We start from the raw sequence: 123,662 nt of genomic DNA on the forward strand, positions 1-123,662 counted from the left end.
ATTTGTATAAATTTAGAGTTTTTAGTTTTGCAGATATATCTATATATGCTTATTATTATTAATTACATATCTATAAGCTTGAAGGCTATAATATTTCCCTAATGTTTGCGCACTTCTACTTCCTGCCTGGCCGTGCTGCAAAGACTATGCAGACAGCCAGACAGGCAGGCAGCAAGACACGTTTGCACCGACATTCCTAGAAATGAGCAAAACAGCTGGCAAACAAGCAGCGCACCTCAAATTTGTTAAGATTAGCACACAATTCGCTCACAGTCAACAGCGGCGCCCCGCCCATTGACAACATCGACAACATTGACGGCAGTGGCCGAGATGCGGTCCGTTGTCTAATCTCATGGCTGCCGGCTGCTGTGGCAGCCTGTAAAACATTGACATTTTCTGTTATGTAATCAGACGCCTGGAGATATGCGACGAAAAACGAGAATACCAAAAATGAAAAAACGAAAAACGTGCGCCCCATCGACTACTGACAACAGACAGCAGACGAAACGCCAAACCGACAAAGCGACGAAAGAAAGCAATAAATTGTCGCGTAAAAATTGATGTTTTATTTTCAGGTGCGCTGGATACTCCCCGTTTCGCTCCTCACCTTTGTCTTCTGTTGCTCTAATTCTTAGGCACGCAAAACGTGCACAGAAAACACAAATTCCTGTGGTTAGCCCCAAAATAGATTAAAAAAGAAGAACTTATTCAAAAGTGTTCCTTTCCACTTTAAAATGAACGTAATCTTAAAGCACAAATTTATTTTTAACATATTACTCTAACATATTACTCTTACTCTTACTCTTAATCTTACTCTTACTCTTACTCTTACTCTTACTCTTACTCTTACTCTTACTCTTACTCTTACTCTTACTCTTACTCTTACTCTTACTCTTACTCTTACTCTTACTCTTACTCTTACTCTTACTCTTACTCTTACTCTTACTCTTACTCTTACTCTTACTCTTACTCTTACTCTTACTCTTACTCTTACTCTTACTCTTACTCTTACTCTTACTCTTACTCTTACTCTTACTCTTACTCTTACTCTTACTCTTACTCTTACTCTTACTCTTACTCTTACTCTTACTCTACTCTTACTCTTACTCTTACTCTTACTCTTACTCTTACTCTTACTCTTACTCTTACTCTTACTCTTACTCTTACTCTTACTCTTACTCTTACTCTTACTCTTACTCTTACTCTTACTCTTACTCTTACTCTTACTCTTACTCTTACTCTTACTCTTACTCTTACTCTTACTCTTACTCTTACTCTTACTCTTACTCTTACTCGTACTCTTACTCTTACTCTTACTCTTACTCTTACTCTTACTCTTACTCTTACTCTTACTCTTACTCTTACTCTTACTCTTACTCTTACTCTTACTCTTACTCTTACTCTTACTCTTACTCTTACTCTTACTCTTACTCTTACTCTTACTCTTACTCTTACTCTTACTCTTACTCTTACTCTTACTCTTACTCTTACTCTTACTCTTACTCTTACTCTTACTCTTACTCTTACTCTTACTCTTACTCTTACTCTTACTCTTACTCTTACTCTTACTCTTACTCTTACTCTTACTCTTACTCTTACTCTTACTCTTACTCTTACTCTTACTCTTACTCTTACTCTTACTCTTACTCTTACTCTTACTCTTACTCTTACTCTTACTCTTACTCTTACTCTTACTCTTACTCTTACTCTTACTCTTACTCTTACTCTTACTCTTACTCTTACTCTTACTCTTACTCTTACTCTTACTCTTACTCTTACTCTTACTCTTACTCTTACTCTTACTCTTACTCTTACTCTTACTCTTACTCTTACTCTTACTCTTACTCTTACTCTTACTTTACTCTTACTCTTACTCTTACTCTTACTCTTACTCTTACTCTTACTCTTACTCTTACTCTTACTCTTACTCTTACTCTTACTCTTACTCTTACTCTTACTCTTACTCTTACTCTTACTCTTACTCTTACTCTTACTCTTACTCTTACTCTTACTCTTACTCTTACTCTTACTCTTACTCTTACTCTTACTCTTACTCTTACTCTTACTCTTACTCTTACTCTTACTCTACCTTACTCTTACTCTTACTCTTACTCTTACTCTTACTCTTACTCTTACTCTTACTCTTACTCTTACTCTTACTCTTACTCTTACTCTTACTCTTACTCTTACTCTTACTCTTACTCTTACTCTTACTCTTACTCTTACTCTTACTCTTACTCTTACTCTTACTCTTACTCTTACTCTTACTCTTACTCTTACTCTTACTCTTACTCTTACTCTTACTCTTACTCTTACTCTTACTCTTACTCTTACTCTTACTCTTACTCTTACTCTTACTCTTACTCTTACTCTTACTCTTACTCTTACTCTTACTCTTACTCTTACTCTTACTCTTACTCTTACTCTTACTCTTACTCTTACTCTTACTCTTACTCTTACTCTTACTCTTACTCTTACTCTTACTCTTACTCTTACTCTTACTCTTACTCTTACTCTTACTCTTACTCTTACTCTTACTCTTACTCTTACTCTTACTCTTACTCTTACTCTTACTCTTACTCTTACTCTTACTCTTACTCTTACTCTTACTCTTACTCTTACTCTTACTCTTACTCTTACTTTACTCTTACTCTTACTCTTACTCTTACTCTTACTCTTACTCTTACTCTTACTCTTACTCTTACTCTTACTCTTACTCTTACTCTTACTCTTACTCTTACTCTTACTCTTACTCTACTCTTACTCTTACTCTTACTCTTACTCTTACTCTTACTCTTACTCTTACTCTTACTCTTACTCTTACTCTTACTCTTACTCTTACTCTTACTCTTACTCTTACTCTTACTCTTACTCTTACTCTTACTCTTACTCTTACTCTTACTCTTACTCTTACTCTTACTCTTACTCTTACTCTTACTCTTACTACTCTTACTCTTACTCTTACTCTTACTCTTACTCTTACTCTTACTCTTACTCTTACTCTTACTCTTACTCTTACTCTTACTCTTACTCTTACTCTTACTCTTACTCTTACTCTTACTCTTACTCTTACTCTTACTCTTACTCTTACTCTTACTCTTACTCTTACTCTTACTCTTACTCTTACTCTTACTCTTACTCTTACTCTTACTCTTACTCTTACTCTTACTCTTACTCTTACTCTTACTCTTACTCTTACTCTACTCTTACTCTTACTCTTACTCTTACTCTTACTCTTACTCTTACTCTTACTCTTACTCTTACTCTTACTCTTACTCTACTCTTACTCTTACTCTTACTCTTACTCTTACTCTTACTCTTACTCTTACTCTTACTCTTACTCTTACTCTTACTCTTACTCTTACTCTTACTCTTACTCTTACTCTTACTCTTACTCTTACTCTTACTCTTTCTCTTACTCTTACTCTTACTCTTACTCTTACTCTTACTCTTACTCTTACTCTTACTCTTACTCTTACTCTTACTCTTACTCTTACTCTTACTCTTTCCAACAAAACCCAAGATCTAATTGATCTGCTGTGTGTAAAATATTTCTATTTAATTCTATTCAATTAACTTTCTGATGTACCCTAAACAATATTTCAGTACAATAAGCTAAGACAACCCTTTGGCAATGACACTTTCAGAAGAGACAAATCCAATCCCTTTTGTATGTTCGCCTATGAGATTGAGCAGGCTAGCTGCTTTTGGGCGTATCCATGGATGGCTAGTGTCTCGTGAGACCCAGAAAGTCGATAATTTGACGCGGCAGTTTGCTCGAGTCATTTGTATTAAGTGGGCTTAGCACAAGCAGAAAAAGCGCCACGACACAGCTGGCAAATTAATATTTTGCTCCTCGTGTGTGTAACACGGCGTATTCGTAACCCGAGTCCAATGACAAGTGAAAAATGTATTCTAATCCATAACTTGGCCGCATCTGATTTCGAGCCAAACAAAACGAACAAAGACAAGGAAACTGTTGTACCACGTGTGAACGTATTTATATATGTATACTGTAGCCTACTGTAGTCTACTGTATGCTGTATGCTGTATGCTGTATGCTGTATGCTGTATGCTGTATGCTGTATGCTGTATGCTGTATGCTGTATGCTGTATGCTGTATGCTGTATGCTGTATGCTGTATGCTGTATGCTGTATGCTGTATGCTGTATGCTGTATGCTGTATGCTGTATGCTGTATGCTGTATGCTGTATGCTGTATGCTGTATGCTGTATGCTGTATGCTGTATGCTGTATGCTGTATGCTGTATGCTGTATGCTGTATGCTGTATGCTGTATGCTGTATGCTGTATGCTGTATGCTGTATGCTGTATGCTGTATGCTGTATGCTGTATGCTGTATGCTGTATGCTGTATGCTGTATGCTGTATGCTGTATGCTGTATGCTGTATGCTGTATGCTGTATGCTGTATGCTGTATGCTGTATGCTGTATGCTGTATGCTGTATGCTGTATGCTGTATGCTGTATGCTGTATGCTGTATGCTGTATGCTGTATGCTGCGTATGCTGTATGCTGTATGCTGTATGCTGTATGCTGTATGCTGGTATGCTGTATGCTGTATGATGTATGCTGTATGCTGTATCTGTATGCTGTATGCCTGTATGCTGTATGCTGTATGCTGTATGCTGTATGCTGTATGCGTATGCTGTATGCTGTATGCTGTATGCTGTGTGATGCTGTATGCTGTATGCTGTATGCTGGTATGGCTGTATGCTGATGCTGTATGCTGTATGCTGTATGCTGTATGCTGTATGCTGTATTGCTGTATGCTGTATGCTGTATGCTGTATGCTGTTATGCTGTATGCTGTATGCTGTATGCTGTATGCTGTATGCTGTATGCTGTATGCTGTATGCTGTATGCTGTATGCTGTATGCTGTATGCTGTATGCTGTATTGCTGTATGCTGTATGCTGTATGCTGTATGCTGTATGCTGTATGCTGTAATGCTGTATGCTGTATGTATGCTGTATGCTGTATGCTGTATGCTGTATGCTGTATGCTGTATGGTAGCTGGTATGCTGATGCTGTATGCTGTATGCTGTATGCTGTATGCTGTATGCTGTATGCTGTATGCTGTATGCTGTATGCTGTATGCTGTATGCTGTATGCTGTATGCTGTATGCTGTATGCTGTATGCTGTATGCTGTATGCTGTATGCTGTATGCTGTATGCTGTATGCTGTATGCTGTATGCTGTATGCTGTATGCTGTATGCTGTATGCTGTATGCTGTATGCTGTATGCTGTATGCTGTATGCTGTATGCTGTATGCTGTATGCTGTATGCTGTATGCTGTATGCTGTATGCTGTATGCTGTATGCTGTATGCTGTATGCTGTATGCTGTATGCTGTATGCTGTATGCTGTATGCTGTATGCTGTATGCTGTATGCTGTATGCTGTATGCTGTATGCTGTATGCTGTATGCTGTATGCTGTATGCTGTATGCTGTATGCTGTATGCTGTATGCTGTATGCTGTATGCTGTATGCTGTATGCTGTATGCTGTATGCTGTATGCTGTATGCTGTATGCTGTATGCTGTATGCTGTATGCTGTATGCTGTATGCTGTATGCTGTATGCTGTATGCTGTATGCTGTATGCTGTATGCTGTATGCTGCTAGTAACTTCTATACTTAATAATAACTTCTATACTATAATAATTATTAAGTGTATAACCTGTATAATCAAATTTAGTACCTTATGATCATATGCATATATATGGAATAAGGGCCAATAATAGTTTACTGCATTCCTATCGTTTTGGCAAAGCCTTGCCGTTTAAGTCGTCTTATGGGTCTGGCAGGGATTAGTTAGCTTCGGTGTCTATCCGTGTATCTGCTTGTATGTCTTCCAATAAGCAGCTTGAGGTCTCTATGGAGTGTTGTGCCGCGTATATACCAGGGTGAGTTCGTTATCTGTCGTAGTACTCGGTTCTGCAATACCTAAACCCGTTTGTAATTGGATTTGGCAGCAATTCCCTAGATTTGCACTCCATAGAGCCATATCGGTAGGATACACTGCATGTAGACAGCTATTTAGCATCTCAGCGGCAAGGTGCTTTTTTAATTGTTGAGCCATCGCAGTTGTTGCAGTCTGTGACGACATTTCTTCAGCTTTGAGGTGATACGCTTGTCCAGTGTGATGCCAAAATATTTCGCCTGTGCTGGTGGCTGTAGTGTTACTCCCGCCAGCTGGATTGGGGGGTTTGCATTGTCAGCCTTTTTAGGGTGAAGCAAGGGTTTAATGTTTTTAGCGGGTTGACTTCTAGATTCCACCAATCAGCGAGAGCATCAAGATACCTCTGTAGTCCATTACTTCTATACTTTCAGTAAACTTGCTTATCTTTAAGTAATACATCTGCTGCTTTCTATAAAAAAATTGTTTATCTGTTTATAAAATAATTGGAAAAAGTATTGAAACCCAAAGCATCTTTTATCCAAGTCAACCAACAAACTATAAAATGCAACAGTCTTAGAAATCAAACCGCACTCCGCAAAATAACGAAGTTGGGCGGAATCAGCTCTTTGCAGCAGCAAGTAACGAGATAGCGCTCCGGAAATTTGAGCAATGCAGCCAAATTGCGTTAAACCAAGCAAACCCCTCTAAGGGCAACAGCCCACGGTCGCCGGACCCAGACCCAGATCCCGATCCAAACCCATGCTTCAAGTCCAGACAACTTTATGCTCACCTCAACTAAAGACAAACTGTGCGTTGAAAGCATAAATTCTTGATTGCAATAGATGCTGTCGACATTGACGGCGACTGCGACTGCGACTGCGACAGCGGCTGCGTCACTGTGACTGTGACGTAGACTGCGACGTCGACATTGTCGTCGTTGTCCTCATCGTTGTCAGCAGCAGCGAAGTTGTCATCATTTTGACATCTTCTCATGAACTTGCGCCATATTTCACCCACGGGTAGCGTTACAAAGGCCAGCCACGCCCACCCACAGGACAAGAGACAGTCAAGCTGGCAAGCAGTTAAATTGCGTCCAAACGTAACAAAGGCAACACGTGACATCTGCGACACATAAATAAACCACTATTGTGAATTATTACGCGCCATCATCAGCCACGACTTCGTGAAAGGTGGAAAATGGTTGCTGGAGGAGATGGGTGATGTGGGGGGGAGGGGAGAGGGGGAGATGTGGGCCAGCATCCACTGTGCCATCGTCCAGATCACTGTTTTATTTATAAAGCTCAAATCAATGGAGACTAAATCGCCATAAAGCTCTCAACAGCTCACGGTTCGGCCCACAGTGCTCCTTGGAGCGTAGGTAACACGGCGTAGCCTACTTTTGGGGCAAATTAAGTGCTTAAATTTCAATTAAAACTTGTGTCTCTCGATTTCAATTGGAAGTTTCCTGCCAATAGGGCTTAATAACAGCGATACTTTATAGTAATTAGCTGCAGTCAAATTTAATTGCCAGGAAGCTCGGCTAAAAGGTAATAACAGTTAGACTATTTTGGGCTCAAATAAATTATATTCCGAGTGAATTTGACGTCTTCATTGCTTTCAATTTATTTAACATGAAATGAACCAAAATATTTCTTACAGCTTGAATTTAGATACAAGTAAATCAAAGCAGCTAAGAATGTTGCAATTAGAAACGATTGACCGATTCCGATTCCGATCAGATTTACCAAGCCTTATATAAATCAAGCTTGATCCATAGTAAGAAACTTACTCAATTTGAAATATGAAATATATTTTAATCTCTTACCCAAAGACCCCAAATTGAATTTTAAGTCAATTTCTAGAGAAGGTTACTTATAGGAATTCTAGTTATACAATTAGAGAAGATATCGAAGATATCGATATCGTGGATCAAAGTAGTAATCGTATATATTCCTCAAGCTCCCAATTCTTATCCAAAGAGGGTTAATAGGAATATATGTTTACTCTGAACCTGAAGATTTTATTAAGGAACAGTCTTCCATGAAGCCAATATACTCTGCTCGCAACATTAATGAGTAAACTGAACTACTTCTAGCTGGGTTAATTAATTGCATTTTGAACTGTTTATCAAACTGAAATACTTTATTTAGACTGGAATGCGGAATGCAAATAAATGAGATTTATTTTTTGCAAAAAGAAAAGAGCAAAAAAAACATTTATTTATTTCTTTAAAATGCCTAATGCCAGCTGTCAAGTAGTATTCAAAATACGAGGAATTCAAGCTGAAATTTGTTGCCGGATTGCTTTCTATTTTACGTTTGCCATTATTGCGAGCGTCAGTCGGACAGACAGCAGGAATTCGAGGGGCAGAAATTTGTATTCGTTGAGCTCACAATACATTTCGGCTGCCATTTCTCTCGATTGCTGTCTTTGATTGCAGCTGACCTACTTGCTGGCTGATTACCCAACCGCATACATACGCATTTATAGAAACACATACGTACTCATACATACGTATATATATATATATATATGAGAGAGAGAGAGAAAGAGAGAGCCAGCGAATACTTTACATAACTTAAGCACATTCCGCATACCTCGCTGGCAAATAACTTTGCATATTTGGCGGCGCCTTTGCCTTTGACTTTGCCTTTGGCTTTGGCTCGTGTCTTGATTTATGCAAAGTTTTCACTGCTGCCGCAGCAGCTACTTCGATTAATTGCTGGCAGAGTTCCCAGAGTATACGAATACGAACTCGCTACCCGCTGCACATGAGCAACTTATGACAGGCAATTCGCAAAAAAACACCAAAACCAACTCGCAAAGTATCACATTAATTTCCAGCTCGCTTTTAAGCGACTGCCAAAGTTTTGTTTGCCAGCGACTTAGTTTGTCTCGTCTCTGGGCTAAGCTGTTCTCTCTTTGCGTTTGCCGCCAGCCTTAAATGCAAATTTTTGCCATTTATATGAATTTGATAAGCATAATGAAATCGGCGAAGCATAATGAGATGAGCAACTCTTACATCGACTGACTTGAGACGGCCTCAGCTAAGATTTTTAGAAATCTCTGTGCATCGATTTTGCTCAAGGCCTGCGCAGGCTTCTTCTAATTACATTTTTATCATTTAAGCTTGTAACTCGATATTGAAATTAATAATAAGCGTATCTATCTATATCTTTTCTGTAACTTGATTACATTGTATAAGTAATGCAAGTAAATAGTAGTTATGAATGTGATTATTTGTGTGTGCTTATTATGTTTATGCTGCAAAGCAGAATGTAATGTAATGTTACAGCTACACGCAAACATTTAAATATTTTACAGGAACTTCGGCTCTGTACCTCTCTACATATCATACTCTACATCCTTCTATCTATTTTCTTGACCACTTCTCCACTGTATCCCCCTTTCTTATTCTCTCTATCTGATTCTCTCTATATATCCCATACACTATCGCTATCTCTCTATATATATCTCCATCTCTATTCCGCGCCCTCAACTTATCTTTATGTCTCTATGTATCCACCTCTCTCTCATATTTTCTCTTTTTTCTATTTACCTCTTTTTTATCTCATTCTTGTTCTCTCTCTCTCTCTCTCTTTCCCTCAGTCTTAATTCTCTTTCTGTGTCTGTGTCTCTGTCTCTCTCTCCCTCTCCCTCTTTATAACTCTTTTTGACTCCCCTGCCCCTCTGTCTCTCTCCCTTTCTATCAATCTATCGCCCTGTCTCTCTCTCTCGCTCTTTGTCTCCCTCGCTCTGTCTCTCTCTCTCTCCGTCTCTCTCTATTCCTCTCTCTCCCTCTTTCTCTGTCCGCATCACTCTCCCTCACTTCCTCTCACACATTTCTCTCCCTTCGCCTTTCTCATCCTCTCTTTCCCTTACCTTTTCTTCCCCTCTGAACCATTCTCCGCCTTTCTTCCTTTTCCACTTGCTTCGCTCAGCTAACAATATTTTATTATTTGCATTTTACTTACCCAAACTACTTTCGGCTAGCGCAAGCGAAATCTCAAAATCAACTCAAGCGCGCTGCGAACCTGTCAACCGCAAGGATTCGCCGGGGACGGTGGCATGCAACACACATGGGTAGCTAAATGTGTACTATATGTAGCGCGAACTAACTGCACCTGACGCACACACAGCGAGGTAACTCCGTTTTTCTGCTGCTAGGTCGACCTGTAGCTAATAGTTTACTTTCGCTGAAATATTTGCTTTGCTGCTGCAGCAGTTCTATTGCACACTCACACACTCGCACACACCCACGTTGAGTCAATTTTTATCAGAACTGTTAAATTTGCATACGACATGACAGTTGACTATTCACTTGCGCCGTTGGTAACTGCAACTGGCCAAGATTATTTACCAAATGCCCCATGCAGTTGGCAGTTGGCAGCAGCAGCAGCAGCAGCAGGAGCCAACGGCATTAGCAGATCAAGGTGCAGCAGCCTCAGCAGTCGCTGCTATTTTTCAAATATTTCCATTTCGACTAGCGTTGCCATCGTTAGCAGCCGGCGCGTGCCTAAAACTGCATTTGAAGATGAACATGCCCCAAGGGCCGTTGGGTGTTTAATGTGCCGGCTGTTTGCCGAAAAATTAAGATAATTACGTAGACGGCGCTGGAGTTGCTGTCAGGATCAGCCGCAAATTGCCGTCATCATTCTTGACTACCTTTTGTTGTGCCAGGACTTATGAGAAAGGCCGAAATGTCATGTACAAAAGATAAAAAGGACACGCCGGCTAATGAAACAGCAGCAAAGCGTAATAACAAAACAGAAACAAAAATAAAAAAGCAGAGCGAGCGAGCGAGAGAGGGGGGGCGAGGAAGAGAGAGAGACAGCAAAAGCATTGTGCAGAGCAAACACCGAAAGGATTGTAAGGCGCATTTCCATTTCGGCCAAAACACCCACGCCCACACGCCATAGCTTTTTGCCAACTTCTATTGTTGTTGCTATTGCTATTGTTGCTGTTATTCAGCTACCGTTGCCTTTGTTAAATTGAAACAATTTGTCACTCTTGGCCAACTTGCCAGCGGGCATTGTTTTTGCAGCAGAGCCGCCCCCGCCCATTTGATAATGAAATAAATGAAGAGTAAAGTGAGTCGGGGCATAAATATGTACAAATATGTTTTGTATTTTGTTTTTAATATTTCTGTGTGTTTCGCAATTGTATTGTGGAAAATATGAGCGCGAGTGTTGGCAATTATTCAGGCCTTATGCGATCTGAATTATCACAGAAATTATACTCAAATTACAAATTTTGCTTTTATTGTCGAGGATTTATTTACATGTTGTACTCAATTTTTATTAATAATAGTGTGTATATATACGAATTTATATGATATGTGATGCTTGATATGATATATGTGATATTTATGAAACCTTATATTAGACAAGCTAAGTTGATTGAACAGCTTACAAAAATTAACACTATTTACCTTATAATGTAGGTCTCAACATCACATCATGAAAAGCTAAATGAAAGTCAAAATATAAATATTTAAAAAAATGTTAATATAATAAAAGTATTTCTCAATGTCGTTGTATTATTAATAAAATAAAATTCTTAACAAATTTTAAATTTATTTATCAGGAATATGCCTTAAATGTCTTGCCTTAGAGCGCCAACTACAAGGCCAGCTTTGCCTCACTTTTATAGATTTGATATGCCATCAGAAAAATGTTACATTCTAAATTAAAACGTAATTTTAATAAAGTTTCATAAGTGCAATATATCAATTAATCGAACTAGAATTCATTGAAAATAAGTTAAACTACGTTTGTTTCAAATAATAATAATAATTAACAATAATAATAACAATCATTTAATGTTTTATATTTTTAATATTTGATAAACTATACAATTTAAGAAAAAATAAGAGAATTATCAATATATATATTTTATTTATTTAAATTGAAAATTTTGTTAGGCAAAGAAAAAATTCTTCATTTGCCAAACTCTTTTTGATTAGCTCAGCTCAACATATAATGTTAAATATATCTTTAATCTAAGTAGTTGATATATTAGTCGTGTATATTATATATATATATATATATATATATAAATAAATATAAATATGAAGCCAGCTAGTCTAGTCCATATAACCTGGCCAAGAACTATCCCTAGGTCTGCTCAGGACATTAAAGTTACTCAGCAAATGGGAATTCACATCAGGCGTGTTGTTGGTAATGAATTTAAAGCTCGAGCATATTGTTTACACACATGCATAATGTGTACTGAGTGTGTATGTGCGATGTGTAATGCACACACAATGCAAAGAAACTCAAATTGAACTCCATTTGCTCGGTGGCTGCGGCCACGTGTGGAAAGAGGGCATAAAAAATAAAACAGAAGGAAAATCAACGCCAGTTAAATTTTATTTAAATGGCAATTTCATTTGCATAACTTACGCGTAGCGCAGGGCACTACATGAATTAACATTAATATGCCAGATGGCCTCTTAGCGCAAATAAAATCAATTCAAACTGCTCGATGGGCAGTTAAAGCAATGAGCAAATGCCAGAAACCAATTCATTTTGTTTGGTTTATTTAAGCCAAGGCTTCGACTTCCCCATGCACACACGCTCACAGCTGAATTCAGTTATCCAGGTTTTTGACGTACTTAACCTCCGGTGGTCTGCGCCGCCTCGTGATAAGCCCAAGGATCTGGCCAGCAAGTGGCCATTTGATCTGTTGCCCCTTTTCGATTTGCTGCCCGTTCGCCAAAGCGGCCTAAATGTCTAACGTAACAGGAAATAAATTCTCAACAGCCTTTTGTGCCATGGCTGATGCTACTCGAACATCCGCCACGCCCAGCAACCCCCTGCCGTAGCAGCTGTATTTACTGGACTGTGGCCGGCCCAAAAGAACCTGGCAAAATGTTTGCTTTAAATGCGGTCACCTGGCCCAGACTTATTGCCGTTGATACGACACTTTGGTCGGGGTGCTCCGGCTAGGCCAACACACTTCACGTTGAGATAGACATTTTTCATTTCATATATGAATAAATATTAAAATATATCAAATAAATATAAATAAATAGTTAATAACATTTTCAAGCATATGAAGTAGAAATCACAGCAAAGCCAGCTCGATCCTTATCTGGCTGACTCTGAAGAGCTTGAAATGTTCTAGTAGAAAATTGTTTATTTATATACACTATATTGTTTTTATTTAGTTTATTTATGATTACAATATTCAAAACAAATTAAATTTGATGACTTTTTGGTAAACAAAAATTACCTTGTTAAAATTCTAAATCAGCATCTGATTCAGAAACTAGTATGTGTCCAACTCGTGCGCGTAAAGATATTCTAGACCACAGCTAGAAAAAGTTCTGCGGGTCAATTCGAAGTGCTACAACTTCAAGAAAAAGTTAACTAAATAACAGTTGTGGGATCTGAAAGTACTTAACAAAAAATTTTTTATTAAAGTGTGGAACAGAGTTCAATAAAAAGTTTTTTATTGTCTTATGTGATAAGAGTTTGGAATAAATATACAAAACATCTTATATTTTCATTGAAACTGTGAGTGAGAATGAAGTTTATGTAGACCAATTGAAATGTATATCTTAAATATATATATTATATAATATATACATTAAATATTAAGTGTAAGTTTTAAAGCAACTGTCCCGTTAATATATAATTCCAAGTATATAATGTAAAATGTCTATAATAATAAAAACTATCTTGTATGGCGCCAAGAACATCAAACTTCTCCATACATCCGCATTGCAGGGTATATATCATATTCGCATATGTCGACGATTGATTGCACATGCCATTTATGTTGTTTATTTTGATGTACTTTCTTGTTGCTGCTGCTGTGCTTTGTAGTGTTTGTGTCTGAGGCAGCACTGCTTCAAATGCAACATTTCACCGGAAAGGAGCGGAAGAGCTTTTATATGCCCGGGCTACTTCCGGTCTGTGGGAGGCGCAAGTAGTTGTTCTTGTTGCTTTTTTTGCTTTTGTTGTCCGTCCCGAGTAGCTGCTTGGCAGGCAGCTAACAATGGCAGCGCCTATGCATATGCTGCAGATCCCTCTGCCAACGCAGTCAAGTGCTAACAAAGTGTTGCATACTTAAAGGCGACGCCCTTAAACTTGCCAGCCGCAGTTTAATAAATGGCCATACGACTGCCATGCACCAGCCCCTAGGAGCAGCTACTCACAGAGCCCATCAATCGATGCACTTTGAGATGAGTCGATTGCTGCTGTATGTCCTGGGAGAGCTGGACTTTTGAACTATGTGCAGCGGTCTTAAAGAGTGATTTAAATATGAGATCAATTTATGGGTGCCGGGGGCAATAACATATATATTTGAACAGGAGAAAGGGAGAGGGAGATAAATAGAGAGAGAGATGTAGACCTTCAAAATAGGAGAAGTGGAATACACTTCACTCTATAGACTTATCTCAAAATATATACATATAGTCTTCCTAGTGTTGAGGCAACTTACCTAATCATGCTAAGACTCAAAGCATGTTGAAGACTAAGACGTTTTTACACAGTTTCAGAATCAATTAAAGGATCACCAAGTTAGGCATCAACAACTTTACAAATATTATAAATATATCGAAGCATTTCGAGTCGAAATATGAAATTGAATCTAGAAAAATAGTCGAAAATAAGTCTCTGAAAACATGTCCGACCGAAGAACAAGGAAGCCATCGTACTACATTATTAGCGAAAAGATAATTCGAAATTTTATAACTAAGTTTCTCATACTCTTAATCTTACTTTGTTGCACGCACATAAGTGAGCATATTGGGAGCTATATTTTGCTTCACCTATACTCCCTTTCTGTCTCTCTCTCTCTCTCTCCGTGTCTACAGTCACAGATACTGTAGTGCCGAAGTACGCCTATTTCAGTTACATCCAAACAGAGCATGTGTTCGTCGAAGAAAACAACTATATGGGAAAGTATGAATATGTTGGTCCCATGTTCCATAACGTGCAGAAGATCGATGATATATGGGATTACTGCAAATACAATTTTCTGTATATTTTACACAGCGATGACTTGAGCGAGGAGGGCGAAAGCCCAAGATTTCCATACCTCTTCAACATGGGCTTAGTAGTGGGTCTGCCTAGAATACGACAGATACGCGTCAGGGACAAACAATGTACGCATAAAATCGACCTTGACAGTATCAAAATGAAAAAATGTTATCCAGTTTATTCATCAAGAAATTCATTCAAAGGAACTTATAAAGAGTAAGTTAACTCTAACAGCATTTTGGCCATTAAAAATCAGGCTATATGCCTCAAAGACTTCTGAGATAATCCAACAATATTCGCCTTCTCTAGCTGTTAACAAGTTTTAAACTTTCTTAACTATTTCTTTCGTTTTTCCCCGTTCTCTACTCAATCCTCTCACTCTTTCCATCTTTTTCCCCATTCTCTACTTAACTAATCTTACCTAATCTTACTATATATACTCTCCATATTTTTCCCCGATCTTCCCCTTTCTCTCCTGTTCTACAAATTATCTCTGCATTTTCTCACATGTTCTCCCTCTCTTTCCTTTTCTCCTGTTTTCTTCCCTTCATTCCCTAGTCTGCCCTCTCTTCACTGTCTACTCAGCCCTCTCCTTTCGCCACCTACCTACCTATCTCTTCCTTTCGTCCATCTCACTCCATCTCTCTATCCATATAAACCTCTCTCCAGATCACTTCTCCTACCTATGTTCTCCTCTTTCATTCTCCTTTATATATCTCTCTCTTACCCACTTTAGCCCTCTACTAAATTCTCTCGCTTCAAGACTCCATCTCTCGTCTCCTGCTTCACTCCCTCCCTTCTCCTACATCTCTTCTACAACCTCCCTTTTCATACCTTTCTCTTCCTCTCGTACCCTCCCTTGCGCTCTCTTAGCTTCTCTTCCCTTCTCTCGCTCCGATTTATCCTCCTGTTTTCTACCTCCCTGTCTCTTTTCTGCCCCCGTCTTCTACTCAATCGCTCGTTTCCCAACTTTCTTCTCTCTCGCCATCAATTCCATTTCCATTTTCATTCCTCTATTTCAATGCCTACAACAAGTGTGTCTAACAATTACTATCTATACTATTCTCGATTCTCTATTATTATTCTATTCTATATATATTTTCTAATCTCTACTCCTCTAGCGTGAAGTACGTGGCAGATGCAATACAAATTCCAAAAACCTTTTACACCTATGAAGGCGGAGGATTCTCAGTCAACCTGGGCCACGACTTCATCGAGAATATGAACACCTTGAACAATCTAATGAACGCCGACTGGATCGATTCGGCTACACGTCTAGTTGTTATAGAAATGAATGTCTACTTCGATGGCATCGATTTTTTTCATCTCATTAAGTAAGTTTCATGATCCACAAAGCAATTTCATTCGCTCTTTATGTCGTCGGACGAAATTCAGATTAGTGTTCGAAATAATGCCGACGGGGATTGTGGTGCCCTCAGTGCACATACAGTGGATACCCCAAAACACCTTCCTAACTCTGGACGTCTTATCCATGTGCGCGGGCGGCGTCTTCTGCTTGATTGCTATATACTATACTTATGTGGAAATTACCGAAATTATTTGGATTGGTCCGAAGGCCTATGCCGGAAATGTATATAACTATATTGACTTCTTTTTCCTGACTGTGCGTTAATTCCACTTCGATTCGACTTTGATTTCTGATCGTTTTTCATACACTCAGTCAGCATACGCCGTGTTTGCCTACAACGTTTGGCACATCTTTCAGATTAGAAGCATCCAAAAGGCATTCCTGGCAAATCGCTTTAGATATATCAATATGGATGATTTGCTTCTGGGCTGGAAAACATATATACAAGTGCTGGGAGTCATGAACTTTATGGCCTGGCTAAAGCCCATGCGGTTCGTCTCCTTCCACAGGTCAATTCAACAGGTGTTGTCTGCTGTGCGCGTGGTAAGCGCAGTATTCCCATGATCTCAGGCGATTTCCATTGAACAAGCCTCCACTTTGCAGTCCTTTAAGAGTATAGTCAGCCTATGTTTGCTCTGCTTGATCATAACGGGTGCATTTGCCCAATTGGGCTGCATTGCATTTAGCCAGGTGCATCAGGAATATACCACGGAGTTCGCCTCGATCATTGCCCAAATCCGCTTTCTCATGACCGACATATCCTATACATCTCTGGAGGACGCCCATCCGGATCTGGCGCCATTCTTCTTTGTCGTCCTTGTCGTGGCCACCTATTGCATAATACTGGTAAGTGCGCCGTGTCGAGGCCCAAAGAGCTCCAACTGAGTCAACTCTTAGAATTTGTTCAAAGCCATTTACCTGAGCGCCGAAGAAGATGTCAAAAGGCAGCTGATCGTGAACGATTATAAAGTGATTCGCATGCTACTGCAGGGCTTCAAGTATTACCTCTGCTTCTGGCGCAAGCTCAGCTCCGAGGAGATACACACAGTTGAGATGCGACAAGAACAGGACAATTTGCCTGACAAAGACGTGAATGGGAAGCCAAAGTACATTTATCAGGTGGAGCCACTTATTAAACTGCGCGAGCAACTGGCACTGTGAGTTCTGCTTACAATCTGATGATATAGATAATCCATTTTCCATTTGAGTTCAGGGAGTCCGAACGTTGCACGCGTCTTGAGGAAATACTTGAGGTATTTGTGGACACAATCGAGAATATTGAACAGCTGCAAAAGCCCAAGAAAGTTAAGAAGAAGCACAATTAATATGATTTAATATATGTCGTGATAAATATATAAAATATATAAAATATATAAATTACATAAAATATATAAAATATAATATTCAATTAAAGAAATTAAAATTAAAATATAAAAATAATAAAATATTTATTTTACCTAAATCTAAAATAAATTAAAAATAAAAAATGTAAAAACAAATAGAAATGATAAAAAATCTTGAAATAATTAATTATGTTGTTTAATATATATAAAGAAATATATATAAAATTATAAGCTAAGACAGTATTGATTCTAATCCTTTCCTGGAATTTGACTATCTGAGCCAAGGCGTCTTCTTCTGCTCGCTAGCTCCAGCAGCACCTGCAACTCTGCGCCACTGCGAGTGACGACGGTCGACAAAAGAGCTCAAAAACCTGCAACATTTTATAATACTGTTAGCTAATTTCAATTTTAGGAACTTTAAACTTTAAAAGAAATCGCATACGCCGCTTCGGCTCTCATCGCATTTGCCATTTCCCATTTGCTTAAATTCGGGCGTCAGAGATAAAGCGAACACAAAAATAAGTCAAGAGGAAAAAAAGCGCAGGTTAATGGATTTTTCTTGTGATATTTGACTTGAGACACACGGCGATGACCACCATACCCTTATACTCCTATATATATATATATTTTTTTTGGCTTTAAGACGACTTTTATTTTATTTCACTCTTTATGCTGTGCTGGATTTTACAAGTGAAAAAGTTTACATTTATTATCAAGATGTCTAGAGTAGGCGGCCCCATTTTGGAGGGACAACAAACAACACATTACGTTTAATTGAATGTTGCGGTTGTCGCTTGTCGTCGGCACACGACTACAACAACAAGAACAACAACTACAGCAGCAACATGGCGCACATGATGCCCGCTTGCTCGGGCTGAGCTTTTGTGTTTGCTGGGCACGCGCCTAAGAACAAAAATTATAATGTAGTGTAAATATTTAATGGTGATGTGGCTTTAGATTATGTTGCCATCACGTGGCCGCTGTTAAACGTCTGCCCTCCTCCTGAGCGCCGGTAGCTTGGCCAATTCAATGAACTGTAAATTTCACTGGCTGTTCTGCGTATTTTTCGCGTGCACAAAGCAAAATAAAACATAACTTATTTGTAAGTGCGCATCACTGAGCTGCAGACGCAGATAATAAAGGTGAAATGAATATATATATGTCATTTGCATATATTTCAATGAAAGTTTCTCATAAACATACAATTCTTAGTGTTTTACAGCAAGTGGAATTTGAATTTAGGCGCGTTACACACTGGCGCCATCTGTTATTAGCTTTGGTAAGGGCAGGTAATTACTGAGTTACATAGCAATCAGGCTGTGTGTTGCATGCCTCAAACGAATAATTTAAGTCGAAGTATTTGACATTTTAGATATCGAATATGTATCGATTGGCGTGACTTACTCGATACCTTATGATAGAGAAAATGTACGTCATGTGATTGTGGATTCTTTTTTTCGCACGAAGCAGTCACCTGTCGGCCGAGAAAAATACAATTACGCCTGCAATTTGGTAAATAGCAATTCAATTTCATACAAAATCTAAGTTTATACTGTGTTTTGAACAATAGACAGACAAAAATCGTGCAAGATGGCGCCCCAAATACGCACAGTCGTAACCCAAACATTTCTATGGCTCTTCCTCGCCGCGGCCACCATTCTAATACTCTACTTTGTTATGACTGGCAAGGGCGAACGCGTAAGCGTAGGTTGGTTCCTGACCACATCTAGTCCGTATATGTGGGCCTGTCTGGGCATCGGATTATCTGTTTCCCTGTCTGTCGTTGGCGCTGCCCTTGGCATTCATACCACGGGCACCAGCATTGTGGGCGGTGGCGTAAAGGCGCCACGCATTAAGACCAAGAATTTGATTTCGGTTATTTTTTGTGAGGCTGTCGCCATTTACGGCCTAATTACTGCCATCGTGCTCTCTGGCCAGCTGGAGCAGTTCAAAATGGAATCTGCGCTCGCCAGCGAGACCGTGATGAGCACGAACTGGTTCTCGGGCTATTTGATTTTCGGTGCAGGCTTGGCCGTTGGCTTTGTGAACTTGTTCTGCGGTATCGCGGTCGGTATTGTTGGGTCCGGAGCAGCGCTTTCGGATGCTGCTAATGCTGCACTCTTTGTCAAGATTCTGATCGTGGAGATTTTCGGCTCAGCCATTGGTCTCTTTGGTTTGATTGTGGGCATATATATGACATCCAAAGCTAAGATGGGTGATAAGGATTAAGTGGACGTGAGTATTAATTAATTTTAATCGATATACAACATTCCTCAAGCACTTAACAAAAGTTTTTACAGTTCTTGTGTCACGCGCCCAATCAAAAAAAATAAAAAAAATACATAGATACTACAAAACAAGAACAACAATCAGTCATCAAGCCATTCCGACAAAAAAAATAACACAACAACAACGGTGTTCCATCTTTTGGAAATTACAAACTCGATATACGCAGTTACTGTTACAGAAGTAAACCCTCGCCCTTTCTGCAACGCTTACGACAACATGGGACTTTAGTTACTTATTAAGTTAAAAAGTTAAAAATTTAAAATTTTTACGCTGCGCGCGTTTCGTTAATTTTCAGCATCAAACGTTAATGTGCGCTGTGTAAAAATTACATTGATTATTTTTTATTGTTATCAGTTATTTTATAAGTGTGCGAAAAAAAACAAGTGTGTGTGTTTTTATGATATAGCTAAATGTAGTTGTTTATATTATTTGTTCATTTTTGGCACTTGTATTTCTAAAAAAATGTATTATATTAACTACAACTACAAATAATAAACATAAAACTGTATATCTTATGCTACTGTTAATGCAGAAGTACTAGAAAGTACACCAACAATATTATTATTATTACTATAGAAAGTATTCCATATTAAAAGCTATTAAATACATGAGTTTTGTTAAACAATCCCCAACATCTTGAGTGATCCCACTTTAATCGATTGCACAGGCAACATATCTATAATCACGACTTTTTACATAATTCTCCAAATGTTAACCTGATTGCGAAAACCCTGTATTTCCATTAAAATCCATTTGTTATAACTCTTTGACTTACCGATATTTCAAATCTGGCCGATAGTTTGATATAAAACGCAGTATCTGCATCGAATCCTATCGAAATCATTTTCTAGCGTTGATTCATTCACTTTCGCTGATCAAGGATACTAACATTGTTAAGGTTGTATCACGTTTCGTCATTTTAACCATTGCCGCTTTGCTCCGATTGTAAATACTCGACTGTTCACATCAACTGCAAGAATACCTATAGTTCAATTGAGCTAACTATTAGCTCGACTGTCAGATTTCAGGAATGCCTATAATTCAGTTTGTCTGAGCTTGGCCACACGTCAAGTGATTAAGCACTTTCACGCTGGCAGCTTGATCAAACTATTTTGTGTCCTGCTTTCAATAAGAGCTGTCGAATTTTTCTGAATTCCTACGGGAAGCGATGTAAGTTTCTTTGTAAAATAACAAGCAAAACAAACTATTGAAATCTAAATGAAAATATTTCGCCCCCTTTAGAACTGCAACAAATATGTCAGATTACGGAGAGTGCACATTCGAGCCAGGCTATGATAATTCTGAGTCACAGCAGCTGCACGACCCAACTCAGGCTCAGCAGCCAGCAGAAGATGCCATCTGGGAGGAGAACGATCCGAATACGTTCGAGCAAGCAGCCACCAATGAGTGGCCCGAAATCAAGATATTTGGTCGCTGGAGCTGCGATGAAATTACCATCAGTGACATTTCACTGCAGGACTATATCGCTGTCAAGGAGAAGTTCGCTCGCTACTTGCCGCACTCGGCCGGACGCTATGCAGCCAAACGTTTCCGCAAGGCCCAATGCCCCATTGTGGAACGTCTGACTTGCGGCTTAATGATGAAGGGACGCAGCAATGGCAAAAAGCTGCTCGCCTGTCGCATCGTCAAGCATGCATTCGAGATTATTTATTTGCTGACCTCGGAGAATCCTTTGCAGGTCACAGTAAATGCCATTGTCAACGCTGGGCCACGCGAGGACTCCACACGCATCGGACGCGCAGGAACTGTGCGTCGACAGGCTGTAGACGTGTCGCCGTTGCGTCGCGTTAATCAGGCAAGTGCTGAGAACTTAACAATGTCAATTACTAACGCTCTTATGTCATACTCCAGGCCATTTGGTTGATCTGCACAGGAGCACGTGAGGCTGCTTTTCGCAACATCAAAACCATCGCCGAGTGCTTGGCCGATGAGATGATCAATGCAGCCAAGGGCTCATCCAACTCATATGCCATCAAGAAGAAAGATGAGCTCGAGCGCGTGGCCAAATCAAATCGTTAAATACAAACAACATACCAAAAAAATAACCAAAACGAATTTAAAAATAAATAAATATCACAAAAAATACAAAATATTGCATGTCAAATCGAATCGATAAATAGATATTTAGTGTCAAAACACTTTTTAAAATAACCATAATCAATATACCATAAATAAAGTATTTCAACTTATATAAATAAAAATAAAAACCAAATGCGTGATCTTTATTTGAATAAACCGTTATTTGTGAATGAATAGGTAGTACTTGAGGTAAATTTGTAAGAATTTGAGCCAGTTCTTTGTTCAAATAGTGAATGCGCACCACTTGATATTGACTAATGTAATCATTATTTACCGTTATTTGTTACTTGAAAATATTGAAATTGAAATTGTAACGTCACAGTCTTTACTACAATTGACTTGAGTCCTTACAATTTTAGAAATTCGTCTCAGACAAATTAGAGACATTTACTTTCGTCGGCTAATTTTAGTTTTTGCAGAATTTGTATAAAATATTGAATAGAACAAAGCGCCAAGAAAATGGGCATACGCACAGTGATTCTCATATTCTTTGGCATATGCTCTTTTGCGTGCGTGGGCTTAATTCTGGAAGGTGTGATGACCGGCATGGGAGAACGTTCAGGCTTAGGCTGGTTCCTTTACACAAGTAGTCCGCACATGTGGGCTGGCTTGGGCGTCGGACTCTGCGTCTCGCTGTCTGTTTTGGGCGCTGCCACTGGCATATATATGACAGGCGTCAGCATAGTCGGAGGAGGCGTGCGGGCGCCTCGCATCAAAACGAAGAATCTCATCTCTGTGATATTTTGTGAAGCTGTCGCCATTTACGGTCTAATCAGCTCGATTGTATTCTCGGGCAATCTGCAAACCTATGTGATTCACAATGTGCTCAACAATCGTAAATTTATGACGCGAAACATGTTCACAGGATTCGCCACCTTCGGCGCCGGCCTCTCGGTTGGCTTGGTGAATCTCAGCTGCGGCATTTGCGTTGGAATTGTGGGCTCTGGAGCAGCTCTAGCGGATGCTGCCAACTCGGCCTTGTTTGTCAAAATATTGATTGTGGAGATCTTTGGATCAGCAATTGGATTGTTTGGCCTAATTGTTGGCATTTACATGACATCCAATGCGGAAATGGTTAATTGATTAATTTTTATTAAACACTAAATCTTATATACTATTTATTCATCTTCGCTATCTTCTGAGCTGTTTTCCTCTTCTTCCCCTTCGTCGTCTTCTTCATCCCAGTGCTTGATTTTCTTGTTGGTCATGAAGTCCTCGCGCAGCACATTCCATTCGGATTTCTTTTTATTGCCAACTCCTTGTGTGGGCTTGTCCTCGTCTTCGTCGTCATCCTCATCAGTTGTCGACTCCGGCTCCTCTTTCTTCACCGCGTTGTCTATGGCAGTGGACTTGGAGCGCTTACCGCTCATCAGCACGTCCAGAAACTTGCCCTTGTCTATGTTGTTGAGCACTGCATCCTTTCGACTGTCAAGCGGTCCAGCCTCAGCTAACTGCTGTTGCAAATCCTTCTGCTGGATACGCACCGCATTGAAGAACTGAACCGTGCCCCGTGTAGCCACCTTGCGGAGATTGCGCTCTCGCTCGAGATCCTGTTTATCGGGCTTTACACGCAGCTGTAGAGGCACATTTTTGCGCTGTTGACGCTTTAGTTCAGAATCCAGCGCGGAGGACTTCTCTTCTTTGATATCCTTTTCCTTTTTAGGTTCCACTTCTGTTCCATCGATCTCAAAGTCATAGCCTTGTTTTCCTTTACTACTACTACTTTGAGCATCGTTGGGCTTCAGTTTCTTGGCTCGGGAGAGAACTGTCTTCTTCTGCTTCTCAGGTGGGTTTTGCTGCAACAGCTTGGCAATCGTTCTTGCCCAAGCGGGATTGCCCTCATTGTCACATTCATCGATTTGGCCTTCATCTTCATCATTTTCCGAGGCGGAAGGCGAATCAATGTCTTCGGCAGGTTGCGCCCTTTTCTTAGACAAAAGCGCCATCAATTAAATTAATTAATAAATTTGTGGGCTACAAAAATAGCTGTACTGCCACCGCTAGCACGTGGAAGCATCAACAATAACTGCAATGCAGACAGCTGTTCAACAGTGCTGAAAAGTGTCGCTACTTTGAGTTCAGTTGGAACTAGTTCTTAAATTATTATTTTGCTTGCACGGTCACACTATAGCGAAATTCGCGGTAACTTTTGAAACAAATATTTGTCAAAATCTCTTCGTAATCATTTCAATTCAAATTCGAAGAGATTAGAAAACAGATAAACGCTCAATCACATTAAAATCAAAATTAAATCATTGTGAGCTCAACTTTATTTGGCAATAACAGGAATTAAGTTCTCCAGCGCAGTCAGATAGTTTTTTAGATTACAAGGACCTTCCTTACCCGTTGAGCCGTGTTTTAGCTGATAAATGAATATCTGTACAAACTGATCCGTTAGCTATAAAAAAAAACATTAAAACATAAAACAATTCCCAAATCTGAAAATAGTAAAACTAACCTTTTGGAGTAGTTTACTGTCTTTATGGACACTTATGCATTCCATTAGCACAGCAACAAACTTGGCATAAAATTCTCGCAAATGAATGTGCAAGGCCTGGAGAGGAATCGGCAGCACGCAGACTAGATAACACCGCTGCATCTCGACCAGCACCTGTGCAGCAGCATCCACACTACCCAATAGCTTTTCAGACGCCAGCACAAGCATTTGGAGTATGCTCTTGGCCCATCGATAGTTGGTGCAGACATTTAACGAGGCACAGACCTCCAAGCAGTCAGTCATTCGATTTGGCTCAGTTAAATCAGCGGTTAATACTGCCTGAATTTCATTCTTATTGATAGCAAAGTAGTAGCCCAGTTTTGTTATGAAATGCATTAGAGAAATTGACATTTCTGTGCTTGAGGCCAGCGAAACATTTTGGATAAGTCGTTCGAGCATGTCATCACATTGATTCCACTAAAACGCAAAGGGTTAGCATTAGTTCAACTGATATAATATGTATCTATAATATGATATTTGTCTACCGGAAAGGAATCCAGCTCAATGAAATGATCCAAGCACAGGCAAAGGCAATCCCAATTGCAAATCGTTGCGCCAATTGATTCCATACTCTGGACATCTCTGAACACATTCTCGTAAATAACACCTTGCACATTTAATTGCTGAATATCAGTGGAAAGCTATATACATAAATCAGTTGCTTGAATAATAGCTGTATTATTAGTTTGAAAATATTCTTACTCCATCCTTCAATATAAGCGTAAGGATGCGCACGCCAAGTTGTTTGTATTCCGACTGAAAGCTCTCGCGCACATTGAGCCCCACAGCTAAGCTGAAAGTGAGCAATTGTGTTGGCATTTGAATATTGTTTATGTGTCGATGCTGTAATGGAAGTTTTTTAACAGTAATTATATTTAAATTGGTGTAGCGTTAGTTAACCTCCAAGTATCTAACATAGCCATGCACCGCGCCCAGCTGTCGCTTCCAGCAATCCTTATGCAACTTTTTCTCATAATATTTGAAAATTAGATTTTCCTCAGCGTTTCGCCAAAAGGGAGAAAGTTTCCTTAGCAATTCATTAGCATTTTGCAGCAATTGCTCGCACTCGCCGTTCAGGGTGTAAATCGTAGGCGACGCAGTCAGTTCACATAGCAGCAAAACGAGCTGCGCTCGAATCTAAAATAATAAATGGTTGTTTAACATAGATTACAGTTTTTTCGTAAGATAAATACCTCCGGGTATGCGATATTATTTAATAAAACATCTTCGTTTCTCTGTAATAAATCGTATAATTTGGGCAGCTCTTGTTCGAGCATGGAATGGTAGGCTTCAAAATGCACCGGCAGAGTTTGGACTTCATCTAGATCTGCGTTGAGGCTAGGCAGCATGCAAATCTGAACCTGCTCAGATATAAACGCCAACTGTGATTCGTTTGTATCGCTGGCCATCATATATATTCAATTTTAAATACAATCAAAACAGTTTAAACTAATTGCAGCCTAATGTTATCGATAACTGACAGCTGTGCGGCAGTGTGCCCAGAGGTTATACGGAATATTTTATGGTCACTTTTGTTTTATTTAGTGCACCCGGTCCGATTATTGTATGTTTATTTGTTAATCTGTTAATTTGTCTATTAGAAGCTACAGGAACAAAATAATGTTAAAACAAAAACTCGAGGCACTGGGCCATCCAACACCCTGCGATGTTGCATTAAGCAGTGAGTATACAAATTGTAATTATTCAAGATTGGAGTAAACTTAACTCACCCCATCTCATGCACACAGATCGCAAGGAATTTGCAAGCACCGTACTTTGGCTAGAAGATCAAAAGATACGTTTTTATACGATTGATGATCGCGAGAAATTACGCAATTTAGACAATATGTTGGTGTGGGAAGAGGGCTATAAGCAATACTGCATTGATTTGAATATGCCCCCTTATGAAACCCAACTGGAGCAGCTCACCTGGATGGTGGGGCATGCAATACGTCTCGAGTTTCTCGATGATCCTGCGCAATACGAATCAATCAACAGTCAAGCCACTGGCCAGATAAAAAACAACGGATCGCTTTCTCAACAAAAAACTCAAACTTTATTCAATGGAAAGATAAATGGTGAGTTTCGTACGTTAATATAAAGCAAGCTACAAATTACCAATATCTATTAAACAGTCAATGACAAGGAATTTATTGATGGCGTACGTCTCTTGGCTACAAAGCTTAAAGTGCCCTATCATCCCAACCATTTGCTTCAACTGGAGGCTGTGGCACGCATTGTGCATGAACGCGTTGGTCCAACAGCCAGTCAGAAAACTGCGGTTACTGGCACCCCATTTCCCTTTGATAAGGGCAACGATGTTGTTTCAGCTAACGATCCAGCTCTGGATTATCCCATGCGCATTTTGCGCCTGCTGCAAATACAAAGCTTACGTCAGCTTCAAACTAAGATCAACGAAACTATTGTCGCCGTTCAGAACTTAACTGCCAATCCAAAGACTGACACCAAGCTAGGAAAGGTGGGGCGCTGAAGCCAAATGTGTCTACATACAAATGAATAAATGTTATGAACAAATTAAATTTAACTAATACGTTTATAATTAAATATCAGCGCTTAAAAAACGGATGTTCGCCTGTAATTTTTTTCTGCTCCTTTCCGGGTTCTGCCTTTGCCTTCAGGAAATCTGCATCAGCCAAACGTGCAACGCCCAGTAATCCAGCGACTATTTGGAAACATGATGTAACTCTTTTTTTTTCTAAAACTGAATTATACGCACCTGCAGCGATGCTTTTCATAGCGTAATGCTCTACAGGTGAGCGACGACGCTTTGCTTGTGAGAGAAGAAACACTCCAATACCGATCATGCCGAATCCACTTATTAGTCGACATGAAACACACTCCACGGACTCCGAGACATTTTCCCGGTACCAAGCTGATAATTTACCAATCATTGTTTCCCCTGTCGGCGGGATTTTCGAATTTTCCAGATTGTGTTATTTAGATGTTTTTCTTTTACGTTGGCTAACAGTTGTGTCAAAGCATGTTCAAACAAATGGAACATATGATTGAAGTTCATTTCGTTCCTTCCAGTTGTAGTTGAAACATACTATTCGAAATATCGATATAAAAACGAAGTAGCTTTAAGCAAATGTATTCTCTACCTATTCATCGTAATCTATTAGAAAATTCGTATTTTTGTAGTAATAGTAGTAAACGTGGACCTGCTTTAATATTTACCGATACTTTGCTTCCACTTTTGAAGAATTCTTTGCTTAGTGCCGCGTTTATAATTTATCGCTACACCACCACATTGTATCGACCACGCAACGCCAACCGCCACACTTTGCAGTGGAACAAAATCAAAGCAATAATACAAACACGAGTGGAGGAAAATTGCTAATTTAAATGTTTAAATTTCAACAGTAACGCTAACTCCAACTAAAAAATTGTAAGTTTCGCATCTTATTAAAATTGGCTTGGTTTTAAAAGTTATCATTATGTAAAACCATAAGATAATGTAATTGAAAATGTCGAAAATGAAACAAAAAAATTGGCGACGCGACAACGCTACACACACATTCAAGCACACGCACACACACGTATACAACACTTGCTTGCAAATGGCGGATGGTCCCAACACCAAAAAGTGCATGCACATACTGTGTATCTGTGTGTGTAGTTGAAGGTAGAAATATTGCTGTGTGATTTTGATGTGAAAATGTAAAATTGTCGACGTTGCAAGAAGTTGAAAGAGTAAAAGAACGGTAATTGCGCAAGTACAAGTAGATACATACGTATGTAAATCTCCGCCTACCCGTGTGTTTGTGTAAAGTCTAGTGCATTTTGTTGTTTTTGTGCGACAGCAGCAGCGACGCCCTTTTGTCTTGAACTTTTCGTTCATCGCCGTTTTGCATAGATCTCGGCTGACTCTACGCCCCCACCTTAATTCAGAGTGCCGCTTCGTTTTCTTTGCCTTATGCATATGTGAATGTGTTTAAATGTGTTTGCTGGTTAGCTGTGCTCCACATCTATCAGGCAAGAGACGAATACAAACAGCCGCACATTCAAAATCGGGTTTAGGTCACTTGGCAGGCATACATATGTACGTTTGTATACACATATAAATACATTATATATTTCGAATTGTTCTTTCTGTTTTCTTCAGTCACGCCAATTAGGCGCTTAATAAGCCACGTTGAATTTTTTCTTAAATAAATACTTTCACTCTATGCCAATTAATTGTCATTAAAGTGAAATTAATAAATATCTAAAACCCACCGAAGAATCGCTGAAAAATGTATTTAGTTATTTATTTTTTTAATTGCAAGTTATTTGTTTTGCCAAAAACATTGCGTTTAATTGTCCTGTGTAAATGTGTGTGTAAGTGTATGTGTGTTGGTGTGCGGCGTTGCTTTGCCTTTTTGCGATTGAATCAAACAAGAATTAAACATAATTGATGTGCTGGCCCCTATATGTTGCATTCGTATATATGTGATTGCATATGTGTGTGTGTGTTTGTGTCTGTCATTGTATGGTCATTTCTTTTGATATTTACACATTGCTGGCAGACAAGCAGCCAGCAGCCTAGCCGAGCCGACAAAAGCCCCACCCGGCCCTTTTATTTTATTACCCACTTTAATTCACACAGCCTGGCAGTCTCTCATGAAGAGGGCGCAAATAATAAATGTAGATAGTTTTCATTCATGGAATTGTTGCTACGGTTGATTCTCTTGAACACTCTTGACAAACATCAGCAATCGATAATCATTAACGAACATCAAAGATTTCTTGTAATTTCCAGTGAGTATATTTGCGTTGAGCATATTGAATGAGTCATTGTTAAATGCGACACCAATTCAGACTTTTTTGACCTACCTACCTAAAAGAGAAATTAGCATCGTCAGCAACGAACTTGATGCTTGCTCCCACGCATCGCACTCTCTAAATCGCATGCTCTCATTATTAAGGCGCACATAACAACATTGCATGTTGCATAAACATAAATAAAAGCATAAAGAACTTTCTATAATTATCACTTGCCCGTTGCAGCAGCGACCTGCCTATCAAAAATAGCAAAAGCAAAATTGCATTTATGAATAACAAAACAAAGGCGGCGAACGAAAAAATAACAAAAAATAAAAGAGAATGAATAAAAAAACAACAATGAATGACTGTTTGTGCGCTCTCACAAGGGAGCGAGAGAGTGCTGAGCACTTGCACCGTTACCGTTACAGCAATTGGGTGTGAGTGAAAAATTCCATATGGGTAGCGGCTGCTTTTTCCGACTAATTGAACAACAACAAAAAATTGGGCCATATTTGCAGTTGGCGCAGCTTGCAACCGGGCCAGTAGTAAATTTAGCAAACGACTCAGCCATAAACATATATAGTTATTTAGACACACACACATCCATATGTTTCTACTTGTTGCAGTTGTAGTTGTTGCTTTGCTGATAATAATTCTCGGAGCAGTGCCAGCATACCGTAGCCGCAGCCAGTTTTGACTTTCATACATACAACCGAACTTATGCGTGTATGTATGTCTGTATGTGTATATGTGGGTATATATTTGAGCACATTCCGTAGCGGCGCTCTTCCGGTTGATGACCTTTACCGGCTTTTATTTGTAGTTTCTTCTTTATGGCCGCTCGCTGTTCGAAGAAATGCCGCCTTTGTTAGCATCGTTGAAGTGTAGCTGAACCCAGTAAAATCGTTCTGACTGGCACACATTTAGCGCAGAGCTGTTAAATTTTTAATTCCGAGCTATCATTAGACATTAGAGCAAAGTCGACGTCAGAGTAACTATCGGTTCCTGCTACAGTTACGTTTGCGTTACCAGTGACGAATCGCAATCAGATCACACTGTCAGTCGCAACAGCGTCGTCATCAAAATTAACTGGAATGTATAGTGCGCAAATCGACCATATTGACACAACCAGTGATAAACACAATAAAAAAGAGATAGAAAGAGAGAAAGTAAATAAGTGTACACTCTGTAAATCCCCAAATAAATATATATGTACTTCAATAAACAACAAAAGCAACATACAGTGCAGCAGTACAATGTACAAGTTGAATCTGCTGAAATTCTTCAGTTAATAGCCAAGCAGGCCTGAGTGCGGCAAAAACATGACGTTGTTTCGAGGCAGTTGCTTGCTGAGTGAGAAAGAGCGAGAGAGAGGGAGAGAGCAACAACCTTGAATTGAATTTGCAATTTGTGAATTCGCCAGCACGGTTAAGAAGAAGAACGGGCAGCAACAAAAGCAATCAGAGCTTACGGAGCACACTTAATATTTCAAGTTCTAACTGTATGCTATAGCGGTACGTGTGAGCGAAAGAGCGAGAGATAGAGAAAGAGAACCAGAGAGCGTTGAGCTAAGCTTTGGCATCGGCTTCAGTGTTGCCGTTGCTGTTAGCTGGCTCTTTGGTCATTCGTGTTGTGTCCATTTAGCGCTCAGTACAAGAGGCATTCAAGCGCGTTTTGAAAAAAAAAGAAGCGTCGACGATCCCACATAGTAAGTGCTTTTCAATATTTTGCATACGTGTGCGTCAAAGAGCAAAGTTTTACGTGTATGTATGTGTATGTGTGTGAATTTCCTGTCACATTTGCAAGTCTTTCTTTGGTTATATATTGTGGGCAGCTTTTACTGTTCGCATCCGCTTAACTTCGTCCAAAGAAATACATTTTTAGCTTTGCTTAAACAAGATGAAAACAAGTTGCTATAAGCTTGTTCGCTTTCCTACGCGAAATGTTGTAAGTTCAGACAATCGATAGACAAAAGAGGCAAGTGCTTATCGATGCATGCTATCGATCCTAACACGGATTATTGCTGCATGTATATACATATGTACAGACATTTATACAGTGTAAAGTGCATCTGCTATCTCAATTACGAAACGAAAGCCTAATAAACAACAAAGACGATATAAACAAGTCAATTTATATTTACAACACGTCCGCCAACGATGACGATAACACTTGTATACTTTAGTATCATTCACCGGCCGGCAAACTGATAAGCATGAACCGTGTTCATAGCCGCCTGGCACTGGCACCAACACATACGCAGAAACAATTATAATTGGTTTTGATTGTTGAGTCGTTGATCTTTCGTTTTGTTTAGTGTGGAACATTTCAAACAGCTTCAGTCGGCGGTTCACTAATTGTAAAGCTACACGTCATCGGTAATCCCACAAAAAGCTCCCAAATGTTATATGGGCAAAAAATTCCAACAATTTAATCACCTACAAAATTTAATAATTTGTAGTCACCGTAGATCTATTGAGCCGACACGAAAAACCCGTATACGTGTTTCTGAATCATATCCGAAGTCATACTAAAACTATGTTAAAATGTTAAATAGAAAAAAAAATAAGTACAGTAGACTATCAATAGAAAGACCGCGTGAATCGCTTAAATAAATATTCGTCGTCTCAAAAGTTTACTATATCCTGTATATATTAGATGTCTTTGTGCTTTGTATAATATATCCAATTTTATATTTAAAGTTAATTACATTTTTTTTGCATTATTCTATTAACAATATTCGGTCGATTCACAGTCATTATCATTATTAAATAATAGTATAATAAATATTTAAATTACGGTTGCTCCTTTTTCAAAAAATTAGTGTAGATAATTATAAATAGAAAGATAACAAAGAGATAGGTGAGCAAATACCCTCTACTTAGGCCAATACATGTATCAGTTAAACATTCTTTTGATCGGTGTTTTTTAAGAGCTTGTTTTAAATCAATTTATATTTATGTTTACAGCAATTCACAAAAGAATAAGAACTGCGCTCTTCGCACAAATATCAACTGCTGCCGGCAAAGTATGCAAATATGGATTTTCACATACTGATCGTCATTGGCTGTGTGATCGGCGCCTCGCTGCTGTCCTTTTTGTTCATCAACAAGATCTTCAGGCGCAAGACCTTTGAGGAGGTTGTGGCGGAGAAACGCGCAATGAGCGCCAATTTGTATGCCCAGAACAAAAGCGGCGGCAATGCCTCCTCCCAGCGCAAGCCCAAAAAGAAGGAGCTGAAGCGCGAAAAGAAGCAGCGCCAGCGTGAACAGCAAAAGGACAATGCCAGCAACAATGATCAAGAGGAGCAAGATGACTTCTCCGACGGTCATTCAGAGGGCCAGGGATCAGTTGGTATGGAAGAGGAATCGACACAGCCCGGATTGTCCAAGCAGCATGTGGAATTCGACCCAGATCCAGAGGTCCTAAGCGAGCAGCAGCGCCGGCCCAGCAGTGCCGAAAAGGAAAACCAATCCAACAATATCAATAACAATAACAGCAAGAAAGGCAAGAAGGATAAGCGCAATGGCTCAGGACCCAAAGCTGCTGTGGGCATTCTTGTGAACAAGAACGAAGCCGTGGCCGTCAGGCAAGCAACAGCTGAGGAAACGCCCACTCTGAATAACTTTGAGGTTCGTGCCCCAAAGGACGTGGTTGAGCTGAAAAAGCAGGAGCAAAAGGAACGCAAGGAGGATAACAACAACAGCACCAAGCAACAGGCACAAAAGAAAAACGGAAACGCTGCCAAAAAGGAGAAGCCCATAGCCGCAGTAGCCCTGCTTAGCGCCGCCATGGAACAGCCCGTGGAGGTTCCCCATGTACCCAAACAAATTATACTCAAACAACAGCCAACAGGCTCACCCAAACTGCAACACAATAATGTGAATAGCAAGAATAACAAACAGCAACAGCATGCGGGCAAGAAGCAAAAGGAGACGTCTCTGAGCGTCAAGGACCTTGTGCAAGCACTTGACAAACTCGCCGAGAACCAGACTATTGGGGTCTCAGCCTTGATGAATGTATTTTCCCGCGCCGAGTTGAATCGTTCCGAGATACAGATGCTTATTGAGTATCTGCTCAACAGGCAGCAGGATATGCCTGCCAACCATGGCGATTGGTCGGATGATATATGCCAGAAACTGAAGCGTCAACTGGACGAGAAGGAGAAGCAGCTGGCCGAGGAGCTCGAGGCTTCGATCGGCATCCAAGCCAAGTTACGTGAACTTCGTCAAGAGATTAATACCGAGCGCGCCCAAATACAAAGTCGTAGCCAGGCATACACTGTGAAGCTATTAAGCAAAGATCAGGAGTTGGCGGCCCTTAACCAAGAGCTTGCCAGTGTCAATGAGAAATTCGCACTGGAGCGCCAACAATTTCAGGCGAAGCTGTTGCTCGAAAAGCAGGCCAGCTCACAGGATCTGTTACTGCAGCTACAACGCCTGCAGCAGGAGCTTGCACAAAAGGAGAAGGTCATTGCAGACATGAGCAGCTTTGTGAATGCCGAGGTACAGCAGAAGAATGAAGTCATACAGCAGCAGGCTCAGCAACTCCTTACGCTAGAGCAACAGCGGGACGAGCTGGAGGCTCGCCTCAACAACAGCGTCTTTGAGCTGGAGCAGCGCAGGCAGCTAGAAACTGAGAATGCCGAAATCAAGGAGGAGCTGCGCACTCTGAACAATGCTCTTGAGTCAGCCAAGGCCGATCTTGTGCAATCGCAGGGCGAGCTAACACGCGTCTGCAACACAGAACTGCCGGAGCTGCGCCAACAGGCGGCCACACTAGAGGCCAGCAATGTAAGCCTCAACCAGCAGCTCAACCAAGCAAACAACCAGGCAGTACAGGCTGTGCAGGCTTCCGCTCACCAGTCAGAGCAGGCTCAGGTGCAGGCCGAGGCGCTAACTAACTTACAGTCAGAGTTGCGCACTCTGAACGATACCCAAGCCACGCAACAGCAACAGACGGCTGTTCTACGGTCCCAGCTCGAAGAGGTGCAACAGCGCGCCGAGAAGCTTCAGGATAGGGAGCGACAGCTGGAGCAGGAACTGCAGGAGCAGCGCGAGAAAAATAATGTGAGTACTAATATATGAAAAATATATATATGTTTATATATATCTGCAATAGCTAAAGACTTAAAATATGTGTGTATAAAATGATATAAATGAAATGGGCTTATCAATTTTACTGTCTAAAAATGTGCACAGTTCTTACTATAATTTATTTTGTATTTACAAAATGTATTTATTGTATACTTAAACTAATTTATTCAGTTAACATTAACATTTACTAAACCAACTTTTTGTTCTCTGTTCTTACCTTTTGTGGTTGTTAATCCTTTCTTCCCGCTTTGTTACTAATTGCCACGTATTTGTGTTTCGTCAGGACATTCGTATGAAAAATTGGAAGTTGATTGAAGCGTTGCAAAATGCCGAAGCAACCGCCCGATCCACAACAACAGCTAAGACGAAAACAAATACAGCGCAAAACGTAGGCGTAAGTGCATGCACTCCAGCATTATTATAATTTGATTCTATTCGTTTGTTAACACGTTTTTGTATGGTTTGTAAAGTGTAACACAATCAAGTCTTCAAAGTTTGAGTTGTAAATAAAATAATTAATTAGAAGTTACAAACCTTTTCCTTAACTAACTTTTAAAGGTGATTCTAGCCAATTTGCAAACTTTAATGTAAATATCATTTTTAATTTACAGCAACAACACAAACAGCTGCAGCAGCAACTGCAACAGCAGCAAATGGCAGCCGCTGCCAATGGCGAGGACTTGAGCCGTGCATCTACCAACTCAGCCAAGGCGGAGCAGCAGCGTATACGAGATCTGTACCAGCGCTTGTATCCAGCTGCTGTTAAGGCACATGCTGCCAGCGCACTCAATTCCTCTTTTGAGGAGTGGCTGCAGCAGGTGCTCGCCACACACATTAAGCAGCAACAGTTAGCAGCAGCGGCAGCAGCAGCAACAAACAGTAGTAATAAGTCCACGCAATCAAGCAACAGCGATAGCAGCATTAGCAGCGATCACAATAGCAGCCACAACAATATTAATAGCAATAATAGTAATTCGAGTAGTAAATTCTCCGCTAGTGCTGCGGAGCAGCAAGAACTGCACACACAGAACCTGAAGCTGCGCAAGCGAAACGATGAGCTTACGCAGCTGGTCACCAAAACGGTAAGCTGGGCAATATCATTAAGTAACGACAAGTGACAAATTAATAATATAATATTATGTAGAGCAACACTTTGGTGGACTTAGAGCAGCGTGCCCGCGAGCAGGATGAGCACTGGCGCGGCATTGTCAGCCAAAAGGAGCAGCTCATATCGAAGTTGCAGCAACATGCCTCAAACGGTGAACAGGTGAGCAAATGTGTGAATTATATTGACGTGCAGTTATAAATTAATCTATGATTATTTCAGGACATTTAATGTCGTCGTGTCGGATCGCCGCCCTTGATAATAAACAGCAGAACCACAACGATAATTGACAGCAATCACAACGTTTGTCGAACTTCCCAAAAACCACAACAGCAACAATTCTAACAATCTATTAAGTTTAAAGTTAATATTACAAATATTTGAAACATAAAACAAAAAAAAACTACAAAATAGGTGGAACAAAAATGGAAAGTAAATATTAAACGAGCCCAACAGCAACATTTAACATTTTAAAGTAGCAAAAATGAAGAAATTAAGAAATGCTTTAAAGACTTATGTTTATATGTTTATATATATACATAAATTATAGAAGCAAACAAAACTCGTGCAATGTTGAACATCTAAATGTGAAGTGAAGAAGTGAATTATTCAATTTGATGATATATATATATATATATATCAGCCTGTTAGCTGTCTGTCTGTAATTAGGACTTGCTGATTAGGCAGGCGTGCAGCGTGCAATTGAAGCCACGCCTACGCTTACAAATTGCTGCTGTTGCACTTGCATGCATACACCCATACATACATACAATTGTTTGTAATTTTGATTATTTATATATATATTTACACACACACACATATATATATATATATATATATATATATATATATATATATATATATATATATATATATGCATATATATTATATTATGTTATATTATGCTATATTATTTGTGTTTACCTGCATTTATAAACCACTAAAGAGTGCGCGCTAACATTTTTGTATATGTTTCATTATGTGTTAAGCAACTGAATTTAAATCCCATTTGAATTACAACTACTTAATAAAATCATACAAAAATAAACGATTAAAAACAGACATCAAACAATTGTAAATGTCAAACAAGAAATTCCTTTTAGAGTATACTATGTTCCGTTAGAAAAATTGTATGTGCAACTGTTTTATTTAGTATCTTTTGTTCGTTTAATTTTGTAAACAGCGCAAAGTATTCAATGTAGCCGCAGCAGTAAATATGTTAATAGAGCAAATGGTTAAGCCCACAACAGCAACATTTAATTAAGCATATGATAAATAAACATAAAAATATATAAAAACAAAAAAAACTCAAAGCAAAAGAAAAACCCAACAAAAAACTATTTTTATATACATATAATAAATGATTAAAAACAACAACATAAATTAAGTGTATAAGTAAACGAAAATTATAAATGAACACAAACTCAAACAAATTGTTGTGCGAAGGTTAAAAGAGGTAAAGGAAAGCAAATTAGCAATTAATGTCAATACTTGTTGCATTACGATAAAGTTAAATTAGGAAAACAACAAATTGAAAACAAAAGTTAAACAAACACTAAAACAGGTCGCAAATTCAGCGTTGTTATCAATTAACACTGAACGCTGGCGTATCTATTAACAGGTATGGGCGCTGCATTATAACAATTAAAGATGTATAATTTATGCTAAATGAGAATTAAATACACACACACATAAAAATTCAGTGCATTATATTTTTGTGTTTCATTCTTGTGAAGTGGGTGGAAAAGCCAATGGAACTTATTACTAAATGAAGATTCTAATACTAATGTGTTGTAAAATTCAGCGCTTGGATTCCAATTGTAGATTCTGTAATGGGATTACCATATGGAATGGATACTTAAGCAGCTCCACACACGAGGGCCGCTTCTTCGGATTCAGTTGTAGGCAATTTTTGACCATCTGCGTGGAATACAAAATGGCTTAGTTCGATAAATAATTAACATTTTAGCTTGTCTAACTACTCACATGCACCAGCATCAGCGGATAATAAATTGGCAGGGCCGGATACTCGATGCTTGTGCCAGGATTGGCAATCGCGTTCATCTTTGCATTGATGTTCCTGATATGACCAAATGGCGTCTTCTGATAGAGCAGCAAATACAAAATGCAGCCTAGCGACCAAACATCCGATTTCGTTGAAATTTTTATCTTGGGTTGATTGCTGCCGCGCATTGGACTTGATCCGGTGGAAATGTCCGTAAGTGCTTCCGGGCTGATGTAATTGAATGTGCCAGCCTGTGAAAATTTAATTATGCTCGTCGAGTCCACGGCTATGTTGCTGGCAATGCCGAAGTCTATTAACTTCAGTCGACCATTGACCATCAGAAAGTTGGCAGGCTTCAAATCGGAGTGAATCACTCCATTCTGGTGTATATAGTTGACTGCCTGCAGCATTTGATAGAGTATGTTCATCAGATTGTAAAGCGGTAGGTTTGTTGTAAATCCTTGCAGGATCTTGTTCAGATCACAGTCACCTTTCTCCATTACCATATAGAGTTTGGATTCTTGCCGCAATAGTTGACTGAGTGGAATACAATGATCGATGATCGATCGAGCAATGGATTTTAATTTATATAAAGTTAACTTGGATAGAGTTATTAATCTAAATAATTATAAATACTAAACATAATAACTTACTAGTCATAGAGCGACACAACGCATACATTGCCTTGAAGCTTTTCGAGCAGCTTGGTTTCATTGAGATAGCCCTGTACCACTACCGGATCGGCCTGTAGGTCGACCACTTTCAATGCAAATTCCTGCCCAGTATCCTTGCGTCGTGCCAAATAAACAGAACTTGAGCCGCCACAGCCCAGTTTTTTAACCATGAGGTACTCATGGTTCTTGATTTGCAGCGCATTCGATTTTGTTGTTGTTTCTGGTTTGTCAGGCAGCGTAGCAGCCGGCACAGGTACGGAGACGGCCGCTGGCACGGGCAAAGCCAATTCTGGTTTCTCCTGCTCAGCATGACGAAATTGACAATCCAGGGACTTTTTCGATTTATTGCCGATAGGCGCTTCTACTTTTGGCTGTGGTTGAGCAGGCGTATCTGGACTTTCGCTGATGGTGTCGCATAGTGAGAAGCTAAGACTGTCGCTTGTAAAGGGCGCAGCGCGACTGACTGTCATAGGCGTTTGGAAGAGTACTTTCTGCGAGCGAAACTCATTGGCCAACTCATTGTGGGTCTTCTGGGTGCGTGTACTCTGCCTTGTGGCAAGGCTGCAAACCTGGGGCGTTACAAATTCCGATTCAGGCTTAGGTTGTTTTTTTAAAGACGGTGCCAGCGAAGTACGCAACGGCGTTTTGGTAGACACAGCCTTGCGTTGTTCCGAAATTATTTGCAATGTTGAGGGTGGTGGTTTTTTGATTGGCAGCTCAGCAGGTTGTTGTTGCTGTTCCACTTGCAAAGGTGGCGATTTGCCCGTGGTAGTGCTGGTGCTACAATTGATGCCCATGTTGCCGAACCGACCAAGGAAGGACAAATTCGAATCACTGGCCCGCAGAGCAACCGCTTTAGAAGTCATGCTTGTGTTACTGGTTAGCTCGTGCATAGGACTTAGCACAAAGGAGTCGTTGAGAATGGCACAGTTCAAATTGTGATCGTTCTTATTGTCTTCATCATCACTGTCAGAGTCCATCATTGTTAACTCTGCACGACGTCTGGGGCTGTAATCGGCAATTCCCTCAAATTAAAACAATGACTTTACCCTTAAACAGGGAAGCATACTTACAACAAGACCTTAGCGGCAGGTGCTGGTCTGATATCCTTGGCCATTTGATGGCGCGCCGCTTTGGGCTGATCTTGATTCTCCTTGTTGCCATTATCGCTACAATATATGGAAGTTAGCAACACAATTGATCTGTTTATGAAAACAACTTACAATTCTTCTTTTCGTGTATTCGCTTGTCTCGCGTCGGATTCATCTTCCGAATCCGTACCAAATGCTAGCAAATCTCTAACATGGCGTGGTGCAGGTGTAGTCATTTGTAACCAGTAGTTGCTTTTGTTTGCTATTTTGTTAAACAAATAAGTCACAATTCAATTTGAATTTGTGCAACAACAAATCCCTCGCATTGTTTTATATTTTTCAGAGATGTAATTGTGTATATCGATATACTAACAACAGAAACGACAAGTTGTAACATGTATGTGAAATTTATTAATATTTGTATTAAATGAAAAATTAAATTAAAATTCGAATCATTGATAATGTTGAAAATGTTTATTGAGCCGATTAAAATAAATATACAAAATAAATATTCCTCATTTTATCCTTATGTGAAAATCCAATTCGATATTTACATATCGATGCGTAGCTTAATATCAAAGAAAACGCTCTTGGAATTGTCTGGCAACGCCACGCAAATGTCATTCTGTGATGCACCGACAACAAACAACAAACAAAGCAAATTTGCGTTAGGTGCTGCGCAGTTGACATTATTTAAACGCACAGTAAACAACAAAAGATGGATACAGAAGCAACAGGCGCAGCTATACAGACCAGTGGACAGCACGGCTACAATCAGGACACAGATGAACTGCTCGATCCAGTACTGTTTTCGGACAACAATGGTTCATTTAAGCTGAAAACTGTGCCCGCATTCAGGTATGTACTATGTACGACGCCGGCATAACTATGAATCATACTGAAAGGGGTGATGCGTTTGCTGATATCAGCAGCGCAACTCAATTAACATATACTAATGAATTTTCTTCATGTTATGTGGTTTTGCTATTGCCAGCATACATTTACTTATCTCGACAATCATTTCGTTTGTGGGCATTGGCCTCGCGGCGCTCTTTCCCGAGGAGCGCCGTTGCGAGGCCTATTTTATAATGCTTTACTTACGCGCTACATTCTGGGTGATCACATTTGTAAGTACAAAGTCTTCTATAATAAATGAATGGGTTTTAACCACTTCTCTCATTTATTACAGATTTTCGATCACATTGTTAAGAAGCAGCATGACGACTTGCGCATGAATGGTTATCATGACTTTCATCGGGATACGAACATGCAAAAAGGAATTCCACTGCAAATAGTTTCTTTATGGAACTCCATGCTGTTGGCTGTTCAGGCGCTGATCCATCACTATTATGGCGATCAGTTTTATACGCATTGCGCTGCCGGCTGGCTTTCGCCCATAAGCTATGTAACTACTTTCAATGTGGCGGAGAATTTGGTCCTCGCTTTCACCCATGGCTGCTATATTGGTTCGTAAGGCTTTAAGTTATGTTAGTATACATTTTAGTTATGCGTTCAATTCGTCCTGCAGATAAGGTGCGTAAATTTAACAAAGCTAAACTGTCGCCAGATGTCTTGCGTGGCGCTGATCGTGCCGGCGGCTCACTGGGACTCATGCAGCCCGGTGGTGATACAGCAGACCTACTTGAGAAGCAAGCCGATCTTATTGCCTACTTGCGGGATCATACCCACAAGCTCAACCAGAAACTGCACCAAATGCAAACGAATGTGCATCCAGTGCGTGTGCCACAAATTCCTTAAAACCCAATGGAGCATGACGAGCAATACGTATTCCTTTCTACCCGCATCGTATATACAAACATATATATTTTACTTTATTATTATGACTTTGATTTCTATTTAGTTATTTTTTAAGCGACGAAGAAATATTCTTCACTCAATATGATCGCTAAAACACAATAACACAGAGCTTTACCTTAAACATTTTTCAAGTGTAAATACAAAAAAATTATCTTTACAGAAATTATTTAAAGTATTGTAAGAACTAACAATTTTTTAAATACAAATTATATTTAAATTGCTGATCCCTTAATCTGAAGTCGATTGATTCAAATTCAACAGTTCTGACGGTATTCCAAGAATTTCCAAGGAGTTGTCCTTTGACGAGGTGACCACCTGGGTGCAAGCAAAAATTCAAATCAATTTCACCATTTTTTATCTATGAATACACAGTAACCCGTACCTTATCGCCGGCGATGGCCAAAGCAAGAACCAAACGTCCAGGGCCCTTGAAGCGACCCAATTGCAAGCCAGTTTCTTTGTTCAGCACATAGATGAAGCCGTCGTAGCAGCCAATAAGCAAATACCTGTCTCCATATGAAGCCATGGCAACGGCCCCATTGCCGCACTTAAGCGCGTTGGTCATCGCGCCAGTCTGGAAATTAGAAATGTAAAAAATGAATCAACAAAAAGTTTTGGCCTTCAGATATTACTCACGGCAAAGTCGAACTTGTACACCTCATTCTTTTGAGTGCCACAAAAGACATGGCCATCGATCAGAAGTAAACTGTAAACATTGAGGCCCTCAGGCATGCTAAGCCGACGCAAAAGCAAACCAGTTGCTGCATCGTGCAGAAACACAATGTTTCCTTTGCAGCCCAATAGAATTATTTTGCGAACGCCTTCTTTGGCGGCCTTAACGGCGATGATGGACTGACCAGTTGATAACAGCGGCATGTCCATCACTTTGTTGGCCTGCAAAGGGAAAATAAGGAATCATTCAAAAAAATTTTAATAAAATAAAAAATAAAATTGTTTTTATAAAAAGAAAAAATTCCCTCTGGAGATGCGGGGCATCGATCCCCGTACCTCTCACATGCTAAGCGAGCGCTCTACCATCTGAGCTACATCCCCGTTGTTCCTCCTTAGCACTTATTGTCAAACAAACACTATGACAATTGTATTGCCAACAAACTGAATTCGTTCACCAAAAATGTGCTTTGCATTGTAATTTCAGTTTGGACTAAAAAAAAAAGTAAACATTTTGCTTTCATTTCTCTTTTAAATACGCACGCCGCATAATTTTTTATAAGCTTTTATAAATAGATTTGTAGCTATGAGTTATTTATAGTATTATATATATACTATTTATATATATATATATATATACTTATTTCTTGCGATAGGTGTGTTGCTTTAATTATAACAAACTGAAGATTAGATAGCTTTTTTTAAATATATTTTCTTATATTTATCATGGTCAATATTTGCTGTATAATTATTTGCAACATTAGTTAGTTTCGTAAATGGGCTCTAGTCATTATACATAGGGTAGATAATTGCCATATCAGATTCTGAATGCACAGAAAAATAAATAGATTTTACTTGAGTTATAAATAGATTTATCATTTTGCTTTGCACACAGCCACAGAATGAAGACTTTTGCGTGTTTTCTAAAGCTTCTTTATAACAATATAAGTTGACAATCATTGCGACGGTTTTGGAGCTTTTTTTTGGTGTACCCACCATTCGTGGGGTGCTAAGTTACTTTTTTTGAGCACCTTAATAAATAATGACATGAATGCATATGTATACAGCAGCTGGGAGAAACTCGTGCCTAAAGTTATTTGCAAGTGTTTTGATAAATCATAAATTAAATGATTATTGGAACTTTAATTCTTAATTTACTAGGTGTTTCTTATTTGTACACAAATATATACATATGTATGTAGATTGTGTTATGGGTAAACATTCATATTGCACGCGCTTTCGTATCTTTGTCTTTTCTCTTTAACTTGATAAGATAAGATGATAAGAAACAGTTATTTATATTTGAAATTATTGTGAAAGTGATCAATTATTGTTAACAATACAAAAGACTTAACGCAACTTGATTATAATATTAAAACCGCAAATCAGTAAATAAAAGATATAGATAGATGTGTAAGATCCATTATGAAAATCTTGTTGATTATAAAAATGAAATCATTGGTAAGCTTGTGTTCAAATGTGTGCGTTATATTTTTTATATTATTGTATTAATTATGAAAACAGAATTGAAATTCTGTTAAAAATGTAATTTGGCTTTTAATTTTAAATATATATGTTGTAAATAGTTACGATGAACATTTACATAACTATAAATAAATGTTAAGTAGTTATGAAAATTTTAATATTCATCAAATATATTTGAATTCTGCCAAAAAATTTAACAAACATTATTAAAAGTTAGACTTAACAAAAATAAACTAGCCACAGCTACAGAATTGTGTGGTCGAAGCTGCTAGAAATTAAAATTGAAAGCAAACAGAGGAAGGTTCCTTGAGTTGGAACTATGATAAACGAGGCAAGTTCCAGACTCCTGCAAACTACAGATTGCATAAGCCCAAATCAAAGACACACATAAACCTATACATATAAATATATATGGAGGGACAATAAAATCAACAATATTTAAAAAGAGTGCGAAAGAGAAAGAGGCACTGCAGTTCTATGTGCCTGTATCTATGTACAGTTAGTAATTTGCAAGATGGCGTCCTACGTTCGCAACGCAACTAAAAAGTGCAAGAAAAGGCAAAACAGACAAACAAATACAGAAATGCTTTTTAAATTGCAGGAGGCGCATCCAAAAGCGCCGAGTAGCAGCAGTTGGGTTGCTTTGTTTATTTAGTGGTTGCAAGTGTGCCTGTCACACCCACATTGGCCGCATGGACGTATGCAATTTGCTGCTGCGTCGGATGCTGTTTCTACAAAGCAACAATAACAACACAAACGAATAACAGTTACTTACATACATCGTCTGGGCCTGGGCTGGAGCTTGCAAACAACCAACCCGATTCGTCAGACTCAACCAATGAGAAAACGGCGTTGCCACACTCTCGCATTCACATACACACATAGACATACGGACAGGCGGCGTCATTTTCCAGAGACACAACACAACAAAACAGGAGCCAACCAGCAAGAAAGGCAGGCAGCCAACCACCCACCCACAACAACAATAACAGTAACGGCAACAGCAATAGCAACAACAACACACAGCACAGGGACGAAGACATTCCAACTGCACCGCCTTGGAAGGCCTTGCCTGCAATAAGCGAACGACAGAGAAAGCGAGAGCAGAAAAAACGAGAGAGTGCCGGCATGTAAGAAAGTGTGAGGGTGAGTGTGAGTGAGAGCTGATTGTGAGTACATAGTTTGTATTTTATTTAAAATTGTTTTCAGTAAATAGCATATAAACATTTTATTTGCTGCTGCCAAATTGCCGATGCCATTGCCAATGCCGACGTCGCGTCGTTGCTGCGACGTTGAATATAACGAATGGGTGAGTGCAAGAAATACAAAACTAACCGAGCTAACGGCGCGTGCAGCAACAAGAAAGTGCAGCGGAAAAAGACATGCGCATTACAGTGTGAGAGAAGAGTAACGAAGGCTGACCAGCCTCGTGCCGGCTGCTGAACACCGAGCAAGAAGTGAGAGTGTGAGAGAGCGCACGAGCGGGCATTGAACGCTGCAGTGTGTGCGAAAGTGTGAGTCAGCAAAATATACAGTAAACTAAACATGCACACATAAAAACTTAAATAAACAACAATAGAGAACGAACGTGTGCGAGCGAGAAAACGTAGAAGACGATAGTGAGAGAGGGATAATTTTGAACGCAGCACCCGTTCTCGCTGCAAGCAGCTTGCGCTGCAGTTTGCTGTTGTTTGTTGCAACTAACCCCCAGCCTTGGCTATATACATATATATGTATGTACCACTATGTATTAGGTTTTTGGCCAAACAACGTGCAGCAAAACCAAACACTCACACACACATGCATACAAAATAAAAACACACAACACCAACACAGCAAAATATCAAGCAATAGCAGGAAAGCAAAATTGCAACAAGCAACGCCTTCTTGCATACATAGAGACATACGCTTGGATTGGAACACTGGGTTGGGTCTCTAGTCCAATATAACTGCACTGGGGCGTGGCTGTTGCCTAGGTGAAGCAAAATATTTAGTAAATAACTAGAGGCGTGCAGTGCACAAGTACAGTTGCCTCAGCAGTGCAAGTTGAGCAAAAAGTTCCGAATCATAATTTTAGGCAACAGTCGCGTATTACCCGCACGTCGCAGCTATAAATCGAAAGCTGCCAAAAAATTAAGACTTATCGCCATTTGCCCCCAGCGCCAAGTTGTAATGAAGTGCCAGCTTTGCACCATCATCCGTGCCATCGCACCATCGCACCACATCCAATTTGCGTATATCGCCGGCGAAATGCGAAAGAAAAAATAAATTCGATTTGATTTTCATTGTCTAGACATTGGGTTCATTCGATGGCTGCTTAATGCCAATTCGTTGTTTTCCTTGTTACTCTTGCGCCCGCCGTTGGGGCCACGTTGAGGTGTGCACACCTCTATATGCAGGGGAGAGTGTGTGGCCGGCGTAGTCAGCCTGGACTCTCTTACATGTCCGCGTTCTTCACTTTTTAATTGAATATTTTCAAGTGTTGATTCGACACGCTAAATATTTAATGAGCTGCAAATTAATTGGATGCGACTCCAGGTAGATAGCTCTTGATGTATGAAGAGATCTATTCAGCTACAGCAGTTTATATAAAAGTTAATATTTTGGTGTATGCAAGATTTGTTAAAATAATATCAATCATACGATTGAAACAGATCTGATTGCATCTGATTGTTACGCCTTGAGGTATGCAATTTAATAATATTGTCTGAAGTGGTTCACGAATTATACGATCAATTTTAAATAAAAATTATGTATTTACTATTTTTGCTTTTAGGCAGAAGATAATCTGACTGACTGACTTCAAATAAATACATTTTTGTAAGCTATTTTATATATTTTAATCACACAGCATAGCAAGAGATCCTTAGTCGGAACTGCCCGAAGAAGATATGCTGAATCTAGCATATTCCCATTTTCCGGGCATCAACACTTTGCTTAAGTCATATATATATTGATCACACAGTATGGTAAAAGTGCTCTAGTCGAGAATATCCGACTAGAAAATATGCTGCACTTTGCATATGCCCATATTTCGAATACAAACCCTTGACTAAATTCATTACCCGATCCAAAAACAATTGTATTTAGGTATTTTTAGTATCTTCAGTCTCTTAAACTTACCGCTATATTATATGTGAAAATATTGCCCCAGCGGCTGCCAATGAACGCAATGCCCCATTCGATGTCAATTGATTGCAGGGGCTCCTTCAGGTATATTGTCTGCATTACCCGCTCCAGATTCTGTTAGAGAATAGGCGAGCTATACAAATCGATTTTCGCTTCTCAGCTTTACGTTTCGATAACTCACCTCGAGAGAGGATTTCTTGAGGAAGCCGTCCAGAGACGTGGTGTATAAAAAGGATTCCCGCTCACACAGATACATGTTCGTAATGGCCTCGCTGTGCTTGGTTATTTGACGCTCCAGCTTGTGGTTGCCAATGTTGAACATGAAGACATCGCCATTCTCCGAGGCGGCAATGATGTGCACCTTATAGATGCGAATCTGGGTGATGGGGCTGCTGATATTATGCAGTCGTCCGATTGGTATAAAGGCATAGTTATAGTTCTCCAAATTCGCAGCCATGTGAGTCTCGGTAGATGGCAGCAGTGGCGGAGCCGGTTTTAGCAGCACGCGCGGCAGATCATAGGTCATGTTGGCAATTGGCTCCGGCGGCGGCGGTGGTGGTGGCAGCGGTGGTATAATCGCCATCGTTTGCTGTGCCATGTTGGCAGCCACAGATCTGGTTAAATGCTGGCGTTTGCTGCTGTTACCAATTGCAGTTGAGTTTTCGGCGCGTTTGTCCTGAAGTTCGCCTGATTCGCGAGACGGCGCTGGCGTCTCTATTTGCTCTTCCTTGATGTGCAACTCCGGAGCGATGATAGGCTGGGGAATGCTGGGAGCTGGCGATGTCCCTTTTGGGGCAACGTCTTCATCAGCTGCATGACTCGGCGCAGGCTCTGCAGATCTTTTGGCCGGACGCCTGCGTTTAGGCAAGATCTTGACCCGTTTGACGACGACAGCACGACGTTTACGCTTACGATTGCTGACTTCGGGATTTAAAGGAGTTGCTGAAGCTGTGCCAACTGTTGCTGGTGCTGTGTTGGCAGTTGGCATCGTTAATGGTGGCGAGTTCGTGGGTGTGACGGTTGTTAGAGGCGCCAATGTCGTCGCTTGATTCCTGGCAATTACCGTATTGAGCAGCAGAAACTTGCGACTCTGCAGCTCCAGGCTGAGCATCTCCAAATCAGATTTCTCACGTTGAAACTTCATAATCATCTCCTCGAGAAAGCCACGACGATTTTGATTCTCCAGCAGACGACGATCGATCTCAAGGAGGCTGTGCGTCACCGAATCGCCCATCATCATGATCGGCTCGCTGGGCGAGAAGCTGCCGGGCGATAGACGCGACACAGTCGAGTCCAGGCCCACATAGGGCAGGCCCATGGGCAATGCGAGCAGCGGACGTGTTGCGGGCGTGGGCGTGCCATTCCGTGGCGGTGTGGGCGGCATTAGAGCCTGCGCTGTTGTTGCGGCTGCCGGCTCAGCAGCATCACTTTGATGTGATTCAGACGCGGGCTCAGCATTTTTCGATACCTTCATATCCGAAGCGGATGAAGTGCTGATAAGCTCATTAGGCATCTGCTGCTCCTTCTCCAAATGTTGTCTGCGACGCGCCGTTGCTGTCTGCTTCTGCAGGTTGACAACATTCACGATTTCACGCAACAGGAACTCAATGGCCTGGCGATAGTCGTTCGACTTCAGATTCTGCTGTATCTTGGCTACTTCGATTTTGCTGAAGCTCCGAGGATTGTGCTCGCTGCTGGTCACCACGCAGGAGATGAAGTGCAGCCGACTCTGCAGGTTGGCACAGTGGCTGCTGCGATAGCGTTCCACCAACGATTCCTTCAGCTGCGGCAATATTAGTTTATCAAAGCTGTCCACAATGTTGTTGGCATCGCTCTCCAGTTTCTGTTGATAGCGACGCTTGGTGGAGTCCCTGCTGCAGCTGGACGAGTTCGAGTGATCGCTGTCACCGTCACTTAAGTCAGCTACAGTGGGCTGTTTATTCTTTTGCTGCGACCGCTGCTCAGCAGCAACATCTTCATCCTCATCCTCGGACGAGCTGACCACAACAATAACGTTGCAGTTTTCCTGCAAGCTCCTAGATTCCGTTTGAATTTCCCTTTTAATTGCCTCCACTGCTGATAACGCTTTCTGCGCTTGTGTTTGGCCTTGCTTAGGGTCCAAGCTCTCCGTTCTTTTTCTTTGCGCATTGGATTTTTGTATACTATCTGGAGTTTTAGCTGTTCTGCTCAGCAAACTTGGACTTTTAGCCTTTTCGCTATTTCTATTTCTATTGTTTTTGGTTGTCATCATCCTGAACTGCTCGGCCACTTTTAGGCGTTCCATTAAGTCCGTGGAGTTTCCCATGGCCATGTTGTCCGTTAGGTCTGTGATCTCCTCCTGAGTTGGAGCTGTCTCCTTACTAGTGATTTCGCTCTCCTTACCAACCTGTTCGGCTTTAACCGCGTTAGTCTCTATCTCTTTAGCCACTGATATGTCTATTCCGAAACACTTTTCTATCTCCTGCAGCAGAAATTGTGGCAGCTTGATGGCCTCAACGATTTCGTCTTCGACCAGCTCCTTGGCTGGCTTATCCTTTGGTTGATCCAATTCAATTTCCTTTAGCTGCCGTCGTATCTCCTCGCGCAAACGCCGCCGCGCTTGCAGCTTCAGATGCTCGTTATATATCGTATCACTATTGTTGATTATGTTCTTCAGGCCCTCCTTGTCCATATTGGCCAGACGGTCATTGATGCTATAGTCACCGTTGCCATTGTAACTGTTGTTGCTGATAGTCTGACGACGCCTTTGTATCGTTGGCCGTTGGCCAGGCTTGGCGGCGTTACCACTGAACGCCCCTTTGTCGGCAGCCAGTAGCTGCTCCTGAGTGACCGCGAATATTTCCTGCTTGAGCAGCTCAGCCAGTGGTCGCACTTGTATCTTAGGATATGTCTTATTCGCGGTTCTATCTGCTTTGCCTTCTTCTAGCTGCTCAGGTCGTACACCCTCAGACTGCGCCTCCTTTTGACTCGTCTCTGTAATATTTAATTTGTTTCCTATCGATTTGGTTAGACTCGTGGGATTCTTAGCCGCATTGTTGCGCCTCAAGGGACTCGGTATACTATTTCTCAGCGATCTCAATTTAGAATAGCTGCTAGTTGTATTAGTTATTTTTTTAGGAGCTGCGTTTGCCTCCTTCTCTTCGATTTTATCTTTAGTAATTTCTTCCTTGCCTTTTGATTCTGCTCTGCTGTTTCCTGTAGATTTTGATTGTGATGTAATTATAATTCCTTTAGCCCTGTTTTCAGATTGCACTTTCGATGGGGTTTTGGTTTGCTCCGTGTTATCGACCGATTTTGACCTTGGGCCTCTTACTTCAGACTGTTCTCTAGTTAGTTCTTTAGCACTCTCAATTGGCTTTTCTACAGCATTTTCTTCAGAGTTTATAATCGTATTGTCAGCCTTATTTGCATTATCTAGACTCGTTGAGCTGAGTTCTTGTGCTTCACTGACTTTGTTCTGTGTTTCGCTTACTCTACTTTGTGGCTCTTTGCTGGGCCTTGTTCTACCTGAAGTGCCATTACGATATGAGTTATTTGGATGCTCCCTTTTTCTATATGCACTGTCCCCCACAAAAGCATCAGATCTACTCGTACTGGAGCTTCTATAATAGTCGGTTCTTTCCCGGTATGATGAGTCCCTTCGATAATCTCGTCTATCAAATGGCTGACTCGACGATTTAGTCCACTTTTTGTTGTCTACTCTATAATTTGATGTTTGATTCCAGCTCGTGTTGTCCTGTGTATAATTTCGATATGAATCACGTGAACTATTTTGCGAATAATATTGATTCGGTCCGTAGTTCTTCCACTGTGCAAAGAGTTTATAGGAGTTGAAGTCTGAGCATTAGCTATTTATTAATACTTACATTATTTTTATTGAAATTGTTATTATTATTATACGTGTGGTTCCTGCAAGTAATACAAAATGCGAAATTATTACTGAGGTTCTCAACTACAATTAGAGCTGGTTAATGCATAAACTACAGAAAACATACAAATGAAAAAAAGTTCTGCAAACAATAAAGGAATAATTAATGTAATCAAGCAACGTGGCTCGGTTTCTGTGAAGTTTTTAGTCAACTTCGAGGCACGTAAGAATGAAAGAACTCTGAGCCATTAATTTAACAGATTTAAAATTTATAACCACACGCCCCTAGCTGTCCGGGGCGGAGCCTCCTATTTGTGTATGCAAAGGTGCGAATTCCTTTGGCGTACAGCATTTTCTTTTCTCTGATTCGTCTTCTTCCTCTACATTGCGGCATGTCCGCTTTTGTTTTGAGTTCGCTCGAAAATCTCGTTAAGAAATGCTAAAATATACGACCACAAATCTTGTGAAGCTGTTGCTTTGCTGTTAATGTAATTTGTAACTTGAACTAATTAAAAATTTAAAATGTCACAATGCGAATTTTAATGCAATAGGATATCTGCTTAGCTTCTCCGACAGTAGATTGAGTGAAGCATGGGAATGGCCAGGTGGGAACTGGAATCAGCTTGGATTTAAATACTTAACATTATTTTAAGAAAGTGTTTCATTATATCTTAATATATTATTTAAAATAAATAAAATATTAGATACTATATAAATATTATTTAAAATTTTAGAAAAGGTTTTGTTGTTAATAAATAATATAATAAATAAAAAATAAGTATTAAAAGGTATAGAAAACTGGTTTTAATATTTAAATATATTATTCAAAATAAATAAACAAATAGTTCAAGTTTTAGAAAACGGAGTTTAAATATTTTTTAAAATTATTAAATTTTTTGGCCTTCTAGTTCAAGAAGCTCATGATTTATTTTCTTTAGATTTAATTTGTAAGTCAATATATGAAGTGAAACAAAAAAATAAAAACTAAATATTTTTATTTTACAAGCTCTTTCATTTGGAACCGCAGTCAACACTCTGAGTGCCACCTTGGCAGTAAAAATACAAATAAAAAGGAAAAATATTCATTCAGATATTTTGGGCCACAAAAATCGGAAATTAATATGCATAACGCGTAGCGGAAAGAAAAAACTTAAGAAAATTTATGCAGTGATGAGTGAAAAAGGATGCCATTCGGCCCAAGTGTCTGGAAAATAAAGTCAAAACACGCTCCTCGCCCGGATGGCAGAGTCAAATGTCACAGGGCGTATGTGACAAGTGCTCCCTAATGAGCACGAGGATAGATCTGAAAGGGCACCTACCTAAGTATTTGTCAAATCAAGAAAAAACCCCAACTAAAAAGAACAACCAATGAAGCTTGAGCGGAACATTCCAGGCGAAGGCAAGTCAATTAAAAATAAAAAGTAAAAAAGTCAAAACAGCGAAAAGTACGTGACGCTAGAGCTAAAGAAGAGCGGAAGGAGAGGCTTTTGGCTTTGGAGTTTTGTGCAAATATTTTCAGGACAGCAACTAAAAGTCGCAGACTGTCTTGAAATTAAAATTACAAGACGCTTGGATGAGTCGTCTCAGTGGCAGGTGAAGGGGCGCGCAAGGCGGCGCAAACGGTGACAAAAGTTTTGAGGTAACATTCCTTTTACGATTCGCATGGGTGCCAGAGAGTAAGCAAAAGTAAGTTGGAGAAGTGCCACTCGTGACGCCGCTGTCATTAATTTTGTATATCATTGAGTTTTACGATGCTCATAAATATGAAAACGTTTAACTCTTTTGCAAGGCACAACCACTCACCCACCCACCTCTGTCAGGCTCTGCCGTATATGTGAGACAAACTAATTGTTGCTGCTTACGCGTTCTGCTCGTAATGTCTTTTTAAGCGGGGACACGCTTCCCACATGTTTTCACAATGTTTCACTGATAAAACAACAGCAACACACAGAGCAGACAACAGCAATTAGTGGGTTGATTGTGGGGCACACATTGTGTTGAAGGGGGCTACTGTATTGTCGCTTTATCGCTCGAGTCGCTTCAGTCTCAGTCTTGATGTGCAACAGCTTGAGGTAATTTTCAACTTTTCTCAACGGCTTCTCGTTGACAGGCGTTTGCCTGTTTTGTTTGGTTTTAATTAAAGCCCAAAACACATAATGTGTACCAGATACTCATACGTTGAGGCGCGAGGACGATAAACTTATAATAAATAAGCATTGCTCAAGCACAATTCACATTTAATTGTGTTTTTTTAAAACAATATTGAAATGGAAAACGCCTCTGAGCAAAGGTAAAAAGTATTTCAACTAAAGAAAGTATCTTCGCATCCAAAATATTTAAGACGAAACAGTTTCATTAAGGAAAAATTTCAGCCGTTGCACACTTTTTTCAATATTAAATATTTTTTTTAAATTTTTTTAGAACAATTTTCGATCAAAGTATGACAATTTAAAAGTGAAAGAAGACAATTTAAAAATAAAGATGAACTTAAATAAAGTAAAGAAGTGAGAGCAAGTGAATGTCATTTTGATAAATGATATGGGAAAGCTTATTAATTTTACTTTAAAAATATCGTTGAACTCTGCGTATACTTAATATTTGCCAATTATCGAACTACTGTTGAAATAATATGCAAATATACCCTACTAGCTTATCAACTCTTATAATCAAACATTTCTCTTGGTCGGGCAGTTATTGTGCAGCTTTAAGCTGTTTACCCATAGCAGATTTCACTGTACATACAAATATCCGGTTGCCAAGCTGAACTGATCTACTTATCTCGGCTCGCTCTGTAACAATATCTTTTCAATTGAATCAAGAAATCAAAGAGCATTGAACAGTTCAAATGGCCACACCCAGCTACGGCCAAGCTGCACTTGTAATTCAGGTAGCGGCTTTTCAGCCGAAAACCAGTTCAGGCCAAGCTTATAAGCGAATCTAGGCCAATTACACCGCTTGAATTTCAATTGAATCAACATTAATTGTCGCTGAAGGCGGGTACCAAAACTGCAATAGTTATAAAGCCGTTATATACTGTAAACCAACATGGGGATGTAGCTCAGATGGTAGAGCGCTCGCTTAGCATGTGAGAGGTACGGGGATCGATGCCCCGCATCTCCAAGGATATTCAACTAACTTTTTTGCTGCACTCCCTCAATTTATTTTATTTTATATTTTTTTTGCCACTATTGAAAAGCAAACTAAAATAAAACATGGCAGAGTCGCAGCACAACAAAACACTTAAAACAATTAAAAAATAGCAAAACACATAAATTTCGAAACAGAGAACAGCAACAGCTTAACTAGCTTAGCAGTAGTCAGGGAGGAAAGTTTGTCCTGTGCGGTGCAAAAATTAAAACAAAGGCTTCTCATAAATAGCACATCATGTATCATTTACAAGACCCAAACCTTGCATTGGACCCACGAGTTCCCTTTGCTTCCTGTGTGTTGTGTGCTGTGCGCTGAACGCTGCCTGCGGCTGTGGCTGTGGCAGTAACTCAGTGAAGAGCTGCCCCCTGCTACTGTTCGTCCTGGGACCATGTTGCTGGCTTTGGCTGCCTGTTTAATTGCTGGCAAAGTTCTGCGAATGCAGGCGAGTAAACAAACATTGACATATTGTGCCTGATTTATGTGCGACAATGTGTTGTGCTGCCTTCTTGGGATGGGCGGCAAATCAAATTACGCGACCTGATTGTCGACATGGGGGCGCCGCACAGTGCATGCAGTCAGTCTGTGCGGCATCTAATACCAAAGTCGTTTGGCAGTTACAAAGCGGCCTTTGAATATTCATTAATGCGCCAGCTTTTTCTTGCCCGTCAAGAAATGCAGACGTCTGCGTATTTGTAAGTCTATTGGTGGTAGAAAAAAAAAAAAGAAACCCACTCCCGGATTTCGTATATACATCTTGGAGATGCGGGGCATCGATCCCCGTACCTCTCACATGCTAAGCGAGCGCTCTACCATCTGAGCTACATCCCCATATGTGCCACCAGCCCAACAATTACCATGTTCAAGTGGCCAAAAGTGTTGACAAAGTGCAATGCCAGCGAAAAGCCAACAGTGAAGCGAAAGCTCTTGGCCCAGCCAACATTTGGCAACTTCGATTCAAACTAAACTGAATCGCACATGAGCAATGCTTCCCAATTGATAAGCAGCTTATCAATTTTTGTAAGTATATTTTTTAATTAAAAGTTCCACTTAATGTATTTGTTTTATTGCTACATTTATAAAACATATTTAAAATAAAAACTTGTTAAAAATATGTTTGATCTGCAAATTTTATTATTATTATTATATTTTTTTGGAAATATATTTGTTTTTTATACCCTGATCCCATTAAAAATGGGAAATCAGGGTATAATGGTTTTGTGCAAATGTATGTAACAGGCAGAAGGAGGCGTGGCAGACCCCATAAAGTATATATATTCTTGATCAGGACGACAAGCCGAGTCGATTGAGCCCTGTCCGTCTGTCTGTCTGTCCGTCTGTCCGTCTGTCCGTCTGTCCGTCTGTCCGTCTGTCCGTATGTGTGAACGCGTGGATCTCAGCATCTATAAGAGCTAGAGACTTGAAATTTTTTTTGTAGGTCCGTGTATAGCACGCGCAGGTCAAGTTTATTTCAAATATTCGATAACTATTCGCATTTAATTGTTATCGAATAAAAACATTATTGAAATGCAGTAAATAAATTATATCTCGAACGTCTTAAGAGCTAGAGCCTCCAAATTTTGTATTTAGTCTTATGTATATTTTATGCAATTTTGATTTTTGTTGGATTTTGGATACCGGCTCCAAATTCCCCCAAATTCTTAGAATTTAAGTTAAGTTGGAACTAGGGCCATTATGTGAAGGCGTTTGCATCTCAACCAAGCCAATAGGATATGTAGATCATATGCTGAAAATTTCATTAAAATCCATTAAGTAAAACAGAAGTTATTAAACAAAACGTTTGGCCAATTTGCAAAAGCACATGTCAGCAGCGCCACGCGCACGCATTTTTCCTATGCGTGTGCACACATACATTCAAATGCGTGAATTCTTTTCTATTCCAAGAATTGAAATTGCGATTGAATTAAAGCTGAATATTAGCTGCTACTTATGTTCAAATTTGCAGCAGATCGAATAAGAAGGACAGCGGCTGCGTTGGTAGAGGCGCCGCTCGCATGCAGCTTGGTCCGGGTTCGAGTCCAGTGGAGATGAAATGTTTTTTATTGTTTTATTTTTAGTTATGAAGTGGCGGTGTTTGTAGTGTTTGTGCACGTTGCGCAAATAATCCGGGTTCGAATCCGGGTCTCGCAAAGTCGATTTTTATTTTTTTTCTTTTTTTTTTTTTAATACTCGATACAAACTACGGAAAATATTACAAAACTCAAAGGACTGGGATCAGGGTATCTCCTAGTCGGGCACCCCGACTAGAGCTTTCTTACTTGTTTTTTTTTTGAAATAAAATTATTCTTTATTTTCTGTTTAATATAAAAAAAATTTCCTAATAAAGGCAGTAGAAAACTGTTTGAATATTACTTAATATCGACCTATAATATAAAAAATAAATAGAAGTTTATTGATAGGGCGTGACTGGCTGAACAATACTCGTTTAGAGTCTAAAACTAGTTGAGTATATGCAAAAAAAATATTTGCTGATTTGCCATATATAACTTATAGATCTACTTGTGAAGCATGTGAATTTAACTTAAAACCAAGACTATATTTCTGAAATATCAAATTAATCTAACTGCGGCAGAATAGTTCGGAAAAGGACAGCAAGGCGGACACTGCACAAAACCAATATCTTTTGACTTTGTGAACAAGTTATAAACAAAGCTCAGCTGCTTCAGAAACTTTCAAAATTTTAAAATTTATTTATAATAAATGTTAAATTATTATATGCTGTAGTATTTATCTTTGATATAGGTATTAATATTCTAAATTTGTTTCTTTTCGCCTCGGAGTAATTATAGTTATTCATTCTGCCTTATACGCATCAAGTTTGAATTTTGCAATAAAATATATAATATGTCGAGCTTAAGGCCTCCAAGTAAAGATTGAATATTTATAGAAATAAATAAATAGTACTATTAATAAGCTGTGTATTATTGGACAGAATGGAACATAAATATAACTAAGAATTACCCTTAGGCGATGTATTTCTTTAGTTAAAGTGAGTTTGAGTGCATTGTTTAAGTCAAGTCTATACCTCAAAACTCGATTCAAAAGGCCAGAAATTAATTTTTGCTAAATTCCAGTCAAATTTGATTTTAAATATAGATGATGATTGATAAATATAGAACAGATATCAAGCCAAAATGTTGATAAGCTGTATATAAATAGAATAATTCGTACTTGGAGTCAAAGTCTCCTGTTAAAAACTATAGTTTGCAGCAGTTATGAATCTACTAAATTTATATTTATTGTTATCAAATTCAATTTCATTTAAATACAGATTAAACATAATGCTTAAATTCTTGTTGCAGATTTGCAAGCATCAATCACATAGAAGAACTTAATAATATACGCTAACCATTCACACAATCAATGGGAAATATAATTTACAAATAAAAATACTGCCAAGAGCATATATTATGCTCCCGAAATTCTTTTTTACGGCCCATTGAAAAAGCGAAACTTCTATAGAAGTGTAAGTAACCCGCATAATCAAGTGCCTGGAATTTGTATCATTTGTTTTTGTTTTTTGTTTTTGGCTAAATTTGCGACGCTTTTTGGTCGCTTTGCCAAACAAACAAACAATAAAATATTGAGCACATTAATGTTTAGTCAGACGTAAAATTACTTTTAAGTCTACTTTTGGGCGAGGAGCGCGCACTGCTCCCGGAACAATGCCAGAGCTGGGCGGCTGGCAGAGGTAGAGTGCGAGCTATAAAGACGTTAGATAAACGCTAGCTGCATATTTATGATTTAGCACTCGCAACTGCCAGCAGAGTGAGATACGTGGCTATTTCCAAGCACTCCTGACACTTCGTTGACTGTCAATTTTTGTTTTGGGTGTGCAAAGCTTTCATAATGCTCGATAATGAAAAATGAAAATTTTTCACTTTTGCTACATTGACAAATGGCCCAAGGATGGGGAGAGAAAATGGCCAGAAATGAAGTAGATTGGCGGATTGCTGAGCTTATGGCCCTGTCTTGGCCATAATAAAAGTTTATGCAAGTGTTTTGGATTTAATTAAGAATAAGAAAAATGAAAATGGAAATGCCAAACTTTTCGATTGCCAGATGCGCGCGTCTCGCCTAAGCGGATTTGCCAGAGACATTTATTATTATTATTATTTCTGCTTCAAATTTGTTTACGTTAATTAGAGGGAAGCTGTGCATAAGGCCTGAAGATGCTTTTCACATTTAATGATTTGACTCAACTGAATTGAATTGATGCCTGTCAAAAAATCGTTGCTGTGAAACAATAATTGCTGAAGGTTTTAATTTATTTAAATTTTTATTTGTGCACAACTAAAATTTAAAAACATAATAATAAAGAAATTGTAAATTATTTAAAAGTTAGAGACGTGAAATTTTAAATATGTATCTTGAAATGTACATACTTAAATTCCAAAAAAGTTGGAAACATAAAATAAATATTAATTTTAAGTTTTTAATATAAATACTAATATTCAAATCGTTGTAGTTGTGCGCTTATCTGTCCCTATCAGCAGTTAACCATCTTATTGGTAGCATGGTATATATTTGCCTTACTTTTCGACCAAATTGCATGTAATATTTAACATCTATCATTTCTTAAACTGAAGAGAAGTATAAACTTCAGTAAACGTCAAGATATGAATTATATGTTTGATATAATTGAAAAATAAGCCATCAAAATATAAATTAACTGTAAATTTTGATATTTTTTAAAAAATATACATAAATAAATAAATCTTTTAAATCAATTAAATATCAAGTATTTCAATAAACTTTGTTGAATTTTGAATTTAGCTCACCTCGCGTTTTGTTTAAAAGAATAATATTCTCGTTTCAAATTTTTGCGTTGCCAGGACATAGGCATTAAGAACGCAATGCAATAGAAATAATCACAGAATTGACAACTTTGTTGCCAGTTGCTAAACGAACCTAATTTACCAAAACTAATTCAGTCTCTGGTAATAACTCAAACAATTTAATTGCCTGAGTTGACCACACTCAAGTTCCGCAAGTTAACTCAATCACAATAATTCAGTTGGCGTTAAACGTTTACACGAAACAAAGCAATATCAATGACATTTCGAATACGCCTCACGTTCCGACACTCCAAGTGACACTTAATTGTTTATGAATTGTTTGCCAGGCTGTTCGTGTGTGTGCGTGAGTGTGTGTAATGTAAGCGCCCTGCTTGTTAGGCTATGAAATTTATTTTTTTTTTGTTCACATGCTGCGCTTTGACAGCTATGCGGAAACAGAATTCTAGTTTCCTTATGGATTTGATTGTTTTCGAAATTTTGCTGTAGGAATTTTCAAATTCAGATTATTTATTTATGATTTTTTTCTATTAACAAAGTTCATATTAACAGTTTTCATCATTAATCTTTTATTTCATTGTATGCTTCTTTAATTTTTAATAAATTCATAAAGTTTATATATCTTAAAATGCGATAGTTTTTTACAGTGTCAGTGCTAATATTATTATCTTATTTCAAACTATCACATTAGAAATTATATGCAACTGAATCTAAATTGTTGACTCGACTTTGCCGATGTTGATGCACAAGACACTGCACAACACAACACAACACAACACAATAGGCTGACCACGAGAACTTTCTGCGTGCCTGTCGAGTTGCCAAATGCCGTTAACCGACGGATATGCTGCTGCAGTTGGAGTAGTTTAGAGAGCAAAACAGCAATAGCAACAGCGATAACAACAAGAACCACACTGGTAGTAGTGGCTGGTATATGGCAATCGCATGCAAAGGCAAGAACAACAATTGCAAAAACACACAACACAATAACGAGAAGAGCAAGAACAACAACAGCAATACCGTACACACAACCAACGCATATACAACGAACGAGCGTCGAGCCGAGGATCATAACGGCTTGTACATAACACGAAGTCACGGCCCGAGAGGCGCCCGCTGCACGGCAAGCAGCAAAACAAAACACAGCACAAAACAATGCAAAATACAACAACAGCAGCAGGAGGAGCAGCAGCAGCAAAGTGTAACTAAATAAGATGCAACGGCTGTGTGCAATGGTAGTTGTGTTGGTGGTGGGTTGGGTAAGGGGTGTGCAGCAGTCATCATCCGCCCACGCTGCCCGCTGCCGGCAGCGCACGACGAACGAGCGAGCTGAAAAGACCGAGCGAGACTGACGGGACAGCCAAGGAGTAGCGCTGTTAGCGAAATTTTCGCTTGGACACGAAGTACTTAACACGATTGCACCCGACAGAGATAGAGAGAGCGGGAGAGAGGGAGCGCAGCAAAAAGAGTATAAGAGAGTGAGCGAGTGCGCATGAGAAACTAAGCAAAAAAGCGCATTGGGAAATAAAATAAAATACAAGCAAAACAAAATAAACAACAACAGCAACAACAATGGCAGTTGCAATGTGCAATTAATGCTCCCTAAAGGAGCGAAAGAGAGAGAGAAAGAGAGAAAAAAGAGTGAGAGGCAGGCAACTGCAAACGCTGCCTGGTTGGCTGTTGCGTGCTGCTATACAAGCCGCTGGTGTGAGTGTTGGCATTATTGTTTGTAAACTACATACAACAATACAATAAGCAAGGCATGCAGTTGGGGGCTAGGAACTAGGATCAGGACTGGAATACCGCATCTCCCGTGTACTAGCTCGCTGTACATATGTATGAGCCAAATTCGGCGCATGTCATTTGATTGTACTGCCTATAAAAGTCAGTTAGGCTATGTGCTTGAGCTCAGTTGAATTTCAACTACCAACCTTTGGACTTCGTTTGAGTATCTCATCTTCTCCACACTAAATAAACCAACAAATAGACAAGCACATCACCTATTGCAATAGTCGTTTCTATTGTGGTCATTAACAAAGCCCTGCAGGAGCATTTTTTACGAGTTCTTTGCCAAAAGACGGCAAAACTCTTGGATCCCTGCGCGAGCCACTGGCTTACTGAGGTACGTATTCAGTGTTAGTGTATGTGTTAGTGTATATATATGTACATATGTACATCTGTGTATAAATATGTATGTAGCCTATAACTTAGGGCAATGACACTGGGTGTAATTGAATCTGATATATTGCTTATTGCAAAAGCTGTGCTAATAAATAAATAAAGTTAGTTATGAAAATAATCAACAATCGAATGTCATTCAAATATTCATTATCCTTTTATTGGTTTTATAAAAGCTCTTGTCTGTTAATTAAAATTTTTTCAAAAAGCAAATAATCTCAATATTTTTATTTAATTTTTTACATTTTTTAAGTCAATTGAAATATTTTGATTAACCATATAATCTATGATTAGTGTAAAAGTGTAGAATAATCGAAAGAAAAAAAATATAAGAATATATCCTGCGTTTTTCAATTCTAATGTTTAATTATAATAATTATCTAAAAGGCTTAAGAAATCTGGCTGACAATTGTTGAAGCATAGATTAGTGAAACACAGTTACTTTTAAAAATTAAATTAGATTTAGTATTTCCTAACTTTGTATACAATATTCTATCTCAATGCATTTTAGTCCAATCACATCAACATGTTGACTATTCCCTTATCTTTCAGATCAATAACTGCGATCGATATACGCAAAGCGTCAGCTGCTTAAACTGATCATCGGCTTTATAGCCAAATCAAATTCTTGTGTGTAAATCGTTAGTTCGCATACAGCGAACCAACTGTAAGTAGAAACACATTAAAATGACAACAAAAATGGATGGAATAAATAACTGTAATGTACGCTATATGGCGGCAAGAAAAGAGTCGAGGTTAAGGAGTATACGTATTAAGATACCAAAAATCTAATACAACAAATTAACATAACCATCAAAATAAAACCCAATATCAAATATGTAACCGATAGTAGGGCAAATATGTAGCCAATATTATATACATACATTTGTAATCGAAAGTATAGTTACTCACATTAACAGCAATGCATAGGCAGGCGACTAATGGTAATAGACTTAAGATAAAATCATCATCGATCTAAATACACATGTAATGTGTCGAATCCAAATGAATATCCGAATATAATGATTTTGATAATTGCGTCTCGTGCGAGTTAACTTTTTGATAAACGATCTCCCAGCGAGAGCTAAACATTGGCCTAATCTGTTCTATCCGGGGCTGGTCTTCTGCTTGCCCAACATGTCCAGCTAACAAAATTATCCGTGGCTAAGCTTAGAAGGGATGTCCGAACTTGCAAAACGCGTACGCGCCGGTACCATTGCTAGCTCTTGTGGTCAGGGTCCGGACCCTGGCTGTATCGCGATCTACGAGCCGTGCGCCATGCGGCAGTCGCCCCACGCGTCGGTAGGGCGGGTGGTGGGTAACATTGAAGTTACACGTTGGGATTGCGTTCGTACATACTTCAGGTGTATTTACGTCTTTGATATACACTCCTGTATGTGGCATGCTGCACGATAAGACAATATTCACTACGTTTTTCTTGTGCAACTAGTTAATGAATGTTTGTTCCTCACTTTAAATATGTAGCAGATTTTCTAAACTTTTTCATGTATGCTAGGGCTTTTCTTTACTTTTCCTATTTCATATGTTAATTAATTTTTTTTTTTATTATTATTATTTATTATTTTCATTATCATTATAATTATTATCAATCTTATAATTATCATTGTTTTTATTGTTGTAATTTTAATAAAAATTAAAAATATTTGTTTGAGAATTACAAACACATTGCTGCATGGAACTTTTCTTTATGCTAATGCAGTTAAGTGATGGAACTTTGAGAGGGTTTTTTCTAAAGATAGCATGTTTGAAACCTCGTTTTCTTAAACAGAATCTACATATTCCAAAAATCTAAAGTTCGATTTTTCTGGCATTTTTGGAGTCTACATAAAACGTTTTTAGTCATATCTTAGTCGTAGAATATTATAGAAATTGCATACAAAATATCAATTTATAGAGGCAGAATAATTGGAATATTGAGCCAAATAACTTAGGCAGGAGACCTATAAATTTCAGAAGTATTTTCAAATGAGTTCTCTCCTCGGATTCATGCTTCTTTAAATGTTCTTCAAATTAATTAATTTCATTTTTGTATATTAGAAACTTATGATGGTCTACTATATTTAAAAAAAGCTTTCATTAGTTTATTAATTAATAATATTTTTTAAATCCACTTTTTACTTAAAGAAGAATGCAAAGTTTTCTGTTTCTTTACCAGCTGAATTAATTTCATTATAATTGCTCTAAAAAACATTTGTCATATAGAACGTATGGTTTGCCTATATACCTATATAGAGCATATATTGAAAGCTTTGCATATCTTGGGAAATATTAAAGTATCTTATCTATGCAAGCAGGGGCTTAGTCAGCTTTGAATTCGCATTTGTGGTAGTGTTTGTGTTGAAGGCCTTAATACAAACCTTGTTAACGCTTCTTGCTGTCAAGAAATGCATATTTAGTCAAGTGTTAATAATGCGGTTGCCTTTCCTGGGGCAACCTAGACCGTCCATCCACCCACTCGCACACAACGCTTTGGCGAAGGTGCAAACGTGCGTTAAGCCAAAAGAAAGCACAAGAAACTCACGCACACACACACACACATAAGCTACAACAAACAAACAATACACAGGCCGGAAGACAAAACAAACGGCGGGCAGAACGACTGACACGACGGATTTTTAGTGTGGGTTAAAAAATGAAGAAGAAGAGGGAAAGGAAAACTTGCCTGCGTCCATTCGGCCAGGGCTGGCCATTATAATTCGAGCAGTTCATCTGGCGCCTGTGGAAACGAGAAAAATTTATATAAAAAATGTAAATAAGAAAAAATTAATAGCAAAACTGCAAAAAAGAAGGAAACAAACAGGGAAATGCATAACTAAACAGCGCAGATCTTACAAATAGAGTTCGAGCAGGTCTTGGGGCTGCTGCGCTTAATTTTGCTATTCAAAATGTTCTCTGAGATTCGCGACGTTTATTTATTTCCGCATTGCAGCGGTCCTTTGCCATTTTGCCGTGACTTCGTCGGGGTTCCATTGTTGAAGAAGTGTCTTTGGCTTGATTTCTTTCTTAAGTTGGGCCTGCCTCGGGTTGATAATGAATTGGATTCTTGGTGGCGCATAATTAAAATGGCAGCGAGTCTGTGGGGCTAATTCGCACACAATAAACCAGACTTGGGCAGGCAAAATGTATCTGGCAGATACTTTTCTGCGGCGCGTCACGTGCTTTCAACGTCAATTGGCCAACAAGTTATTGCCTAGGTGAATTGACAGCCAGCACACTGGACGCACTCGTACGGAAATTTCAATGACAGTCGCCAGGGTCCAACCGCAGGCGAAAGTCCGAGCCACCCAAGCGTGAGGCGAAGGTATCTCATGGAGTGCCGCAGGCATCGCTTCCCCTATGACACCACCCACTTAAAATTTATGTGTTAATTTTAAGATGCCCGCGACCCACAGGGTTTTTCTTTTCAGAATTTTTTTTTTATTTTATTGCCTCGGACGGGGCAGCATTTTTCACAAAGTTTTCCGTTTTTGGAGTGGGCTTTGCTGGGGGATCTGTTCCAGGTGCTGCCAGGGTCAGCACTTGGTGGTAATAAATGAGCTAATAATAAGCGAAATGTGCTTTTGAGTGACCCTAAACAATGGATACGGACTGCGCCCGAGGAGTGGGATTGGTAGGGATCGCCGTCCAGAAATTGCTGTGAAATTGAGTTAAAAAAATAAAACTTTTCGATGGGTTGCTGAAAAATGCGCAAAAGTGTCGCAAATTCCGTTGCTGACATGAAAAGATTTGTTTATAATTAATTTCTGTTATTTTTTTAACGCTCCAAAACATGTGACGCGCTACGAAATTAATTACGTTAATACCTATGGTCAGCTACTGTTACCCTAGAAATGGGCCAGTTGGGTATATTGGCTTTGTGTATCTGCATAGTTATTAAGCTGTATTTCTGTAAGTTTGTTAGCGAAACTATTTGAAATATATTTCGCATTTCCTCGATATCAAGAAAAAATTCATGTGACTTTACTTGATTTGAACAAGACTAAAAGAGCAAGCATACAATCAGGTATGCAATACTTCGGAAACAAATTTAAAAATAGACTTTTAGACGGTCAAATTCATTTAATAGCATAATATTTGCATAATATAGCATGTTGCGGGCTTGAAGGTATTAGATAGTGGGATACTCTCGATTCGAACACTTTCAACTTTTTGAACTTTGCTTGTAGAAAGAATCTTATTGGAATTTTGAATACAAGCAGCATTTTCGTATACTCAAATTAATAGTATACTTTATTTATAAAAATCGTAAATAAAACTACATCAAATTCCGTGAAGTTGAGGCATTCAAAAATCGAAAATTTTTTCGAATTTCAGAGAGAAATTTGTGGTTCTTGCAATGTGGCCAAGGACCCAGGACCAAGGGGCAAATATGTAGCAGCAAACAAGCTCAGTGCTCAAGTGTTGACGAGTCTCAATGGCAAGAGGGAACAAGGATCAGAAAAAAACAGAAAACTGTAGCCGCATGTTGTAAATTCCAATCAATTTCGATGGCTTATAGCAGTTGAGGTGAGGTTGAAGCACAGTCGAGAGATGTCCCGTCATTTGTCGGAAAATTGAGTAGACATGCATATCCGCCGTGCTGGCTGCCGGACAACGGAAATGGTCAAGATGCAAAGCAGCAGGCAGGTGTCCAGTTAGGCCATCAATTAGAGGTTTTTTTCTGGACCTGTGGCTTTGTCTTAGCGCCAGTGTCTGCAGCATGTTTGGTTAACAAGATGAAGCTGACGGAGCTGCGGGCCATGGCTAAGGACAACGTCATTGAGACACAGCCAACAAACAGGCCAACAAATAAACAACAGCAGCAAAAACAACATGCACAAAGTTGTCTATGAGCCGCTTTTGTGTTGTTTTTGGCAACATTTGCGGCCTAATGGAATTTGCCGTTCACTAACTGGCAAAAAATTGCTCAAGCAACTGGGGGAGAAAGTCCTTGATGCATGTGGCATATGAGCTGCTGCTGCTTCAAACTGAAAATCGAAGTTAATATGCGCCGCAGACTGTGAAACAAATCATTTTCAAGTTGTTATGTGAAATCGACACGTTTTGCCCATTTTATATTTATTATGAACATTTTCGAATGTTTTTTGCTTTTTTTTTAGCAGCTGTTACAGGACGCAAGGAAGACTGTTTGGTTTGGGTAGCCACGAGCCTGGGGGATGGAATAAAAGCTAATAATTTGAGAATATTTCGTATGTGTTGATAGGCTTGCCGAAATCTAAAGGAGTTTATATAGAGATTAGAGGGCTAGGAATTAAAAAAGAGTATAAATGATAATGTTCTAACAATTCTATGAAAACTTTCTGCTTCATTTCTCCTATGATTTCTAACTCTGCTTAATAATGAAAATATTTAATCTATTCAAAATTGTATTAGTTTAAATAATTACCTTATGTGACTTGCTCTAGATATATTTTTGATAGACTATTTTTATTTCGAAATTTCTATGCAATTATGGACATACAGCAAATGCTATGCCTTGTTGATAATCTCAAACCCAAACGATTTCGTAGCCATATCAAATAGCTCTCAGAGCAGCCAGCCAGGAGCCAAAGCTCAACAAGGTACTAGAGTATGTAAAACAGGAGACGAAAAAAATTCGTTAAGGCAAGCTATTTTAGCATGATGCGCGTCTACATCACATTATGTTTATGCCACTTGGAGCAAGGCTGTGTCGCCTCGGCCTGTGATCCTAGGCGATGGCAGCACATAAAATTAGCAAGGACGTGAGCACAACGCGTCGCTGTATTTGATGGCCTGCCTCATTACCATAGCATTTTGTGCGAGCGTTGGCAGTTTCGAATGTTCGAACGTGGAGCGGGATGATACACACGTAGATAGATGAGGTACTTTATGCATGTGTGTGCGTGTGTGTGTGTGTATATGTAAATGCTTTTGAATTAGCGTCTAATGCCATTTATATAAGAAATTGTAACTTACCAGCCACTGGTTGTCGGTGGTCCATTTGAATTGTGCTGCCGTTGATGCTGCAGACCACCTGTATGGCATCTCTTGCGCTCCTTTGAGGCAGTATCTGCTGCGTCTGTAACATCGCTGCCCGAAGCTAAGCCCGACAACGGTTCGGAACCGGCAGTTGTTATTACCGCAGTTGCTGTGTCGGCGGCAGCTGTTGCTGCTGGTTCGCGGCGCTCTTTCATTACAAAACTTAACAATATATATACACTACTTAAATATAAACATAAACTTTATTCATAATTAAGGCAACGCCTGTCACGTTTGCTGGCTGCATTTCACTGCTAATTGCAAATTATAGGACATTTTTGTACTCTTTGTTGTATGAAACCATAGAAGAGCGTCTTATTTGCGCATCTGTTGTGGCAGCAGCATTATTGTCTTCTTTCGTGGTCTTATAATTTGTTATTAATATTGTTTATATTTAAACACAAGACACGCGCAAGCCTTTAGTATCTAAAACTGCAAAATAAATACTCCACAGAACTCTTACTTTTATTTTAGATGTGAGAGCACAAACTAAATCAGCTGTTCCCAGAGTTGCATTTGTGACTGTGCTGCCACCTGATGCAAAAGAAACTGAGCGCGTAAATGTCATATTTTAAATTTGTCTGCATGCTATCAATATTGTGGCATGTTTTGAGCTTATGTAAATTTTGTTTGCTTTTTTCTTTCCCCAGAGAATTGTATTCCTTATATCATTTGGTTTTGTCTCAACTTTTATTTACACTGGCAAAATCGTTACGACTGCTGGCGTTGATTTTTCATTTGGGAGCCATTTGTTGTAGGGCTGTTGTTCCTGTGGTTAGGGGTAAAATTTCCATAATTATATGCATCAGATGGCAGGTGGTTAGAGCGGATGCTGAAGACGTTGTGCAAAGCTCAAAACAATAACGCAAAGAAAACAAAACAGTACAATAAAATGAAAATTGCGCGAGAGTGTGTATTTTTGTAATTTTTATGGCAGACTGAACCTGCGCCAAGTGTAAATATTGACAGTTTTTAAAAGCGAATAAATAATAAAACAAAAATGCAACCGAAAAGAAAATGCGTAAATGAATTTCTTTTGTTTACCGAGGGTGCCGTTTGGCAGATTTTGTGGGTTGTTTCATTCCAGATCGTTCCATATATAAGCAACATCTGATTTTTACCAAGTGAACAGCCCTGCGGAATGACACGTATTTTTGGCCGGCGACGATCACCAGGGGATGTAGCTCAGATGGTAGAGCGCTCGCTTAGCATGTGAGAGGTACGGGGATCGATACCCCGCATCTCCAATGAGATTTTTTTTTAAGATTATTTTTATTTTTTAATAAACGAATTTATATTATAATTAAATCAATATAGAATTGGCTTAATGATTTTGTTGAGATAAAGCTGGTTGTTCGGTCGGTTTTAAAAGGAAAACAGAAAGTGAATACAGCATTGTTTATTACCCAGCTGTTCTTCTGATATTTTTAAGGATACAAATATAATTTTATTAAAAATCTTTCATATTGTTATGTTATTTAACTAAGGATTATATTTAAAAAAAAAATATATATATATATATATAGATTTTTCTAAATATAGAACGTATTTCAATGCACCTAATATGAAGAACACCTGGCCGACGAAAACTCGAAGGGGATGTAGCTCAGATGGTAGAGCGCTCGCTTAGCATGTGAGAGGTACGGGGATCGATGCCCCGCATCTCCAACGAGGATCATTTTACTTTAAAAATTTTTTTTTTAATTTTTGTAATAAACACTTTTAATATATAGGATAACTTATGTTTTATAAAATCAAGTAATTTCTATTTTGATTGCTTGGAGAGTAAAGATTAACTGTGTAATTACTAATTAAAGTTGGTTTTTTGGTCGTCTTTTAAGGAAAACAAACAAATTAGCACAGCATTTGTAGTTACACAGCTGATCTTCACATATTTTGAATGATATATAAGTATTTAAATAAAAATCTGTCTTAATGTTACGTTAGTTAACTAAGGATCATATTTAAAAATATATGTATTTATATGTTTTCTTAAATACAGATATATATTGAGCAACTAAAATAAAAAAATCTGTCTCACAGTTCATTAACTGGGGTTGATGTAGCTCAGATGGTAGAGCGCTTGCTTTGCGTGTGAGAGGTACGGGGATTACCGTATAAATTCTTTTGCACTATTTTATATTAATCGGCTTTTAAAGGAAAGCACAAAGTTATTTTTAATTACACAACTGTTCTTGAAGGATATAAAAATATTTAAAGAAAGATCCGTCTTATTGTTACGTTAGTTAAGGATAATAATTTTAAAAATCGTACATATATTTTATAGAAATATATTTTAATTCAACTAAAATAAAAAAAACCATAAAGGGAGGGGATGTAGCTCAGATGGTAGAGCGCTCGCTTTGCATGTGAGAGGTACGGGGATCAACGCCCCGCATCTCCAACGGGTAGACATGTTTTTTGCACTATTTTTAATTTTCATAAATACAAGTTTTTTATTTATAAGAGGAAAATAAATGCGTTTTGATTTCGCACGAAATTATTTTTAATTACAGAGCTGCTATTCAGATATTTTGAAGGATATAAAGATATTTACGTAAGTTCACTAAGGATAATATTAAAATAATTGATATATATTTTTTCTAAATATAGAAATATAAATTCAACTAGAATAAAAAAGCTCTGCCGTCGAATCATTGGGGGATGTAGCTCAGATGGTAGAGCGCTCGCTTAGCATGTGAGAGGTACGGGGATCGATGCCCCGCATCTCCATAAAGGACCAATTTTTACTTTTTTTTTATTTTTGCAGAAAAAAAAATTTGTTTTGTATTAAAGATAAATGTTTATAGAATTTGGTTTCTTTGAGATGATTGACTAATTGCGCAATTTCTGCTTATAGCTGGATACAACTAAATAAAAAAAGGTCCCGAAGGACAATATCCTTGGAGATGCGGGGCATCGATCCCCGTACCTCTCACATGCTAAGCGAGCGCTCTACCATCTGAGCTACATCCCCGTTGTGCGAGTGACCAACTAAGTGGTCAATAAGTGACAAAAATGCAACGCACGTGGCCTAAAAATAGATATAACCATTCAACATAATGACCATGGTCAGCTTTTGTTGAAAACAATGACTATGTAATTGACAAAACTTTCACGCAACACAAAATTATTTTTAGTGGAGTAGAAAATACCTTACAATCCTAAAGTATATGCAGGAAAGAGTCATGTGCATCACAATGATTGCAGACAGATGGTATAATTATAAAGCAATTAAATTCATTTTAGTTTACAAGACAGCGTTAATAACAAAATTAATAATATAATGATACAGAACATTTTTAAATATATAAAATTACAAAATTAAATTGCATATTAAATGTTTTAAGGAGATAAAGGTTAGCTATTTCAGAACTATTTCACAATATTCTTTAGAAATGCATTGAATAAAGCGTCAATAAATATTTAAATATGTATAAGGGTATTAGCCACACATAATTGAACAAATAAACTGCCTACGAATAAAATATACACGTTCAGACCATTTTATTATGCATGAAATGTCAGCAAAGTAGTTTTCAAGAAACTTCAGTAAACCTGAATGGCCAAGAAACGAAATAATGCAAAAAAACTGGTTTATTTGCAAACGTCAAAGTTTTTTACTTGATAACACTAAATCGAATAATAATCTACAATATTAAAAATTTTAGTGACTACAAAAGACGATAATACTTAATCATAAGAAATTAAAATATAAAAAGAAGCGACGGGCTCAACCGGGATTTGAACCCGGGACCTCTCGCACCCAAAGCGAGAATCATACCCCTAGACCATTGAGCCTCATGTGTTGAGGCTCGCACAGTAGTGTTCATAAGCTAGTCATTTATAAAATATAAAATAAAAACCCAAAAATTTATTTATTATGCATCTAACCAGTTTTTGATTTTTAAAAATTCATAGCCCTTTCCCAAAATCCAATTAAATAATGCATAAATCACTGCGTGGCATTGGGTTGCTTTCAAATAGACTATTATTTTCAGTACATACAACTGGGGATGTAGCTCAGATGGTAGAGCGCTCGCTTAGCATGTGAGAGGTACGGGGATCGATGCCCCGCATCTCCAAATAACAGTTCTGTGACTTTTTTTTAAATTATTTTCCTTTTTTGTGTAATTAACTGCGGCAGTGCACATAATTTCCACTTTAATGCACTTGAAATGGACGGCAATTATTTGCATTAGCGTTTTGCGGTCTGTTGTCGCTAAGTAAATGAATAGGAAATGGATGGGTAAGGCTTAGAGAGTTGAAACAGGCGAATAGATAATGAAAGAAGTCCGAACTAAAATATAAACTTTTTTCTTGTTGCAGAAAATAATTAGCTGAGAATATCTGCTCAAGCAGGTAGAGCTACATACTATGATTGTAAAAGTAAATTAATTATTTTCTATATATATCAATAAATCGTTCATTTTAGTCTATGAATAGATCTTTAGCCCCTTATCTATTGACCGCGACCATCAGCCTAGTGGAGAACCCTCGAATCCCAAAATCCACGTTCAGAGTCTGCAACCTGCGCAAATATTTAATTATTCATAACTTTAAACAATCACAACGACGTCAACGTCATGGCATATAACCCGAGGGCTACGCCGGGCCGACGTCTCCAGCCCAAATGCCATTTACGTCTCAACAAACACAACACACAATACAAGGGCTCCGTGCACCAACCCTCGCTGCCTGCCTGGTAATAACATTGTCGTAAAATCATGTTTGGCTTATCGTTATCCCAGCTGGGTAGCCGAGGACAGGACGCAACGTCCCGGGTTGCCAGGATGCGAGTCGCGCGCGCTGCATTTAAATGCCGTTGAAAATGGCGTGAATTATAGTAGCGTAGGTTAAATGCCTTCAGACAGCCGCATAAACTACAACAGCAGAGAAGAGGGCGACCGAGAGAAGGAGGGCGAGAGTAAGCCTTTCGCATCTGACAGGATAGATTTCAAAAACTGTTGAATCTACGTAAAAGTTTTGCCGTCGTCTGCTTTTAATTTTTGTAAAATTATTTGCATTCGCATACGCAACTGAGAAACATAGCTAAAACTACTTTCCCTGCTCCTGTGATCCTTTGCTCCTGTGCTGCTGTGCTGCTAGCTGGCTGTTCGCCTGTTTTCTTGTAATTATCGCCTTTGTTTGTTAGTTGAACTTTTGCCAGGTCTGCCCGCCGGCCAACATACAAAATTAGCGTGGCAAAATTACTCAACAATATTTGCTGCGAAACTTGCCTACTCAAGATGCTGTTGCCGCCGCCGCTACCGCTGCTGCGGCAAAGCAAGCAACATATTGTCCTTGTCGCTGTCGTAATTTTCTAATTGGCCAAAGTAACTGCCAAGTTTTCTCTGCAGCCCAAGCAGCCAACAAGATTTGTGCTTAGTTTCGTTTGCTAATTCAATTTTAATGCTTGATTTCATATTAATTGAAAAATAAATTTCGCTTTCGGCCCAAAGGCTTGAGCTGACATCGGCACATTTCAGAGTTCAGCAAGAAAGTTTAAGCTGAAGAATAAAGATTTACGAAATTTTAGATTTGGCAGAATTACGATATTATATCACAATATCTTTATGTGACATGCAGAAAATCATATCATAGATCTCTAGTCTTTCGCATATGCTCACCTGAACCTTATAGAAATCTAAGTGCATTTTTTTGAACTGCACAAATATCTATTCTATTTGTAATATAGATCTTAGAGAATTATAAAATCTAATTTTTTTTCAATTGATATACGGAGGTAAGCATTACAAACTACCTAGTATAACCCAACAAGTGGAACAAACAATAGGTTTGTTGACGGGTATGATCGACTACATCATACTCGTTCACACTTTATAAGCAGTAGAATAATCTATTCAAATATCATTAATTTCGGGTTTGATTATAGGTCTACCCACCAATATACTCTCTTCATGTCGTGAACGAGCAGAACGGTGTTTTCTATGCTGGCTAATATCCAAGCAATTGCCTTTAGTCTTTTGGGGCAATAATTTCATATGTGGCTTGCCTTTATTAAACTAATAATTTACATGGACACACAATGTCGTTAGGAAGAATTCGGTGTGGCGAGCACACAGAAAACTCGGAGATTTATAAGCTGTCGGCAGGGCAAGGCAAGGCAAGCGTCCTACTCGCATTAAAAATCCAAGTCATAAACATATTTGGAGCGATAAAAAGGTCAGCCGAGCTCCCGCGCCAAATGACCTTTGTGCTCTATGCCCTGCTCTAAGCTGTAAGTAAACTTATTGAATGTCTTAAGTTTTTTACTTCAGCCTCGCCCCAGACTGCCTTCTGCTTGTTTTCATTTCATTTTTATGACAACGTTTAGAAATTGTTGTAGATATATTGTTGCTGCGGCTGCTGCTGCTGTTTGTCTTTCCTTTGGCTGCTTTTGGTCACATTTAGCGCGGCCCCCACCGTATTGACATTTGATCTTTATTTGGGCATGGTCTCTACCCCTACGAGCACTCGTGTGTTGACTGTGTCGCTTTGTTTGTCTGCAGGCATCTTTTTATGACTCGAGTGTGTTTGCCTTTTGGCTTTCTGTATGCCATAAAGAAAGCACAAAAAATCGAATACAAGTTCTAGAAATCAAACTTCCACAACGGTCGCTGTAGTAGGGGGAAGAGTATGGGGGAGGCCAGCAATATGAGGTCATCTATTATGAACGCTTGCTCAACTGGCTTAAGAAGCCTTTAAGCAAATACAAATTTTGCACTTGCCTTGTGGAATGTTCAGCTTGCAGCGACAGTTGAATTTTTCGTCGATCTTCGAATTTTCATTTCTCAAAGATTTTTCTATAATTTTCGAAAGATGCAATTCAAAAATATTTGACTTACGTATTTGACTTAGATATATAAAAGACGTATATATCTTGTCTGGCAAGTTACAATACGTATATTATTGTTTGGCAGCAGATATTTAAATGTTTAACAGAAAAAGTTTAATTTATAGAATTTGTATTCCATTTAGCGTTAACTTTGAATAACATTTCTTTTATATTAAACGATTATATTTACCATAGTATCAAGCATTAAAAATTAAGACAAATAATAATCTATATTATTAGGACATCATGATTCGAACAATCGCCTACACAACGCTCATCTACTCTGCCAAATAAATAAATAGTTCCTGAAGGGCATTATAAATGTATATTATATATAGGTATATAGTAAATATAGGTATAAATATATTAAAAGTTTTTTTTTACATTTTTATTTAGCAAACATTTGTCAATGTTATTGTTATTTAAATATATATTTAAATATATAAAACATTTAAATATATAATACATTTATATATTCTTGGTTTTAAATACTCTGTTTTAAGTACTTTTTTGTAAATATTCAATACATATGTACAAAAATATAATGTTATAAAAATTAAAATGAAGAGAATAGATTCTCTGCCTATGACAAAAACAAAGCACACTTTAGCAAATAACTTAAATATATCACAAGGAAGTAAATAGTATTTTTATATATATATTTTTATATATATATTTTTAAATATATTTTTAAATATATTTTTCTTTATATATATTTTTATATATATATTTCTATATATACATTTTTTATACATGTTATATGTATATATATTTTATTTACAATTAGTGTTTATTATTAATAATTAAAAGTTACTAAAAACTATACATTTTTAACATTTAAACAATTAAATATTTATTAAACAAATGACAATGATCAAAAACAAGAAAAACTTAAATATATATTAAAATATTTACAATTTTTTAAACATAAACAATTTAACAAAAAAAACTTAAATGTATTCACCATTTGCACTACACTTCACACTGCACTGACCTAGTCCAGGTCGTGAACTTGACTGATCGCCCACAGCTGCTGCTCGCCCTTTTATACCCAAAAGTCACTCAAATGGCGACGCCAGCAGAGCTCATGAGCGCTTTTTGAGTGAGAAGAGCCAGCTATATGCACACCACTTCTCATTCTGATCGGGAATATTTATGCTATGCATATATACTTCACTGTTTTTTCCTCCTGCTGTTGAGCACTCTTATTACGTTTTTACTCATTTTACATGCTGTAAAAGTCAGACAAATATATGCAACTATATAAACAGCTACTGATCATGTTGATCACATATATATTCAAGTTTCCAGCTCATAAATGCTGAGATCGACGCGTTCACACACACGAACAGACGGGCATGCGAACGGACGGACGGACGGACGAACGGACTGACAGACAGACAGACGAACAGAGCTAAATCGACTCGGCTTGTCGTCTTTTCTATGAAGCCACGCCCACCAGGCGCATTTCCTGACTTGTGTCATTTTATAGCTATTCCACATATCAGCACACAGTGGAGGCAGATCAGGGCTATACTATTTCTTCTGTGGCATTGTTTGATCACATTTTGCGGCTGCTGATTTTCATCAGGAATGAACGCATTTCCCACTGCCTGTTTAGCACTTGTTATTTGAAAAGTAAAAGAAACTATGCTTATGAACTATACATATATATATAAGTAAATATGTACGAAGTAAAAGCTCTGCTATAGTCTTTAGCACTTTGTCCACCCACTAACCAAGACAACCTGATTGCTTGACGACTTATTAAAGGCTGCAGAAGTGAATTATTGTAAAGAGTTAATCTGATCATTATCCTATCCAAGCCCAAGAACTAGCATTTAATGTGCACTAATTTCAAGTCAACGCCACATTTCACTTCAACTAAAGGACTACGCACACACAAGACAGCTTAATCAAATCAGAGCAGCTAAATGGCTGGAGATACCCTCATAAATATGTCAATTAATGGCACGCCCCGGCAGAGCGGTGCAGGTCTCTTATCGCAATGAAGACATAAACGCCGTGATATCAATTTATGTCAACGCAAATGGGACGGATTGCGATGGAGCGTGAGCGGGTCTAGTCCTTGTTTAATATATGCGCAGCCACTTGACTGCCCGGGAACATGTGTCAACGAATCTTAAGTGGAGCTTATGAAACTATTAAAAGGCACAGACAACGAGCAGCACATGTCTCTGTCTGGTGTCCCTTACAACAAGGCAAACAAATACACACGAGTGTCCCACACATGTTGTAGGAGCGGGGGTAATTAGTTTACTACACGCTTGAGGCGTGCCTGCTGCCAGGCCGAGGCTGCCCGCACAGTATCTACTGCCAGGAGTTCGCCTTTGCCCGTTATGAATAATTCAGTCTATGGGCAAAAACTTTGACCAGCTGGCTAAAGGTTGAGATGGCCGCAAGAAGGCAACCGCAAGTCGAAAGAACAGGAAGAAGAAGAAGAAGCAGAAGATACGGCACACAGCTTTCAGCTTTCATTGCTGTCGAGTCATAATCAGTGCAGAGCTCTTAAACGCAGATTACTCATACGCACGGTTGCCGGCGAGCATTCATTATTTAGCTGCTCAGTCTGACAGCTCAATAAAGAAATGTTGCTAATGTTAATTGCTTTTGTGCCGCAATGTCATTTGCATAATTTCCTTTAAACAATAAGAATCTAATTTGCCTGTCTCGCCTTTGCCACGCCACTTAAATATATAATTTCTTGTTAAATTCATAATTGTTAATTTTGTTGTGGCCACATTTGCCCGCTGCTTCTTCTGTTTCGTGTTCTTTTCTTTGGCCGGGCTTAACTTTAATTAAGAGACAAGTTTATTTTCTGGCCACGCGCATTCAAGGGTTGGTCGCCGAGTGGGCCAAGGGCTAGCACAACTACTTCTATAATGGCCAACAAGATGATGACAATTAAGAAAACGACCAAATGAGTTTAGTTGTAGGTTGAGTATTTATTTACCTATTTATTTTACCTATAATGTAAGGTAAGTTTATGATGGCAATTCATGATTACTATTATATGCTTTTTAGTTCTTTGTTTTATTTGGAGAAATCTACATGGGATATAGATTACAGGAGTTACTTATCAAGAATCAGACTTAACTTTTCAACTGTTTCGGATACGCTGAATCAGAATTTTAAAATTAGAAAAAAAAGAAAATATATAAAAAATAGAAAAAAGTAAAAAAAATTTTAAAAATATTTAAATAAATTAAAAAAATATACACAAGTAGAAAAAACATAAAAAAAAAACATAATAAAACTATGCTCTTTGGGAGTATATTTGACATCCTATTAAATAAGGCATGCTTTTTTATTGACAACAGAATTTCAGTATCTGAAAGTACTCCTCGTGCCCTTCTAAGCAGTTTTGAAATTTTTAGAAAATCTATTTTCTTAAAATTGTTTTTCACTAAACTATGAAGGCTTATTGAAAGATTCTCGTGTCTATGCGAGAGAGAGAGAGAGTAAAGAGGACGAAAGAAAAACATTGTTGATTCTAGTTGGATTCTTGTTAGAATTTAGTTAGATTTGGCTGTTCAACTTATTAGCAAAGCATAGTCTGATGATTGTTCGCTAATTTTAGCCAAATGTTGTTGCCCTTTCAATACTAACTAAGCCGTCTCAACTACTTAACCTATGGATTAAAAGAACTAAGCTCTTTAATATTAATTCGACTATCTCGATAGTTGTGCACTCAAAAGTCCTTTACAGCACAGTCTACTCGCATAGGAAGATTTCTGTTCACACAACACTTAAAATTAATGGCTTACTATTTGCATAACAGCTGCATGGCATTTGGTTATTTTACTTCCAAATTTGACAACTCGAAAAAAGGTAAGCAAACCATTTGGCAACTCCACTGGCCCCACAGCTGGCCCGAGCAATTGGATTGTTGGTAAACACACAAACCTTTTGTAACTCATTCGCGACAGTTTCTCCCCAGAGCTGCTGTGGCCATTGTCGTTGCTCTGCAGCGCACTGTGACATATGAGTCGAATATGTTGCAAATTCAATATTTGCCAACAATTTTGCAGCATTTCTTGTTCTTTTTTTTCCTTTTTGGTTTCTGGCAACATTTTTGCTTCTTTGTTTTGTATTTTTTTTCCACATGTCCGAAACGACAGTTGTAACAAGCAAACAGACCAACAACAACAACAACAACAACAACAACAAGAACGAAAACAACGGCTGTTCATCGTAAAAAAAGAAGAAGAATGTTTAAAGCAAATAAAATCATTTGATGCATCACACAGAGCTGATATATAAGAAGCGATACAAAGATGGAGTAGACAATGAATTTCTAGTACCCTTCTATTTATTACATAATTTTTTTTTATTAAAAGTTATAATAAAATAAATAAAAATGATAGGAAAAATAGGAAAATAATAAAATGTATTTTTGTATGAAATTTTTATTTTTTTTTTTTTATAAATTTAATAATTAAATTTATATTTTTATAATTATATAAGACCATTCCTATTAAATTTATTATTTAAAAGAGTTAAAGTTACTGGATTGTTCGACTCGGAACTTCTATATAAAATATATTTTATATATATCTTTATGAAATATATATTATATATATATATATATATATATATATATATATTATATAAATAAAATATATATATATATATATATATATATATCAAAAAGTTCTGGATAAAATTTCAAAGAGTAAGCCTGATAGGAGCTCTAAACCAGAAGACGATAGATGTGGGCAATACTACAGAGGGTTATCCGTGTGTGGTTCTTGATCTTGCAAACTTTTTTTAATTTTCAATATATTACCGATTCCAGACATTGCAAATCAGCAAGTGGATATACCTATAGTTATACGTTCATTACATTTACACTGCGTACGGTAAGCAAATGTGTTGCCTTTATTTCGGGTGGGCAGAATCCACATTTCCGGTTTCATATGGTTTCATATCGCCGCAGGGCAACTCTGCAACTGACCGGCCGGCCGGGCCTCTGCCGCTGTCCTTCGGTCGCCTTTAACGTGTGCTTTGTTTAACGAATCGTGCAAATGCGGGTGGAATTGGAATACGCCCAGCCCCGTGGGGCGATGAGCAGTTTATTTTTCACATTTCTGTGCATTTATTTGATTACGCTGAGTATTTTATTTTTCAATAAACACGCGAAACACAAAAAACAAGAAACGAAACTGGCGCCGCTCATTAAATTTTGATTGTTTCTTGGCCATGAAAATCACAGCAAAAGTTTTAGCTGTGCGCCAGCAATCACACAACTACTACGGCAATAACAAACAACAACAAATTATGCTGATGGCTACATAATGGCCAGAGCCTTGCGCGAAGCCCCTTGCTGCCTCATTGAAACTTTGGCGTCTAAACAGCAGAAAAACTGACTCGTGACTGGCTGAAATCGCTTTAGGCATTTCCCAAAAATGATGATAATTAGCCGAAAAACCGCCAACCAGCCAGCCAGCCAGTCAGCCAACCAACGACAAAAAGTAAAAGTCAAATCAAAAACTAAACAAAAGTGCCAAGGAAGCGACGTCTCCTGGGCGGAGTGTCAGTGGTGTCCCAATGTGAAAATTAACTTGTAAACGCTTACAAAAATTGGCCGAGCTGGCAGAGACCAACACCCATAACCGTGTCCAGGAGCCGTCTAGCGTCTGCCGTCTGGCGTCTCCCGGGACTCTGGACTAACGATTTACAATCAAACGAAGCGCCAAAGTCAAAATAAAAACTTTTGCATTTTATTTCGAGTTTTGATATTTGCGCAGATTTCTTGCTCGCTACTTTCGAGTGCGATTAAATTTGTTTTAATGGTTTTTGTTCTTAGCCTGCTCTGGCTGTGTGTTGGCTCAGTGTTGGGGGCGCAACACTTAAAGTTTGTTTTTTAATGGCCGCAGCTTTGGTGGAGCATTGTGGTTGCCGGGGCCTCCTAATTGCCGCCACACAAACAAACCGCTTAAGGGCGTTAAAGTCTTTAAGAATTCAAGTGCTAAAGCGATTTGTCTTAATCGAGCAAACTTCTCTCAAAGGTATTTTGATTGATTTCATTTATGATTTAATGCCAGTTTTTGTACCCGTCAAGACAAAAGAATTTTATAGCAGTTTCATTTCAAATCGCTAAATAGACTTATGACACTTGAACAAGTTTGGTGCTGTGATGGGCTTCAATAAACAATATTTCAACAATGAAAAATTAAAAAAAAATTTGTAAGTTTTTAAATTGCTATCTCCAACATTTTTTTCTGAGCTTTAATTTTAGCTTCTAAAAATTTAAAAATGTTCAATATTATAATAATTTAAGCATTTTTGAAAAATATTTAAAAATCTTAAATATATATGATTGATAATTAAATATTTTTCATATAATTTAGGTATTTATGTAAAGGGACATTCTGAATCTGTCCTTATTATCTAAATATTTATAAATATTTTATATATATTTAATAAAAATTTATATTATTATATTAGTTAATAACTTTTAATTTGCTTTATGGTATTTTTTATTAAAATTAAAATATATTTACATATATTATTTATTTATTTCTCGAAATAGCTATAAATCTCATTAAAAGTTAGTCAGTCCGCAATAAAGAATTTAAATACTGAGACTAAACTAAATTATGAATTATTATGAATATTATATATAAATATATTTACGAATTGCTTTTTTTAGCTGTCAACCAAATAGAATTAAAGCCAAGTATATTCATATATATAAGCTAAAATATATCTTTTTTGCTTCATAAATTTGGCTTGAGTCTTACATTTCAACTGTGGCTTTTGGCAAACAATAACAAACGAATTTCTGTAGTTAAATAATTTTGCTATCAACGTCGTCACACGCTGTCCAGTTTTGGCCAGCTTAAGACACTCCTGCCCCACCTTCTGTCCACCTTTGTCACACAGACCTAAGCTTATGCCGAGTTGCATGTCCAGAGCCAGTCCCTTAGCTCCAACTTCAGCTACAGCTCCAGCACCAGCTGGATGCGGTCCAAGTAACTATAACATTTAAGCAGCTTTGCCCAAGTTGTGCGCCATTTGATAGCTATGAAGAGTTAAAAATGAATTTTATATAAATGTTTTTTCATATAGAAGAAGAAAAGCAAGAGACGGCAGTGCTTGACTATGATATACGCTGTGGCTCGCTTTGAGTTGAAGTTACACAGATTCGGGCTTATTTCTTTACAGACATGAAACGAAGGCTTAGATTTCGACATGGAACAAGGCTCCAACTTAATATGCTCTTTTCGATGTGTACAGGGTATTAAATGAAGGAATTTGCGTTGCACAAAAAAAGGCAAGCATTTTATTTTTATGGCAGGCAACTAACAAGGTTCAGTGGCAGTTGACTAAATCATCTAAGGATTTGCGTTTATCACAAGGCAGCCAAAGCAGTTGGTGTCGCCTCGCCCGACTGTCTGTCTTCGTGTCCAGGGGCACCTTTTGGCGACAGGAAATTGAAAATTTCCACTAGATGAGCTGAGCAGTAAAAGAGTGCGTGGCATGTGTGGCATGTCAGCGATGCCAGCTGAAGCGCACCCAAGGGCCAATAACATTTACGCTAATTTGATAATCTGCACACGCACAAGGGTTGCGCCAAAGTCAAAACATTTGCATAGCCAAGCAATTGAGAGGACGCGCCGTGAGGACGGGTAGCCATAACAGACGCACCTAATTGGCTGCAATGGGACCCGAGGGAGTCCTTGCTGACCAGGCTGAGCTTGCCGCATGCCACAGCAAACTGTTTCCAATCCCTTGCACATTATCAGCGCGTTATCATCGCATTCTTTCCACTCTTGAGCGCGTCCGGCTTTTGGCTGGCAATTCTCTTGCGGTCAGCGAGTTTATTATTTGGCCTTTTATTTTATGCTGGCTTATCTGTTTTGTTAATGCCACATTGTTGTTGTTGTTGTTGCAGAAGCTGTTTTTGCTACGCTCGCTCCAAATCGCCTTCGTAATCGCTTTTACACGCTTGACTTCAACTGGAATTCGCTGCGGGTTTTTGATATCCCATTTCATTTTCTTCTTGTTATTGTAGTGGGTTAGGCAAATAAATACAATATATATATATATTATATTAGTTAAATTTAATTATTAAGTCTTGAGCGAAATTTGATTTTCGATGTCTGTGTTCAGTTTAAGTATAAAGAAGAAAGTATAAAAGTTATTTTTGCAGCTTAAAGGTAATGCAAGGCAGTTTTTTCAGAGTTACATAAATTAAAATCATTAATAAGCAAAAACACATTTTTTTAATATCAAACAGGTTTTATTGGATATAAAATGGCATGACAATTATATTTAAATATGCGCCATATGTCTACCATGCTCACACAGCCATGAGCATAAACATTATTTTTGAAACATTTGAGCCTCCGACGCCGCTAGTTTTAAACATTTGCAATTATTTATAAAATGTCTAGCTAAACTCAACAAAATGCAACGATCAGCCGATAAATGGATTGTAAAAAAAAGCGGCGTTTTTAGCCTCTTAAAAAATACCATTAATTATGAATTTCATAAAAATGTTATTATTATATTTTATAAATAATAATTTTGTACTAGATTCTTATAATAAATATTAATTTAAAATATATTTTATTATTACAAAATAATTATAATGTATATAATTATAGAAATATAGTACAAGCTAATTATAATATATAAATATATTATACATTTTATTTATAAAACTTTTAATTCAATATTCAATATCAAATTCAATTAAAATCGTTAAATTCGACTCTAGTTACCTCGAACATTAACATCATTAGCAGTTTTGCTCCTGCACGTTGTCTGTCGGCTCTATTTAACTAGCATAAGCGGATATCTACGCCCACTTGGCGTATGCGCAATCTGCTTCCCATTATATGCATATTTATAAGCCACTCATACGCCCCATGAGCCAGATGTGTGTGTGTATGTATGGGTAATTTGGTATCCTGGTGTGCGACAAGATTTATGCCTGTTTTCTTTTTCTGGCATCAAGCATTTCAACGCCTGCAAATTTGCTAATTAATTAGTTTAAATGTGTGCGACGCTTATGGCCATGGCCAAAAGGGAAAGTGCAAGATTTGAAAATGGTAAAAATTTCATGCTGTTGCCAAACGTACAAATCAGTGCTACTTCTTTTAACCACTCGTAATTAATGTGTTTATGAGCCGTGCCCAACAAAACCGCAGGCAAAAAACGCGCGCGTTTTTACACGCGTGTAATTTGTTTAACAGCAAAAAAACAAAGCGCACTGTGGCAGCCCTTTTTTGGTTTGTTGGGACCTTTTCACATACTTTTGGGGTAAATAAAAAATTAATTTAACGCATGTTTCTCATATGGCCGTATAATGAAATTGATTTAAGGTTATTAATGCCTGGGACTGGGCCTGGGCAAATGCCATCCAGGCGCTGCCTAAGTAAATGTTTGGCATTTCATAATGTTGCTCCAACCTTTAACGTCAATTTTATGCAAATTATGTTATTTCTGCTGCGGCTGCTGTAGATTTGTGGCCAAGCAAGTTCGCAGGGGGCGTGGCTGCATCCATGTAGCGACGGGGCGTCGCTGTAAAGTTTTACTTTTTTTGTATTCAAGTGGGTCTGGGTGTTGTTATTGAAGTTTTTGGGCGTCTCGCTGCCTGCTGACTGCTGACTGCTCACTGCTGACTTATTCAATAAGCCAAGTTGAAGTATGCCCCATGGCTGGTGGTGCGGTTGCTTAAGTAAATACCGTGTGCCTCGTACGAGTGTATGCAAAAAGTGCAAATAATAATAATAAAGAGTACTTATTGTTTGATTTATGTGTCTGTGTGTGCACAATGTGGCCGCAGGATGAGACCAAATGCACCAGACTCAGGCGCACAGTCTTCAAATGCTGCGCCCTCAATGTTAAGCTACGAGAGTGCGCATCAACTCGTAGAGCTTTATAATTGATTCCATTATAAATATCTGATATTAATTAACTATGTTTATTATTATGGCAATTGTGTAAGGATTTCTCAGTTTGGGTTATATACAATATATACAAAAAAAAAAAATATTATATAAAAATAATTATATACAAATAAAAAAAATAAATGGGTAAAAATGAAAAAAAAACTTGAAATTGAATTTGACCATGATTTTTACTTTGAGTAAAAGATTAGTAAGTTATTGAAATATAAGATTCGGATAGAGCAAATCTGAATCTCATTTCATTCAATCGACTATCCTTAAACTTATTCAAACTTCTCTAATAAACTGTGCACTTACAACACACTGTACTTTGGGCTAGCTAAAGGTGTTATTTGATACTCCCTCTCGCTCTCATTCTCTCTTACCATCTCTCTGCATGCCCTATTCTGCTCTTCTCTATCACAAGCTAAGCTACTGATAAAGTCACCTTTATTTGTCAGTCTTAGCCCAACTGGCTGTCAGTTCTCGATGAGACGAAGGCACGTACCATCCACGCCCACTTGGTATTGTCCAAACCCTAAACCCAAAGCGTTAAACCGCACACACCTATCATGCTGCTGCTGTTGTTGTTGTGCCGTCACCTCTAAAACACAATCACCCAGCCATCAGCCCAAGTTGCCGGCCTACAACAGTCACAGATCCAGGCGGCAGTGGCGGGCGCTTGCTAAGTGAGCCATTTATCTTCGCAGGAACCTCAAGCGCGACACAACAGGCGAAACAACAACAAAAGCATTTCCTACACGCGTCATCCAATCCAGGCAGACGCCAATAATGCCGTACTGAAAATAAAACGATTTATATGCCGCAATACCACGCAAAGCAACAGTGAAACAACTACACGACATTTCACCGTATTTCGCTTTCGGTTTTGCCTTATCCCAGGACACATCAATTGAACAGCCGCAACAACAACAGCAACGACGAGGACAAGCAGTAAATGAAACCCTCTGGAAAAAAAGAGAAGTAAAATCGAAGATTGCTATCTTTGACGGCTTGTTTTCCTGCCCTCCAGCCGCATGCAGCGGGCAGTGGGCGGGGCAGCCATTATGTATTGGCGTTGAAACAATTTGAACAGCCATCGGTCCCAGCGTCCTCGCCCCGTCGTCAGCAAAACAAATGAAAGGAAGTCGTTTAAAAGTACAAACGGACATTATTTATCGCTCAAACCATTTAGTCGTCGAAACTACCCGAAGAGCATAAAAAAGAAGCTGGCTAAGACCTCCCCCAGTAAGTAGCCCCCCGTTAGACCCCCAGCCCCCGGCCACGTATCCAATTGTTGTTGCTCTGTCTACTTAGTTGTAATAAATGGAAATCGTCGGATCCAACAACTGCCCCACAATACGTTGCATTTAATTTTGGACTCGCAATTGGATTTTAGCCACAGCTACTAAGACACAGCTAGAGACAGAGATAGAGCCACTAGAAGAGCGAGCGAGTGGGTGGCATAACAGGAGGCGGGTCAAAACACAGCAAATCGATTGATTTCTGCTTACTTAAGCACTTTTCTACAGTTCCGGATAACAGCTGAAAGTAATTTACAGTTGGTTCCCTGTTAATTGGAATTGCGTAGTTGTGGCATCAAACTGAAATGAGATTTCTTTAGTTATTAAGGAAAAGGGCTTGGAGTATTGTGTGAAAGAATGTTGCAACATTGTTACATGAATAAACTAAAATTATTTCAATAACATTTAAGTACAGGAACTAACAGAAACTCTAAGTAGTTTACATTCAAGAACAACATTAGATCATTAGAAATAAATAAGATTTATTAAAATAATGATTTCTATAAACTATAATCTATTAATATAAAATTAATTATTCATTCTAAATTATTTGTTAAAATTTTTAAATTATTTAATATTTAAAAATTTAAAAAAAATATTAAACTAAAAAATAAAATGAAATTAAATTATGTTCTTAAATATTGAAATAAATGTGGACATATTTTCATTTTTATAATATTTTCCGCTGTATTATTTGATCTATTATTATAATAAATATAACATGTAAAATAAATTAAGAAATAAATAAATTTGTAATACCAAAAAAAAATATATATATATACACACATATATATATATATGTTAATATATACGTACACATATTTAAATTTTAATTTAAAAATGAGTAAAATAAATTATTTCAAATTTATTAAGCCCATACAACAATGCCTAATTCCACTGAATTAGGCTAGGTACCTATAATGTATAATATATATACTATAATAATATAGATAGTAGTATATAATCACACAAGCTCGACAAACACTAAGAAAATCTAAAATTCTATAAATTGTTTACCTAAATAGTTTTATTTGCATAAACTGTACTTATTTCTGATTATTTACGCTTCATCCAAATTCACACATTGCGGTTGCTGCGCGCATCTCGCATTCCGCTTCTCTCCTTTTGGTGCCCGCATTACTCATTACCCCAATGTGTCATGGAAAACCGCGTGTGGAGCCCCTGCCTAAGAGACTGTCATCTGGATCTACCCATTGTCGACGCGAACACACTCGCCTCGGGCGTCTTATCGCCTTAAACCACTTTAGTGTCAGCCCTGATGACAGCGGTCGGTCCGGCGGACTAACTGTGAACATTGTCGCCTTTTTTTCTCAGCCGCCAACGTACAGCATCCTGTTGTTGTTTTTACTGTTGTTGCTGCTGTTGCTGTTGTATGGGCTGACCATTTAACGGAGTGGCTGTCGCAGTCGCAGTCGTAGCTTGTTGTCTGTTAACATGCCCAGTGGTCTTGTCGACATTGCGATAAAAAAAGAGAGCACAAGCACAGGCACGAGGAATTTACGTTGCTGGCCATAATGAGGGTGATTTTCGTATTTGTGGTAGATTTGTCCACTTAGCAGCATGACCACAGCCAGAACTTGGTTTTTGATGCTCTTGCAATTTGCCGGCCGTTGGGCGTTAAGGCAAATCATTTGTACGTTGTGCACAGTGGATTATCGTAGGCCTGTTAGCTGGCTCAGCGTAGACCGTGGCTGCTCCTCAGATGATAATGTTCATAATTTGTAATGCCTGCATACATGTATATATATATATATATATATATATGTGTGCTTTTTGTTGCCTATTCTGCGGGCTACAGCATCAGCATCATGATATATGCGCCAGCATGCCTGACAATGATTTTGGCTAATGAGCGAGCCAAATATCCATTGTTTCAGCCCGGGCAAATGTTGCGGGCGTTTTACTTTTTTAATTGGCATTTCTGCTGAGGTGGTGTCAACTTTTTTAATAAAAAAGCTAAAGCAAAAGCAAGAAAGGAATTTCCATTTTGTATGCATGCAAATGAATGCCCAAATTCAGGACAGTTTCACTTCATTCCAATCCAGTTGATTTTCATTACCGTGAAATGGGGTGTCCGCCAAGTGCTGCAATGTGTACACTATTGTCTACGGATTTTCAATATTATTTGCTGCGGTCGGACGTTTCTCCGTTTCTCTGCTCGCCCGTTCACCCGGTCTCCCGGGTACAACCCCAAGCAGCTGAACCTGAATCTGAACCTGACGCAGAGCTGTCTTGGGTTCATTGTGCGACGAATGGCGAGGATGTTCATTGTAGCCGATTTCAATTGGGCATTTTATTTTATATTTGAATTTTAAAATTCCTTCCGCTCCGGCGACAGCAGGCAACAGGAAAATGGACAATTTCTGTTTTGTGGCAATTGATTGGCAAATACTGTCCGGCCAAATGGCCAAGGCGAAAGGTTTACTGATTAATGCCAACTGACAACAAGTCAGCAAAGTATTTTTTATATTTTTGTTGGACTCGAAGGAATATCAAAAAGATTCTACAATATGCTTTATATATATTTATTAAACCTTGTATTATATATTTAATAAATAAATATTTTTGAATTCCAATAAGCGAAGTTTTTACTTTAATTTTAAAAATTACCAAAAATATAAACCAACAAATGAAGTATTGTTTAAGTCTCAAAAATCTGCAGTTTCTTAGCGAATCTCTTTGTGCTTTGGCTGATTTCACGTCATATTTGGAGTAAACTTTGCACTTAGCTGCTGCCAAATACACATGGCAATTCATCCATGGCTGTGTGCACAATTTGAGGCGCCAATAAAAAAAGTTGCCCAATTCGTAAGTCGCATGCAAATTACAAGCAATAAAACGAGGCACGTCGATGCTGGGGCAGACACACTGTGACGCCCACAAGCCAAAGCGATTATTCTTTATTGTTTAGACGATGGCTAAAACAACAGCAACAACAACAGCACAAACAACATGAAACAGCCGCTTGTAACAATTCTCACATCATACGATTGGCATTGAGATTGCGTCTTGGTATTGGGAAATTCCCAAGGCTGTCATATGTAAGCACAACTAGACAGGCTATGGGCACGAGACACAAAAACACACACACGCTGTGAATATGTAAATTTGTCATTGAGCAAACAGAAAAGGAGTGAAATAATCATAAAAATGTCAATGGCAACAATGAGCAGGGAGGGAAAATCCTGAATTGAATTTTTATCTATTGTATAGGCAATAAAGTCACATTGTCAACGCGCCTGTATAAAATTATTATTTACTTTTAAAAAAATAAAAAAAAACCAAAAGAAACGACGGGCTCAACCGGGATTTGAACCCGGGACCTCTCGCACCCAAAGCGAGAATCATACCCCTAGACCATTGAGCCGCTTATGCACGAAAAGCATTTTTAACAAATTTTGTATTGTTTTTCTGCGTTTACTTTTGGCTGCATTTAAAGTTGCTTTTGGCATGCATTATTTAGTTAAGATAAGAAAACTTCAAATCACAAATTCATACAATGCCAACCGGTTGTACAGTTATTTGACGTTTCTCTTTTGGTTTTGTGTTTTCGGCTATTTTCTTAATTGAAGCGCCAGCAGCTGTAGACGAATTTGTTTTTTGTTCATTTTCCTTTTGTTATTAATAATAGGTTTTAATAAATTTTACCCTTATCATTTGGGCGTTGATTTATTGACTTTTAAACGCTGCAGTTTCTCAACACGCAGCTGACTCATCAAATTTGTTTTGTCTTCTGCCTTTTGGCATGCTTTTAATTTAATTTGAAAAGTTTTGCCTGCCCATTTGGCGCATTAAACCCTTTGACCTGCGTGCCAAAAAAACAGATAAAAACAACATCAAAATCCGCCGGGCAAAACAAATTTAAAAAATAAGGAAAAAGATGTCCCATAAATAATTATGATAACTGTCAGAAATTTATGCAGAGCTACTAATTGCCACGCCCCTCCTAATCACCCATTCTTAAATTTAAATGACATGAAAAAAAGATTTGCTTTTAAGGCTAAGATGAAGTTTAGAGCGCTGGAGCAGGAACAGGGAGCAGAGAATATGAAAACTAAATAAATTAAACATTTTTAAACTATATACAATTTTATTTAAGCTTCACAATTTAAAATTGAAAAATTGAATTATTTAAAAATTAAAAATGTCAAACGAAAAAGATCTTGTTAAACTGTGATTATCTTTATTTTATTGATGATCTCTCGAACTCAAACTTAGCAGATAAATAAATGCGAACAAAAATTGAATGAAAGATTAAAAAACGTTGTTGATATAACAATTAAATAACATAAATAATCTAATAATGATAAAAATAAAATAAAAAGTATTCAAAGATGTGCATAAAATTTAAAGACTTTTTAGCTTCGCCTTAGACAGCTAAAAGTTTTTGTGTCGTTATAAATCACACGGCTATAGCCATAGAAGATTTATGAGCTGCTAAATATGCTGAGACAACAAAGGGGGAGAACTTTAGGTGGTCGTTTGCGACTTCCTGTGCTGTCAATGGGAAAGCTTAGCCAAACTTTATACACATATCAAAATTTAAAATATAATTATTATATATATATATATATTTATATATATATATATTGTACATATATTGTACATGAATGTCTACATGTTTTGTGAATGTATTTTTGTCACTGTTATTTTAGTCCAACAGATAAACAAGGCAAGGTCCTAAATAAACAGAACAGTCAAAAAGAAAAACGAAAAGTAAACTTTTAAATATAAATTAAATAAAATTGATTGGCATTGTAAATTAGGTAAGATAAAATTCAGTTCAGTTCTCAAACTTAAAGTAGATTTTGAAAGTATTTTTTTTGTTTCTATCTTTTAAATCAAGTCAAAGATTATGAAAATTACTCCAATTGATGCTTGAGCACTTTTCTAGAATTCCACTTAGAGACCATTAGCCATTAAGAAAGCACCACAAATTGTTACACTTTGCGTGCCAAAGGCAACAAACAAACTAACCGAAATGACAACCAAAATAACAACAGGAGTAGGAACAACAGCAACAACAACAACAGTAAATAGAGTTTCCTTTATTTATTTTTTCAAGAACTTTTTACCTTTTCCCCAAACTCATTTTCAAGTGTTTCGCTGAGCGCCACTTAGTGTTGCTGCTTCTATTATTGCTGTTGTTGTTGTCGGAAAAAGCCATTAGAAAAAGGCTGCTTGAGTCTGAAATGGGCTTGGTGGGGGTTAGGCATTGTTTTTGTTCGACTAAGTCAACAAGGTCGAGGGTTAATGAAAGTTGGTCGATCGCACCAGCTTCCAGCACTGCTGACCTTTTATTTTTCTTACACTTTTTTGTATTTAGATATTTTTATAAATTTTTTGCTAGACTTGAAGTTACTCTGGAAAAGTTGAGCACTCATTTTTGTTCTTATTTATTTTTCTTATTAAATAAAACTTTCATAATTTTATCATTGAATTGAACCTATCGCGTTTTTGTTGCTTCATGGCCTGATGTTTCTTACGCTCGCTATTCTTTAATAAAATCTCTTGGAACTTGCGGCGCATGGCTAAGGAGAGGCCCGTGTTGCGTAGATCCAGATCTTCCAGCATCTTATTACAGTTGATGATCTTTAGCAAGTGCTTGCCAAAGTCCTATTAATTACAACAGTTTAAGCGATATGACTTATGTCGTAGCTGCTGCACTCACCTCTCCCAGATCATTGTTTGACAGATCAATGCTTAACAGCGTCTTCTGCTGGCACATCAGCATCATGAACAACTTGGTAATGCTCTCAGTGATGGAACAGGCGGCCAGATCCAGCTCTCTGATTGGCATCGTCTGCAGCGTATGGAAGATGGCTGCGGCGCCATCGCTCTGAATGGGATTCAGTCGTAGCACCAGACGCACGAGGGGCACATGAACCAATGTTCGACTAAGTGTGTAGGCGCCTTCGTCCGCTAGGAGGGGTTAGCGTTATTAAATAAGATAGATATACAATTAACTTTCTTTTTACTTATTTTGTTGTTGGTTAGATCGAGGACAGTCAGGGTAGCAAATGATTCTTTGCCGCAGGTTTCGAGGAAGCAGCGTATGCCAGCATCGCCCACGGCGCAGTGCAGCATGGATAACTCCTTCAGGTGGTGGCAGCCCTTGTCTAGGCTGTGTGCCAAAAAACGTAACTGATACGACAACAGCTTCGTATTATGAAGGCTAAAACGTTTGAAGCCAGTTAACTAAGATGTGTGGGCTTGACTTTGGTAGTTCTTACCAAAACTTGCGTAGCTCGTGGCATTGGCTAAGTCCCTTGGCCAACAATAATATGTCACGGGCCGTTATTTGATTGCAACCTGTTTGGTAATGGATGCCTGCTGTCTTGCTGCTATAGCTCAGCCGCAGTCGCCGTAAGTCCGGCAGATTGCTCAGCAGGTAATCAAGTGGAATGTGATCTGTTGTGGATGGGTTAACTCATTATACTCTGTATGAACTTATTGTAATTTATTGATTATGCTTGCAGCGTGGAGAAGCTGAAGATTTTTTAAATACCCTCAAAATGGAGTGAAATATATAATTCGGCCTTCAAAATGGTCTATTAGTCAGTAATTATTAGCTTTTACTCAATTGTAATCAGTCATTATTCATTAGTCATTAGTCATTAGTCATTAGTCATTAGTCATTAGTCATTAGTCATTAGTCATTAGTCATTAGTCATTAGTCATTAGTCATTAGTCATTAGTCATTAGTCATTAGTCATTAGTCATTAGTCATTAGTCATTAGTCATTAGTCATTAGTCATTAGTCATTAGTCATTAGTCATTAGTCATTAGTCATTAGTCATTAGTCATTAGTCATTAGTCATTAGTCATTAGTCATTAGTCATTAGTCATTAGTCATTAGTCATTAGTCATTAGTCATTAGTCATTAGTCATTAGTCATTAGTCATTAGTCATTAGTCATTAGTCATTAGTCATTAGTCATTAGTCATTAGTCATTAGTCATTAGTCATTAGTCATTAGTCATTAGTCATTAGTCATTAGTCATTAGTCATTAGTCATTAGTCATTAGTCATTAGTCATTAGTCATTAGTCATTAGTCATTAGTCATTAGTCATTAGTCATTAGTCATTAGTCATTAGTCATTAGTCATTAGTCATTAGTCATTAGTCATTAGTCATTAGTCATTAGTCATTAGTCATTAGTCATTAGTCATTAGTCATTAGTCATTAGTCATTAGTCATTAGTCATTAGTCATTAGTCATTAGTCATTAGTCATTAGTCATTAGTCATTAGTCATTAGTCATTAGTCATTAGTCATTAGTCATTAGTCATTAGTCATTAGTCATTAGTCATTAGTCATTAGTCATTAGTCATTAGTCATTAGTCATTAGTCATTAGTCATTAGTCATTAGTCATTAGTCATTAGTCATTAGTCATTTAGCAATAGTCAAAAGATATCAGCCAAGACATGGTAAGGGTATACAGCTTCCACTAATCAACGGGTGCTCACCATTGCTCTCGCTGCCTGGCGGGGCGGGCTGCAGCCGATTTATCTCCAATTGATTTATGTACGTCGCACAGATGTCCAAGGCGGCTTGCACGTTACCATCCTGCTCGTAGTCGCCGGTTTGCATATTTTCAATAAACTCCTGCACATGTCGCTCCATGTAAATGTTAATCCAACGTCTTTCCCTGCCGCGCGGTTGGAAGGGCGCCATGCGCCAACGCAGCTCGTAGCTGCGCCGCCAGAAGTAGTCGTCGCGTATGTGCGAGCTGAGCAACTGCAGCGGCAGCTGCGTATCCAGCTGGGTGAGCAGATAGTTACGGTCCTGTCGTCGGCTCAGCTGACGGTATAGCGGCAGCTCTGGAAACAATAGTCACAGGCGGTTGTCATCTCGGATTTCGTATTTCGTATTTCGCATGTCGGACTCTTACCGCACCAATTGCTTACGATGGCATCGAGTACAAGATGTCGCAGACTTTTCGCCTGATTTGCTTGGCCTTCGCCGGTCTCGGGCTGGAATTGCTCCAGTGATTTACTGTTGATATTGGGCAGCCTGACATTATTGGGATTGAAATAGGCCTTGAAGGTGTCTATAGAGACGGTGCTGGGGAATTCACAATACGTAAAATCCATCCTCTGCGCTTTGCAAACACAGCAAAATAAAGGCAGGCATCATAACAGACTTGTCAGTCGTCATAGAGACGGAAGACTGTTGCCACGGCAATTTCTTGCTTGTAATTCGCAGGGTTGCGAGCTCTAAAAAACACTTTCCGTGGTTCAAACACGTTTTTGCCTGAAGCTTTAAAATGATGTAGATCACGTCATAGAATAATATAGAAATGTATTGTTCAAAAGCATTTACAATTCATTACAAAATTAACTTTTTACAAGTTGATGCAATGGGTACTTCGGAATATAGTATTCCAGGCGTTGGTTGCGCCTTAGCATGCACTCCTGAAACTCTCGGAACTGGACAAAATCCTTTGTATGGCATTGCTCGGCGTTGCCTTTTTTAAATAGGTTCCTGCGGAGATCATTCATGATGGGCCTGTTGTCGTGCACACTCCCATAGGGAAAGATTGTGAGCCAGTCCTTGATCTTAGGAACATTGTAGACTGTCGACCTGCCAGCGCATACTTCACCTAAATTATTGCTGTTTAAAAGGGGCTCTTTGATTACTTTACACTCTGTGATGTTATCGGACTTACTCCTCTGGGTAGTAATTCTGCTGGGGGCTATCGGCTTTTGTTATTCGTGGAATAGTGACGACAGCATTGACATTGAAACGCGTATCCTCCCAAACTTGTCCATATGTGACGCCCCATGGATTGTACATCCATTTGCCCATGGCATCAAGCTTGAATCTAGGTATTGAGATAGTCCATTCCGTTTCTCTTTCCTCTTTTACCTCTGTTGTCTGTTTTGTTGTGTGACCTGTTGCGTGCTGCTGCCTGTCTGCCCGTGATTCCACTGCAAGTGTCTGGACCTCTGGCTTTAATGCTGGTTCAGCTGCTGCTGCTCCGCCTTGCTTTAATCCACTTTTAGACAGTCGCAAGATGACGTTTTTCTTAACGACTTCTTGATCGCCCGAGATATTTTCACTGGGCGTATCAACATTTTGCCTAGAGATAACTGTCTTTATATTAGGCTCCAGGTTGAATAAGGGCTTGGCGTCAATGTGACTCAAAATAATTATCTATTCTGTGGAGCCTAAGTCAATGAATTGACAATATGATCATAATTACAACTTACACAAGTGAAAAATCTACTTAAAATATAATTTGGATCCATAGTTTAAAGAACATAAAATCACATAAAAAGTGTTGTTTTTTTTTACAGATTTTAGGAAATTATATTATTTGGAATAAAGCAAACATTTCACAACTTACTTAGCCAACTACAGGACTGTATGTTAATTACCTCTTTTAAGATTGAGAACTTTGTTATAAACTTTATCGTGGTAAATATAATTCATCAACAAGTAGCAAAAATCCATCAAGCTATCAAGATGCTTTTCAAGCACAAGCGTCTTGGTCAATACAATATTTGTAGTCCAGATAAGACAACAATTGAAATCTCATAATACAATTTCATCTCCTCTGAAATCGATGTTCCTACAGGCAGGCAGACAGAGCGCTCGTCGGGCTAGAACAGTTCGATTGTTAATACATTTTGAAGTCGCAGAAGCCTGGCTCTGCCTATTAGAAACATATTTATAGCCCGTGCGGAGTCTGATAGCTACGGATATGTCCTTAACAATTCTGTTCAGTCAAGCAGTGCCATTCCCTGTCCATGTCCGTCTCTGTGTCCGTGTCTGGGCGCATATTTGTAATGTGGCCAAGCGCATCGTTAAGTGCCATAAAAATAATTCAAAATAAATTGCTTTACATGAAAATTGGTTCGCAAAAAACGCAACTGTTTTATAAGGTAATGTATAAGGTATAATTCGGTCATAATAATGCGAATCATGAAAATTTAAGACACACTCACACACACTGGGGCACCGCATAGACGAGCTGGGTTATTAATTTTGGCGTCGGATTTTGCAGGGCCGCCGTCGCAAAGCATAAATAACGCGCTTTATACGAAACACTTTGCATATTTGCAGGCGCCGCACAACTAAGCCATAAAAATTACAAGAATTTGATGCGGCAAAGTCAAGAAGCCCAGTCATGTCAGCTGCGGATTCTGAGCTAAGTCACAGGTAGTCTCTCGCCGCAATAAAAAGAGCCCACATCAATATTATTGGTAAACTGCGAGTAGCCGAGGCGAGAGTGGCCCCAATGATTGCGCACAATAGCAGCGCGTTGTAATGACGTGTAATTATGGTCCTAATCGGATTGCCACTTGGGACATCCTCGGCTTGCCCCAAAACGACTTTGATATGCAAATGCCAAGCCACAAGATAAACAAGTTTTACTCATAGCATGATCCACAACTGAGAGTGAGAGGCGGTATTTAGTGTATAAACAGAGTTTAGATACAATCAGTGTTTAACAACTACTTCTAAGTATTTTTGCATTAAGCTTTTGTTGTATATATTTTAGTATATTTAATAATAAATATTTTGTGTTTAATAAATATTAAAAGTATAAGAAGTAGCCATGGCTGAACCCATCTTGTATTTTCCAGATCAAGATGGAGGCGCCTGGCACCAGTAATAGAGATCAGGGTTTCTTCAAATCATTCGTCAATTTGTCGCTTTTATTGAAATCAAAGACAAACCTTTTAAGAAACAAAGCAATTAAATTCTAAATCATATATTAAATGTATAAAGACCCTAAGCACTCTTTTTGTAAAATAATTTTATTTATAATTAAAAAACCCGACTATCGAGCTTCTAAAATTTATATTGCATATTTAAACCGCCACCAAAATCGGATTTACCCCTGAAGGGTCCACTCATGTGGCGTGTTGCATTTGCATTAGCACCCAAATTGAGATTACCATTGGGCGAAGTGTAGAGATTGGCTGTGCCACTGGCATTCATCGTCGTCATATTGAACTGCGGCACATGGTTAACACCCAACGCTGCTGAATGCCCTGAAGCGGTACTCAAGTTCATTCCGCCGCCAAATTGATCGTGAGTGCGATTGTGGGTGTGGTAGGCAGTGGCATTCAGTGCGGCCTGCTTATTCTGGAAAATGTTCGCTTGTGCCGCTGCCGTTGTGCTGCTGCCGAGACCCGCCGTGTGGCTGTGCTGCAGCGATAGACCGTGGCCATTGCTGTCAATTGAATGTGCAATATGTGAGTGTTGTCAGTTAGTGAAACGCTACAGACGCACTTACGCATTCACTGCTCCATAAAGGCCCGTTGTAACAGGTCCGGCGCTGCTGTTGGTCGTGGCAAAAACTCCGGCACGTGCGTTGACATTTTCATCTCCGGCCATTACACCGCATTTAGCAGAAGCAGCTCCCGTTTTTGGATCTCCAGTTGCCTGACACTCCATTTTCGAATTAATTAATAATTTAATTGTTGTTGATGCTTAAACGATTCAAATATCTCTGATGTTCTCTGCGACAGAATTCTGCTTTTTATACGTTTCGAGATGGAACTATTTAAAGCAAAGACCACAAGCTCGGTGCATTCCCGTTGACAATCTTCACAAGCTTTGTCTTATACAAATTCATACATACATACATCATATATGTGATAATGAATGGATATGCATTTATGTAGTTCCCCATTTATACGAGTCGTTTGTTAGTCTTTTAATAAAATAAATTGTGACCATGGATTCCCCTAATCAGTGAAATATATATATGCAATACAATTTCAATTATGATTCTTCTACATGGAATCACAAGAAAAAGTTCTCCCCTATTAGAGAATTTAATTTTCATTATTTTTGTTTTTATTTGTTGTCATAAGTTAAAAAAAAGATTTAACATACATATACAAATATATATATATATATTACAAAAATATATTTTAACTTTAATAAGTTGTACAATATTATTTACAGTTTATTTTCCAGTTTGCCCTCTTTTATATATATTTTTTACATATTTTATTTAGTAACCTAAACTTATTTAATCTTATTTTTACATAAATTTAATAGAAATAAATAAATGTGATAAAAAAGAAAACCCACTTAAATACATATACTTATATTTATTTTGGTATATTTTCATCATATCTTAAATGAACACAAGTTGTGAAATTGAACTGATTATATTTTTATCTTTTGCTGAATCAGGCGTGAATCACAAAGTAAAGTAAATTTTCATAGAATTATACAGTTGTTGCTGTTTGGACGCGATCCAACCATGTGGCGCCGTGGCTTAGTTGGTTAAAGCGCCTGTCTAGTAAACAGGAGATCGTGAGTTCGAATCTCGCCGGGGCCTACGCAAGTGTTTACATTTGGTGTGAATATTTTTTTAGAGAATTTATTTTTAAAGTTTTAATATATTTTATAAAAATTATGTAATAAATAGCGTTCAGTAACTGCTTAAATTTAATCATGTTACAGTCAAACTACTAATATATTATTGATTACGAATTTGGAAAAAAAAATATTTTGCAGTTGTCGTCATTCGCATAACTGGCGCCGTGGCTTAGTTGGTTAAAGCGCCTGTCTAGTAAACAGGAGATCGTGAGTTCGAATCTCGCCGGGGCCTTTGATGATTAAGAAATAGATTTTTTGCTTTCTTTTTTTTTTTAATTTATATTCAAATAATAGTTAATTAAACAGGAAAGAATCCTTAAATTAAATATACACAATTGAGGAAAACCCTATTTTGTCATAATTTGAAATACGTGAGCTGCGCTGAATTTTCAATTGCCTGACGTTGCACTGGTGTCCAATGAATGCTGAGCCTGAACAGTATGCAACAATACCCAACGGTTTCATGTTGCTTTTGTGCGTCTGCATTGATGACAGCTGACAGAAAGTTTGCGTGCCACAAACAACGACTCGAGTTCGCTTTTGTGACTATCACCATGCAACGCCCGTCAACCCCCAACACCCACAATGCCAGCAGCTGCCACCTGTTGTCCTCGTTGGCGACATTGCACAACGGAAGCCAGCGACACAGCATGACGGATATGTTCGACAGCATGTTGCACGACAGCCGACTGCCAACTGCCGACTGACCAGCTCCGTGCTTGTGGGGAGGCTGGAGACCATTTGCTTTGCAAATGTATCTCATGTATCTCGTGTCCGACGTGCCTTCAATGATTGCTCTGGGGCGGGGCTAGATGCTGCAATTAGCCAGCAGTCAGTAGTCAGCAGCCAGCATCCACATTATTTGTTTCGATTTATTTGCAGTCTCTGGGCTTATCTTTACTTTTTATACCCAAACGCACAAGGCTGATAATTTCCGTTGAGTTGGCTTACACGGCATATCAGGACAATACTTAAAATAATAAATATGTAAACCACAACTTATGACAATGGCCAACTACGTTCTGTGTATGCATACACAATGTGTAATCATTTTTATGGATATAATTTCCAGGACATTGGAATCCTTTTGTGCGGCTGCCGGTCCGTCCCTTGTGCGTCGGATACAGCAATGTCCTCTTCTAATTTCCTTATAAGCATTATCATGTGAGTGCTGCTGACTGCTGATTGGGTTAATCTGCTGGACAACTGGCTCATTATGTGCAGACTGCAGCGTGTGGGTCCAACTCCAATGAAAGTTGTAATTAAAACTTTGCAATGTATTTGTTTTAAATACAGAATTACAATACTTATACTAAGAGCTTAAGATAACTTATATAAGTAGAAGACTTTGAACTAACAGATATTTGGCGAATATCTAAATACATTTGAGATATTATATAGGAATATAAATTAGTTTTTAATAATATATATATGAAATATATTATATTTTATTGTGCATAGATAGTTTTATGCTCGCTATAGACATGAAATTTGTAATATATACTCTTTGCTGCCCTCGCCTTGTAAGGTATTAAGATATTTTTGGTAAGCAATGCATATGCCTGATTAACAGGTATGCTATTATACTTAAGACTTTAAATTTTTAGCTCAAGATCAAAAATATATATAAGATATATCTATTGTATCTACCACAAATTTTTACCGAAAATTATATGCACATGCCGCTTGAGCATGTCTATATCATACATAGTTTTGGAGCTCGAGCCCAAGAATTTGACGGCAAACTTACTGCAGACTACCTCTTGACTCTTACCGCTGGCGTCGACTGCAAAGTTTTCACTTGTTTATTTGTTGTTTATATGTTTATATGTTGTATGTTCGTCTTTAAAAGTCCCTTTTCATATGTTCAAATCCCAATTGTTAAGCCATTTATCATTAGCATCGCTGCAGAGAGAGTCTTGTATATATGTGATGGCCACGCCTACTGTTCATGTTATTCGCATTGGTCTCCAGCAGCCCAAGTCATAAAAGAAAAGAGAAGAACTCAACAGCTGAGTAGCTGAAAACCTCTGCACAAAGTCGGAATAACTCACACCCAAACGTTTTTAGCAATTGTCAGCAATTTTGTCAAGAGACGGCAAAAACTATTGGACAGACAGAACGCACAGAGCTAAACAAACGTCACTTCAGCACACAATGTCGCTTTGGTGTTGCTGTGTATTTTCGTGATTATCGTGGAGGGCCGAGCAGTTGACCGTTGGCTGCTAGCTGCCCACACATGGTGGGCGTGTGGCTACCATGCGCTGGGCATTAACATAATTTATGTGGTTCCGCCGGATTTAGCTTTGTCGTAAAAAGGGACACACTCGGCCATTGTCCGTTTGAGTTTCGATAACAAAGGCAATGCTGGGTGGGATTGCGGTTTTTATTGTTTTTATGGCCAAGCCAAGTTTATGAAAAGTTGCGCTGCCAACGTTTTTGGTTTGTTTGTAATTTCGTTTTAGTTTTCTGTCGAGTTTGCATATTTTTTTAATTAAATGCAAGTTGCCGCCGAAATCTAAGTTGCTTCATGCCCGGCAGTAAGCATAATCTATCAGGCCATATCTCAACTTCTGTGACTGCCCCTGCGTCCTGGCCCATGGCCATAAAAACGTGCGAAATTTTCACGGACGCGTGAATTTTCACAGCATTTGCTTTTGTGTTTTTGTTTTGCCAGACACTGGCTAAAGGCCCCCAACCATACAGCAGCCAACTGATTGTTGTCACCTGTGCCATACCCATTGCTCCAGCAGTAACCGAAGGGGTTGCTACGCTTTTGATGTAAAATGTAACTAGTCTCGAGAATGTTTCAAAGTTACTTCTATTCTTGACTGTTTCAAGACCTTGTCAAATAATAGTTGCTTGAATCGAAAAAAACTAATTAATTCTTAATTTTTGATTTACTCTACAGATGCTGTATACCTGGCTCTGTATATATAGCCCTGTTGTAGCCCTGTTTAAGCTACAAAGAAATAAATTATTAGCAAAGCTAATTTATAAATATTTCATATTCATTTCAACTAGTTTCCCTGAACATTTTTCCTGTAAATCGAGGGTATTTGCCAGTCGTTCAACACGAGTCTTTGGCTTATTTAAGCTTTTTCGTATACCTGACACGCAGCGCTCATAACTCAAATGTTGTTGTTGCTCGCTTTTAGGCGGCCAAGCAACGTAATGTGGCAAAACAAAATCAGGCAAAAAAAGTAAAAAAAAAAACAGGTTAACTTCTTTATTGCTGAACAGTAAATAATGGTAGGCACGTGCCGCCACCAAATATTTCAAAAAACTTTGCCTAGCACAGAATGTTTCAGGTCTTAAATACTTCACAAATTTTAAAATAAATAAAAGCAAAAAAATTTCTTAATTTAAAAAAGATCAAATATAAATATATATAAAAATATATGTATATTACAAAAATATTATGTATACAAATATTTTCGTAATAATATAATATAAATATTTCTTTTATACATATGTATCTATAAATAAGCTTTCCTCAGTTGTAATATCAAACGCTTGGCTGAATCATGCCACGCCCCGTTGGAAGCTGTGTTTTTTAGCGCTGCTCTGCTTTGCTGCAGTCAAAATACTATTTATTGACTCTTGAAATATTCAGTTTAGGCTGAAGCTCTTTCGGTGCACGCTTATCAGTTGAGTCTGTTGCAACATTTGGTGTTTCGCGACGATCTTGAAGTGCTGCACGCTTGGCTGATGCAATTGTTACGGATTACCTGAGCAACGGCTGCCCAAAGAGTTAATTACAGGCCTCATTAGGCGGCGTCTCATGGGCGATGCAGCTTACAGCAACTTACACTACATTTCATTGAAGCTGAGCTGGCAGCTGTTGGGCACAGTTCATTCCCAGACGTCAGCGCGCTTAGTTGTTACAAATGTCCAAGCGGGTAAGTGGCAGCATGACATCCTTTATCACAAGATCATCTCTTTACACAGTTCTTCAGCAGATTCTGCTGATGCTCCTGTTTCTGGTTGCCTGTTTGGCGGACATGCAGCAGGATGAGAGCGAGGATTATCAGGCGCAGCCAGAACATTTAGATGGACGCTCGTTCTTCTTCCTGGGCACCTTATTTCGACGCTGGCGCGATCGTTGGTTGGCCTTCCACACTCCTGCTCCACTCTATGCTGGCGCTGCTTTCCCTCTCAATGGCTATTTCAACTGTCCTTCGTACGGCTGCAATCCTGCTGCCATTGGCCCACAGCCAGGTGGCTTCTATCCCGCCTACTATGCCCCGCCGATTCCGCAGCAGCCGCAACAGCAGCAGCAGCACCAGCAGGCGCAGGGCAATAGTAATGTGTACATATATCAGACTGATCAGAATCAAGCTAGCTCTGCGTCCAATCCGCCCTTTGGACCTGGTTTCTTTGGGCCAGCTCGGCAGCCCACACCACTGGCACCGCCGCCGCCTCGACCGCTGCCTTTGCCGCCACCACCACAGCTGCCACAGCTGCCACCGGCCTTGCCTCCGCCTCAAGCAAGCGCCAGCAGCTTTGGATTTGGACCTGGACCTGGAACCGTTCCGGCGCCAGCCTGTGGACCCAACTCGTTGCCCTGTGCTTTCGGCTAAGCAGCCTCGCCTAAGTAAACAACGCAGACAAAGTAAAAGAAAACAATACAATTTTAATTGAAAAGTGTGCAACAAAAAAGCAAAGCGAAAATTCACAAGAAACGAAAGTTTCGCTTCAAAGTAATCGAAGCTCTGCTACTCTATCTCCATCAAAATCCATTCAATAAATACAATTTGTAATCTTTAATCACAGTTAAATGCTGTCTAAATGACTTTCAGCATAGATCCTGCAGACAACCTCATTATATAACCTAGATTCAGAGTATCTGTGAGTATGCTAATCAGACCTTGCATCAATTTAAGCCAAGATCAAGTTACATTTGGTATGACCAATCGGCAATAGCCCAATTTGGCAAGTCATTAAAAAGGGTTACATGTAAAAATGTGAACAGAAATGAGGGCAGAACTGTGGGGGTGGCACACTTGCACACAGCCACACACACCTACTTATGTACGTGTACATAGGACACACACACACACACACACAAGCAGGGAAACATGCATGGACATTTATCCATTAACGCCGAAAAAGTCCAAACCAATCTGCATAAACAAACTCATCAGGAGCAAACGAAATGATGGCATTTGTTTTGATTCCATCATAAACCATAAGATAGCTCCAGACATTGCTGATGCTGTTGCTGAAGCTGAAGCTGATGCTGATGCTCATGCCGATGCTGTGGCCGATGCCGATGCCGATGCAGACCCCGGTTGCTGAATGCTGATGAAGTGGTTGAAGCTGCCCAAGGAGCAGACGTGAACCCAACGCGCTGCTGAATTGTTTGGCAAATAAATGCCTGGGAGCGCATAATGGATGGATGGATGGATGGCTGGCCCGGCTCCGGTCATCCTGTAGCCCAGTCCAGCTCTGTTATTATTTTTATATAACTTGTGAAAATAATAATAGAGCTTGCCAGGCAAGGCGGGGCGACCAAACAAATACGTCAGCGAGCGACAGTTGTATAAACACAAGTGTGAAAGTGCAGATAGTAGCGGCTGATGGGCACTGGGCAATGGACCGCAGTGGACCATCGCATCCATATTCAGCCGAAGTGTCTTCAGTTCTCTCTCGTTTCGGAACCCCATATGAAATTGTCCGCGTGTTTATTTGTGTTTGTGCTATGACAACAATGAGACATGAAACTGGAACGAGTTGAGTGCAGTGTCCAGGTCTGAAGTCCATCTGACGGCAGGTGTTGTTGTTGCTTTCCTTTGGTTAACTTTCACTGACCGGAAACGGAAATTAAATGCATAAGTTTGTTCAAGTTGCCGAGCCAGTGACGTCCACTTCTTATCAACTTTCAAGCAGCCGACTGTGGAATGGATATCAATGCTTGATAGATGTATTCGTTGAGGAACTGATAGATTCAAATTTTAGAAAGGGATAATATTTCCTTGCCACATTTAGTTGCCTTAGCAACTAATTAACTGCACCTTTTTGTCAATGGCTACCTGTTATATTATTTTATTTTCATTTGATTAGTCATTTTTGATAACATCTATAAATTAATGTAGCTCCACTCACAACAAAATTGCATGACAAAAACCACAACAGTTAACTGACTACCACCGGGGATGTAGCTCATTCGGTAGAGCGCTTGCTTAGCATGCGAGAGGTACGAGGATCAAAGCCTTGCATCTCCAGAGTGGAAATAACTTTTTAAAATTTTTATATACATAATATATAGGTTTATGTTATATATACAATAATATTTTTTATATCCATTTATTAACTTATTTCTTGAATAATATTATGATATAATCTGAAAATATAATTAGATGCCATTTTTACAATAACCAGTTGCATATATTTAGTTTTGTATATTGTTTTTTATAGTTTTAATTTATAAAAAGAATAATAAATATAATAAAAAGCAAAAAAGTACAGAGGGCTCAACCGGGATTTGAACCCGGGACCTCTCGCACCCAAAGCGAGAATCATACCCCTAGACCATTGAGCCGCATGCCGTTTCGTGTTCAGTACATCAGCTTGTACTTATTTGACGGCACGATTTGTATTGTTATAACAAACTAAATTTGCAAAATCAGATAATGAATAATTATAAATACAATGAAATTATACAATTGTTGTAATTTTAAAATACTTATCATGTAATCAAACAATTGCTGAAAAACCAAATGTGTGTACTTAAAATGAAGTGATAATTTCAACATAAACATATTATTGTTTCAATAGCAGTGCTTTTGCAGAGTAATTTTATTTAAAAGTTAAATAAAATATCAGAAATATTTGATTCTTAATGAATACACTGAATGCATATTGTACATTTGATCATATGCATAAATAATAAATAAATCATTTAAAAGGCATTATTTTATAACATATTTTTATTTATTAGTGAAAACATCAATATGTATTAATTAAAAAAGTAAGCTCTGCAAAAAAAATTTAAAAATAAATTGTGCGATAAAAAAATTTATTTTGGAGATGCGGGGCATCGATCCCCGTACCTCTCACATGCTAAGCGAGCGCTCTACCATCTGAGCTACATCCCCATGTTTTTACTGTGCTGCTAATTTGCTTACAAGTAAGGTCAGCTATTTTATTTTATACTTTCACTTATATTGCTTTTTAATAGTCAACAAACTTAAAGATACAAATTGAAAACATGGTTAAATTAGTGATTTAACTAATACTTCAGTGGACTATAGGAGGCCCAACCAGTTAACGTATTAGCCATAGTAGTTGCCGTAACCGGGTCCAAAGCCGCCACCTCCGAATTGGGCGCCTGGATAGCCGCCTCCATAGCCAGCACCGTATCCATAGCCTGGATAACTTGGGTAGCCTCCACCGTATGCTGGCACTGGCGGAATTGCAGGATATGCCTGTCCCAAAGGTTGACGTCCACCACCGAGCAGGCCACCGAAGAGATTGCTAAACAGGCCGCCAAAACCACCGCCACCACCTCCGCCTCCACCCAACAGGCCGTTCAAGCCAATAATACGATTGTTGACTCCTCCAGCTGAAGCGCCTGCAGCAGGACCAGCACCATCGGCACCCGAACTTTGATATTGGTATTGGGCATAGCTATTGCCGAGGAGTGCTAGCACCAACAGCTGTGGGGATTGAATTGTTAGAGGTGGCTGATTATTGGCAAACGATTTACTTACGGAACAGATAATCTTAATCATGTTTGGTTATTGTCTCTTACTTGACTGTGTGTCTAACCGCAAGATGTTTCAGTTTTTATAACAAGATCACAGAATAAACACGCCCACTCAGTCCGGAACTGTGGTACTGTGCGACGACCTTAACCCCACGATTTGAACGCCATCAATGCTTTTCACACGATTAGTTAGCATTTTCGCAATAGTTGCTTATACTAAAAAAGCCGTATTCATATTTATGCTTTGGGTATAAAACAAGTTCTTCTCGTTATAATGTTAGTTTCAGAGTTCTTTGAACTCGCTGCGATAAGGAAGTACAGGAAATCTTTGAGAATGCTATAAAAGTGACAACTCGCATCGCTTGCCGGTTAGAAGTTGTCTTCATCATGAGACCAAACAGAGTGAGTTCCAAAGTCATGTCACAAAATTCCCCTGAATAGAATGTACATATATTTTCTTTAGACAATCATCTCAGTGTTGGCGTTGCTGTGCATCACATTGAAGTCCAGCCAAGCACATGGCTTTGGTGGCCCAAAGTATGGCGGAGGCTTTGGTGCTGGTTATCCTGTACCTTATCCCGTTGCACAGCCAGTTCCAGTTCCGCAGCCAGTTCCAGTTCCGCAGCCCGTGCCCGTTCCCGTTGCAGTGCCGCAGCCGGTGCCTGTTCCATATCCAGTTGTGAAGCCATTTAGGCACGGTTGGAAAGGAGGATTCGGCGGCGGACTTGGTGGCTATGGTGGTTATGGAGGATATGGCGGATTCGGTGGATATGAAAGTTATTCATCGTATAGCGGTGGATCATACGGTGGCGGCTTTGGTGGCGGCTATGGAGGGGGAGGCTTTGGGGGTGGCTTCAGAAGACGCCGTTAGAGCACAATTCTTAATCTAATTGATATTTAAAAATGTAGTGTATTTAATCTGTTTCAATATATTTATTTTAATATATATAAACAAGTTCGAATAAAATTATTCTAATAATTATTAATTTGCTTATTTACTAATAATTTGTTTTAATATTAAATAAAAAAGAAAAAGAAATGTGCTTATTAAATTTATATTAATTATTGATTATCAAAGTAAACGCAACAAAAAAGTTGTTCCCGCCCGGGTTCGAACCGGGGACCTTGTGCGTGTGAAGCACACGTGATAACCACTACACTACGGAAACTTACAATCTTTCTACAACTTTTTGCTGATATGTTTTCTTATTTGAAAGCGCCACCTATTATTCATTTGTATTTATTAAGACAATGTAATTTTTGAGTACGAGTAATTCGCTTTGAGTTGTCCTGAGTTAACAACAATTATATATATTTTGATATTGAATTTTTGGTAGACTTAGAAAATATGTTTTTTTTGAAAACGACTTATTTATTAGATATTTAATGTTTTTTTCTTATAAAATGTGGAATTTTATAAAGGGAACTGCGTCTCTTGAAAGGTATAAAAATTCTCTAGAAATTACTAAGTTAAAAAAATTCCTATGCATAATATAAACGTATAATATTCCCCATATTGTCATCGATACAGCCCAAGGGTATGCAACATTTAATAATTAATTTTTTATTTTTGTATGCAAATGAATGTGAGCTTAAAACTGAATAACAAACATATTTCTAATGGATCATGTATTGAGGATCTAACTTAAGCTATTCTGCTATATCTGTGATCATTTTCCCCACAGACCGCCGCCAAAACCACCACCTCCATAGCTTCCACCGCTGCTGTAGTGGCTTTCGTGGTGATATTCCTCGTGATGATAGCCACCGCTGTGGCCGCCACCAAAGCCACCTCCGAAGCCTATTCCACCACCAATGCCGCCACCGAATCCACCGCCATGTCCCGACAGTGCATGCTTAAGACCCAATAGCTTTGGTGTTCGAACTTTCAGTCCAACGAATCCGGCATGTGGACCCTTAAATGCAAACAGCTTCACTTTTCCGGCAGTTGTTGTTTGGAGCAGTAAAACTGAGCCGATGCCGAGCAGCAAGAGTAGCTTATGCTATAATAAATTTAAGATAAATATGAATTAAAGTTATTATTCTTCAAGTAATTTTCTAATTATTATTATTAACATATTAGTTCAGGTATTATTTTGAAGTTTTTATATTTCGGTATTTTCTCATAAACTTCACAATTGTAAAATTTATTTCAATAAAATATTAATAAATAGTTTTTAGTTTTGACTCCAAATTTAATTTTATGTTGATACGTCAATTATACAAATACAAAATTGATTTTTAAATATATTTTATTTTTTATTCCAAATTGTATCTCTTTCATATATGGTTTTCCTCACAGCAATCGTTCATACAATTTTGTTTTCTTTGAGCATATATCATTAAACAATATTACAATTTAGTTTTAGTTTTAGTTTTAAATTTACATGATTGTGTACTCACAATGATTTGCATTTTACACTTATTTATATTTTTAATTGATTTATTTCGTTAGCAACGCTTGGAGATTTAAGTTTGCGACCTCGTCAATATTCACTTATTGTCTTGTAAGCCTTCAAGTTCAAATTTCGCTTCGTTGATTGATGTTAGTTGCATGGACCACGATATGTATGCAATTGAAGCTGCTGCGTGGTGAGCGAAGAGTTTTTATGTCACTGACGCGTTTTCGACGCGTTTATTGTCGCCCTTATGCAATCGCCTCTCGATGAGATCTTGTTTGTCTTCGTTTTTGTTGTTGCTGTGAACTTCAGCTTTTATTTAATATGTTGGCATCTTTGCTGTGTTCACAAAATTGACCCTGAAAATTTCTGGTTTTCAAAGTAAATAAGAGCAAAAATACAAAAAAAAAACACAAATAAATGGAACACAGAGTTTATTTATATATATATTATTTGTATGTTTATGTATGTATGGGTGCACGCATGAAGAGAGTTTAAAGTCAATAAATAAGGAAAATAAGCGAATCTGTTGGCAAGTGTTAATAACGGTTGAAGATTTTGAACGGCCACAACATGCAGACTCTGTCAGGGTATTTCCAGCTTCAAAGGGGCGTTCTTGATTTCAGTTCTTATACCCTCACAAAAAGGCATTTCTGTTATGTCATACATAACAAGTTATTATTATTTATATATTTATATAAGTTATTATTATTTATTATTATTTATATAATTTATGCATGAATAATTGTGTCTGTATTTTGACTTCTTTTTATTGAGAATAGTTTTAAATATTTCAAATAATTTATTTATATTATAGGTGCCGCAGGTAGCTGTTCCTTTTAATACAAAATTTTTAATATCATAAATAAATGCAAGAAATTAAAATTTCTAAAATAGTCTCAAAAAAGGATTGCCACAATGAAACTGTATTTTATATTATTGAAGCTTAAATTTTGGCGGTAAAGTAAAAAGTTTTTTTTTTAAGTTTTTTATAAATACTATAATTTTTTAGGATATGGCTATAAACTATCACGCTAAACTCGTTTAGAATTCGAAAGCGTATCCTTCTACAGGTATATATCCGACAAGTTGTCTACATTTGCTACTGAGACAGCTCTTATAACGTGTACAGCATATTTAATCATATTAGTTATAAGCTAAAAGTCACCTTTCGTTAGCTTTCGACTACCTGAGCTGATAGAGATATATCTCTATTTGACTATGTCAATCAAATGAATCATCAAATGAGCGTACATATTTGGGTATTTTCGTTTTATTGACCTTAAAAATGCAAAGTCCAACAATAAGAAATCACATGAAATGAAAACGGAAATTTCCAGCATTTGAAACTTTAAAATATACAAACTATTCGTATGCATATTTATCTCATTTATTTGCCAAAGCCATATGGATAGCCGAATCGATTTCCAGAAGCGTAGTTATTGTAGCCATTGTACTGATACTGATTGAACTGCTGCTGATAGCCTCCGTTGTAGTTGCCGTAGCCATAGCCGTAGCCGTTGCCTGGCCAACCATAGCCTTGCCCCCCATAGCCGTATCCTCCATAACCCTGGAAACTGCTGCTCGCTGCGGCAGTGGCGCTCGATGAGGCATAGTTTCCATATCCTGCAAAGGGTGCAAAGCCGTAGCCCGCGGACCACTGTGGTGCAGCCCAACCACAGCCACCCAGGCAGAAAAATACACACACATAAAAAGCTATCTAAAGGCAAATGTAGACAAAAGGAATAATGTTAACTAGTTGAAGCTAGAAGAACTTACTCCACGCACCTTCATAGTTGATGTTTGATTGAAGACTTGTTAACATTTGCCATGAACATTTTCCTTTTATTATGCCCAAGTAAAGAGGAAGTACGATTAACTAATTACCACTGAATGGAAAATGAACTAGGCGTGTAATTAAATAAACTAAAATAATGATAAGTTCAAATAAGGTCGAGGTGAATAGAGAATATAAATAATTTACAATTGACAAAGATGATCAAATGACAGTTTCTAAGTTAAGTATAATATATTACTATATATATATATATATATATATAAATATACTAAATAATTTAGGCAAATGAATTTTTTATTTGTAAAAAGAAAAATATCTATAGAGTCTCACTAAACTATATAAAAGGTGATGTTAAGATAGCATTAGAATTCAAATGGAGCAGCCGAATTTTATATATATAGATATATATAGTTATAGCAAAAAAATAAATTTAGTTTTTATACAATTTTAGCAATTTCAATTCACTGTCTCTGCCTATTCTATGCCAGTTGCAAATAACTTCCTCATGGTAATGTATGTACTTTTGGTAAATTCTCTGACGTTTGCTGAGTAATCATCTGGCCGAGTTGAATAAACTGCCAACGAAAGTGAAGGCGTATCTAACATTATGCTAACATAGCTTTGTGTAGACAAATCAGACACAATGTGTTGTTGGAGCATCACAAACTAAATACAAGACACATTTAAAATATATATGTAGAGTGCTAATGAGCGAAATGACGTTGAAAATATTTCCGACATCTGCGCCCATGCTTCGCTGCACGTTCTGTGTAAAGTTTGTTGCCTAAGTCTTTTGTTATTTGATTGTTATTTTGCTCTAACCCAAAGTACCTAAGCTGTCCAACAAGCTTCAGAATAGTTATGATATATAAACTCTTAATGTTTTTAATTGTTATATTATGTGTCATAAATAAACAATATTGAAATGTTTAAATAATTTTGGTTCCATTTGAATTTCCAACTGAAAAAGTGTATTCAAGCTTCGCTGTTGTAAACTCAGATGCATGATTATTTTTATTGGGTTTTTTGTGATCTTGATCTTCTACGGCTACGGTCAACAATTGTCTTAACCCTCAAGAAATTATGTATATATGTATATATTTTGACAATCGAAAAATTAACGCATTCTGAGGCCTGTTGCTTAAGTGAGCCTTGTTTAGTGGGGGGTATTCCACGATTTCGTCACTAACTGGTTCTGTTTGTTCTGCACTTCGCGTAGAATTACTTGGCAATGCGTAACGCGTCGTCAGCTTCTTTTGCCCGCTCATTGGGCAGACGAATACAGCAGGGTATATAAATGCGAAGCACTTCACAATTGCAATTTAGTTTCGTTACCGATTCGCGGGGCGACACATTAACTTATAATTATCTCACACTCGAAATGGCGCGCTTGTGTTGTGTACGTATTGGTGGGTCTATTTAACGATCTTCCAGTTGCTTATCGGCTGTTCTTTTATAGCTGTTGGTGGCATTAGCCGTTGTCGGCTATGGAGCTGCGGCGCCGGCACCCATCAAAGGGGAGGGACGCTCTTTTGGACTACTCGGCGGTGGCTTCGGCGGCAGCGTGGGACTAAGTGCAGGGCTTGGCATAAGTACGGGTCTCTATAGTGGTTTCGGCGGTGGCGGCGGCGGTGGTTACTATCCAGGAGGTGGCTCCTACGGCGGTGGCTACTATCCCGGTGGCGGATATCATCATGGCGGTGGTGGATATGGCGGCGGTGGATACGGCGGTGGTTACTATCCAGGCGGTGGTTACAGTGGATATGGACACAGGCCTTATTATGGTGGTGGCGGTGGCGGTTACTATCCAGGCGGTGGAGCCTACAACAACTATGGAGGCTCATATGGCGGCCACTACAGCCAGTCGCAGTCGCATTATTCCAACAATTATCACAATGGCGGCTATGGCGGCGGCTTCTTTGGTTGATAGTCGGAGTAAAGTGTGATCTTTGTTTAGCTCTAGTTAGCTTTTACTATTTGTGTACCGCTGAAAAGTCCAGTTTGTAAAGTACAAAAGAAATACAAAACATGTGAACCCTGAAAATCCCCGACAAAATCCGGTTTCTCTTCTCGCAATGGATACGTTGTCCTTGCCCTCGCAATTGTTGTTGTTGTTATTATCGTCTTCTTGTTGCTTTTAATGGGATGAACGCGACGTGCATAAATTTTATGACCAAAGATGCGAGAATTATATAGTACGTGCATGACTAAGATCTAAAGCCCGAGAACGAGCGAACGGACTATACAATTATTCATCGCACTTAATGCCTTAGAGCCATGGCAGCATAAACACAATTTATGGGAGCGTTCATTCTAAGCAAGGCGAAAGATCATTTTTTATTCTTAATTTGATTTTTAAATAAATACAAATAGTGTTTGTAAATAACATATTTGTCTGTTGTTTACCACCTTCTGACGTCTTCATTGGATTTGAAGACCATTCCCAACGTTTGAGTAGAGGGACATACGATTAAATCGTGGGAATAGTCATCAGCTATTACTTGAGACTCCTACTTCTGAGAAGTTCAGCATAAAGTAATGTATCCAAATCATAGTTAGAAATTACAAATATTCAATATTTTTTCTTACAGATTCGATGTATTTCCAGATAGGACATCTAGAGCAAACTCTTTCAATACTTCAATTCATATGAGCGCAGAAAACATTTTCATGACTCGTTCAGTTTAACTTATAAAATATTTATAATAGGCTTGATCACTTTACTTTGCATTAATCTAATGTTAGTAGATCCGAGCAAATATCAAGCTGAGTGGAATCTGCCGTTGCCAAATGCTTTGTTTTGAGTAAGTTTATTTCAGATATTATATCAATGGTTAGTGCTGAAAGCGAGTGTTTCGAAGAGCCAAGCAAATATAAGTGCAGATATTTAAAAATTTATTTAAAGCTTATCTACAGATGTTAATGGATGTTAAAAAAAAACTAAAAGCCTTTCGCCAGCGAAGTTTTCAATATTTTGTTCGCATTTCGTCTTTTATTTCCACTTAATCATAGCTAAACATATAATTAAATTAAAATACTAATCGATTTTAAGTTTCGTAATCCGGCCTATCCATAGCTGCTACGATTGTCTCTCGCACGATAGACGCCTGTTTGGTAGACCGGCTGAACTTGGCCCGCTAGCTGTTGAATGATTCCATTGATGGTCGTGGAGACACCGCCCAATAGCTGACCCGGCGTAACTGGTGGCTGCAAATAGAAGCACTCATAATTAAGGTCACGTTCAAATAGAAAGCACTCGTTCGACTTACCGCGCCTGCAGAGTCATAGTAGACACGATTGGGTACTGGGCGACGCACGGGAGCTGGCGTATAGTTGGGATCCACGGCTGGATCGCTTTGTAAGTCACTAGCAGAAGCCACAGGACGCGCTGGCAGCTGATCTGCGTAAGGCACACCTGGCACAGTGGTTGCCAGGCTGTTCTGCAGAATCCCAGGCGCGAAAAGTGATAGCCAGGTGGCTAACGGCGCATAGGGGCGCACTGGCACTGGCACTGGCACCGGCACTGGACCAGCAGGATCCGACAGCAAGCCGCCACCCAGTCCACCTAAGCCACCCAAGCCCCCACCGTAGCCACGACAGCCACCACCGCTTGGATACACATTGTACACATTTAAGTCGAACAGAAAACGTCCTTGCTCCACCGGATCCTTTTGGCCAGCTGCGTCCCGTCCGAAAGGTGTGCAGGGTCTGCCATAGCCATAGCCATAGGAAGCAGCAGCAGCCGCATAGGGGCGATATAATCTCTTCAGCTTCTTCTTGAGCAACAGTGATCGATCGTCGCCTACATCGGAGCTCAGCTCATCTAGCTCCTGATTTCCAGCACCCGCAAACTTGGGATTCTCCGTGTCCGCTTTGCTCTGGTTGTTGTTGTTGCTGGTGCTCTGGCGACTATAGCGAGTGTTCTGTGAGTTGTAGTTATAGACCGAAGGAGGTGCTCGCCGTGGTGGATAGTCGTAGTAATAGCCACGTGGAGCGGCTGCACAGCAACTGAAGGCACCAAGTAGCAGCAGGCTGAAGAGCTGCATATTCAAAGGAATCTATTCGCGTGGCTCGCTATGCGATGCTTCTATGTCTGTGGCGTGTTGGCAGCGGACTATGTAGCCAGCGTCGAGCACGCCCTAATTTATCACCTGTGCATGTGCGCAAAAAGCCGAAAAAGCGAAAAAAACAACGAAAATTGCTAACAACTGGCAAAATTGCTGTTTTCCCTTAGAAGGCAGACGATTGCATAATTCCCTTTTTTTATTGGCTTGAATTTTTCCAGCGCATTCGCATTGTTTTTTTGATACAAATGCTAATTTGGAACACCCCCGCAAACTCAACCGGCGGGCAACTTCATCATCATCGTTACCATCATCGTCATCATCATGAATAACATCGTTTCGCCCACATGGTTTAGAAAACAAGTTACAAGCGACGACTCTTGTGCATTGACCTGTGTCAAATAGTAACCAAGCAACCAGCCACCCATAGGAGCTCTAACTTGATGATGAATTTGGCCAAAAAGACAATACGATATGTTGCCAAAAATAATATAACATAAGTGGGTCAATGTCATGACGACTGACTGAGTGTTGGGAACCACCTTTACACATTATGTTTCTTGCTGATGCGAGAAGCGCAGACAGCTGCCAAGAAATATCTGCTGTAATAGCTAAAGTTTCAACATCTAAACTGTTATACATTACATGCATCATATACATATTATATACATACATTATACATTATACATTTTCAATGTTTCATTATAGTCACTCACATATTAACATATGTATGCCACAATATGTGTAACAAAACAAACTTGAATATTTAGAACAAAGTAGTTTGATTGCATGTCATTTTAATACACGTTGCAGTTTAGGAAGCACATACATATATGTTTATAATTTATACAAAAGCGAGTAAGTATATAATTCAGTCGTATGCAACCGACTTCGCAATACTCGTTCACCGTTCAATAAAAACTTATGAGCTGCCTTATATTTTAGGAGATATGGATGTGATCTAGTTTAATGTTTCTTTCATTCAGTTAATCTAGCTCTGAAGCCATTAAAGTTAATAAATATTCGTACATTGACACGCCTCAAAAGGGCGTGGACATATATATATATAGTTTCGAGTGCCAATTATGCGTTTATACGGACAATGAAATACAACGAGTAAAATTAAACATTGTGAACAAGTATTAATATGCACAGCAAATTACGCTTATCTTAAACATTTCAATAAAAGCTGCCATTGTATTAAATATATATTCTAAATTTAAATTTAATTTCTTGACATCTTCTTTTCGACTTAGAACTACAAAACATAACTGTACAATTTATAGATTCGGCTTGAAAGATATCCTATAAACTACGCTAGGTTAAGCCTCTGATCCTAAACCAGATTTAAACTAGACATACACGTTTAGCAGATTGTGCGTCAAAGCCGAAGGCGGGGCATCAATTAAACAGCTGTTTTTGGTTTGTTGGCTTCAGCACGTTTGCGTTTAGCCCTCAGTTGCTGATTGCAATAGACGCGCAAAAAGATGGCCGCGAATACGATGAGCACTCCAAAGATGCCCAGCATCGAAATGCTATGCTGATAGATAAAGCACGAAAGCATGATGGCAACGGCCTAGCAAAGAGCACAAATAAATAACAGATGAGTATACAAATGGGTCTGCACGTGTGTGTGTGAGGCACTTACCTGGCGCACTGTCATGATGATAGTAAACACAACTGGCCCGAATACATCAATTGTGTGATAGATAAACAATTGGCCAACAGCAGCGCATATGGATAGAATAACCATGTCGAAGACAAACTTGGGATGCTACAAATGAAATAATTAAATTGGTTTAGCTGCTGAAAACTCAATAATACACACTGTGTATGTACATTTTCAATAAACAAATAAGGAATTAAAAGATATTGTGAAACTTAAAATTGTTTTCTTGTTTACTAAAAAAAGGCCACTCACCTCTGTGGCAAATGCCAGCGAGTCCATGAAGCCGCCCTGCACGGAGAGCGAGGCGCCGGTGAAGATGGAAGAAAACAAATTGACGCCGCACATCATTTGGATCGAGGTCATTCCATAGCTCTTGAAGAGTGAGCCCTGCCAATTGGCCGTGAAGCTGTCGAAGATCATGTACATGGAGAGCAGAAAGATGCCCGTTAAGGTAGTTACACCGCTGGCTTTGCTGCTATCCGCGGACCCACTCATAAAGAATATCATGCCCAGGGAGATGAGCAGCGCCGTCACATACTCATACGATTCGTATTTGGCCTTGGACATGATTTTGCCCATCACCATTACGGGTATAATCTTGCAGGACTTTGCCAACACCTGCGTTGGGAAGTTGACAAACTTAAGAGCCTCATATTGGAACCATGCACTCATGATATTTGAGAACGAGGCGTACGAATACTTGTAGAGCGGAGCACGATGATGCGTTGTAGCCGGCTGCCATTGTAGATAGGTGACAGCCACAATAAATGCCAGCATACGATTGCAGAAAACTAGAAATTGTGAATCCTTAAACTTTGTGCTTTCGCCAGCGAAGTTTCGATAATGCTGCGTCATGATCTTCTCCTGCAGCACACCCCACGTTAAATACGAAACCATAAGACCGCCAAAGCACCAAAGCAGCTGCACTGCCTCCTGCGAACTTGTGCGCTTACTTGGACGACCGCGTTCGATTGTTGCCTCACTGCTGTTGCCACTGTTACTGGCAATGTGAATAACATCCACCGACTCATAGCTGGAGTTGCCCGTGATGCACATATTGATGGCAGTGTGCAGAAACGTCTTATTGCCTCGCTCCAGATAGTTCGTGCGCTGCACATACTTGTAGATGAGATAGCCGGGCAAAAAGACGCAGCTGTAGCCGAAGCAGTTAACCAGCAATTTCAAGAGCCAAGCATAATCACTCGACTGTGACTCGATCAGCTGCGATAAGGTTGCATCTACTGCAGAGCTCCCCGACAGCAAGACGTGCAACAGGTCCGTGAAGAAGTGTATTACCAGCAGGCTGACTACAATGAAGGAGCTGGGGCGTAAAGAACTACATTAAAAGGCGAAAACATATATTTTCATGAGCTCTCACCATATAATTATCTCCGGTGCTCGATTTCCCATCTTGTAAACGTACATGTGGCGGTTTTTGCGTTCTGTAATGATTGAAGTTCAAAACCGAAATCGCTGACACGTTCAAATAGCGATACGAATTTGGATGCCCAATAATCACGCCGCTAGCATTCTAGCCGGCAAAGTCAAGTGTCATAAGTTCAATAACCGGGCAAAACAAGTTTTTGCATAATATTAACTGGGCAACAGCAGCCCAACAATAAATAATGAAGACAGCGCGTTTTGTTTAAATGTATGCGTCGGGAAGTTTGTTTACATTATTTAATAGTCGCGTGCCGATACATCGGTGCGTTTAATGAACGTGGAGTTATGCGACTTGATGGCACAGCCGTAACTCGTGCCGGCTGTCCAAATACTATACGTGCGCCATCGCTTTTATGACCGACAACTATTTATGAAAATAAGACTTAAATAACAAATATTACTTTATAAGTGTGACCACACTTTGCTAGTGATGAAATCTTTACCGCAGCGTTGCCAGTCAGTTTGATTTTGCTGGTAGTACGTACGGCAACTCAATTTTTAATAATTTGCTTATTATATTGGCCTTTGTACAAATGAGTATTATGATTAATTTGATCAAAATCAATTTCAAAAATCAAAATGAGTTGCGGTTAGTACTGACGATGGAAGTCAGATGAAATAAATATTATTGAGCTAGCTTGTTCGTTTGATCAATGTGGAACTGAACTAGTTCGGAACACTTCAATACAACTCTACAAGGCTGTACATTTAGCGTTTTGCATTCTACGTCGAGACTGCGAGAAAAAATATTATTTGTGCTACGGAAATCTTATAAAATCAAACTGTGCAAAGCCGATAAATAATTTAAAGCGTGCAAATAAACGTTTTCAGGAAAACTTTCAATCAACTCATGTCTATATACGTGAACGTTTATTAAATTGATTATCAGCGCTCAATCAGCCATTAAAAAAGTAATAAAACCAACAAAAGGACAACTTTAATGTAAGTAATTGGAAAAAATAGAAATTTATTTTACTTATTAATAAGTTTATTATTATAATTCATTATAAATGCAGAAGAAAATCTCGTATGTATCCATTAATGAGTCAGTATTGCTTCTCTTTCCTGTTTTTGTTGTTGTGGCAACTATGTATTATTATTAGAATACATTCAAGAAGTATACGTTGTGAACTCATTTCTAAATATATGTAATTGCACGCGTCTATATGTAAGATACAGTGGCAAATGAAATGAAAAGTCCAGAAATAAGAATAGATAAAAACGAGAATAGCATTTGTTCCTACCCCAATGCAATTGTTATGTATGTATATAGATGCGGAGCAGTGTTGAGCAACGTTAAAAGAGTAATGCATATACATAAATTCATATCAGGACTGGTGGAGGCTGTTCGTCTGCTGCAGCAAATCTCTTCTCCGATTCGAATGCCAGGTCAAGAGTGTGAAAATCATTCTAGAATACATCTTTAGTTAACATGCTCCGAATTTTCTGTATCTATTATCTGTAATATATGTTGATCCATTTTATAAGTAGTATCTTTATTATCGTACTTTGTACATCTGCAGGGAAATTAGTAAACGATTTTATTGCACTAATTTACATTCGACTGCTGTAAAACTTATTTTTGATCTTTAAGGGTTGTTAATCTTGGCCTTTATGAGTATTTTTTCCAGCAGCTGCAATTTGACTACCTGTCTGCATTATATGATTACCTGAAATGTAGTTTGAGGCGTATAAAACTGAATCGTTCTTGTGTCCTTCTTTACAGTTGCAAACGAAGGTTCAACCTACGCACACACACAATTCAATTGTGGCCAAAGTCTAAGGCAAACGGAAAACAAGATAATACTCATATAACGTAGATATCTTCTGAAAGTCAAATACACATCGATCGATCATCTCAAAATGGTGCAGACTGGAATATCGCTGAATGAGCGTTTCACTCAAATGCAATCTCGCCAGCAACAGCCGTCGGCTGGTGGGCAACGGGGACGTGTCAGTCGCAGTCGTTCACGCAGCCGCAGTCGCCGGATTGTGGATTCAGCGTCGGCGGCCAATTCGCGGCTGCTGCAGGAGTTTAAACGGAAGCATACTGTCCAGACGGCCCTCAAACTGAAGCGCGTATGTGTCCAAAACAAAACAAAAAACAAGCAAAACAACAACCACAGTAAATACTCTGGGATTGAGGAACTGACTGAACAATTGACAAACGCAAGCGTTTGAGCATAACCCGTGACGTTCTGTTTGGCTGGGCAAGGGCATGAATGGCAAAGAGCAGCAAATATGCAAATGAGCGCCAGCCGAGGATTTGATTATTTTGCTCAATAGAGCACTAGATACATTCAGTCAGATTTCGTAGTTAGCGTTATACTGACCCGCCAAGTCCGGTCCAGCCACGCCAGGCTCAGCCCAGAGCAGATAAGATCAACCCAGAAGTAGACCTCAATATAAATAAACTCATTTGTAGTAGACATCTATTGAATTCACACACACTGAACCGCTACCGCTTGAGCAGCGTCAAGTCGCATTCAGTTTGTTAAACGCAAAACAAAAACAATCCATCACAAACCTTATGCATCTTACAGAGAAGCTTGCGGACAACTGCTGGCGGCAACAAAGCGCTCCGGGTGGGGCCCAACGGAAGACCCGTGCGCTCAAGCAACGGCACTCGCCTGGCAACGTAAGCATCCCCAACTAAAAACCAAACACACACTTGTAGCTGTTCTTGACTGTGTGTCATATTCAGTCAAAGTCGAAGATTGCTTGCGAGCAGCTTTTGAATCAAAGCGCCAAGTGCTATGCTACAACAACATATGTAAAACACATCTACTTTCTGCTTATTCCGCCTCTACAACTTCAATCACATATAACTAGCATGCGCGCAGATCTGATTGCCAACAATGGACGCGCGCGCCGTAGCAGCAGCATTAGTGCCCGACGCCCTAATTCCGCGGCAGGAGGACTCCACCAGCGCCTGGGCCTGCGCCGACCCACTGTCGGTGGCGCAGCAGAGCGTGTGGCCCAACGTCGGCGCGGTTTATCGCGACAGCAGCCGCAGCCACAATTACAACAGCAGCGTGCCCGTTCACGTAGTCGTGGCCGCGCTCGTTCGCAAAGTCGCGGAGGCGATCAGAGTCGGGGTCGTTCCCAAAGTGTCGGCCGATCTCAGAGCCGTGGACGCCGCAGTCAACAACCGACTATTGGTGGCAGAACCAATGGCAGAGTCGGTGGCAGAGTCGGTGGCGGTAGCGGTGGCAGCGGACGTGCTCCGGGTCGTGTTTCAGTGAAGCAACGCCTGGGTGTGCGTGCGGGCGTGGCAGCAGCGGCTGGAGGAAAAGGAGCAGGCAGTAAACGGCGGAGCAATCGTCGGGGCAATAGCCAAATGCGCGGCGTCGCCGCTGGACGCATTGAGAAGCGTCGCAATTCGAACGCTGCACAGAAGACAGTGGCAACTGCAGCTGGACGCGGACGCAAAGGACGTGCACGTGGCAGGTAAGTGACAATAGCTTGCAAATTTCGTTTACCCTTAATTGATGTTGAATTTTTTATTTACAGATCTGCTGTGCGTGCTGCTGCTATTGCTACTACTGCTGCTACTGCTGCCACGCATCGCTCGCGCTCACGCTCAAGATCTCGGGCACGACAGGGTAATGCTGCTGCTGGCACTGCTGCTCCATCAAATGGACGACAAAAAGGTGCAGGCGTTGTTGGCGCTCGTCGCCGTGGACGCAGCTTACAGCGCACAGGGGGCAAAATTGCCAAGGGCATCAATAAAAATGGTAACAAGAAGAAGAAGAACCAGATCACGGAAGGTGGCAAGGCAAATCAACAACAGCAGGGTCGTCGCGGACGTAGTCGTGGTCGTGGTGGTCGCACGGTTGCAGGTAAAAGCGTTACAAGCATGGCTCACTGCACGGACATCAGGCTGGAAGGGAGCGCATAGCGACTTCACATGGAGTTTGCTCTACTCCTGCTTTACAAAAGTGATGTAATTAATCTAAGCTTTTTTCTTGGCTTTTTCAACTTAGGTAAGCCGCAACGTAAGGAAGTCAAGCGGGAGGATTTGGACAAGGAGCTGGATCAGTACATGTCAACCACAAAATCAGAAATGGACTTTTTGCTCAAATAAAGCGCATAACACGGCGATCAAGGAGTGTTACCACCGCAAGGCAATTTTTACTAATTCTTAAGTTATGTCTTTAATACTAATTAGCTATAAGCGTCACATACAACAATTGACACCGGATAAAATGTTGTATTTATGCTCTTTAGCTCATGCTAACGAGGCACTCTGTAAATAGCTTAACGTATAAGTAAATTACTCTGTTTGCATAATTACAATCGAAATGTTTGTATTATGTGCAGCTAAATACAATTGACTCCTTGTTTAAACTAAATGTTATTCTGTGTATTTTTGTGGGATGTTTGTTTAGCGGCATCGCCTAAACAAGTCTTACCAACTACCGGAAATTGACTTTCGGGCGACTCTGTTTACTTGTGTTTGGCCAGCGTGCGAGCGGAAGCAAATAAAATGGACGAACACTGAAAACAAAAAAAAAGTAATCCAAACACTTCTGACCATCCCTTGTGGCACATGAAGATAAATGTCTTTCTTTGCTGTCGATTCTCTTGGACGTGGATTGTCTTGCTCTGCGATATGGAATGAAGGGTATATTCGTTAAAAATCGAACAATTCGAATCAGATAGTTAATGGAATTTACTACTTTGTGTATAAGAATTGTAATATTTTAGAAAATATAGAGAACAGTTGGGATAAATTGGATATTGTGAATTGTATATCAAGAAATTTTTTTGTTTTAAATTTAGGATACATTTTCACATTAAAGTGTATCCTAAAGAAATTTGGTTAATTCCGTTGGAGATAATTAAGGCAGTAAGAGACTTTGAAAGGTTTTAGGACAAAATTACTCAATTAAGCTCCTCACTATGAGTTGAAATAAAAACTTAATTTGGCATTACAGCTCGAAATAAAATAAAAACAGTTTAATGATGTAAGACCTCATTCCTGCTTATACAAAAAAAATGTCCTTTAATTTTATACAGGGCATGCCACCAGCTACTACAACAGCTTCCTGCTATAAGTTGATTTTCTTTTAGCGTTTCTTTGTTCTCAGGATTCTAGTTTTATCTGGCAAGCGATTATTTTTAATTTCTGTGATTGATTGCCCACGTTGCAGACTCTACGACAGCGCTGTGTGGCATGAGCCGAAGCTAACAAGGTGTTGACACAGATTTGTTTGAGCGGGGTTGCAGCCGCAAATAGGGGTTTGTCATTTTAATTAAATTCCATCCGTGTGCGTTGCCTCAAGCATCTGAGTCGAATAGTTGCGGCAACATTGTGGTTGTCAGGTGCCAATTCATTTAGCCGCACCACTCGCTCAATCGTCTGCCAGCCACTAAGTAGCGAAACATGTTTCGGCAACCATCAGGGCAAACGTCGGACGGCTGTGCCAGCGCAGTGCGATTAACTGACATCAATAAGCCATGGCTGTAACTAATCACCAGCAGCCTCAGCAGCCACTACACACCCAGCCGGCTAATTAACACAAAATGACCATTTGTTGCGCGTCCTAATTGCATAGAATGGCAGAAAATACGCGTCCTAGCTGAACTTATCGTCCACATGGGACGCTCCTCATTAACCCCTTTTCTGGCAAGTCAGCTGCTTCGAGCATTAAACAATTCAACAATTTATAAGCAATTAGTAAATGTTGCCAACCGACACGTTGCTCCATAATTAGGGAATTCAATTTATGTGCACACCTTTTGGGCACCTCTGAAAGGGTTTCGCCATTTTTTTTTGCTGGCCAACACAAAAATGTTGCTAATGATGTTGCCAAGAAAGCAAAATGAAATCTACGTTAGGCCGAGTCCCTAATGTTCTGCCACGAACTCTGCTAATAATGCTATTCATATAAATAGAAACAAAAGAAATACTATAAATGGTTCTGTCTTTTAAATTTATTTAAGGAATTCATAAAATATGATACTGTATAATATAAAGAGCTTCGACTTAAAAAAAATATTTAAATAGAAAATTTGTTGTATTAAAATGGTGAGATTTTCATATTTGCAAATCTTTTTTGGCTTTTGCCATGATGTCAGGACCTTAGCTTATCAGCCCTGCGAGTGTCGTAATACCTGGTGGCTTAAGAGCGCGTAGGTTGGCCATCAGGTGCCAAGTTGTGTGGGAAAGCAACAGCGAAACCAATTTGACTAATCTGCGCCGCAAAAGTGGCTGGTGGCCTAAAAAGCGACAGCCACTCCGTTAGCAGGTGAAAAAGGCAAAGCTTTAGCCAAATTTCGAGTCCATTTTGTGTTTTGCGGATTACACTCGAAAAGTTGCTTGAGCAGTAGTCAAGAACCTGCGGCCTTAAGCTCCTTGAAGCTGTACTTAGTGCGTTAGACCTGCGAATAAAATATCGCATTTCCTTCACAGAGCTACCCGTGGCTAATTGCTAAACTGAAGGTCAACAGATTCGACAGCTGCTTTAATCAATTACATGCATGACTGCAGTTGAGGCACATTTGTGGTGTCAGCAAACACGCTCCGTGCGAGCCGCAGATAACGAAAACAACGTCAACAACAATTGCCGCAGCTGCTGTCCGTCTCAGACAATCGCAATACATAACATCACATTGCCCATCACACGTAGGAGGGGCTTCACAAGAAATCAAACACACACGCACTAATCCAGATCAATGGCGCTTATCTTCTATGGCGAAAACATGTTTTTCTCTCTGACATCAATTTCTGAGAAGAAGCAAATTTCATCTTCTTTCACATTAAATATAAGTTTTCGTGAGTACGTTATGACTGCATAGAATATATATGTTAGTTTAGAAGACCTTTGATTATCAATGAAATATATATGTTATTTTTATACTCATTCACTAAGTGAAAAGTGTAGATTTGCTTTGTGCAATGCTCATCTTGCTGTCCTTATCCCAAGGGAACTTTCAAATTCTTTCAAATTATAGAAATTATATGTCTACACCCGGATCAAACTATATAGTATTCTGTACAAATTGGTGCGATTTTGAGTCTATACTCGTGCAGACAACTAGCAGCTAAAATGTGTTAGATTATAATATCTATGAGTTAATTAGGATTATATTTGCTCTACAGATTGACCAAATATTATATATACTTATATATCTATATCTCTTACGTTTTAAGAGCTAACCTAACTTAACTTGATCTTCCATCTAAATAACTTATAAATTATGTAGCTTAGTCATGAGGCCTTGTTCTATAACTAGTTTAATACATTAATATATGATTTATTGTTTTTAATTAGATATATAAAACCTATTAATAAATGTGTATACATTGTGTAGCTTCTATGCTTCTGAACTGCAAGAGCTGATGTCTACCCAGGCAATATATTATTAAATACCTAAAAAAGATTATGGCAATGTTGATAGAAATCAATTGGGAAATAAATGGCAAATGGTATGTGAGGAAAATGCCATCGCGAATGCCATTTGTATTTTATTCACGCTTTGCACGCCCGACACAAAGCTAATGAAGCGTCAAAGTGTTGAATGGCAATTCCCTATACAAATGTATGTGGAAGTGTACGCTGTATGTGTCTGTTTGTTTGCGAGTGCGACTGTGTCACATAATAAATAAGCCAAATCCGGCAGGTAATGAGGTTTTTCTTATGAAAATGTGCATGTGTGAACAATTGAGCGATCAGCGCTTGTTTCCTCCGTGATTTGCGTTCGGCATATTGTGTTTATATTTATACGGCATTGTGTGGAAATGCAAATGCTGAGCTC

General features: G+C 38.8%; 22 protein-coding genes, 1 long non-coding RNA gene and 16 other non-coding genes across 49 annotated transcripts; 18 read left to right on the plus strand and 21 right to left on the minus strand.

Moving 5' to 3' along the window:
* Positions 1–14,494: 14,494 nt before the first annotated feature.
* Positions 14,495–17,604, plus strand: LOC115483354 (polycystin-2-like). Its single transcript, XM_030224967.1, has 9 exons — positions 14,495–14,667; positions 14,745–14,832; positions 14,926–15,126; positions 16,032–16,244; positions 16,306–16,534; positions 16,592–16,822; positions 16,883–17,125; positions 17,177–17,436; positions 17,493–17,604. The coding sequence occupies exons 1-9, from the start codon at positions 14,553–14,555 to the stop codon at positions 17,602–17,604; spliced, it is 1,692 nt and encodes a 563-aa protein (XP_030080827.1). The 5' UTR covers positions 14,495–14,552.
* Positions 17,605–19,056: 1,452 nt separating this feature from the next.
* On the plus strand, positions 19,057–19,979 carry LOC111599567 (V-type proton ATPase 21 kDa proteolipid subunit-like). 3 transcript variants are annotated; one of them, XM_023315239.2, is made up of 3 exons: positions 19,057–19,134; positions 19,197–19,857; positions 19,923–19,952. In XM_023315239.2, exon 2 carries the CDS (start codon positions 19,213–19,215, stop codon positions 19,849–19,851), a length of 639 nt encoding a protein of 212 aa, XP_023171007.1. In that variant the 5' UTR covers positions 19,057–19,134; positions 19,197–19,212; the 3' UTR covers positions 19,852–19,857; positions 19,923–19,952. The 3 variants fall into 3 exon arrangements, with proteins under 3 accessions (XP_023171007.1, XP_023171006.1, XP_023171005.1); XM_023315238.2 differs by having other exon boundaries at positions 19,059–19,134; positions 19,193–19,857; positions 19,914–19,979; XM_023315237.2 differs by having other exon boundaries at positions 19,059–19,134; positions 19,193–19,857.
* LOC111599566 (40S ribosomal protein S5b) lies at positions 19,058–22,007 on the plus strand. 2 transcript variants are annotated; one of them, XM_023315236.2, is made up of 3 exons: positions 19,058–19,134; positions 21,154–21,727; positions 21,784–22,007. In XM_023315236.2, the coding sequence occupies exons 2-3, from the start codon at positions 21,167–21,169 to the stop codon at positions 21,949–21,951; spliced, it is 729 nt and encodes a 242-aa protein (XP_023171004.1). In that variant the 5' UTR covers positions 19,058–19,134; positions 21,154–21,166; the 3' UTR covers positions 21,952–22,007. The 2 variants fall into 2 exon arrangements, with proteins under 2 accessions (XP_023171004.1, XP_023171003.1); XM_023315235.2 differs by lacking the exon at positions 19,058–19,134 and adding an exon at positions 20,890–21,081.
* On the minus strand, positions 19,751–21,813 carry LOC111599569. Its single transcript, XR_002751439.2, has 3 exons — positions 21,764–21,813; positions 20,687–20,893; positions 19,751–19,828 (listed from the first exon to the last, which is right to left on the minus strand). It is a non-coding gene; the product is annotated as an uncharacterized LOC111599569 (long non-coding RNA).
* A 136-nt stretch (positions 22,008–22,143) lies between the features above and the next one.
* Positions 22,144–23,116, plus strand: LOC111599568 (V-type proton ATPase 21 kDa proteolipid subunit). The gene has a single exon (XM_023315240.2). The coding sequence runs from the start codon at positions 22,471–22,473 to the stop codon at positions 23,092–23,094; it is 624 nt and encodes a 207-aa protein (XP_023171008.1). The 5' UTR covers positions 22,144–22,470; the 3' UTR covers positions 23,095–23,116.
* LOC111599565 (RRP15-like protein) lies at positions 23,084–24,040 on the minus strand. The gene has a single exon (XM_023315234.2). It carries the CDS (start codon positions 23,955–23,957, stop codon positions 23,130–23,132), a length of 828 nt encoding a protein of 275 aa, XP_023171002.2. The 5' UTR covers positions 23,958–24,040; the 3' UTR covers positions 23,084–23,129.
* A 234-nt stretch (positions 24,041–24,274) lies between these two features.
* On the minus strand, positions 24,275–26,002 carry LOC111599551. 2 transcript variants are annotated; one of them, XM_023315218.2, is made up of 6 exons: positions 25,702–26,002; positions 25,409–25,645; positions 25,211–25,351; positions 24,994–25,131; positions 24,470–24,925; positions 24,275–24,409 (listed from the first exon to the last, which is right to left on the minus strand). In XM_023315218.2, exons 1-6 carry the CDS (start codon positions 25,918–25,920, stop codon positions 24,281–24,283), a joined length of 1,320 nt encoding a protein of 439 aa, XP_023170986.2. In that variant the 5' UTR covers positions 25,921–26,002; the 3' UTR covers positions 24,275–24,280. The 2 variants fall into 2 exon arrangements, with proteins under 2 accessions (XP_023170986.2, XP_023170985.2); XM_023315217.2 differs by having other exon boundaries at positions 24,994–25,149.
* A 41-nt stretch (positions 26,003–26,043) lies between these two features.
* Positions 26,044–27,076, plus strand: LOC111599553 (RNA transcription, translation and transport factor protein). The gene is made up of 3 exons (XM_023315219.2): positions 26,044–26,189; positions 26,257–26,586; positions 26,644–27,076. The coding sequence occupies exons 1-3, from the start codon at positions 26,129–26,131 to the stop codon at positions 26,997–26,999; spliced, it is 747 nt and encodes a 248-aa protein (XP_023170987.1). The 5' UTR covers positions 26,044–26,128; the 3' UTR covers positions 27,000–27,076.
* Positions 27,044–27,517, minus strand: LOC111599554. Its single transcript, XM_023315220.2, has 2 exons — positions 27,246–27,517; positions 27,044–27,191 (listed from the first exon to the last, which is right to left on the minus strand). Exons 1-2 carry the CDS (start codon positions 27,418–27,420, stop codon positions 27,076–27,078), a joined length of 291 nt encoding a protein of 96 aa, XP_023170988.1. The 5' UTR covers positions 27,421–27,517; the 3' UTR covers positions 27,044–27,075.
* A 116-nt stretch (positions 27,518–27,633) lies between these two features.
* On the plus strand, positions 27,634–35,895 carry LOC111599550 (ribosome-binding protein 1). Of its 3 annotated transcripts, none has more exons than XM_023315214.2 (6): positions 27,634–27,917; positions 32,245–34,344; positions 34,655–34,765; positions 34,983–35,453; positions 35,516–35,638; positions 35,699–35,895. In XM_023315214.2, exons 2-6 carry the CDS (start codon positions 32,314–32,316, stop codon positions 35,705–35,707), a joined length of 2,745 nt encoding a protein of 914 aa, XP_023170982.2. In that variant the 5' UTR covers positions 27,634–27,917; positions 32,245–32,313; the 3' UTR covers positions 35,708–35,895. The 3 variants fall into 3 exon arrangements, with proteins under 3 accessions (XP_023170982.2, XP_023170984.2, XP_023170983.2); XM_023315215.2 differs by lacking the exon at positions 27,634–27,917 and adding an exon at positions 30,866–30,983; XM_023315216.2 differs by lacking the exon at positions 34,655–34,765.
* A 1,285-nt stretch (positions 35,896–37,180) lies between these two features.
* On the minus strand, positions 37,181–39,614 carry LOC111599604 (dual specificity protein kinase Ttk). Its single transcript, XM_023315290.2, has 5 exons — positions 39,379–39,614; positions 39,229–39,324; positions 38,135–39,163; positions 37,463–38,018; positions 37,181–37,396 (listed from the first exon to the last, which is right to left on the minus strand). Exons 1-5 carry the CDS (start codon positions 39,480–39,482, stop codon positions 37,277–37,279), a joined length of 1,905 nt encoding a protein of 634 aa, XP_023171058.2. The 5' UTR covers positions 39,483–39,614; the 3' UTR covers positions 37,181–37,276.
* Positions 39,615–39,821: 207 nt separating this feature from the next.
* Positions 39,822–41,199, plus strand: LOC111599605 (transmembrane protein 192). The gene is made up of 4 exons (XM_023315291.2): positions 39,822–40,104; positions 40,241–40,373; positions 40,436–40,712; positions 40,775–41,199. Exons 1-4 carry the CDS (start codon positions 39,965–39,967, stop codon positions 41,002–41,004), a joined length of 780 nt encoding a protein of 259 aa, XP_023171059.1. The 5' UTR covers positions 39,822–39,964; the 3' UTR covers positions 41,005–41,199.
* Positions 41,200–41,290: 91 nt separating this feature from the next.
* On the minus strand, positions 41,291–66,685 carry LOC111599558 (myb-like protein P). Of its 2 annotated transcripts, none has more exons than XM_023315225.2 (8): positions 66,316–66,685; positions 63,041–63,094; positions 50,214–50,256; positions 46,529–50,155; positions 46,342–46,461; positions 41,701–41,958; positions 41,447–41,638; positions 41,291–41,379 (listed from the first exon to the last, which is right to left on the minus strand). In XM_023315225.2, the coding sequence occupies exons 1-8, from the start codon at positions 66,531–66,533 to the stop codon at positions 41,293–41,295; spliced, it is 4,599 nt and encodes a 1,532-aa protein (XP_023170993.2). In that variant the 5' UTR covers positions 66,534–66,685; the 3' UTR covers positions 41,291–41,292. The 2 variants fall into 2 exon arrangements, with proteins under 2 accessions (XP_023170993.2, XP_023170994.2); XM_023315226.2 differs by lacking the exon at positions 66,316–66,685 and adding an exon at positions 65,765–65,861.
* On the minus strand, positions 42,045–42,117 carry Trnaa-agc. Its single transcript has one exon. It is a non-coding gene; the product is annotated as a tRNA-Ala (tRNA).
* Positions 53,263–53,335, plus strand: Trnaa-agc. The gene has a single exon. It is a non-coding gene; the product is annotated as a tRNA-Ala (tRNA).
* Trnaa-agc lies at positions 54,121–54,193 on the minus strand. Its single transcript has one exon. It is a non-coding gene; the product is annotated as a tRNA-Ala (tRNA).
* Positions 66,686–67,552: 867 nt separating the features above from the next.
* Positions 67,553–67,625, plus strand: Trnaa-agc. The gene has a single exon. It is a non-coding gene; the product is annotated as a tRNA-Ala (tRNA).
* A 348-nt stretch (positions 67,626–67,973) lies between these two features.
* On the plus strand, positions 67,974–68,046 carry Trnaa-agc. Its single transcript has one exon. It is a non-coding gene; the product is annotated as a tRNA-Ala (tRNA).
* Positions 68,047–68,709: 663 nt separating this feature from the next.
* Positions 68,710–68,782, plus strand: Trnaa-ugc. The gene has a single exon. It is a non-coding gene; the product is annotated as a tRNA-Ala (tRNA).
* Positions 68,783–69,038: 256 nt separating this feature from the next.
* Trnaa-agc lies at positions 69,039–69,111 on the plus strand. Its single transcript has one exon. It is a non-coding gene; the product is annotated as a tRNA-Ala (tRNA).
* A 171-nt stretch (positions 69,112–69,282) lies between these two features.
* On the minus strand, positions 69,283–69,355 carry Trnaa-agc. Its single transcript has one exon. It is a non-coding gene; the product is annotated as a tRNA-Ala (tRNA).
* Positions 69,356–70,107: 752 nt separating this feature from the next.
* On the minus strand, positions 70,108–70,179 carry Trnap-ugg. Its single transcript has one exon. It is a non-coding gene; the product is annotated as a tRNA-Pro (tRNA).
* Positions 70,180–70,390: 211 nt separating this feature from the next.
* Trnaa-agc lies at positions 70,391–70,463 on the plus strand. Its single transcript has one exon. It is a non-coding gene; the product is annotated as a tRNA-Ala (tRNA).
* Positions 70,464–87,759: 17,296 nt separating this feature from the next.
* Trnap-ugg lies at positions 87,760–87,831 on the minus strand. Its single transcript has one exon. It is a non-coding gene; the product is annotated as a tRNA-Pro (tRNA).
* A 2,054-nt stretch (positions 87,832–89,885) lies between these two features.
* On the minus strand, positions 89,886–92,559 carry LOC111599609 (dynein regulatory complex subunit 5). Its single transcript, XM_023315296.2, has 6 exons — positions 92,358–92,559; positions 91,933–92,286; positions 90,698–90,875; positions 90,443–90,639; positions 90,136–90,386; positions 89,886–90,080 (listed from the first exon to the last, which is right to left on the minus strand). The coding sequence occupies exons 1-6, from the start codon at positions 92,557–92,559 to the stop codon at positions 89,886–89,888; spliced, it is 1,377 nt and encodes a 458-aa protein (XP_023171064.2).
* Positions 92,560–92,775: 216 nt separating this feature from the next.
* LOC115483353 lies at positions 92,776–93,783 on the minus strand. 2 transcript variants are annotated; one of them, XM_030224953.1, is made up of 3 exons: positions 93,679–93,783; positions 93,135–93,622; positions 92,776–93,079 (listed from the first exon to the last, which is right to left on the minus strand). In XM_030224953.1, exons 1-3 carry the CDS (start codon positions 93,715–93,717, stop codon positions 92,803–92,805), a joined length of 804 nt encoding a protein of 267 aa, XP_030080813.1. In that variant the 5' UTR covers positions 93,718–93,783; the 3' UTR covers positions 92,776–92,802. The 2 variants fall into 2 exon arrangements, with proteins under 2 accessions (XP_030080813.1, XP_030080814.1); XM_030224954.1 differs by having other exon boundaries at positions 93,050–93,068; positions 93,679–93,776.
* A 1,457-nt stretch (positions 93,784–95,240) lies between these two features.
* On the minus strand, positions 95,241–95,916 carry LOC111599603 (attacin-A). Its single transcript, XM_023315289.2, has 2 exons — positions 95,715–95,916; positions 95,241–95,651 (listed from the first exon to the last, which is right to left on the minus strand). Exons 1-2 carry the CDS (start codon positions 95,873–95,875, stop codon positions 95,267–95,269), a joined length of 546 nt encoding a protein of 181 aa, XP_023171057.1. The 5' UTR covers positions 95,876–95,916; the 3' UTR covers positions 95,241–95,266.
* A 783-nt stretch (positions 95,917–96,699) lies between these two features.
* On the plus strand, positions 96,700–96,773 carry Trnat-agu. The gene has a single exon. It is a non-coding gene; the product is annotated as a tRNA-Thr (tRNA).
* A 199-nt stretch (positions 96,774–96,972) lies between these two features.
* Positions 96,973–97,046, plus strand: Trnat-agu. Its single transcript has one exon. It is a non-coding gene; the product is annotated as a tRNA-Thr (tRNA).
* A 3,374-nt stretch (positions 97,047–100,420) lies between these two features.
* On the plus strand, positions 100,421–101,460 carry LOC111599606 (sulfated surface glycoprotein 185). Of its 2 annotated transcripts, none has more exons than XM_023315294.2 (2): positions 100,421–100,716; positions 100,777–101,457. In XM_023315294.2, exons 1-2 carry the CDS (start codon positions 100,705–100,707, stop codon positions 101,395–101,397), a joined length of 633 nt encoding a protein of 210 aa, XP_023171062.2. In that variant the 5' UTR covers positions 100,421–100,704; the 3' UTR covers positions 101,398–101,457. The 2 variants fall into 2 exon arrangements, with proteins under 2 accessions (XP_023171062.2, XP_023171061.2); XM_023315293.2 differs by having other exon boundaries at positions 100,684–100,716; positions 100,774–101,460.
* Positions 101,461–103,286: 1,826 nt separating this feature from the next.
* On the minus strand, positions 103,287–103,358 carry Trnap-ugg. The gene has a single exon. It is a non-coding gene; the product is annotated as a tRNA-Pro (tRNA).
* Positions 103,359–103,841: 483 nt separating this feature from the next.
* On the minus strand, positions 103,842–103,914 carry Trnaa-agc. Its single transcript has one exon. It is a non-coding gene; the product is annotated as a tRNA-Ala (tRNA).
* Positions 103,915–104,091: 177 nt separating this feature from the next.
* On the minus strand, positions 104,092–104,550 carry LOC111599587 (glycine-rich protein 5-like). The gene is made up of 2 exons (XM_023315261.2): positions 104,530–104,550; positions 104,092–104,475 (listed from the first exon to the last, which is right to left on the minus strand). The coding sequence occupies exons 1-2, from the start codon at positions 104,548–104,550 to the stop codon at positions 104,092–104,094; spliced, it is 405 nt and encodes a 134-aa protein (XP_023171029.2).
* A 1,071-nt stretch (positions 104,551–105,621) lies between these two features.
* Positions 105,622–105,694, minus strand: Trnav-cac. The gene has a single exon. It is a non-coding gene; the product is annotated as a tRNA-Val (tRNA).
* Positions 105,695–106,195: 501 nt separating this feature from the next.
* Positions 106,196–108,718, minus strand: LOC111599586 (keratin, type II cytoskeletal 1). The gene is made up of 2 exons (XM_023315260.2): positions 108,704–108,718; positions 106,196–106,528 (listed from the first exon to the last, which is right to left on the minus strand). Exons 1-2 carry the CDS (start codon positions 108,716–108,718, stop codon positions 106,196–106,198), a joined length of 348 nt encoding a protein of 115 aa, XP_023171028.2.
* Positions 108,719–110,063: 1,345 nt separating this feature from the next.
* LOC111599585 (pupal cuticle protein Edg-91-like) lies at positions 110,064–110,649 on the plus strand. The gene is made up of 2 exons (XM_023315259.2): positions 110,064–110,121; positions 110,182–110,649. The coding sequence occupies exons 1-2, from the start codon at positions 110,104–110,106 to the stop codon at positions 110,647–110,649; spliced, it is 486 nt and encodes a 161-aa protein (XP_023171027.1). The 5' UTR covers positions 110,064–110,103.
* A 1,055-nt stretch (positions 110,650–111,704) lies between these two features.
* Positions 111,705–112,822, minus strand: LOC111599607. Its single transcript, XM_023315295.1, has 2 exons — positions 111,992–112,822; positions 111,705–111,929 (listed from the first exon to the last, which is right to left on the minus strand). The coding sequence occupies exons 1-2, from the start codon at positions 112,766–112,768 to the stop codon at positions 111,789–111,791; spliced, it is 918 nt and encodes a 305-aa protein (XP_023171063.1). The 5' UTR covers positions 112,769–112,822; the 3' UTR covers positions 111,705–111,788.
* Positions 112,823–113,572: 750 nt separating this feature from the next.
* LOC111599570 (adenosine 3'-phospho 5'-phosphosulfate transporter 1) lies at positions 113,573–116,535 on the minus strand. 2 transcript variants are annotated; one of them, XM_023315242.2, is made up of 5 exons: positions 116,342–116,535; positions 115,834–116,280; positions 114,708–115,776; positions 114,435–114,560; positions 113,573–114,362 (listed from the first exon to the last, which is right to left on the minus strand). In XM_023315242.2, exons 2-5 carry the CDS (start codon positions 115,878–115,880, stop codon positions 114,192–114,194), a joined length of 1,413 nt encoding a protein of 470 aa, XP_023171010.2. In that variant the 5' UTR covers positions 115,881–116,280; positions 116,342–116,535; the 3' UTR covers positions 113,573–114,191. The 2 variants fall into 2 exon arrangements, with proteins under 2 accessions (XP_023171010.2, XP_023171009.2); XM_023315241.2 differs by lacking the exon at positions 116,342–116,535 and having other exon boundaries at positions 115,834–116,331.
* A 66-nt stretch (positions 116,536–116,601) lies between these two features.
* Positions 116,602–120,233, plus strand: LOC111599572 (serine/arginine repetitive matrix protein 2). Its single transcript, XM_023315243.2, has 6 exons — positions 116,602–116,840; positions 117,625–117,977; positions 118,442–118,536; positions 118,731–119,348; positions 119,412–119,740; positions 119,885–120,233. Exons 2-6 carry the CDS (start codon positions 117,762–117,764, stop codon positions 119,983–119,985), a joined length of 1,359 nt encoding a protein of 452 aa, XP_023171011.1. The 5' UTR covers positions 116,602–116,840; positions 117,625–117,761; the 3' UTR covers positions 119,986–120,233.
* Positions 120,234–123,662: the final 3,429 nt, after the last annotated feature.

Source organism: Drosophila hydei, unplaced genomic scaffold (assembly GCF_003285905.1).
Source record: "Drosophila hydei strain 15085-1641.00,03,60 unplaced genomic scaffold, DhydRS2 tig00008121-arrow-pilon, whole genome shotgun sequence".
NCBI lineage: Eukaryota > Metazoa > Arthropoda > Insecta > Diptera > Drosophilidae > Drosophila > Drosophila hydei.

Excerpts from the sequence above, each read along its gene's own strand:
- LOC111599565 (XM_023315234.2), bottom strand. The coding sequence starts at position 23,957 with ATGGCGCTTTTGTCTAAGAAAAGGGCGCAACCTGCCGAAGACATTGAT.
- LOC111599587 (XM_023315261.2), bottom strand. The coding sequence starts at position 104,550 with ATGATTAAGATTATCTGTTCC. Across the intron at positions 104,476-104,529 it reads TGATTAAGATTATCTGTTCC|CTGTTGGTGCTAGCACTCCT; the intron begins GTAAGTAAATCG and ends CAATCCCCACAG.
- LOC111599568 (XM_023315240.2), top strand. The coding sequence starts at position 22,471 with ATGGGCATACGCACAGTGATTCTCATATTCTTTGGCATATGCTCTTTT.
- LOC111599567 (XM_023315239.2), top strand. The coding sequence starts at position 19,213 with ATGGCGCCCCAAATACGCACAGTCGTAACCCAAACATTTCTATGGCTC.
- LOC111599553 (XM_023315219.2), top strand. The coding sequence starts at position 26,129 with ATGTTAAAACAAAAACTCGAGGCACTGGGCCATCCAACACCCTGCGAT. Across the intron at positions 26,190-26,256 it reads CTGCGATGTTGCATTAAGCA|ATCGCAAGGAATTTGCAAGC; the intron begins GTGAGTATACAA and ends TCATGCACACAG. Across the intron at positions 26,587-26,643 it reads ATTCAATGGAAAGATAAATG|TCAATGACAAGGAATTTATT; the intron begins GTGAGTTTCGTA and ends TCTATTAAACAG.
- LOC111599604 (XM_023315290.2), bottom strand. The coding sequence starts at position 39,482 with ATGACTACACCTGCACCACGCCATGTTAGAGATTTGCTAGCATTTGGT. Across the intron at positions 39,325-39,378 it reads AATACACGAAAAGAAGAATT|CGATAATGGCAACAAGGAGA; the intron begins GTAAGTTGTTTT and ends CATATATTGTAG. Across the intron at positions 39,164-39,228 it reads CCTGCCGCTAAGGTCTTGTT|CCCCAGACGTCGTGCAGAGT; the intron begins GTAAGTATGCTT and ends TGCCGATTACAG.
- LOC111599607 (XM_023315295.1), bottom strand. The coding sequence starts at position 112,768 with ATGCAGCTCTTCAGCCTGCTGCTACTTGGTGCCTTCAGTTGCTGTGCA. Across the intron at positions 111,930-111,991 it reads ACTATGACTCTGCAGGCGCG|CCACCAGTTACGCCGGGTCA; the intron begins GTAAGTCGAACG and ends TTCTATTTGCAG.
- LOC111599605 (XM_023315291.2), top strand. The coding sequence starts at position 39,965 with ATGGATACAGAAGCAACAGGCGCAGCTATACAGACCAGTGGACAGCAC. Across the intron at positions 40,105-40,240 it reads AAAACTGTGCCCGCATTCAG|CATACATTTACTTATCTCGA; the intron begins GTATGTACTATG and ends TGCTATTGCCAG. Across the intron at positions 40,713-40,774 it reads CACCCATGGCTGCTATATTG|ATAAGGTGCGTAAATTTAAC; the intron begins GTTCGTAAGGCT and ends TTCGTCCTGCAG.
- LOC111599609 (XM_023315296.2), bottom strand. The coding sequence starts at position 92,559 with ATGGATTTTACGTATTGTGAATTCCCCAGCACCGTCTCTATAGACACC. Across the intron at positions 90,876-91,932 it reads GCCAGGCAGCGAGAGCAATG|ATCACATTCCACTTGATTAC; the intron begins GTGAGCACCCGT and ends CATCCACAACAG. Across the intron at positions 90,081-90,135 it reads CAAACAATGATCTGGGAGAG|GACTTTGGCAAGCACTTGCT; the intron begins GTGAGTGCAGCA and ends TGTAATTAATAG.
- LOC111599603 (XM_023315289.2), bottom strand. The coding sequence starts at position 95,875 with ATGGAGTGTCAGGCAACTGGAGATCCAAAAACGGGAGCTGCTTCTGCT. Across the intron at positions 95,652-95,714 it reads CTTTATGGAGCAGTGAATGC|CAATGGCCACGGTCTATCGC; the intron begins GTAAGTGCGTCT and ends TTCAATTGACAG.
- LOC115483354 (XM_030224967.1), top strand. The coding sequence starts at position 14,553 with ATGTCCGACCGAAGAACAAGGAAGCCATCGTACTACATTATTAGCGAA. Across the intron at positions 15,127-16,031 it reads TTCAAAGGAACTTATAAAGA|CGTGAAGTACGTGGCAGATG; the intron begins GTAAGTTAACTC and ends CTACTCCTCTAG. Across the intron at positions 17,437-17,492 it reads CTGCGCGAGCAACTGGCACT|GGAGTCCGAACGTTGCACGC; the intron begins GTGAGTTCTGCT and ends ATTTGAGTTCAG.
- LOC111599551 (XM_023315217.2), bottom strand. The coding sequence starts at position 25,920 with ATGATGGCCAGCGATACAAACGAATCACAGTTGGCGTTTATATCTGAG. Across the intron at positions 25,646-25,701 it reads ATAATATCGCATACCCGGAG|ATTCGAGCGCAGCTCGTTTT; the intron begins GTATTTATCTTA and ends TTATTATTTTAG. Across the intron at positions 25,150-25,210 it reads CGCTTATATTGAAGGATGGA|CTTTCCACTGATATTCAGCA; the intron begins GTAAGAATATTT and ends TTATGTATATAG.
- LOC115483353 (XM_030224953.1), bottom strand. The coding sequence starts at position 93,717 with ATGGATCCAAATTATATTTTAAGTAGATTTTTCACTTGT. Across the intron at positions 93,623-93,678 it reads TAAGTAGATTTTTCACTTGT|ATAATTATTTTGAGTCACAT; the intron begins GTAAGTTGTAAT and ends TCCACAGAATAG. Across the intron at positions 93,080-93,134 it reads CAGAATTACTACCCAGAGGA|CAATAATTTAGGTGAAGTAT; the intron begins GTAAGTCCGATA and ends CCTTTTAAACAG.
- LOC111599550 (XM_023315214.2), top strand. The coding sequence starts at position 32,314 with ATGGATTTTCACATACTGATCGTCATTGGCTGTGTGATCGGCGCCTCG. Across the intron at positions 34,345-34,654 it reads AGCAGCGCGAGAAAAATAAT|GACATTCGTATGAAAAATTG; the intron begins GTGAGTACTAAT and ends GTGTTTCGTCAG. Across the intron at positions 35,454-35,515 it reads CGCAGCTGGTCACCAAAACG|AGCAACACTTTGGTGGACTT; the intron begins GTAAGCTGGGCA and ends AATATTATGTAG.
- LOC111599554 (XM_023315220.2), bottom strand. The coding sequence starts at position 27,420 with ATGATTGGTAAATTATCAGCTTGGTACCGGGAAAATGTCTCGGAGTCC. Across the intron at positions 27,192-27,245 it reads TATGAAAAGCATCGCTGCAG|TCGCTGGATTACTGGGCGTT; the intron begins GTGCGTATAATT and ends GTTTCCAAATAG.
- LOC111599558 (XM_023315225.2), bottom strand. The coding sequence starts at position 66,533 with ATGAAAGAGCGCCGCGAACCAGCAGCAACAGCTGCCGCCGACACAGCA. Across the intron at positions 41,959-46,341 it reads TTTTCACATATAATATAGCG|GCCAACAAAGTGATGGACAT; the intron begins GTAAGTTTAAGA and ends TTCCCTTTGCAG. Across the intron at positions 41,639-41,700 it reads TGTACAAGTTCGACTTTGCC|ACTGGCGCGATGACCAACGC; the intron begins GTGAGTAATATC and ends TCTAATTTCCAG.
- LOC111599570 (XM_023315242.2), bottom strand. The coding sequence starts at position 115,880 with ATGTACGTTTACAAGATGGGAAATCGAGCACCGGAGATAATTATATG. Across the intron at positions 115,777-115,833 it reads GCACCGGAGATAATTATATG|CTCCTTCATTGTAGTCAGCC; the intron begins GTGAGAGCTCAT and ends TTTACGCCCCAG. Across the intron at positions 114,561-114,707 it reads CGCTGGCATTTGCCACAGAG|CATCCCAAGTTTGTCTTCGA; the intron begins GTGAGTGGCCTT and ends TTTCATTTGTAG.
- LOC111599572 (XM_023315243.2), top strand. The coding sequence starts at position 117,762 with ATGGTGCAGACTGGAATATCGCTGAATGAGCGTTTCACTCAAATGCAA. Across the intron at positions 118,537-118,730 it reads AACGGCACTCGCCTGGCAAC|CATGCGCGCAGATCTGATTG; the intron begins GTAAGCATCCCC and ends ACATATAACTAG. Across the intron at positions 119,741-119,884 it reads TGGTGGTCGCACGGTTGCAG|GTAAGCCGCAACGTAAGGAA; the intron begins GTAAAAGCGTTA and ends TTTTCAACTTAG.
- LOC111599566 (XM_023315236.2), top strand. The coding sequence starts at position 21,167 with ATGTCAGATTACGGAGAGTGCACATTCGAGCCAGGCTATGATAATTCT. Across the intron at positions 21,728-21,783 it reads CGTTGCGTCGCGTTAATCAG|GCCATTTGGTTGATCTGCAC; the intron begins GCAAGTGCTGAG and ends GTCATACTCCAG.